Genomic DNA, 142,003 nt, shown 5'->3' with positions numbered 1-142,003 from the left:
TTGTGACTTGAGAAAGGGTGAATGACTCTAAGGTCACGCTATTGTGCTTGGACTTGTACGAGTATATAATAAAGTATATATATAATATATGACATCGTATATATATATTGTCTATGTATATTGCCCTTTTGCTTGGTTTTTTTTTTTCTTTTGTGATCGAACACGATTTGTGAGCCTCGCAAGGCCGCAAACATGCATAATACATACCTATAAACATGACACACTCCCACACATGCATAATGCAGCATTATAATTGTAATTGTAATCCCAAAAAAAACAGGAAGATATCGATGGTGTTGAAAATGTAAACAGTCGAAAAGTTCATCTCAGCATAGCCAATATATTGCACTTGATCGAAGCGCGGCAGACAACAAAATTAAACAAAGCCTAAACAGATAGATTGTCAATGGTATAGAGAACTATGGTATTCCGCATTTTCAGAATTTACATTTTTAATAAAAATAAAAAAAATATTTGCGAAATTTGATTTTCTTGGCGAATTAAAAAGATTTTTATGTTTTCTCTGTTTGGAGGTGCAAAAGAGAATGTACATATATTGTTACCAGTTCGCATTATTTTGCGGTAGTTGTATCATTTAACTCCTGATTAAACAGCGTAAAGAGCTTTTATAAATCGGGATTACTAGAATTTTTATTAATTTATTAATTTTTTCAACGTGCAGATGCAGTTGGTTTCTTTGCCAAATTTAAAAAAATGGAAATACGTTTATATCTCAACCAGTTTGGTCAGTCAGTCACGAAGAACTGGGAACGTAGTCCTGGAGCTTTTAACCTGCCAAACTGGCTCATCTAATTTCAATTCTAAGGTTCATGGTTCCGGTCAAATGTGGACCGAGTTTTAACGTCCTTAGCTTTTGCAACACAGCAAAGGCGGCATATTTAAACAAGAAAGGAAGCAAACTTCGGCAAGCCGAAGTTCATATACCCTTGCAGCTAATGCAAAACCTAAATATTCTTGAAAACATTAAAATTATGATTTACTTGCGTATATGTTTAAAAACATTGAAGCTATGATGATTTGCAGCTTAATTATTCGATAGTTCCTATGGCATCTATATGATATCGTTTTCCGATTTTAATAAAATTAAAAGCATAATTCTAAACTGTCAAATTATTAATAAGTCTAAAAGAATTTAAAAAATAATTACAAAATAGAAAAGTTACATTTAAAAAAAAAAGGTTTTTATATATTTCTAAAGGGTCTATTGGAGCTATATGATATAGTCGTCCGATTCTTATAAAATTTAAACCGTAATTCTAAAATATTTAATATTTAAAAATTAAAAACAGCAAAGTTATAATTTTTTTTATTTTTTTTTTTCCGATTGTTCCTATTAGAGCTATATGATATAGTCGTCCGATTTAGATGAAATTTAAACCGTAGTTCTGAAATATTTAACCATTACTATATGTAGAAATACTAAGAAACAAATTAAAAAACAGCAAAGTTATAATTTTTTTAATTTATTTTTCCGATTGTTCCTATGGGAGCTATATTCTATAGTCGTCCGATTTTGATAAAATTTAAACCGTAAATCGGAAATATTTTACCATTACTATATGTCGAAGAACTAAACAAAAAATTAAAAAACAGCAAAGTTATAATTTTTTTTCATTTATTTTTCCGTTTGTTCCTATGGGAGCTATATGCTATAGTCGTCCGATCCGGCTCGTTCCGACTTATATACTACCTGCAATAGAAAGACAACTTTTGGGAAAGTTTCATGCAGATAGATTTAAAACTGAGAGACAAGTTTGCGTAGAAACGGACGGACAGACGGACATAGCTAGATCGACTCTGCTAGTGGCGCTGATCAAGAATATATATACTTTATAGGGTCGGAAATGTCTCCTTCAATGCGTTGCAAACTTCTTTCTGAAATTATAATACCTTCTGCAAAAGTATAAAAAGGTTTAAAACTCAAAACTTTATCCCACAGTTAAGAAAAATGTATCAACGACAAACAGTTAATCATATCCAGGCAAGACGACCTAGACATTTCCGTCTGTCTATTAATTCGTTTATACACCTAGTATAGAGTATAAATCACAAAAAAATAATTCCTTTGAAAAAACGGATAGTAAATATATCAAGATTTTATTTATTTTCGAAAATAGCCCGAAATTCGAGCCTCTAAACTAAAATACGCCCTTAATTACGAAGTGCCGGCATCCATTCTACATCACACCAAAAAAAATATGAAAGTTAAGTTTAAATAAAAGTGTCTTGGATATAAACTACAGCCAGTGTTAGTGTACAAGTATTAATTTAATACTAAATAATAAAACCCCAATACTTTTTAGTTTAATTTCAAAACCACAGAGTCTAAGGCACTATTTTCAAATTACATAACTTTCACTTTAATACTTTCGTTGTATGAATTGAAAACTCTTCTTATTAAGAAGCTTTTTATACCCAATAGTTTAAGAATCGTATAACAATTGTTTACTATAACAACAATGTTTTTATTCATAATTATAATTACGAAGTTTGTAAGGAAAAACAAACAGTTTAATAAATTTAAATGTCATTTCTAATGACAGATGAATAGATTTTGCTGTCAAGAGGTAAGAGTGCAACTAGAGTATTTGTTGAATAAAAACAAGAAGGGAGGCAAGAGGAAGAATATATTCCCTTGCAGCTTTTCCAAAAATAAGAATGTTTTGATTTTTAGGCCTATAGTTTAACAACAGTGAAGCTATGAATATTTTCCGCTAAAGTATACTATAGCTCCTATGACAGTTATATGTCATTGTTGTTCGATTTAAATGAAAATGAATTATTTATATATTTATATTAAAAAAAATGATTTTGGCTGGTAGCTTTTTGAAAGGGTCTTAACTCTTGTTGACTTTATGAACCTTTAATCAGTTGTAAATGAAAAAGTGTACAGCAATTCTTTCCCCCCTCATAAATATCACTTTAGTCGTTGCTGCTTTTGTTAGCTGGTGCCGTCGGATTTGAATCACGTAACCATAAGGTTATAGTTATGGTCAGGACTCCTCGTTCCCTTTATGTGACACAATTACGAATTCCGCAGCAAGTGTTTGGCATGCATTTGAAATACTTGCCCCCTTGCCCCTCCCCCAAACCCACCACCCCCCACAAATCACCCCTTACATCAGTGGTAAGTGGGAAATTCTTATTGAATTGCATGTGGCATGCCACACGAGACTGGGGCTACTAGTTCGCTCACTTTCGGGCGCTCCTCGTCCTGGATCCTGGATCCTGAATCCTGTCGATGCCCCGGGAATGTGCAAAATGCCGAGAATGCCGAGAATGCCGCTTTAGACTCCTGTTAGTTTTAATGCTGTCACTGACAGTTTGTGTTTTTGTCCGTACTCCACTCCACTCCACTACACTTTGCCTTGGTTTTATTTTCATTGCCTTTGCGACCTGTCCAACAAAATGCCGCCAGTATTTTTCCAATTTCCGCTCTCAAGAAAAGGCAAAAGTGCAAAGACGTTTCGCATTATTTTGCTCTTGCCCAATGGCTGAGCATTGAACTCGTCTGGGGCCACAAGTGTTCCGACATTCTTGAAGTAGTTTTAAATTTTTGCCAATAAATAGTTTAAGTTCTAAAGAATGTTTGGATTTTTATTTAATGAATTTTACTATTATTTATAAATACGTTGAATAATTTGCAGGACTTTAAACCATTTTGTGAATAAATTTATTTACTTTTTATAAAATTACATATTAATAGTTATCTAAAAATAAAGAAGTCTATAACATGTAATCTAGAATATTGTCTGCAAGATCTTACATTTCATTTTCTCTAGAATACCTCAGTATGGCCTCCGAATTTTTGTCACATTTACCATCTAAATCTCTGTATATTTATGCAGATTTTTAAAAAATTTTGTAAACAAATAAGTTCACTTTTTATAAAAAACATCTCATTATTTATATTAATAATTCTTTAAAAATAAATAAGTCTATAGCATGTAATCCAGATTCTTGTCTGCAAGATCTTACATTACATTTTCTGCGCAATACCTCAATATGGTCTCCGAATTCCTGTCACATTTACCATCTGCAACTCTCTCATTGCGTCTGATTTGGCATGGCTCTGAGGAATGGGCTTAACTACCATCCTCTATTGTGGTTGTTGTCACTGGTGATGATGATGATGGCCATGCCGCTGATGTGGCCAAAACACGTCGCCCCATGCTGGTCAAGTCTTTCACCACATTTTTGCTCCTCTTCCTTCCGTCTTGAATGTGGTTTATTTTTTTTTTCGCAAGACGGGTCGAACCAAAAAAAAAAAGCAAAAAAACACAAACAAAATAACGGAGAAAAACCGCCAGAGAAGACCAAAATTTGTAACTGGGCAAATTGAAGTCAAAACTTTGGCGCTCAGCGCCGCATGCAAGTCACATACAACAGCAGGACGGAGGCGAGTATGGGGATTGCCAGGATAATGGGCGTGGCGGGTAAGGGGAGGGTATGGGAGGAGGCGATGGAGCTATGATGTCGACGCAGCACTGGCAGGCATGACTAAGCTGCCAGCCCCTGTCCCTGTCTGCATCTATATTCGCGTCCTTGTTGTTACTGCTCCGTCGGCCATGGTCAGGCTAACGAGCCCAGCTTTAACACAGAAAGAAATATGATACATTGGACCCTAAAATGGAACATATGGCTGTTGCATCACATTAATATATATATATTTTTTTAGTTGCTTTGCTATTTATTTTTTTTATCTTTTCCTTTGACAATACTAACAATAAGTGTATCAAATCTTATGGTAATAACCTAATTCGTATGACTGAATTATAAGGGCCTTGAAAATTATTATGAATGTAAAAATATTTTAAATAACAACACTACATTGCATTCAAATAAGTTTAGAAAACCTAACCTTTCATTTTAATATTTGTCAAGACTAAAATGCAATTCAACGTTCGATATATCTTAACCATACTTACTTTTAAAACTAATTTAAACTCGTTGTTTATTTATATAATGTACATAACATTGTTCGTTTGTTCTATACATACATTTTAAAACTGTATAATACACAAAAACTTAAATTTAAATAAGGGATTTTTAACGTTAAGTACTAAAATTAAAATTTCAATTAAAGCTGCCTGACACAATACCCTTTTTTACCATTATAAAACAATTTTATTAGGGATTACTCATAATATTATATATTATATCATATATGTTATATACATATATTATATATTATTGTAATTGTCAATTGTTTTCCAAAAAAAAAAAAAAAAAAAAAAAAACAAATCAATGATTTTCGAAGGAAATTTAGAAATATATAAATAGCTGCAAACATTTCTTCCAGTGCAGTGGGTTATAAATGGGTGGCAAAAGTGGCACCGCGTTGGGCTCGTAATAATAGCCAACCGCAAAAGGCCACACACAGTTACAAACACACACGCCCCGAAAACAAAGCAACAAAATGATGCCTTTGGGGTCAGTTGACGGTGTTGGAGCAATGATTTGGCGGCTTAAGGACGTTGGCAACGTGCATCGAGCATCGAGCATCGAGCTAAATTGACGCAGTGGACATAGTTAGGCCAAATCTTGCACACAGATAGGTCAAATTGAATATAATTCTTTGGCTTTCCTTACAACTTAATGTGATTAATTACACACGTTATGATTATAATGCAGACGACACGTTGTCTCCTCCGCAGCCATCATCGTCAGCTGTCTCATCATTATCCGCAACGACATCTTGCCTGAGAATCTCGTGGCAACATCAGAAAGTAGAGGGCATGACCACACTGGGCGAAACAGATTTAAATCCATTTCGATTTTCTTGACATGGGTGAATGGTAGCTCAATGTGCAATAAATTAAATTCTACATTTTTAAAATATTTTTCTTATTAAAACTTTAAAACTATTTGGAATGTCGTACATTAATAGCTTGGGGCCTAATATTTATGGCTCCCACTAATCCTCTTAAAAGCTGTGTGCTTCCTTCAACTTAATCTCTGCTTATTTCTCCCAGTGAATTGCTCTATTTGACTGCTTTTCAATTACTTGCATTTCCTATTCTCATTGTCATTGTTATTGTTGCTTTGCATTTTGCTGCCTTTGGCCCAAGAGCTCGTCAACAACTTCATTATCGCTTGCGACACTGTACAACATCATCCCACAGCAGCACAAGCGACCCCCCTTTGGCCCTCGATCTCTTTACTCGAGAAGCAAATTTAAATCAATTAAGTAATCTTATTGCCACTGCTGCTGTTGCTGTTGAAGATGCGCTCTGCCTTTTGCCACTTCGCCGTTGCCTGCTTTTAGGCATTACTTATACGTACACAGGAAATTGTACATTTATTAAATATATATTTTATTTAGTTTAAAAAGATCGGTTGATATGAAAATACAAAAGCATTTTAAAGAGAAAAAGTGAAATTGCAATTTATGTCATACACAAATGTTATTTGTCAAACCAAATTTCTGCTACAACTAAGGGAATATAAGAGTTTGTGTTTAAATCCTGATTTCCATTTGTGCTCCACATAAATCTTTAAAAATCATGTTACTGTTGGGCACAAAAGAAAAACATACATATATTTTTTTCATGTGCATGGACAGACAAAAACATTAACACACGCCCCCACTTTTTGTATGTCAAGCATTATAACTGTGGCCATTTCTTCACATGCGTGAACGTCTGGCTTTATGTGTGTTTATGTGTCTGTCTGTGTTTGTTGCTGGCTGGCAAACTTTTGCTGTGTTGCATATTTTGTGCAGATTAATTAAATTGCTGGCATGAAGCCCGGTAACCAGAGAAGATGGCGAGGGGCGAAAATAAGTGCGGGGGGATGGGAGGACAGGAAGCTCTTTCGGCAACTCTGCTCAGAGATTGAAGTGCATTATTAAATGTTGTTTTTTTTAATAATTCATGCAGGAGAAAACTAACAAACACTGTTTCCTACCCCGCCCCCTCTGACATTTTAAGAAAAGTTCAGTTTCCGCAATTAGTTAAAAAGAGAAGCATGGAAGCAGGAAGTTTGTTTTGTCTTGAATGAACTCAGAAAAGGGTTCTAAGTAATTGTGGCTCATTAGGTAATAAATTATTAAAAAACTGTTTAAGTTAAAGCCTTCTTTGTATGTTTGTACAGATGTACATGCAAAATAACATTTAACAGGTTTGGTGAAAATATAAATTTCGATATAAGCACCAATAAATTTAAAAAATTTATAATTTTTTAGTTTTATGTGCTATACTTCGAGAATAAATATACCTAACAGAGAGATGAGTATAAATATTCTTGATTAATGTCAAAATCTTGAACGATTTCCTAACAAATGTTGTTTAATCGTTAGTTGAGCACGATGTTTTTTAACTAACATTATATTTTATACGTTATTTAATTATAAATGAAGAACAATTAATTTTAACTTTTACCAAGTCAATGTTAAAATTATGCTAAAGTTAGCATTTAACATGCAAACAACAGATTTTAATCTCCATAACAGAATCAAGCTTTTAATGCTATCAAATAGAAAGGGGAGTTTTCGCTAGTAAATTCTGTAATGTAACATAAATGTTTGCTAAGGGGAAATTTCCCAAGCGTTTTCACTTACAGTCTAAGAGAATTAAATGTTAAATCTTAACATATGCTACCAACAGCAAGGATAACAGCTAGCTGTAAGCATAACAGCCAATAAGAGCACATTTAACATAAGCTAACTTTATTGCGTCAACTTTGTGCGCCCACGGTAAAGTTTACTTTAACGGCAAAACTTCGTATGATTTTTATCTGCCAATTAGTGCATGACTTTAAATTATAACAGGATAATAATAGGCTATAAAATCGTCAAGCAAATTGCCTTATCATGTGCAATTCCCTCACATGTAAATCTAGAGCCAGTGGCGCCCGTTCTTTTAGCTCTTTGCCATTTGTTAGCAATTAAATGTATTCACTTGAAGAAGCAATTTGCCATTCATAGTTTCCAAAAGGCGGTGCCTGCAAAGGTTGCCTTTAACAATAAAAAGTCTTGGCCAACTTTTCGTATGACCAGCAATGCCTGCAAGTAAAAAAAAAGGTGCGGCAATGGCAAAGATGGTTAAAAATTCAAAAAGAACAAGATTTTAAAGCCTTGGAGTTGTATAAGTTTTATTAAAAGGAAGGCGAAAATCTGTTGTAACGTGGCATTCCGAAATAATTTGGCTTACAATAAGAATTGTGTTTTAAGTATATGACTGATACTTTTTTTAAATAATACTAGTATTTTATTAAATATTTTTTCAGGCTCGAGCCTTAAGCGTTTACCTCCAAAATAGTTATTTAACTTCAAATCTTACAGCCATAAAAACAAATTATAGAATATTAAAATAAACTTATTTGTAAGAACTGGTACAAAAATAACTATTTATCTATGGAATAGCATTTAATAAACCTTACAAGTCCGAAGAACTGACAAGAAATCAAACATTCAAAACAACTCATAAAAATCTTTACATATTGCTTTAAAGCTGGATAAAAGCATATAAATGATTTTTGTCACACTTGTAAAGTGAATTAAATTTTGATAAAGAATTCTTAGACCGCTTGCATTTCTTCATCTAACAGATTCGTGTACCAACTGACACTTTATGAAGTATTTGTCTTACTTTACCCAATTTTCTTTGTTTGTTCTCATTCGTGTTCCCCGAGCTTGTTTACACTTTTGTCCTTGCTCAACTGTCACACAAACTCACTGAAAACGCACACCTTAGCACCTTGGACTCGACTTGCCATTTAAGTGCCATATAAATCCATTTTCCCCACACACTGAGGCAGCTTTTCACCTAGTTTTTATGCAGTTTCTCGGGCATTTCCGCTGCGAATGCATTTAAGAAGGCTTACACGCATCCTGCCCTCCGTTCGTCCCCATAAGTATGCAATAATTTCCGCTTGGCTTAGGCAGGCGACTCCTGGCAATTGTTGCTCCTTGCCTTGAGTTATGTTGCGGCGACAGACGGACTCTGCGACACTCTGTAAATTATCCTGCTAGCGGAACCAGAGGCAATGGCCGCTTAATTGCTGTCCTGATGCCATTACACCGATAAGACACAAAAATGACCGGAAAAACGTTGTCTGCAAGCAATCGAAGCCAAGTAGGTTGGCCAAGAACATGGCTTAAAGGTTTTTTTTTTCCAAACTTCTGTTTGAGATATCGATACAAAATAATATTACTCCCATTCCATTGAGAAAAAATACGGTCAATTCGAACCTGCTATCATCAATCATTTTTATGTTTTGTTCGTAACCATTTAATGACATAGAAAAAGGATATAAAATTAATGGGTTTTGATCATGGGTCAAAAAAGTCGCTTCACAACTCTCTTCTACTAAGTGGTTATTTGATTTCAGACTGAACTGTCCTAATAATTGTGTTTGTTTTATTATATTTTAAAATAAAATCACAACAATATTATTTTGTTCAATACCTGTCAAATTTTGAAATTAAATTCCTAAATCGAGACTACAAAGGGAACTATTTTTTGCCATGCAGATAGATAGTCTTTGTTTAGTGAGAGCTCTTCAATCGCCCCAGGCTTTCCTCTTTCCTGTTGCCAAACTGCAGCTGTGTTTACCTTGAAATTTTGGTTTTCAATAATATTTGGCTTCGGCTTTCGTGTGTGTGCGCGTGTGTCTGCTAGTCTACATGTCTTTTGCAAAAATAGCAAATGCATAAATGTGGTTACGCAGCGGAAAAGGGAAAAGGCAAGCCAGAGAAGGGAAAAGAAAATCGAGGCCCTGTGGATGGGGGGAAAGGTGAAAGTTCAGCGGCGTTAGCGTTATCTGTGCAGCGACAGCCATATTTACCTGCCAACCTGAAAAAAAATGTATATATGTGGGTATGATAGCTACTTGAGTTCAACGGGAAAATTTCTTGCATTTATTTTGGCTCTGTTTGTCTGTGTTTGTCTGTGTTTAGATTGTTCGTGTGTGCGGGTCTCCAACCAAAAATTCACCTTTATGCCACTTCAAAATTGCGGGGTAATCGAAAAAAGGAAGCGAACGGAAAATGCTCTATTTTGTTAGGGAAATTGGGAAAATCAACTTTCCTAAACTTAAATTATCTAATGGTAGTGCTGAAATTCTAAGATTTCTTGTAAGAAATTTAAATTTTTAAGAGTTCATCTAGTTTTCAGCATTAATTATATATTAAGAACGACCAACAAAAACTTCACCTTCATTTCCAGCTCCAACGAAAGTTTTTCTAGCTTCTCAAGCAGACCATGACAGCACTTATTTCAACTGCCAACAAAAAATATTTGTTATTATTTTCTCTCTTTTTTGGCAGGAAACTTAATGTTTACAGATTGCTAAACTTTAGGTCCCAACAGATTGAAAGTAATGTATTTGGGTTTAATATTTAATGCAATGTTTGAGAGATCTTATCCAACCAAAATCCAAAGGACTTCTCAAAGCAGTCTGCCAAATCTAACAAACGCAACTTTGATCTCTGTCCCGAGGTTAGTCTGTAAGCCAAATTGAATGGTCTTCCAATTATCGGCTTTTGCTTACAGATTGGTGCTGTTTTGCTGCTGTTTTGCCACCCAAATGCGACACCTTTTTCCCTTAGCCCCCAACCCCACCCCCCCGATCTCCCTTTGGTGGTCCATAAGTTGGGCCTGTTGGCTGTTTGGCTGCATTTGCCGCTTCCTGCCGAAATGCCACATTAGCTGATGCCTTCGTTGTTGCGATTCGTATCCTTGTCCCTGTCGGCATACTCAACCTAAACGTACTCCATTTTGGCTACACTGAAAAAAAGGTTTCCCAAAAAAAATGCCTAAACTTAAAGCTTAAGTCCGTGTAAGTTCCGGTTCAAATTTAAATTCTGAGAAATGTGTGATTATTAGGTATAAAAAAATTAAACCCCAACTAAAAACCTGTCATTATTATTAAATTTGTTCTTGAAGAAATTATCTTTTATTATGAATCACTGTGAAAATTCTTTATTTGAGAATATAGCTTGTCTGTTCAAGTTTTTCAGGGCTGGTATGGTTGCTGGAAAAACTTTTTTGTGGTGTACCCTTTTCATCTGGCCCCGTTCCTCACATTTCTGAAGCATTCGGAGTTTCCAGCGTTTGTCTGCGTGTCTCTTTCAGCTATTTTTATACGATTTTCTATTTTTTCCGGACTTTTGTTTGCCATTGTTGCTGCCTCCATCCCCGTCTCCATTCCCGTCTCCATCCCCGCCCCATTACCATCCTGATCTAACCCCGCCCGACCTATCCGTTCCGCCGAGAGCTTCACCTTCTTTTTTGCCTTGCTCTTCGCATAAAACTGACGCCAAATTTCTTTGGCGTCAACCAGTGCCCAGGACCTCACAACCACCCACAACCACCCACAACCACCCACACACACACAGACAGTGGCAAGGACAAGGAGAAAAAAAAGAAATCTCTGGGTTTTAGTTGGTGGCACTGACTTTTCGCGTTGTGACTCTAACTTTTTTTTATAGTTCGATTTTTCAGGTTAGTGTGATGCGGTGCAGGGTAAAAAATATCCAAAAATAATAAATGCGTTGCCCCATATGAAATCGGTCTGGGTGTGTGTGTGAGTGCAGTTTGTCAGTTTTACTACAACTTCTTGGCTTTATATATATGCACATGGTTGCTGCGTCCGTCCCACTGTTTCACCTGCGTGTGGCAACAAAAGTTTTGCCTTGCATATTGGTAATTTATTAGCATAAAATGCCAGCAACGCGTAAATAATGCACAAACATTTTGTTGTTTTCGTAACGTTTAGGTAGCGTTTTGCTAACCCCCCGGCCACTCTATCCCCACATTTGATTGCAGCCCCGAACTTTGTATACCAATACATATTTGCTCATAGATAGATTTTATTGGTTTTTCCACTGGCTCCCAACTGAGCATAAAATTCATTTCCGCCACATTTCCACGTCGCTCACTTGTCACCCGACCTGAAGCTGGAACTGAACCTGAACCTGAATCATAGCCATACGTTTGGACCGGGTCATGGATGCTTTTCTTTGAATCTCCGATTTTCACCACAACTTCATTACAATCAAAATATCACAACATCACAACATCCCCATCCACATATCGTATGGCGAAAATTCAATATTTCCGTTTAAAGTGCGACATTTTATTCGACTTTGGGTTGCAGACTCTTTCCTGGTCGGGCTTTCTACTTTTGGGTTCGGTCGAGTGATTTCCTCTAGCCATTGACACATGACAAGTTTGTTTTTCTGCAGCAGCCACACCATGAATAGAAGTCGGTAAATAAAAGTAGGTAAATATTTTCTATTTTCATAGGATTTGAATGGGAGTCAGAATTTACGCAATTACTCTGCTGAGAACCTTGTTTAAACCAGCAGAGATTTATGTGTGTTTAACATGGTACAACACGAGTTCAAAAATGGTCATATTGTGCCAAAAAGCTGCCTAGTTGTGTAACAATGGACGATGGGAGGTTTTAATAAATATTAAATTTATAACTAAGTGGTTAGTAAACGAATTAGGGAGGAAAGAAACGTCTATGCATTGTTTTGTTAAAAAAAATATGTTATATTATCAAAAATTTATGTGTAGTTACATTTTTTTGATGAGCAGGTTATATATTATAAGATCTACAAAGCTTTTTTTTAAACTGTCAAACAACTTTATTCCAAAACGCACAAAACACTTTTTAAAGACATGCAGCGTGTTATTATGTACGGCTGTTTTAAAGCCAACTGTCTTCAGTTTCATTAAATTAAGCGAAATGTAGTAAATATTTACTTTATAGTCACCAGAAATTGTTAATTATATTTATTAAGAGCGGTTACGCCTGTTAATAAAACATTACTGCGGAGTAACTGAAATTTTAAAATGTATGCCGAGCGTGGGCTGTATTAATTTTTGATGTCCCGAATTTTGGTAGCTTAGATTTATAAATTAATGTTCTATAAACCTTCTTGTGTCCACACATTATATTAAATGTATGAACATGCCTGTGCAGCAAAAGAATCTTAAAAAATGTCGACCGCAAAGTGGGTCACAAGTCATTCATCCACTTGCGGTGGCAGTTTTGCCTAAAGACATTCGCCATGATAAGGTAAAATTGGGAAAAATTCGGTGCTTAGTATGTGCTGCGACGATGCCAGAAATGAATTTCAACAAATTCAGCGACCCGATTCGGCAGGCGAATTTGTTGTTAATCAGACAAATGACTGAGAGACAACGGCGCTGGCAGCGGCGACCTTAATTTGGCGGCTCGTTGTACCTTTTGGCCATAAATAATTAGTCGTTTGGCTGTGGCACACTTAACAGGCCATTTGCATGCAACGAAAAAAGGGGCGTAGTAAACACACACTCACACCACACGCGCACACACAGTGAACATACATTCACTCAGAATATATGGGGGCAAACATGTAGCCTACTTAATGGCGCCAAATGTTCGTTAAATGGTTCGCCGTTGCGGTGTGCGAATTGTTTTAATTGAAATGAAAAACGCGTAAATTTAAGTGAAATGCTTATATGTATGTGCTCATGCTGTGCTGGCAACAATGTTTGTTTTTCTATTTGCATTCAATTTCACTTTGCAACAAACACACACTCCAAATTGCCATGGACACTAAAAATGGACAAAGACTAGGGGATTCTGGGGAGTCGGATTCTGGCTACTCTGTCTATTCTGGCTGGCAACGAGCAAAGTGTTTATTAACTTTGGCTGTTTGATCCACTTTGGCTGGCAGTTGCTGTTTTCTGCTATCCGTTGTCCCTTGTCTGTTGTCTGTTGCCTGCTCCAAGGATGTTGCCCATGTGGTGGCAACAGCAGCAGCAGCAGCAGCAGCCATAGCCATACACAAAACACAAAACACAAAAAGTGCTGCATACAAATGGTCCAACAAACGCACCAAATGAACGAGCCAGCGAGTGAATGAATGAATGCAGCAGAGGCGGGGGGCGGGGGGTGCAAAGGGGTCACACAGAGCGGATAATTCAAATGTAATTTACAAAAGCACTCGTTTGATTTGTTACTTGTGCCACCACCTCACCACCTCACCCCTCATCCAACGCCTTCACCAGCTGCATCTGCATCCGGCTGCGAACCCAAAGGACTTTGTGGAGAGGGAAACAGGAGCTGCTTGCTGGCGGTTCAGTAAATTAGTTGGTCCTGGCTTTTGGCTAGAGGGTGCAGCCAAAGAAATGGGGGAGATCTGGCTAACAAGCACGAAAACCCGAAAGTCCAAATCAAAAAACAAAAACCAATAAAAACCAAAGGAAATTCTGCCCTTTGGCTGGTTGAAACTCAGATACCCTTAGGCGTTAAACTGGTAATTGTAAGCCAGTAGTTTAGAGCTGCTGGATGGTATAAAAACAGTCAAGCAAACAGTTTAAGCCAGAGAATTCAGTCAGGCATATATCATATATAAATGTTTACGTTCCTTGCTACCATTCCTAAATCTTGATCAAGAGCTATTGGCATCAGCTTGGATTGACACATGTCATTCGTTTCGTTTTAGCTTTAAATCAACTTTTTCAGTAAACAGGTGAAGTGATTTAGACAACTTTTGTGCCTCTGTCAACACAGCTTTTTAGTGTATAGAGACCTCATCGCTTCACTTTTGTTAGCCACCCGTCGAATGCAGTGGATAAGCAAATACTTTTGACCAGGGCAGTCCATCTTTGTTTGGCTTTCTATTATTTGAATTAAATTATCTAACTAATTGGATCGGGTCGGCTAACACTGAAATTTAACTAATTAGGCGCACACAAATTATAACAACATTTATGCCAGATATATTCCCGCTGATATATACGTGAATCTGAATCCCCAAAGTCAAAGCGAACACAGACCTGACACGCCCGCCTTTAATTGCTGTCAGATTAAATTAATGCAAAGACAAATGGAGATAGTATATCAATGGACAATATAACTTGTTGTAGATGGGGCCATGGCTGGGTCCCAGACGGAGTCCACAACCTTTAACTACAACCCCTATAATTTGCGACCAAAGTTGGGTAATCCTTTTGGCCAAACGACACGTACAACGAATTAACTAAATTATTGCAATTTGTTATTCCGAATAGAAATAAAATGAAAGATAACTACACCAAGTCTTAAACATGGACGGAGATTGATGCGGTTTGGGATGAAAATCTGGATTTTTTAAGCATGATGTTTAATAAGTAAAAACCCAACTGGTTGATCTGCGACCAAATTAAAAAAAAAGTTGATCAAAAGACATTTGTTATTGCTACATTTAATTTACTTGAGTATTATTGTCCTTATTATAACCACTTTTAAAAAGAGTTTTGGACAAAAACAAAATTTTGGATGTATGGTGCATAAAAAAATGTAATTTAATAATGTATACGTTTTTGTATCTTCTTTGAAATGTCAGGTTGGGGTAGCATTACACTAGTTAACAAAATTAAATGTACAATTGGAAACATTAAATTAAATAAAATCAAGCAAAAACACCTATTTAAGATCGCACCTTCAACGTACAAAATATCCGATATCAAAGTTTGTGACGAAAAATTAATAAGCATTCGACTAAATAAATACACTTTTTAAATGTTCCCATTCGGACCGCTTCATCCAGGTATTTTGCCTACACCGGCATTTTTACACCCTTGCTGAGGGTATTATAATTTCAGTCAGAAGTTTGCAACGCAGTGAAGGAGACGTTTCTGACCCTATAAAGTATATATATTCTTGATCAGCATCACTAGGAGAGTCGATCTAGCCATGTCCGTCTGTCCGTCCGTCTGTCCGTCCGTCTGTCCGTCCGTCTGTCCGTCCGTTTATACGCAAACTAGTCTGTCAGTTTTAAATCTATCTGCATGAAACTTTCCCAAAAGTTGTAATTCTATTGCAGGTAGTATATAAGTCGGAACGAGCCGGATCGGACGACTATAGCATATAGGAACAATCGGAAAAAGTAATTTAAAAAAATTATAACTTTGCTGTTTTTTAATTTTTTTTTAGTTCTTCGACATATAGTAATGGCTTTTAATTTTCAGAATTACGGTTTAAATTTGATCAAAATCGGACGACAATAACATAAAGCTCCCATGAAAACAATAAAAATATTAACATTTTTTTTTTTAAACTTTTTTAAGTTGTAATTTTTTTTAGAAATTCTAACGCTTAAATTACGCTTTTAATTTTATTAAAATCGGAAAACGATATCATATAGCTGCAATAGAAACTCAAATAATTGAGCTGCAAATCATCGTAGCTTTAATGCTTATAAACATACACGCAAGTAAATCATAATTTTTAATGTCTTCAAGAATATTTAATAGCTTCAAGGGTATATGAACTTCGGCTTGCAGAAGTTTGCTTCCTTTCTTGTTTTACAATATTTTTCTTACCAAATTCATCAATATGCATACGTAAAGGAGGGAATTCTTCCCAGGGCAACAAAATTAAGAAAAGTAGCCGTTTTCGTTGCTTAATAACTTTTGAAAATATTCATCCAAAAATTTGTTTTATAGCAAAAGTTGAGGATTCTCAAAGTCTATAAACGTAAAAAGTTAAATAAAATCCTGTCTATCCATTTTTAAAAATTAGCAAAATAGGTAAAAAAAAATTAATATTACATAATTTGTAATTATGTTAAGGCATCGTGATTAGCATTGAACAATACTTTTTTAATGGCATACATCACTTGTCTGTAGCTCTACAAGTTTAGAAGTTAAAGCCGTGCAAAGTTTAGCTAATATTTAGCGCTAAATAAGCAAGCTTTTAAAAAAGTCGTAGAACAAACTTTTATTGTAACGACCTGCCCAACACAAACAAAATTATTCCACATTCTATTCTATTCTAAAACAAGTCCTTAAAATGTTTTTTGAAATATACCGAAAAAAATTTTTTTAATATCTTTTGAACGAAGCATCGGATCTAAGCAAATTGGGAGTCATTCGACGCGTTTTTTTGACAAACAACAAATTTTAAACGTGCTAAAAAGATAAATATTTTACCAACCCGGGTAAAAACTTTACTTAAAAAATTTTTTAGTTTGTCACTTTTACCGTACTTTTTCCTGAACCAACTCATCTTCATAAAGTCTTGGTATGTTCTTTAAGTGATACCTTTCGATTGGCGTATTAGCTGTTTTTAAATTGATTTGACTATACTTCGATACAAGGTAATGGTTTATTGTTTTAGAATTACGGATATAATTTTAATTTATTTATTTAATTTTCGGATAAACTTCGGATAGCTTCCTTTCTTTTTAGCTTAGCTCCAAAGTCGTCGTAATAATATTGGCGTTCTTTGACTATACATCTTTCAGACATAAACTTGTGATATAAAAAAAACACCTTTTAACGAGGAAGATTTCTGATATCAAATTTTCAGACGAAAAAGGAATAAACATTTGACTAAATAAATACAATGGTAATAAAATCAAGAAAAAATCTCTTTAGTCTTAGAAATAAAACATGCTTCTTCTTCTTCAATCTCTCCATTTTGACTTTTAAAGGCGAACATTCTTAAAAACTAAAAAAAAGTAATTGATTCTATGGCTTTTTAAAATCACGGTCAATTTTCTGAAATATATGGCTATTTTTTTTTGAGTGCTGTATAAGAAGGACAACTTTTTTGAAAGTTTCATGGAGATAGCTTTAAAACTGAGAGACTAGTTTGCGTAGAAAAGGAAGGACGGACAGACGGTCAGACGGACTAGATCGACTCTCCTAGTGATGCTGATCAAGAATATATATACTTTATAATGTCGGAAATGTCTCGTTAGCTGGTCACTTAAACGAAATGTAAGTATAGTTTTTGCATTTTTGTTCAGTTATTAAGTAATTTGTATTATTAGATGAATCCATATTATTCTGGAACTACAAACTCCCATAACCTCTCCAGTACGCATCTTCCCAGTACCCTCCCCTCGTTTACCCCCAATATCCCGGCCCTTTTTAATATACACCCTGCTGCCATTTCCAACTTTACCAGATTCCTGTTTCACAGTACCCGCTTCCCCCTTACGTAACCTTCTGGCCTTTTCCGTCCCCAGGAATGTCCGGATTCAAAGGGCCCCAAGGCAGACTTTATTGCCCGAACTGGGTGATCAAGAAGGGAAAGGAAGGCATGGGAAAGAATGTGGCAGTGACAGTGGTTGTAATACCAGCCACAGTGGGTACTCCTGATCCAATAACCGTTGCTGCCATCGAGACGGCGTTGAATGCGTTGAAGAAGAAAGCCAAGCCGAGCAAAAATTAAAAACTAACAAGAAAGGAAGCAAACTTCGGCAAGCTGAAGTTCATAAACCCTTGCAGCTATTGCGGAAAGTAAATCTTGAAAACATTAAAATTATGATTTACTTGCATATATGTTTAAAAATATTGAAGCTGTGATGATTTGCAGCTATATGATATCGTTTTCCGATTTTAATAAAATTTAAAGCGTAATTCTGAACTGTCAAATTATTAGTAAGTCAAAAAGAATTAAAAAAAAAATTACAAAATAAAAAAGTTAAATTTTTTCAAAATTTTTATTTTTTTTTATTTTTATTGTTTCCTGGAAGCTTTATGATAAATTCGTACGATTTTGATGAAATTTAAACCGGAATTCTGAAATATTTAACCATTACTACATGTCGAAGAACTAAAAATAAATTAAAAAATAGCAAAGTTATAATTTTTATTTATTTATTTTTACGATTGTTCCTATGGGAGCTATATGCTATAGTCGCCCGATCCGGCTTCTTCCGACTTATATACTACTTGCAACAGAAAGACAACATTTGGGAAAGTTTCATGAATTACAAAAATACTCTACATACAGTGCACTATGGGGAAGTTGACCGGATTTTTTGGAATAAATTAATAACTCTCAGACTAGGCAAGATATTTTGAAAACATTTTTTTTCTAGTGCTATACATACCCTTACTATTATTTTGGAATAATGGGCGTGTCCTCACCTCCGGCCCAGAGTTGTAATAAAATTTTTTTTTCAATTTTAATCAATATAATACAAAAACTCAAAATCGGGGTTACCTTCCTAATTAGAGCCATCCAAAATGTCGATTGCCCTCTAAAAAACATCAGTAAAGTTAATAAGTCGACCGTGGTATAGTCTGTCGGATTTATAAATCTTATTTCTTAACTCAGCTGCCGCTTTATTAAAATAGCAGACTGAAGAAAGTGTTTGCTCTAAAATTTGTCTCAAATGAACCAGGATTTTCTTTCATCCTTCTCCATTTTTCTACTGCGTTCGTGTCATTTTCGCAACAAATTTTGGCGCTTCTTCCTTTAAACCGTTTCATTAACTTCAAGAGTGCTGGCATCAATTTGCTCACCTTTACAAGCATAGACTGCATTTTGCTTGTCGCGACTGCTTGTTGTTTACGCCACACATCCAGAAGGGCTACGTTGCAAATCGAGAGATTCCTTCCTAAAAAATGTAGTTTCGCAAAAAATCGCGGGCAGCGCGCATTGTGATTTGGTGTTTTACAGCATGGACATACCCACTTACTGAACAAACCTTAACTTTTTTTAAAACTCATTTTAAAGTTGAATTTTTATTACAAAAGCTCTACCTGGAAATTTAAAAATTGAAAAATTGCATACTTGTAAAAAACACATTTATACCAACAAAACAGACCAAATTTCCCATAGTGCAGTGTTATGTTCGCACCTGTAAGTGTGTGTGTGTGTTTGTGTGCCGACTGCAGTTTTATAGTGTTCGTGTTCGTCCGCTGCCGGCCATGATGCAAATGTCAAAATAATTAATTTTAAAGTTTAATATTAATTAACAAAATTCTTAACTACAATTATGAATGTTATGAAATGTTACCGATGCGTTATAATGCCATTTTTTAAATGAGTCCCAGTGTACAGCTGCAAACATTAATATCGATGAGTGCAAATTGTAGCTATTATATACTTTATACACAATGTTATATATATATGTACAATATTAACCTGCATTTGTTGCGGCCATTTAATACCTTCCCATTGTTAAGTCCCGTGACTTTGTAACTAATTTAATATTTACTCACAAAATTGGTTTTGGCTCCCTTGAGGAATTGAAAAGGTTTTTCATTACGGCAAATACTTGAGCTGTTACATCTTTAAACTTGATAAACGCACAGCAAGGAACACAGCAAGGAATAAATTGAAATTTGATCCGTTATCGGAAACTGAAATTCAGCAAAAACTTAACTTTCTGAATCCAATTTGATTTAAGCATGATTTTTCCAATTACACAACTCGCTAGGGAATGGTCTGCAACGACCTTAACCGGCAATTTGGGGCCCATAAATGTGACAAGTTGGTATATTTGTAGACACAAAATCAAGTGCCAAATTGGGGAATTTGATTCATTTGTCATTTATTTAAATTTTCCACATTTGCCAGGCTAATTTCATTGTCACGCTGGCGAGGCGGCGAATGTGGGCCAATACTGTTGCCATTGGCATTGGGTCGGTCGATTGTTATGTCTGACAGCGACAAATGTCAGAATGCCAAATCACTGGGAATATACGTAAAAAAGTGAAGGCAAACAATTTGTTTTATTTGCATTTCACACATTCTCAGCGATTCGGGCGAGCGCCCAAAAATATGCTATACCATAAACGTTTGTTGCTGTCCAAAAAAAAAAAAAAAAAAAGGAAGAGTGCCACGCACGCACACATATGTTCGTTTGCCAAACAAAAGAGAAAAGGAAAATGTTGAAAAATACTTTTTTTGCCTAGCCATTTTAATCCACTTTTCAAAATTTATTATGCAGAAACGTTCAAAAATTTGCCGCCAAAGTTTTCTCCTAAAAAAGAACGACAATCATCTCTTTGGCTTTAGATTTTTTGTTGTTGTCCACATGTTTTGGGGTCATAAATCTGCAATTACCAGTCATGCTGGCAGGATCGTTGCCCATCCTGTCCAGCATTGTCGTGCATTGGCCGACGCATTTTGCTGGCCGCCAACTTGCCTGGAAAGTTGAAAAATTCGCTTGATGAATCGCTTTTTGCCGTCGAATGATTTTCGAGTTAAGTCGGCAACTTAAAGCGGCACCAATGTGACATCTAAATTATGCTTAGAGTCGTCTGTTTGCCTGCAATTTGATTGGAGATCCAGCCAGGGCCCCTCCGGGAAAGTTACCCAGCTAGTTTAGCTTACCGGCCCGAAAAATAAATAAACAAAACAGTTGAAAAGAAACTTGAAGTTGACTAGTTTCCCTGGCCTCTCGTGCGGCTCCTTTGCTCCACTTGCTGTCTTTATTTCGTCTTGGTTTTCTTTCAGTACTTTTTTTTTTTTGTTTTTTTTTGAGCCGGTAATTTTTGCCATTTCTTGGCCGAGTCCTGCTCGACTAACTTGTATGCGTTCATGCTTGGCAGCCAATTCAAGTCGTGTCATTTTGTTGAGTTTGTGTTGAGAGTTCGTTGAGTTACCGACTACCTACTACCTACTACCGTCTACCGACTCTCACCGATCTCTCCTTCCATTCCATTCCGAAAGCCATATCCCCATTTCCACAGCTTTCACCGCTTGTAATTCAAATGTCAGTCAGTCAGTCAGTCGCTTCTTCGTTGGCTCAGTCGGCACGTCAATGTGGGCCAAACTCTGCGCCAAGCTCCTCCAACCACTTGAGCCTTGCCAACAGAGTCTCTGGTTGCCTTTCCCTTTGCCTTTGCTTTTGCCCCCATCGCCATCGCCATCGCCACCGCCACCCCCATCTCCATTCCATATCATCTCCAACTTCTGGACAGGTGTTGTCTCATTTGTAGCATTGCATGTGCGTTTTTTTCCTCGAGTTTTCCCCGCTCTCCAGTTTGCGGCTAGCAGCTTGAAACCGAACGATGCTAGCTGCTCTCTTTCGTTTGCCTTGCGTGAGCCTGGGGAAAATAAATTATTTATTGAACTCGGTTCGTCGGGTACACGAATTTTCCAAACACAATAAACTACATACATGGATAAATTGATTCTTGTTTGGTTTCTGGGTAATCAACTGAAATCTTTGGCAATCATCGATCAAAGAGTAAAAAGCACTTTGCAATGTTTCTCAGCATGTATGGAAATATATATAAATTTTAAACTTTATAAACTCTACACAAAGGGACAGACAGTTTAGGCAGTTACTTTTAGTTTTTGTTTCTAATAGATTTTCATGTTTTAAAACAAACACGCTTCATCTCATGTATGGAAATACAAAATGTAAGCCTTTTAGAAAGGATTAGTTCAGACTGCTATTTATAGTTTGTGTTGCTTTTAAATTTGCGTGTTATAAAGCACTTCCTTAATTTTAATTTTTATTTATAAAATTAATATTCAATTTAAAGCTTGATTATTTGTATAACTTATTCCTGTTTTTGACTTAACTAAACTATGTGAGAGCTCTGGTATTCCGAACTGCGGGTATGAAATCGATAAAACTTATCGTCTAAGTAAACAAAAAACACATTTTTATTTCATTTGTGGTCCCGAACTTGAACTCTGCAGCTCTATTCCACCATGCTTGTATTTAATATTCTTTGGCAATATTAGTCTAAATTATTTCAAAAGCTTGCATGTTTATTAACTTATTTATGGTGTTCCACTCAACCGTAAATATTCAACCATGGACAAAGTGTTCTGCCTTAAAAGACTCTTAAATATTTACCACAGTACTTTTCGACATCGCATCGAGAGTGAATTCATGGCGATGTCAACTGGCTAAAATATTCGTGCCATTGTGGAGTCCTGTCATTGTTCCCGATTCGCTCCTTGCGTATTTGCACGCCGCCGGCTAAAGTTCGCACTACACTCCACTCCACTTCACTCCGGACTCCACTTTCCACACGCTGGGCTCCACAACTCACGGCTTATGAATTTTTGGCCTTAGGAGCATCAGCTTCAGTTCCAGCTTGGCGCGTATAAATTTCACAAGCCGGTTGTCATAAGAGTGCACAAGATACAAGAGGTGAGGGGAATGCCGCTGGCTGGGGGCGGAAGGGTACAAAAAAAAAAAAAAAAAAAAAGAAAGGGGGGACGAGGTCATGGTATCTCGGTGCCATAAAACGCTGGCTAAGTGTAGCTCAAAACGGGTTAAATTGCAATTACGTGCCGGCCACTTGCCCCAGAGCATTACTGGGCCGCAACATGTTGATTGTCTGGGCGCCGGAAGGGTTGAACCGAGGTCCTAGTCTGCACTGGCTGCACCTCCTAACTACGTGTTTTCCACCTTGGACTACTCTCTGACTGGGCATAAATTCAGGTGGAACTAGAGCCATAGCCACAGCCACAGCACCGGAGACGTGTCGGTTATCTACGACCCTGCTGCGTCTGCGGGTCTACAAAGTTTTTAATTAAAAAATGCAGCCAAGTATTTTTTGCCCCGGCAAAAAAATAAGGCAAATTGAAAAGGAAAATAAATAGGCGGATATACATATTCGCAAAAATCGATTCCTATTGCCAAATCAATCTGCATATTAACAAAAGTGCACATCTCCATCTCCGTCTCCATCTCCGTCTCCAATACCGATAAATATGTACATAACTTAGGCTTTAGTCTGCCCAGCCTGTTCCTGTCGTTTCTTTTTGCGAAAGTTTTGGTCACGGCCCTTGCACTTTGTCAGCTTTTTTTGTTGTGCCGCCTCCCCAAAGGAAAATTGAAAAACTAATTTTCAACAACAAAATCAAAGCAAAAAGCATCTGTGAAGGGAAAAACTCGGTTTGCATAAAATTACCATAATACAATTTCGATAATTTCCAGAAACTACAACGTAGTTTGACAGAGGAGCGAATGAAGGCGCACAACTTGAGCTGCAACTTGACTACTTGACTACTGCTGACATTTCCTCCAAGGAGCCATGAAGGTCCTGATGGTAACTGTGCCAGTGTGAGCAACAACGTGTTAACAAGTATTTGCCCTGGCTTGACAATTTTTGGCACCTACTGGAAGTCACAGTGACAGCGACAGCGACAGCGTGAGGACCCATCAATCATGGTCCTTGAGAGCCCGTCCTGACATGCGGGTTACGCTTAGACCACGTAAGACCGCGGAGGGTTCAAGGCTGTTAACGTGAGGGCAAGGTCAAACAGTGATTTATGAGGGGATTTACCGGAGACGAGAATGGATTTAAATGACGGTATTCAGCTGCTGAGATATAATGGTCGTTTAAAAATAATGTATTCCGTCAAAGTAAACTCTACAGATGATGGAACACTCTACTCACGTAGACTACGCCGACTACTCCAACAACACAACATGTTTGCAAAAAAAAACCTTATAGCTTAAATTTATAAGATTCGTTTAAACTTGTATCTAAGTAATTACATTCCATTTCCGCCTTCCACATTATGTTAAATAAACATTGTGGGAATCACTTGTAGCTTGTGGCTAGTTCTACTGGTTTAATGATGGTAACAAAGAATCAATATACATACTTAATATTCTCATCAATTTCTTACTTACGAGCAAATTCATTATAATCTTTTCCTTTACCAGTAATAAGAGTTATCCTTCCATTAAAAAATTTAGTTCCGCTAAAAGATTAAGAACAAAAAAACGGATGAGTGAAGACCCAGCATCGCCGATATATCTTACAGAATTAAAAAAAAAAAACTGGTAACTGGAGCTTGAAGTGATTAATCATTCAAAGTAAACAAATCGAATAATAATAAAAAACTGCATGACTTAGAGATTATTTAAATTACCATAAATATATATGTAGATAAATGTTAATAGAAGATTGCCGTTAAATACTACTCCATTGATACTGAGCATATACAACACTTTTTTTTTATCATTTGAAACTTTTCGAATTAATAATTATACAAATATTACAAATGGTTAGTGTTGCTTCTGTTTCAAAGTCGTATATCTTAGTGGAACAGTATGAAACGGATTCTGATGTAATTGTTTATCAAAATTTGATTGTATTTTATTTAACAAAACAAATTGTTTCTCTACGTTGAGTTTTTGGGCCTTAGTTGAATTTTTTCTGGAAATGCCCATATGGAAATATTAAACTTTTTAAAATAAAATTAAAAGTTTAAAATTGAAGCAAATTTCGGGAAACTAAGCTAAAAATCTTTAAAAATTTACTATGTCAAAATGGTTTACAAATACCTAACTTATCCTATTGTTAAACCGAATGCTTATATGTTTTAGGTTATTCAATTTCCAAGATAAGTAAATTATAACTAGCATATGGAATATAGTCATTTATTTTTGAATTGTTTCCACAGCAGCAACCCGTCTTGAGCAGAAATCACAACCTTATGGATTTATTCTGCTCTTTACGGCTTATCTCGAATATCATCACACCTCGCTGATATGTCACACCATATCACATTATATCTTGGGCGTATCTTGAACCGCAAGTGTTTATCCAAGAAGTCGTCTCTGTGTTTTTGCTTGGGAGCCAAAGAGAAGACTGAAAACCACAGAGCTGACAAACTTTAGCTTATGCACAATTCAGATTGCATTGTCAGCAATTTTTCCATTTTTGACTTTTTCCACATGCCAACTTTTCTACGAGCTATTGTTTTTCTACCATTCGTTCTGTTTGTTTTTTTTTTTTTTTTTTTTGTTTTTCCTCACGCGTTTCTCCCGCATAGCGTAGACATGACAAATGATGTCAGCGCTCGTGCATAGTTTCCCGGAAAGGAAAACAGGGAGTTTGGAGTACGGCGGAAAGGGTCCTGACAGTGTTGAAAAATGTGCGCTGCAAAATCAACACAAACATTCGCCGAGGCAGCAAGTTGGCCTCACTCGGGCGTGACATGTCGCGCTAAAAGTTTTTCCAATGCAAAGAATCACAGTGAAAAGCGTTCGTCTTAAGGGAGAAAGTTTCGAAATCATATGAGAGGGCATTGATTATCATAATTGAAATAAGCTCAGTTCAGAAAGTCAAATACCAACTAATGCTCCCAAGCCAGAGGGAATAGTTATTAAGTGGCAAACATTTATGGAAGCATTTAACCCTGGAAGGCTTAGTTTTTGGTTTTGAGCTGCGAATCAGTATGAATTAATTTTTGGTTTTAAAATGTTCGGGAAAGTGTTGAAACAACATTTGTTTACTCTGTTTAAAGGCTGTGCTAGCATGGCAAAAATTTTATTTTCCTGCCAAAAATGTTTAATTTTTACTTATTTATGAACATTAAAATACTTTTTACTTTTGAACAAATCGTTTAGCTTAATGGAATGATTTTTTCTTGAGAATTGTCCAGTTTGAATTCATGGTGAAGACATTTAAATATTCAATTGATTGACAATGAGGCAACTGTTTTAAACAATGATAAACTTGTTAAAAGCTATATATTAATTAAGAAATACAAAAATATTTTTCCTTTAAGTCAAAGTCTCTGTCGCTAGAATTTTTAATTAATATAAAATAACGTGGAAGAATATTAACTTTAAAAGAAATGTGTTGAGATCGAAGACAACCCTTTGAAAATATTTTAAAAACTTGTTTTTGAGAGTTAAGAAAATAATAAACATATGCTTTTCCAGTATATAAATATTTGTATCTAGAGATTTCTGTGCCAACTATAAATGTAATTTGCATTTTATAAAAGTAATTGTCTAACGTTAAGCAACCTCTTACTTAAGCAACCATTAAAAAATAGATGAAACTAATAAAAACATGCTATTTCGGTTTATAAATATTTGCACTGGCACACACGCCATCCCAAACGAGCTTCCTAAGACAACACAAATTAATTCAAAATATCCCTGGGACATAGCCATCGTCCAGGTGGCAGGGAAATCTGGGCTCAAGCAATCGTAGTTGCTCTTTGCCGGTACGCATCTTAAATGTAATTTGCATTTGAGGCGAAGCGAGGCGATGCGAGGCTATGCGATGCGAAGCAGAGCAAGGAGCCGAACCCTTTGGATTAAGGACTCAAACTCAATGCTCTCCTGGCTAATTATAATTGTCTGTCTGCAGGGACGTCGTCTGAGTGTGAGCGCTGTGGCCTGCTGCGCTTAATTTGAGTGGCCAGAAAATGATTTTGAAAGCGCTTAAACTGTAATTAAATTTCGACATCATTGACCAGAACTCCGATTAACATCCAAGGCAAATACCATTAAAAGAACAGACCGTAAATGATAATCGGGTGTGGCCTGCTGAATGCCGTTCCCCTGTCTTTAAGGGGATGTTAACAAGCTTAAACTTTATCCGGGAAAAGCATTTCCCCGGAGTTTGTCTTTACTTTGTTCGACTCTTTATGCTCCGTGGCAGATGTGTGTCAATAAGCAGAGCTCAATGCTGGCTCAAGCGTTTTAAAACTTGCCTCTGTAGAGGCACTCATCTCCATTTGAGCCATAAAGCTTAGTAACTTAAGCACAATGCAGCATCAGTGAAAGCGGGGAAAGTGGCGAAGTGGTGGCGGGGGAGGGGGGGGTCAGGTCCGGGCAATTGGCCAAGTTATCATAGAAATGAGTTATTTGTTAGATCCATCATCCTGAATGCATAAAGAAGAGAAAAACACTGAAATTCCTTACTGCTCTGCTCTTCCAGCCGCGTGGCAAAGAAACGTTGACTGACCGCGTCCACATAATCAAAAAGCAAATTGCATGGCACAAAAAAATAAACATAAATTTCAACTGCAGACTATAAAGCAGCTAAAAAGCGAGAAGAACAAATACACCAAGGAGGTCCAGCTGAGAAGCGTTTGGGCGGAAACCAGAAACTTGTTAACAAAATTGCTCCGAGTTCATTGACAGTTGATTGCGATGCAAGTGCAAGTTTCCGTTTTCCGGACTGCACTGATAAAATGTTGCTTCATTGGCCAAAACTAAATGGAAAATCGTGTATAATAAATGGTGACTTCCATCATTGATACTCATCTATTATATAAAACTTCTAAGCTCTTTAAAATGTTGTATTATTTAACTTTTCGCTTTGAAAACCTTTTAGCGAAAAGTCACCTCTGGAACTTTTAGAGAGCTCTTTTCAATCAGCATTCAAGGTGCCTTAAAGACATTCATCGTTGCAAAAAAAAAAAAAAATTACAAAGTTTTGTGCTATAATTTTTTTTGTTCTGTGTGGTAATGTTTGTCTCGATCATATGGCTGGAAGCCACATGCCATTTTTGTCCTTGCTTCCAGTTTGTTTAAAAACTGTAGTCTACTTAAAAGGGCCCCGGTCGCGCCAGCCAAACGAAATTCATTATCAAAAATGGCTCGAGGCAGCTGGCCAGGAACGATGGCTAAAGTGGGTGCGGGCGCAAAAAGGTTGCTGATGCCCACCTTAAAGTTTCCAACCTCGGCTAATAAACGTCTAAGGGGGATGCAGGGGGGGCAGAAGTAACGCGGGTCGCCACTGAAATGTCAACTGGCGCATACCTTTTGGGCAAGTAATTATGTTTGATGACCTGACGGTTGCTTGCTCTTGCTCCCTCTGTCTGTATCTATCCCCAACCACTCACCCACTCCTTCGTTTTCTATCTGGATCTGAGTAAAAGGCAATAAGGCGATGGAGCATAAAGAAAGTCAGCAGGAGGAGCGCCAAGATTATAATGCAAATGTTAAATGGCTTGGCCATCTATTTTGGCAGAAGTTATAGGACGAACTTTGCAATCAGTTGATAGTTTGGATTGCTTAATTTGTTGGCTTATCGTTGGCTATCAGAATCAAGTTAATGGTGTTTAATTTGTCATATAATTACATTTGTAATTGCGATTCAGAACGAGAGTTGTTTGATTATCTCTTAAATTATGTTCAATTATAAATTTAGAAAAAAATCTATAATTTTTTTCTCCTTGCAAATATACGAGTATTCTCCAAGGTATAGTAATTGTTTACTATTTCAAAATAAAGGTTTTAATTTTGTCGTTAAATCTGACGACAATATTATTAAGCTGTCATAATGCAGATCGAAAAATGTAATTATACTTTGTTTTCAACATTATTAAAATTCGAAATTTGGTCGTTTTAAACAGTATTTAATTTTTATAATAGCTGCATGCGGTAATAGTTAGTAGCTGCAGGCGTTATTCTGGTTAATGGTTTAAATTTTAATCATATTGCTATTCAAAAAATATACAATCAACACTGAAACTTAACTTAAGTATGTCGAAGTGTTGATGCAGACAATTTTATTTTAATACTCCTTCCAACAATTTTATTAGACTACATTAATTTTTTATTTTCTTTATATATTAATCAAGAAATACAAAAATTTTCCTTTAAGTCAAAGTCTCTGTAGCTAGAATTTTTAATTAATTATTAATAGTGTGGAAGACTATTAACTTTTAATGAAATGTGTTGAAATCGAAGACAATGGTTTAAATTTTAATCATGTTGCTATTAAAAAAGTGTACAATAAACACTGAAACTTAACTTAAGTAAGCCGAAGTGTTAGTGCAGACAATTTTATTTTAATACTCCCTCCAACAATTGTATTAGACTACATTTATTTTTTTATTTTTCTTTCCTTTTTTTTATAAATCACAGCGTTTGAGCTTTTAATATATTTTTTTGACAAGATTTAAATCAAACCTTTTTTTAGTGAAATTGCTTCATTATAAGTTGCAAATGACATTTTAAAAAACCAAATTGTCAAAATCTAAGACTGCCACACACATAAAAGGTCGCGTAAAGTGTTGACTTTTTTTTATTTCAATCAATGTAATTGTTGTTATTTTTTCTGTATAATATAACGGCAATCCTAAAGGCATATATTTGTAATAAAATAATATAAAAAGATAATGGTAATACAATAAAATAAAAAGTAGTAAACCAAATTAAATTATAAAATAATAAAGTTAAATATTCAGTAGGTAAGGTGGAAAAAATTTTAAATTAAATTGAAGCTTTTAAATATTCAATTCTTTATTTTTGGATACTGTAATGAACCGTTTGGTGTACAAATGGTAATAATGACTCTAACAAATTAAGTTATAGCTGGCCGACAGTACCAGCTGCTTTGGCTAAAACCTTTTTCATACAGAGTGCAAATTAAATACAAATAAATGATTTGGTGTACTGCCGTTAATAAATAAAAATAAAGGATAATATAAGACAAAAATGTAAACGTTCGAAATTTTTAACTGGGCTTTTGGCAAGCTAAAAATAATCGTGACAAAATAGATACCTCAAATGTATTAGACCCAAAATGAACAAGATTATTGCAAACATTTTATAGACGCTGCCGATGTGGAATTGAATGTCATCGCAGAGAACGTAGAGAACTCATCGACATGGCATGCAATGTAGAAATCTCATCGATGTAGCACAAAACGTAGATACCTCGTTAACATAGCACAAAACGTAGAAAACCCATCGACATAGCACAAAACGTAGAAAACCCATCGACATAGCATAAAATATAGAAAAATCGTAGTCCACATCGAAAAAATGAAAACATAGAAATTTAATAGACGTAGAAAATAATAAATTTCTCGATAGATGTCGCAAATGTAAAATATTTGTAGACCCCAAACACCAGTAAACTAAAGGATTTTGGCTTCAAAAATTTCTAAAAATCTGTTTTTGAATTTTGGTTTGTAATTTCCAATTTTTTTTTAATGGCTCTGTAAAAAAGTATATTTTAATCAGCACTTCTTCCAGAACTCCGATTATAGTTTCAAGTTTGTGGCTTACATTTAAACAAATCTGCATTTAAATGTTGGTTTTTTTTGAGTGTAACCCCTTTTTATTAAAAAAAATGGGGTTTTCAAGACACTTTAACGAAAAAATTAAATAATATTTAAAAGTTCTAAATTTCGAAATATATGGATAATTGTTTAAAAGATTGAAGCTATGATGACGAAACTCTCCAGAGATCAAACCTTGATTTTTCGGTGCATATGGACTCTCTAATTTTGGTATGGTACCATTTTTTGTATGTGCAATTTTTTTTTTATCTCCAGTTCTGGTTAGCCGATTTCGGTCATCGGTAGCCTATTTCAATAAAAATATATCATTCTTTTTTTCCCATGCGCGTCGGAAGGGTTGGTTTCCTTTTATAGATGCTAGAGCTCGACAAAGTTTGAATATATAGCTAAAACTGAAGTTCCGACAGCATTAATTAATTCTTATAAAGCACATCCCTGAAAACCGAAAATAATTGTATTACTTTATCTTAAAGATGGGACATTCAGGAATCTAAATAATAAACTTCAAAAATCCGCCGGTAAACCGATTTTATACGGATTTTATTGTCTGCGAAAAAAGGCTACTTTTCGACTGTTGTCTTCGTTAACATTTGCAAAGTGCACTTAACATATGCCTTACAGCCGCTAACAGCCCAAAAATCACAGTTTTTGCAAGATTGATAAATATATGCAGCTATTGCAAAAATGAAAAATCCTTTAAATTATATAATTTTGGATGTATATGGGTATATGTTTAAAAACATTTAAGTTTGGATGGCTTTCATCTTAATTATTAGATCGTTCCTATGTCAGCTATATGATATCGTTTTCCGATATGATTAAAAATACAAGCTCTACTCTGAAATATTATGACTCCAATGCTACGAAAAATACTTTTGTTTGGTATTTTAAAAAGCATTGGACTTTCACGCTTTTGCTCCTTTGGGCTTTTTGGCTTTAGGGCTTTTGAGCTTTTGCGCTTTGAAGCCATTGCGATTTTCGGCATCTGCGCTTTTTACTCTTACGAATTTAAGCTTTTAGGCTATTGCGCTTTTGGGCTTTTATGCTTTTGCTTTCATAAACCCCATAACTTCTAAAATTATAATTTGATTTAGTCGTTCGTTTTAAGCCGTTTTAAAACATGATCTGCTTATACATAAAAAATACGGTTGCGAATGTTTTAAATCATTAGCTTTTAAACTAAGCTAGCAAAATGGTTAGAAACAGACAGACATGAGCATGAACATGGCTTCATTGCGTTACAAACTTCTGACCAATTTTAAATACCCTCTGAAGGGTATAATAATAGCTTATCATGAAAAATCGCGAACTATTTACTATATGCGTGCACTTTCGCTTTAAAATTCCTTTTTGGAAACTTTTTAGAAAAAATCGGAAATTTAGAAAGGTGTTACATCATAAAAATTACAAAAATCTACTCTAAATTACAAACCAAATGTAAAACGCAGATTTTTAGAGACTTAAACAACAAGACATTCAAAATGGTCCACTTCGAAATCGGATGCCAGTTAGAACTTTAAGCTGTATGTGTTTTGGTAGATTTCAAGCAAATCCATTTTTCGGAAATTTAGAAAGGAGCTTATGGGCTTCTGTGCTTTTGGGATTTTGCGCCTTTGGGCTTTTTCGCTTTTGCGTTTTTTGGTTTTTGGGCTTTTGGCCTTTTGGGCTTTTTAACAAGTCTCCAAAAACCTAAAAAAAAATCACCTAAAAAATCAGTTTTTCTATCAAAACGATGAAAAGTAATTGTCAAAAGATGGAATGTCGTACATCCCTGAATTCCTCATTAAACTGCCAATCAAATGGCAATCAGTTAAAAATTGCAAAAATTGGGCATAAAATTAATTTGTTCAAAAAATCGACTTTTAAAAATCTGTTTTTGCATCAAAACAAAATGAATTTTTCTAAACCGATTGTAGATGGGCAGTATAGGTCGTCAACTATACAAAACAGTCACTCTTATGGCTATACGTCTAATTTTGTCCAAGTCACAACGAAAGGACTCTTCCGGAATTTGTTTTTAACAAGTCTCCAAAAAATTTACCTAAAACAGCAATTTAAAGGCTATAACTTTTCTTTTAAAATTTTGATTATGAAAGGACCGTATTTTGTCTTTTAAATTTCAACAAATCTGCATTCAAATTTTTGATTTTCTTAAAAAAAAATAGTTTGCAGAAAAGTGACTTTAAACCAGGACTTCAAGGGCTATTACATACCTCCCAGAAATCCGAATATGAAAGGATATACCTATTTTTTTTTTGGCATTCAAATACCTTTTTTAATGCAGAAAAGAAAAGGCCTTTCTACAGCATTTCTCACAGAAATCCGATTTCAAAAGGTCATACATTTAAATGTTTTTGCAAGCCACTTCTAAGAATCTGCGTTTTAGTGTTGGTTGGTAATATTGAATGGATTGACATATTTCAAAAAGTAGCTTTCCAGAAAAGTAGCCTAAAAGCAAAATTTCTAAAGCCAAATTATTTTTTTTTGGCATGAGACTCGGGCTTAAAGCTATTTTTAAATCACGAACAAGTTCCAAATAAAAAATGTAAAAAATCAATTGAAACACCAAGAAAAACGGTGTAAGGCAACACTAATTTGCATTGACCTATTATGTTTATTTTCATACCGTTTATTTAACTCTCAAATAAATGATCAATACTTCACAATATTTGAATATTCAATATCGCCTTTTTGATCGATATTTTTGTCATAGAAAATGAATAAACATAATATCTCAGATAATATGTGGCATCATTAATATGTCATTTACTCTTTAGGCATATGTGTGCATGTCAATTTTACTAAACGTCAAACGAAACGATATGCGTTTTCTTTATAAGTATGATAACATATATGTATATTTACTTAGATTTTTTTTAAATTTTGTATTTTGTGTATATGAGCTAATATTAAATATATATATTTCGTCTTAATGGTTGTATACCGATTTTAATTTTAATTTAGAGACTAAATTTGTCACAAAACAATGTTGCAGAAGATCCTTTCAAATTGATAACTTTTAAAGAATAGTCCTTAGGTTACATTAGTGCCGGTGTAAATATGTAGAAAAGTTCTGGTTCCCTATATTAATAGCAGTAGCATGTCCGAACAAAGCCAGGTGTTGTTTTGCAAGGCAAATCAAACTAATTATCATTCAACGACTTGTGTGTTATATATACAAAAACCTTTTCCTATGTCTGAAGGAGCATGTTTCTTTTCCAAGTCGATTTGAATACGTATGCGTTAAGTAAATGCTGATGAGTGCGATTCACTAACTCCAACATCGTGTCTTAGGAACAATGATTTTGTTTACTTTTGTAGTTGATTCTAGCTAGGTTTCGATTGAATGGTTTTATCAACAATTGGTGCATTGGCTAGGTGGTGTTTATTTTATCCAATATGAACTGTAATTGTAATATGCTTTTCTCAAACTTTCCAAACCAACTGAATGTAGATCACGGTAAGCTTAAATAAAACAAACAAATCAAATAAGCACACAAATCGAATGTATTTATCTTCTCTGCCGAATTAGGCTCTGTCTTTCACAATATATGTAATAGGTTTATATATAACTTTAATTATTTCAATATTTCTATATCGTTTTTCATTAGTTGCATTGTATTTAAATTAACTTGAAGTTTCATTCATTTTTTTTTTGTTGCTTGTTTTTAAATTATATTTATAATTTAAGTATAATACATTTTGTACACAATTTAAAATTAAGTTAAATAATAAAAGATTTGATATAAAACGGTGTACCGAACACTGACACAGACAAAATAATAATTGGCCCTAGGACATAGAGTTTCCTACATATCAACACACATAAATCTGTATTTTATCATTATTCTTAGCGGGATCAATCAACAAGTTGTGGAAGGGCATTACCAAAGTATAATACAGTTTTAGCATTCAAGACAAAAAGAGTGCCATTGGTTTTGTTTTTTGTTTGCTTAATGGTGGACTTTCGTGGGTAACTTGGTAGCTTGGTCAATTGTTTGGTGACTAAGGGATCTTAACCGGTATCAGTCTAGTCACTAAAAACGGTCTTTTTTTTAGTACGAAGCAATGTTATTTAAAGTTTGTTTCATATTTAGGACCACCTAAAAGACTGATCCGGTACAAGATCTCTTACGATTTAATGATGTCATTCACTTGAAGCAGTTTTAGTTTTGGCCTAGTGCTAAGCGCCATTAATGGATTGATTTTTCGTGTAAATAACTGTATTTTAGGTTTTCTATATGTTCTATATGCATAATTCAACATTATTTATGTTTGCGTTAAGTATCTCTATCCATTCCATCCAGCCATCCATCCGTCCATCCATCCATCCATCCATTTCTTTCCATCTTCTGTGTTTGGCCTGATCCTGCCCCTGAACTTTAAACTAAGTTACGTTTTTTTCAAGCGAACCACACTTTGTCCCCCTGGTGACCCCGGATTTGGTGTCTAGAGCTGCACCTGGAATGTCTGCGCCGGCGCCTTGGGCGGTGAGATGAACGGATTGGTGCTGTGCCTGGCCAGCGGTGAACGCGATGTGCTGGAAATCGGCAAGTCCGGCGACAATTGCTTGGCCGCCGCCACATTGGCCACCCACTCGGCATCGAAAGGGTCATCGGGGCCACCACCTCCTCCTCCTCCTCCGCCTGCTCCTGTTCCAGCTGCAGACCCCGATCCACTGGCCAGAGTTTGAGCTCGGCCAACATTGGCCAGGTAAGTGGGCCGCTTCGGTGCCGCCGGAGAGGTACTGCGCACCACATGACCCAACCACTGCTCGGCATTTGGCAGCTCCGTCGAGGTGTCGAGGTGGCTCTGATGCTCCGATCGCGTGGGCGACTGCGAGTGCAGCGTCTGATAGGTGGGCGTGGTGCTGATGCTGGCCACCCGGGGCGTCACCTGCGCCGTGGGCGTGGCGCTGTACGAGATAACATGCTGCACCTGCGCCTTCTCGGCGGCAATAATGTTCTGATTAATGCTGCGATTGTTGTTGAAGTTCAGATCCTCGCCGGCGGCAAGCAGAGCGTCCGTCTGGGTCAACAGGGAGAGACCCTGGCTGAGCTCCTGGCACAGCTGGCTCACAGAATCGGCGGCCGCGCTTGCGGCGTCCGATGACTGATCCGCTCCAGCAGACTTGGCCGGCGAGACCTCGGCAATGGGCGAAACACTTCGCAGCGGTGTCTGCAGAGGATTCCCGGCGGCGGCGGCCAGGAAGGCCCGCTGGCGATCGGCGTTGGACGGAAGATCGTTGACGCGCAGTGACATCTGGCGCTTGAACGGCGACTGGCTGCCGATCGTGCTCAAACGGAAGGAGCTCTGCCGCTCCAGCATGTTGGGCGTGGCATGGGGTCGCTCGATGGCGAAGGGATTGTAAGGCTTGACGGTGGCCGCCGGAGGACCCGGCATTGCTGCTGATCCCGGCCCATCCATGCTCCGCTCGTTTGTGCCCACGGTGGCCATGGCCAGGCGCTCCGTCAGCGTCTGCTGGCGGAAGGAACCGGTCCGCGTGAAGGTCGAGTTCTTCGTGTCGAAGGTCATCGTCACGCCGCACTCCTTGTCGCGTCGCTGCTTGCGCTCCAGACAAACGGCAAAGGCGCAGCCCACCGCATGGGACAATCGCTCGCCGGAATCCTTGCACGCCAGGAAGCCGTGACACATCCAGCGCCGGGTGGTGCCATCCCGGCAGATGTAGCTGAAGCCGCGCTCGTGGTTGCGATCCGGCGCACAGAAGCTGACCTTCTCGATGGTCTGGTCCACAATCAGGCCCTTGGTCTCGTCGTCCACCACACGAAGGCCATCTCCACTGACATGAAGTAATCCGCGGACAGGACGACGTCGGGATTGCTAAATTTGTGAGAGATCGATTAGTAAATGATTTGATTTCAGCAAGATTAAGTTTCAGAAGGACATGGAGACAATGAAAAACACACATTTTAGTTTGCAAGGAATTGAAATTTGCTTTAAATCTAAAGAGTATTATTTGATTGGGACTACTAAAAATCATTTAGTTCATTTATGTTAGCTATGATCATATTTTTGTCTCTCTGTTTTGCCCATTTATTCAATGTCTAGATAAAGTTACACGCAATCTTATATCTTTTTCAGTGATCAGACAAATCAAGTCCTCTATAAATAAATCTGAATTCAAATAGCAGTGGGCTATACAAAATTTACACAACTTTGCACTTGATGAAAATCATTTGAAAAGAAAATAACAAAGCTAATTTGATTAACAATTGACTCAAAGGAAAGCTACAAGAATATAAGATTTTCAAGAGTGTTAATAATTGTACTTGCCAATTGATTTTATTTAAAATTGATCTTTATTTAAAAAGTAATTTTACTAACGTTATATCTATTCATCAAAACGTACAAAAGGAAAAAAACGCGTCGGAGATATTATTGACTTCATACGGAAATCGAACATATGAAAGCACTTAAACCTTCACAAATTGTGTATTTCCATATTTTTTAAGAATAACCATATATAGTAACATTAATATATTCCGAACAAAATAGACACATATAAGCGTTTTAAAAGAAAAGAATTCGTTGCATAAATGTAGTTTCTAAACGATTGTTTCTTTAATTGACAATTTTGAACGCATTTACCAAAATTACTTGATAACTACTGGACCCATCTTTCTAAAGTTTGGCTAAATACATACATCAAAAAGAAGTTTTTAAAAACATTTTGATTCTTCTTAGTAAAAATCTAATACATCATTTTGTCAAAAAATTCATATATTTCCTTCGGTAAAAGACTAGTTTATAGTTTTATATAACTAAAATCGATTGGCATTTCGTGTTTCTGATTCCTAACTTGACTAAAATGTTTGTCACTGAAAAACAAAATCTGAGAAAGGTCATTAACTCTACCAATTTAACATAACTTTAATAATTTTCTATCAGAAATCTTCATCGCCATGTCTTCTATAAACTATGTGCATTTGATTACTTACCCTCAAGACCTTCAGTGCCTCCTCGCAGACCTGCATGCCGCGCGACTCGAAGACCTCGACGCATCCCAGGTACTTTACGGAGAAGGAGCAGGTGGCCGATCGCACGGCCTCCTCATCCGCTTGCCACTGGTGCGGCTTCGAGGACTCGGGAACGCGATCCTTGCGACGCCTAAAGGAGTCGCGAAAGGAGCGACGCAGACGATCCATTTTCTTCGGCGATTTCTTGCTAAACCGGAAGGAGGCGGATTTCTATGGAGCACAGGATAAGGATACATTATCAGCATTACTTAGATTAAAAGTATTTAATTAGAAGCAGAGAACGAGAGATCACAACAAGTGCGAGTTGTGGCAGTTTCAACCCTCTGCGATACTGTGCAACTGGGGATCATATCGAAATGGAGTTATGTACAACAAGAAACCTACCCCATTTTTAACGTCACCGAATTTTCCGCGTGTGAAGCCGCGCTCGAGTGGTTCGTGTGTGTGTGACGAGGAGTTTCCCATGCTTCCGCACTTCTAAACTCGATCGGGGCGTGAGTAAATTGTCGTGAATAACCGTTACAAGCGGCCACCAAACAGCGTTGCCAGATGGCAGTTGGTTTTTGAACGAGCGAAATTTCGATCGTATTTCGGTTTATTGATCCGTTTATTGGCCCGTTGGACTGCGCAAATTTATTTGTTCATTGAACTTGAGTTACGGCTATTGATTAAATTAAATTGATGGGCGATCTGGAAAATGTTTAGAGAATGTTGTGGTTATAGTTTAGGGGGGCCACGCTGTTCGTTATCAGTTTCTGACGTCTCCAATATGCATGAGTCACAATTCATTATCGCTATCGACATATGAAAGCACTTTGGTTTATCGGCTTCGAATTTGATTCAACGCCCCCTCGAGATCAAAAGTGCCCTCTGATGGTAATGGTCCCCCCTACGAGCAACGATCCGTTAAAAGCTTTTTTTGCGACGAGATACAACCAACCTCCACGGCTTGGCCCGAACTAGAACTGAAGTCAAGAGGAGCAATTAATGCCAACGGCCTCCAATCGCTTATCGCCTCGTGGGCGGCGGAGGGGTAATAGGGGGAGGGGGCGTGGCCAGTCGGGTGTCTCACGTAATTGTTTACACACATATTTAATATTTCATTTTTTTTAGCATTTATTTGCCTTGACTTCGCCTCGGAGGCTTTTGTTTTCCCAGCGCTGCGGCGACACGGGCTGACATTTTTGTGACTTTATCACATGCCTCGCGTATTGCGGCAAACTGTTGATAAACTAAACGTACGTAATAATCGCAAAATCATAACAAAACTTTGTACATTTTCCTATAGCTTTCACAGAAAACAATGTGTCCAATTTAAAGTCGTTTGACTTGGCCGGAGATCCGCAAATGTAGATTGTCCAGGCGATATTTTTGGGTGTCTAGCGGCTATATTTTATTTTTCATAAATGTAGTCAAGTGGGCACCAGATAAGCCCACTCAAATAACGTGACCCAACTTTTTGCCTTTAACTCTTTGAAATATTATCTAATATTTAAGCGTACTAAATAGGGGTAATCTGTGGGCTGTCCGTTGCCTGTTTGCATGTCTAGATTTCCCAGAACCTGCAAGCCAAAGTAGCCATATAAAACGAACTGAGTTTTTGTGTTCCCACCACTGCGTTTTCCTACGGCTTTTCCACATTTCAAGCAAATATCTCACGTTCTTCAACCATTAGCCTGGCCATGTTAATTGACCAACTCAAACAGTGTCAAGCGACTTAAGCTAATTGGGCTTATTTGTTCAAGTTATTTGTGATTCGGCTGTCAAGTTATATACGAGTTGAACACAAAACTTAAAGTTCAATTTGGAATTCCGTTGCAACTTGACTTTCTTCTTGGCCACTTAAGCCGCTAACCGTAAATGTTACGAAACCAGTTTGAACATTTGATTTACCCCTTAAGGCCAGAAGTTCGGTTCTCGGTTACTTGGTGACCACAGCAGGCAAGGGCGACCATCCCACAATTTGTAGCTTTGCTTTGGCTTTGGTTTTGGTTTTAGTTTTGGTTTGTGGGACTGGGCTTTTGGTTTCTGGCTTCATTAGAAGGCGTTCAAAGAAGGGCGTTGACTCTGCTGGGATGCTGTTTGACTGCATTTTTTCCATCCAAGCTAATCGAATTGTGAACATGAAAAGCATCTAAGCATTTTTTAAAGTGGGTCAGAGGTTTATTAGAAAAACTGTTGGTGGTGGGGGTAAAAATGATTTACAAAAGCTCTTGGCATTTGGCCTAAAAGTTTACAGACTTCTTGCATTTACTGAAAGGGCAATAATAATAACAATAAAATGGAATAAATTCTAAACCCAAAAGGCGTCACTTTGGCTGCTGAACTGAAGGGCATCTTTTTTTTTCAAATTTTTTTTAATGAAATTTCCGGTTGAGTGGACTTAAATTGGCAATGGTTATGGATTCGTTTTATGGACCTTCAATAAACAAGTTTAGATTTAAGTCGAAGTCTAAAATATCATTAGTTCTAAAAAATTTCCCATTAATGGAAATATTAGCCCATTAATTTCGACACTAGCCTCTTGAAATTAGCTTATTAACCACTTTTAGCCTCATAAAAAAGAACTAAAATTGCTCCATCGGTTTATATAGATGATTCATGGCTTAGGCATGTCATAGAGACAAGATCAGAAATCACCTAAATAAACACCAAATCACGCACTAAAAGTAAACATGATTTCAGAAATGACAACAATCGACTGACTGGCTATGGCAAATCAAAGAAGGGTTTTGGAACCGGGGTGTGGGGCTGGCTCCATCCGGAAGGGTTCATTCAACCAATAAGCAAGGCACAAAACAGGTTCCAGCCGTAAAATCTGTGTACGTGTTGCGCCAGAGAATCAGATCCGACTGCAGTTTGCTTTGATAAAGGGGGAAAAATAATATAAAATATGGGGGCGGGGGGCTAGAGATATTACTTCTTTATCAATGTTTGCCAGATACGAACATATTTATTTTCTCTTTGTGATATGGTAATTAATATGGGGAGCTAAGTCGGGGTTTTTTCCATGACTAAGGCAAACATGGGAGTACTCAAATCGATGAAAGATTACGCTTTTGAAAAGTAACCGACTTTGCACAGGGCTTAGTTGGATGGGCTGGTAAATAATTATCCCCACAGTTAATTAAATTTCGTCTGGCACATCGTTGACCTCTGACCGATCACTCTTCTGGTGGTCTGGTGGTGCGACACCCACCATAATTAATTCATTAAACTCTTTCACAGCTGCCCAGTGGACCACAGAGACCACTGTAAATCATACACCACATGGCCGACCATTCTCACATGGTGATGAAATGCCGTGCTAGAACATGGCGATTTTTTCCAGTTCGGCTTTAATTTAGCATTAAACAATTAACCCTGGCATGACAAAACAAGCGCAGTCAATGACTTTTTTATATATCGCTGTACATCTGTACAGGCGAGCACATAGTAATTTGTATTGCATAACCACAATCAAGCTTCGATGTGGAGAGTGGGAGGGCACAGTAATTAAGTTTTACTCTGCCCTCAAAAGGCCATCGACACTTGTTGCATTCTGGGCAGAAAGCCGATGACTTTTACAACAGTCTAGGCTTGCCTTTCAGTGTGTGTGACACCTCGGAAATCCCATTGCGAAAGTTTCATCCTTTCATCCGATGAAACAACAACCCCCAACCACAGTCGTTGCAGGTTTCTATGCCAAAATGTGGGCTAGACCTGCATTTTCATCACTGTTATGGATTGAGCTTTCAGGATATGACGGGAGGCAGACAGATGTTGGATATGGTTGATGGAGGCAATCGTTATGCAGATGGATTGAAAAGAAATCAGGGCGAGGGCGAGGGAAGGGACAAGCTTGCCTTAGAATTGTAATTGGATTTTTTCCATCGTAGCAGGCGTTTCTCTTTCACAAATTGCAAAAACTGGGATATAAAAACGACCTAAACACATCTGGTTGCAAACCTTTCAATATTTCCTAGTTTTGAGGTAACATAAATATTTATTAACCAGGTTAAGTGCATTCTCTGAGTCTATTTTGTCATTTTGTTTCAAAAGTTTCCTCCACTGCTTTTAATACTTCCATTTATTTAAAGTTCCCAACGTATTCCCATTATGCTCACTTTTAGGTATTCATTCAATGATTACCCCCAACTAATATTACAAAATGCATTTCGTAAAGTTTCACACGATGGATGGTCAGAAAAGGATACATTTTTTATGGCTTCCTCTCATATTTTTTTTTTTGCTAGTACTTGATATAAAATTATAATTATTCCCGCCATACGCTACTGTCTGTCTGCTGTCCTTCCTTTTTTTTTTGGCTGTGCTAGGGGTCTTATCAACCACCACACCACCACCATCGAGTTCCTCTGCCTCCTGATCCTCTCTCCGCATCCTCGTCCTGCGAGGGTTGCCCTCTACTGCTGGAATTTATAATTTTTAATGCTCTTCCTTGTGTCGGTGGTCGTGGGAACTTTTCGTTTTTTTTTTGTGTGTTAAATTTGAAATATATCAGCCAACGTTTTGTGTGAAAATTTAGTGAAGCAATTATAGGTTGTATGCGTGAGTTTGGGTATTTTACATTTTTTATGGCTAGTGGGAGCCCAACGATAATGACTTCAATTAGGCACCACAATAAGGTGCAATGAAGCATAAACCTAAGGATTTTAAATGCGGAAGTGATACATAATTTAATTCAAGGGAGATTTTCAAAGGATTTTGTAAATATTTACGATTTGTAACGATTTATAACCTTGTGATTAAGTTGGTGTTTAAAATTAAATTCACCAATATTTTGTTTATACAAATATTCATTTTTAACACTCTCTGTTTAAGTTATTTTAATTTAAATTATTTGAGTAATGTTTGATTTTTCAAGTTTAAAGATCGGCATGGACCTTTGAACATTAAACAATACAGTTTGTCGCATCAACGCCCATAAATTTCAGCTTAGCCCCCCTGGAGCAACATTAGTTAATTCTGATGAGCTTTTCTAAATAGTATCTAAGGCCCAAAGCTAACCAACTGTAGAGAAAAGTGGTTGGGTATTAAGACGGGCCAGCAACTGGGCAAGCCAAAAAGTTCACTGTGCAATAAATCTTCAGAGAAAACAGCTAACTCCCGCTACGCTTTGCTTTTCCCAGGTTCGGTTGATTACTTTTAAGGAAGTGCGCAAAGAATTCGCAACCGAAAAACCCAAAAAGGTTTAACGTAAATAATGAGACAGCAAAAAAAAATCTCACAGCATCTGGTAGAGACTTGTGGAATTTTAAGGGAAGTATGCGATTTTTTTTCGGTGACGCAATTTAACTGTACAAACTCATCTACTTTTTGTTGTAGTAAATCCAAAACAATGACAACCAGAATCGAAGCCAAGAAAGGGTAGAAAATAATTGTTAAGAAAAGGAGGTTCTCGAACTCGGTGGGATTTGGCGTAAGGGATCCTTCGATCTTGAGAATCCTGAATCGCTTGCTTGGGTTACTTCATGCACGGATGCTTAGGTATTTCACACGCTGACCCAAATGCACCCCTAAACCGCCTAAAATCGAGGGTTGGGGGTAGGGAATTCCTGCGCACCCATGATGTCCTATGCAGGCAGCGTCCTAATTGCACAGGGACGCCGGTCGCAGGGGGTTTTGTCATTCAGCGTATGCATTATGCGAGTGCTTATTGTTGAAAGTGCGCATAATTATTAGCTGTCAATTGCGCGTTGATCTGACCATTATGTGCCCAGTTATACCTGGTTCTATATGGGAATACCCAAAGAACTGAAAGGGGATGTGGGAAAAGCTAGGTGTGAGAAAAAAAATTACTAGGTAAGCTGGGAAGATGCAAAAAAAATTGCATTCGTCTGAAAGATGTATCAAGGAAACGCAGCTTAGAAATGTGGGAAACAGACGCCATAAGTAAAGTCTAAGAAAATTCATTTATCATATTCTAAGATTATTTGTAATGTAATACATTTTTTTGTTTATTTTCTAAAAATTGGATTCCACTTAACATGAAATTTAAGTTATTAAATTAAATATCCGTTACGGTTTGTTTTTCTAAAAATATATTTTTTGTATCTATAAATTATTAGTATAGGAAAATGTGCATTAAAAGTACATTTTCAATATTGTTTATATCATGCGCAAGTACGGTATTCAATTGCATCCCAAAGGCAAACATGCAAGCAATCGATACGTAAAATATCCCCAGTACTCACAGAGTTTCAACTGTCCCACCACATCCTTTAACAAAACAAACTCAAAATACGAGTATTTCCAGCAGAAAACACTTGAGAGAAACCTCAAAAACCCGACGAACGGAAGTAAAAATGCAGGCACAAAAAAAAATAAATACAATAGGCACGCCTGCGACCCATACACATGTGCGTATTGTGAGTGGAGGTATATATAATATACTTAATAAGAAGTATAGCGTCCTGGCGAACACGAGACATGCAAACGGTGAAAACATTTCCAGCGGGTCGCAGTTCGAAAAACTTCGAAATTGTTTGCATCTGTCGTTTGAGACCAGCAGTTGTTGTATTTGGTTTCCTGTCTCTTTCTCTGCCCAGGATCCTGACATATGTTCAGTGCACGTGGCTAAGGATTCTCGAAGGATTCTGCCGAGTCCTGCCTAGTTAAGTGGGGAATCGGTCTCACACATGCGGCCGTCTGTTCTCGAAATACTGACTTCGATTTGCCACGATTTTCAGGTAGAGGGATCCCTTTGGTTCGTGTCTTACAGATCCTTGTTATCCTTTGTATGCTTGCCAGCTGGCAGATGCGAACCTAATTACATTCGATCTCAGTCACTTTCGTATCCGTAAGATACTTTTCTGCGAACAACTCTTACGAGTTATGCAAATATATTTATCGATGACTCAACTCACTTTGACATACTTAACAAAAGTTATCCGAAATTCTTCAGAGGAACCTGTTTGTGAGCCGAGAAGCACGTTAATGCCATTAAAATATGCAATTGAATATAGCCAAGGCACAGATAAAAAGAAACAAAAAGAAATTTTCAACAACCAATCATTTATCCAAAGCACATTTATCATTACGCATTCATAACTTATAAAGCGAGGAAAAACAAGAGAGGAAAATCACTCGGGAATTCCAAGAACCACTTTCAAATGCACAAGAATTTGTAATGCGTTGAAAAAAACTTATTCAATGCTGGTGCTGAATTTAAAACATCTACGCTTTAAACGAATATAGATGTTTAAAAGTGTTAGAAAAATATTATATAACAAACAGATTTGGAGCCTTGTTTAGGAGCACTATTTCTAGAGGTGATTTCTAAAAAACTTCGTGTAATCAAAGTACACAAGATGTAATATTTTTCTTTCCCAGACAGAAGCAAACGAAACACTAGTTGAAGTGCTTATTTATCTGACAGATTTAAAATGGGAAAGGGATTTCACAAAATGTGACTTTGCGACAGGCCAGAAAGAGGAGACATTGTTTACTTACAAGTTCCGTGGAAAGCTACGTGACATCACCAGCAACTATGTTTAGATTATTGCTTAGTTTAGGTGATTATCCAACAGATTTGTGACGGTAAAGGTCGCCGAGGAGGCAATGTGGTCCACACACTCGAAACGCCGAAAGTCAACCAAGCCTGACGATTTTCCAAACGGCTCTTTCTGACTGTTTTCTAGTGGCATTCCCTGCTCTGATTGTCATTGTTGTTAGCTGGTTGGCAGTGGCGGAGGCAAATCAATTTTATGGCGCACAGTAGTGTAACCACGTTAGTTTTCTCTGTTCCATTTGTCAACGCTTTTCTGTTGATTCGGGGCAAATAGACATCCGAACAGCTGTTAGCCAACTGCTTTGGCAATTTCCGGGTGCCAGCGTCCAAAAGTAGGCAGTGCAAGCCCATAATGAAAATAATCGATAGGAAACTAAACAAACAACCCATATACTCGTCAGAAGAAGCCATCCAAATGCTGCGTGGGCGAAGTAACACATTTGGGGCGATTCTTCCCCTATTTTCCTATTAAGGCAGGTGAACAGGTGTGCCAACTGTGTTTGGGGACATCAAAGAATTTGGCATAGGTAAATAAACGTTCTATTTACGTAGTACTATGACGACAGCAAAGTAAATCATAGCTAAAGTAATTAAACTAATGAAGATGTACCTCTATTGAATTAAAATCTGCAAATACCGAATATTATGATTAATAATAATACTTCTAAAAAGTAAATTTGCAGTTAAATTTAATTGGCACCCTCAAAGCAACAATGGCTTAACTACTCGTAAAAGTTTTTTTAAATGAAAGTTCACAACACCTACTGTTCATAATTGACGTAATTAAATTAAATTAAATTGTCACCCATATTAGCTTAATCCCCCATCAAAGTTTAACCAACTAAAAGACCACAAATTGAACATATTCGTTGAAGGTCAAATAAGGATTCGACTTCTCATAATCATATTCAGTCATGCCCTTTGACATTCTGAAGGCTCTGCGGTTTTGGCCAACTTACAGAAGCCCTAGCCAAGGCCAAGTTATTACCAAGTTTGCGTGTCGATTTAGTCTCGGGCATTCGAGAGGCGAGAAAACTTTTTGGCAGTAATGCGAAATTTTTGCTGTGCAGTTCACGGCTAGTTAGCTATTGGCAGCCCAGGAAAATGTCAAGAATAAATACAAAGTTACACAACTCTCTAAAACCTTTTGAAGTTCATAATTGTATTTTGTTGCCGACAGTTGGGCCAATTGCAAATGGATTTCTAGAGGAAGAAATGAAAAGAGAGAGAGAGAGAGACATAAAAAAGTCTCCCGCGTCTTTCTTTAAAAATATGCCCGGTAATCGCAGCCGCATTTAAGTATCAACTTAATGACAAAACGTTTACATGCATAATTATCCAATTTTTTGCATTTTTAATTTCCTGCCTTAGATGCAGAATGCCTGGGCCCCCAGATGGGGGATAGATGGCCGTTTTGTCCCGAGTCCCGAGTGCCGAGCCAAGTTAATGGCCCAGAAGTTGCAACTAGCTGGCAACCATGACTTCGACTTGGTCTTGGACTTGTTCCCGTGTTCTTGACTTCTCCAACGTCTCTCTTTGTGGCTGTTGTTAATCATCTGCTGCGTTGCTGCATAAAAATAGAAAGGAAATTCCATGAAATTAAAGTTTTATGCAGCCGCAGCGACGATCAAGTTGAAGTTGAAGTTGAAGTAGAGGTCTTTCTTCGGCTGTATGTGTGTTGAACTTGTGCGGTGGGTTGATGGAGATGGAGCTGGAGCTGGAGCTGGAGCTAAAGGATGGGGAGCATGGAGCTCGTCTCAGTCGCGGGTCTTAGCCAAACGTTTAGCGAAAGCCGCGTCTCGAAGAATGCAGTCGGCTTGGCATAATCGAAAGGCATGTGAGAAAAGTTGGACTCGGCTGGCAGCAAGACCAAACCGGTTCTTCCGTTCGACTCGGCTCCTCCGTCCTCAAGTTGGCTTAACTTCGAGTCCAACTGCACCCAGGTAGCATTATGTTCTTACTTTTTGCCTTGGCTTGTTACCAGTTTTTTTGTTCGTGTTGCTGGCTTTTCTCGGAATGTTTCTGAATGGTTTTGTGCTGAAGCTTTTGCCTGAAGTTTTTATGAACTGCTGAGATTTATAATCTGCCCAGGCTCTGGCTGAGGCTGAGGTAGCAAAAATGCAGCATAAATCAGGGAGCGGGAGCCCTTTGGTAGTCAAAACCTCAAGATCTTGAAGAACATTGCAAGCACATCGGCATTATTATGCAAAGCAAAAGTATCCTATAGTTTGTGGCAAAGAAAAAGTCTCTTCTTGCTTTCGCCGGGGCCAAGTTGGCACTTAATTACATTGTTATTATAATATATTTTCACCCACTCTCAGTTGGTTTCGTTCTCACCCGCCCCAAACCAATTCATTACTCATTTCAATGGGAAATTTTCCCCATTTTCCATTTTCCATTTTGCATTTCTCCGTTTCCATTTTTCTTTTTATTTTTTTTTTTTTTGTTGTGGTTATAGTACTAATTTATGCAGTTGACAGTCAAATAATTTGGCACACAGCATACATTAAAATAAATTAACTTGACAAAAGGCCTGTGAAAACGTTTGTGGGCGGAACTATAAATTAAACAGAAACTCAGTGTTTTTTAAATCTCTTTTTAAACTGTGAGAGGTTATTGTATATATTGCAAAAAGTTTCAATACCGTCAATACGTTTATACGTTAATACGATCACTACCAAATGTTCAAACAGCTTTAGACATGAAAAATGATTCATCGCCATCGACGTGAGAGACTGGAGACGAGTCAAGTCCAGTCAATCGTAACTTTTTAGATACTATAAGTTCATGTGATGTAGCCAAATCCAGCTAATTGCAAATTGTGTCTATTTATTTCCTTTGTTAGCCCCCTCTGAATTGCCATGAAACTGAAAAGATTTATTGAGTTTTTAGCTGACTAATTTTTTCCAAAATGCTTGTACCTCAAGTGTTAATTGAAATACCCCCTGAGTATTATAATACAAAGCTTAAAAAGGTTTTTTTGTATTAATTTCCTATTAAGAAAAGTACTTTATCTATGTCAATTTATACAGCTGTTAAATGTTTTTATGTATATCTTTAAACTCTGTCTACCATAATGCATATTGAGGACGTCAAAAACTGAAAGTTTTACAAAAATGTATTTAATGTTTTTAATGTTTTTACAAATGTCAATGCAGCAACAACAACATAGCCGTGGAAGAATTATATGCAAATCTGATTTTGCACAACACAAAACTCGTTTGACTTGGCTTGAGCTCCAAAGCTTAAGTCAAGCTCAACTTCGGCTGTTGTTACTGGTTTTTTTGTGTTTAAACATTTACCATTTATATATCGGGATCGGTTGGTATTTGAGTGTTGTTTTCGGTATATCCCAAGCCGAGTTTTGTTGTCAGTCTGTTTTTGTTTTGGTCACATTTGTATGTATAATTAATAAATGAATCCGGTTCGGGCCTTATATAACTTCTTGCTCATTCAGTGGATTTTTGCCAACGTTTCGTTATTTTAACTATTTGCTTGATTCCAAGAACACCTCTTCACAGCACAGCACACGGAATGTGGGGAAAATCGCGCAGAGACCGAAAAAGCGACAGCGCGACACACCGATAAAAATGCACAACGATCCCCAAAAAGACCCCGGTAAATGGATGGACGTTTGGATGGTTGGGCTCAGTTCGGATCGTTTCGGTTTGATTTGGCCGAAAGGACTACTTAGGTGAACGTTACTATGACCCCCCCGGTATTGGAAATAGTTTGTCTGTCGTCACGCGGACATCTGGACAACCGACGACGACGGCGGCAAATATCGAATGGAAGCGGAGGGAAAACGGAACGCGTTTGTCCGGCAAGCGGTAAGCGGTTAGCTCGATTCGGCGGCTCAAATTGGTCTACTGTACTGTGGTACTGGTACTGGGTACTGGGTACTGGGTTGACTCGCGGCTCATTCGCTCAACCTTGTTTGAGTGGAAAGAGTGAGCGTGCCAAGAGCGGAAGAGAGCGACAGCTGTTACAGGGGTGTTGGTGTTGGTTGGTGTGTGTGTGCACAGGGAAAAAATCTTTGGGAGTTTTAAATAATATTTAAGATCTGATAGGTCTAGCAACTTAGAAGTCAGACAGACACCCCGCCTAAACAAATGGCATTATAATTTCAGTCAAATTAAGACGTTTCCAAGACTATATAATCTCGATCGGCATCAAGGAAGGTCGATCTAGCCATGTCCATCTGCCTTCGCAAAGTAGAGACTAGTTCTCAAAAGTTTTTCTTCTATTGCAGGTATGAAATAAATATATTTATATATACTTTAAGATGGTATACTATTTCGGAGTTATTTTTTAATAGTCAAATAACCATATCATATACATAGCTTAAATTCTTTAATAAACCATTTTTTGTTTAGTCTAGCAATCTTTTAAGCTTTTTTTAATTTACCATGTTTTAGTGTTTGAGTCTGCTATTAATTACCTGGTTTATTAATGATAGCTATAATTTACCTAACATTTGTTTATTTCTAGACTATTAATTTACCAATTTCAAAAACCAGTCAAATGTTAGTATAAGCGGTGTACTTAATTTTTAAATAATTTTAAAACACATTCGGTTTTCTCCAGTGTGACAGAACGATTGTGGATTTGCCAAGTTTCATTGTGTTTATTTATTACCAACAACGACGACGAACGTTCCTCCATCTCACCTCCGCTCAGATGTGTTTGTATTTGTTGTGATAATGATAAAAATGCGAAGCGTTCCTGCAGCTTGTAGGTTTTAAAGAGTAAAAGGGAGACAGCGAGAGTTTTATCTTTATCTAGGCTAGGTACAATACCAAATGCGCTGCATTTGAAGATCGCGATTTGCTGACCGTGGCTTAAAAGATTTGCGCTCAGGCTTAGTGCGAGGAAATTCTGGGAAAACACGAGCTCACTTACATTCTATAAATCTGGGAATTTCCCAAAAAGGCAGGGCTTGGAGATAATTACTAAGCCGACAGCTTAGAAAGTGTTTTAAATTATTTTGTAATAACTTTAAAACTCAGATTAGTCCTTAAGAAATCTCCAGATGTGATGCCTTGAAAGCTCTGAATTTAATTTAAGTAAACCAAGTTTAAAAGATTTTTGTCCAAGATTAAAAAAATAAATCAACGTTTGACAGAATTAAAATTTGTACATCTCATTGTTACGAGTATAATATTATATTGTTTACCGTTATCATTTTATCAGAACTAAATTCAAAATTAAATATAATGGATGGAAAACATATTTTTTTGCCAAGGGTTTATATATATTTCAAATACCTCAACGGAACGGTAGAAGGGCACTCAAAACCAGTTGTTGGTGTCGTTGGTTCTGCAGCTGCCAGTTTTTTCACATGGACGGTGGAGAATGGAAAACGAGTGGAAGTGATTATGGCACTCAAGAGAGTCATTAAAGAGAGTTACTTAAACGCAGAGTAACTCAACGCTTATTCTGGCCAAGTGGTTGTGAAATGTCAACGGACAAAGAAATCAAACGAAAAGAATAAAAACTGATTAACTGAACAGTAATCAGGGTTCGGTAATCAATGTATTGAACGTATCGATTTGAATTAGTTGCCCAACCTAAATTCCGTGACAACAATGGCAAAATGATCGATCAAAATGCGAGAGCGGAATCCGGAGAAAAAGAGCGAGAGGCAAGGTCGTTGTTTGCTCACTAAGAGAAAATCAACGCCTAAGAGAAAATAAGATAATGCCGAGCCAAGATAAATAAATTACCAAGTGAGAGAGAAGTAAATAAAGAAAAAAAGAATTTTCAGCACTGAAACGTGCGAAAAATTGCAATGCAGCAGCAACTTTAATCCAGGTAGCCACATACAAATCAGGTGGTAAAAAAAATGGTATCAAGACTATTTGGAGCAAACCTTTACTACCTACACATAGCCCCCAATCACGCCAACATTATCGCAGCTTAAATGCAGAAAAAAACAAATTGGTGCAATGGGTGCAAAGAGAAAATAAAACAGAAATGCACTTAAGAAAACAGATCATTAACAATTCCATTTTGAATTTGTTTATTATTTAAAAAAAGAAAAGTCCACATGATTCTGTGCCATTTTAAGATGGATTTTACAAATTTCTCATTGAAGTTTCTTAAGATTTATAATTTCAAACACATAAAAATTAATTGATTTATATTATACAATCGTTAACTTTCATATATTTGTGAGTACTACAAAAAGTTATAGTTATTCTCCAACAAATTTACAAATTTGTGTTTTGGGAGCCAATTCCACTTCCAATCCTCTAGCACTTTTAGCTGGAAAATGTAAGGAAATGTTGACCACCGTTGATGATGCGCAAATTTCTCTATGTGTTAAGTGTGTTAAAGCCATAACAACAAATGCTCGACACTTTTAGATAAACCATAATGAAAACAGCTAGCACTTCATGTGGGGACCCCGGATCCCGGACACGCCCACCCACCTCCAGCCGCCCACCGCTAACAAACAACTCCATCACCACTGGAATGAACTGACAAAAGATAATGCCAGACAATGGGAAAGGTAAATCGGAAAAGAGGCTTGGGGATGTAGGGAAATGGCCACAAGCTGAGAAATCAATGCCAGTCAATGGGGTTGAGGGGGCAGACAAAAGCCACATGTGCAACCTAATCAAAATTTCAATCAAAATGCGCAAAATGCTGCACTGAAAGGCTCACAAAAGGCAACATATACGCTCAGACACACACTAATGGGTTAGCATGAGTAATGCAAACCAAATCACTCGATTTGAACTCAATCCGGCCTGTAATTACGATTAAGAAGCCAATTACTATTACAAATTGTTGGGTCAATTGTTTGGGATTTCCATTTCGAGACAAGAAGATTAGCAACAAATCAGTTGTTAGCCAATAATTGAAATAATTTGGCGACAATTCGAAGAGGATGATGAATAATAGAATGTAGAGGGTGGTTGCTTATTGATTTTGATTGGTTTTTTGAATTTCAAGCTCAGGTTTAGTATTTTATTTTGAGTTTTTTATTTTAAGATTTAATTTTTTTTGCTGTAGAGATTTGCACAAAAAAAACATTATTTTTTTAAAGGTTATTGCACTTGTTTGTTCTCTCTTTCTCTGTCTAGTTTATGTTAAATAACTTACCTTTTAGTTGTAAGAGTTTATTTCCAAAAGCTGAAATGTAAAACAAAAAATAGGGGATTAGAAAAAAAAAGCTTTAAACGGTTAGCAGCTTTTTAATTTAGATAACATAAGATAAACATCTTATCTACATCTTCTAGAGTCAGTTACCGTTAAAGAATTTAAATTTTTGTTTAAGTTGGCAATGCTTGTACTCAAGCCGCTCTTAAAAAGCACTTAAGAGCTTGCTCATACGCACAAAAGAACACACACACTCGCAAATGTCTGTATGAACACTCAGCTGACAATGTCAGTGACGTTTACAAAAATAAAAAGTTCCCACACTCATTAGGGTCATGATGTCTCTAACTATTTGGTCTCGTGCTCACAATTTGTTTTTAATTTAAAACTGCATGTGCATACATCTATGTTTGGACTTGCATAAATATGACCCTCAGATTTACGAGCTGTAGCAAATGGTCGCGTTAATGTAAGCATGTATGTTTTAGCTTTGGGCCTTTGAGCATTTCTTGAGTGGGTTCTTGAGACGTCGCCGAGCTGAGCCGCAAAACTTGAGTGGCTGGAGGGCTTAAAAGCTTAGCCGGGCAGGTGAAAGAGCTTTTTGAAGTTTAAGCTCGGCTTGCGGTTGAATGAACTCAAGCTTAACGTGATTTAAAGTTATTGCACTGAGGAAATCAAGTGCAAGATAAAAATATAAATTTACGAATAAAAAAAATGTTTGTAAAATTTTCAACCCGTTTTTATAAAGGCAATCTGACAGGCAGATGTTTCTAACATTCATTTTTGTTAAGTACGTAACTTTACGCAACCTCACAATACTCACAAGACAATTCATATTTAGTACTAATATTTTTACAGTCTTACTTCCATATGTTTTCATTATTTCCACAAAATTAACTTATTTATAATTTCTTAAAAACTTATGGATTTCAGAATAACTAATCTTCTTTATATCCCTTAAAAACGGTTTTTCAGGTAATAATCTTCTGTAATCCTTATTTAACCTACATTTTAGGCTGTTTTATCTTATTAAGCGGTTTGCTTTCCATTAGTTACTTTAGCAGATTTTTCACTGTTTATGTAATCCGATAAAAAGTGGTTTACTTTGGCTGATTGCATCTCCATTCTTTATCAATTTCGTCTCCCACAGGGGTTCAAATGTAGGGGTCCGTTTTTTTAGGGGTTGACAATTTCCCGAGTTCTTTAAATTAAACTCACACATTTCACGCCCAACCAATTAGCCTGGGATTGCTTACGCCTACCTAACCCTCTTGCCACCCTCTTTCCAGCTATATTTTCTACCTCCCAACCCGCCCACTTCCCTTACGATGCAAACAGAATTTTCAAGTGTCCCTGGGATAAGGTTGCAGATGCAATTAAAAAGCATTTAACGGATTAGGGGCAATAAAAAAATAAAATAAATACCAGCATTAGAGGACACAGAAACCTTGAAGGGGTGAGCATCGTGTGAACCAAACACGATTTTATTGGAATTTAATCTAATAGTGCTTGTGCAACTAGGGCAAAACCAGTTGAAAATGCCAATGAAAATATTTCAGCCTTTGCTGTGCAGATATAAATTCCAAGCAATTTTCTTGAAAATTTCCATAGCTAGCAATTACATTTCTCAATAAATTGTTTACCAACTCCGCTAAAGGGCTCAGGTAACGATATCACCTCATTAGGACGTTAAAGATTTAGGTAAGAAATTCAATAAACATTTTGCAGCTTAGTTTAATGCCTTTGAAAAATATTAAGCAAGCCAACTTTCGCCCATTAGGTTGTATAGTGAAATTCCAGCTTAGGGTTCCCTGTTGGCCATAACTATAAATATCTCAATTGTGGCTCAGCTCTCGCTTAACCATTACGCATCCAATTTGTTGGCGCATCATCAACTTCATGGCTTCTCCTACCATTTTCCCACTCCCGCCGAGATACAAATGGCACCTAAAGTGTGTGTAATGCAATTCCATTTTACAGCATTTCTTCATCAGATACTCCTCCGATTCTTTTTTGCTTTTATTTTCTGTAATAGCCGGAGTCATGCGCCGGCAATTTGGAACGGTTCCAGTAGACTCTGGGCTCCCATGTCCGACGTTAGTTTGTCCAGGGCTCAGGGCTCAGAGCTCACTAGATGCAGATTCAGATTCAGATGCAGATGCAGACACAGTGTGCTGACAACGACCGCGGACACCAATTGGAACGTGCTCGTTTAGTTTTTCCTCAGCACAGTTTCAGATGCTTAAAATGCATTAATGCAATTCGTTTTTTCTGGCTGACACTCCCTTCATTTTGTCCATTTCCTTTGGGGGGGAAGAAAAGTGCCAAGCGAATGTCGAATTGTGTGTATTTTAAGACAGGAGAGTTGAATTCTGAGAAACACTTATGCTTAACATTTCTTAACGAATATACTTGTAGTTATAAAATGAAACATTACCAAACTTTAAATATATAAAGAAAGGAATTCAACTAAATTTGAAAACCACACAAATTTTAAATATGTGTTTTTCCCAAAAGATATGACCAAAATTAAATTCCAATTCCAAAGAAATTCTTAACATTTGTATATGTTAAAAACAAGATTGACAATTATCATTTTTTAAGATTTTTACTTCAAAGGTCTATTGGGATCTGGGTAGTTTTTGAAAAATAACTTTTAAAAAATCATTTTTTCGATCCCCAATATTAAACGCTTTAATGTTTGAAAAAAAAAAAAATTAAAAATAATGATATGATGATCTACAAATTGATCGATAAAAGAAGTCTTTTTAAAGACCGCATTCAGAACAAAGTACTAATTAATATTATTTGAGCAAAAAGATCCATAAATATAGAGATATATATTTTTTTATGGAACCCGAGTCCTAATTAAATAAATTGTTCTCAAAGTGTTTTATTACATATCCTGAACTGCATTGGCACTGTTGTTTAATTGAAAATAAAATTAATTAGCTTATCACTTGATCCGGCTCAAGAAGGAAACATGTATTCGCTTGATTAACACTCGACAGTTGTAAAATGTTGATGGTGGTAAATTTCGAGCCCCCTCACGTGAATCAATAAAGGAAATGATACCTTAAGGCGTGGCTCTGTTGATTGGTGTTCTATGTTTTCGTGGTCGCCGTTCTGCTGGGGCATGCCACAAGATTAATGATGGCCGCAAAGGCGCCTAAACTTGTTTAAGACCACGCCAAAATCGACACCCCCACAAAAGTGCCAGCGAGACACACCAACATACTTGTGTATAGTTGTGCAACTGCTAATCCTCCATCTAGTCGGAGGGAGACCATAAACCAAAGGCCGTCAGGCACTTAATGTGGCAGAGTGCCCGCCACACTCTCCCCGAATACCCATCCAATGTATTCTTAAAGCCATATCTACTGTCTTCTTCTGGAGTTTACCTCTCGTTTTTCCATCTGACTTCGACCACGCCAAAGACGTTTCCTTTTGCCAACGCAAATATCAACATCGTGTACGTTCGTAGTTGCTGTTGTTGTGGTTATTGCTTTTATTATTGTCGTTGTTATTGTTGTTGCTTTTGTTGTTGTTGTGGTTTTGGCTTTTTCAATTGCACTTGAGGCGCTTCTTCCTCTTCGTCATCAGCACACACCTTCGAGGTGGAAAACAATAATAAGAAGACTAAGCATAATAAAAGCCGGATGTCCATTAAAGTTCTTCTCTGCTGAAATTCTATATTTTTTCTTATTGCCTGTGGGTCGATTGGACTGGAGCATATAATGCTTTCATGCATCCATATAGTATGTGGGTGTTGGCTTTTAAATTTGCTTCCTCTCATCTTTGGAATTGGTTATCGAGAAATGAAAAACTTGCGGTTGGGCCGAGGAGTCTAATTTGGCGCAAGGACTGGAGGAAACGAGTAAGGTGAAATTGATTGAAATTGATTGCACGGATAAAATTGCGAAAAGTTTATTATTTATTTGTGGGGCGAAATTAATCTTAAACGGGGAAATCAGGAACGAGATTTTCTCGTTATTCTAAATGTTTATTTGGCTTATGGTACAATCATTAGGTAATTGGGCCTAAAAGGTCGAAAAATTAAAAAAAAAAAAAATTGCAACAAGTTAAAATGGTGTGTTAAAGTAAGCAACAATATACTAAATATCTAGAAGTCTGATGTAATTTTTTAGTAATAAGATAATTTTTTAGTGCATATTTCCGGACACTTTTTGAGGTGGTGAAATAGTAAGGTTTCAAAGCAAGTCCCTATTGTAATAAGTTGCAATTCACAATCGGAAAATACCTTCAGATTAAAGCAAATCAACCCTGTTAGAAACGGTTGACATTTCCACCAGCTAAAGGAGTCATGCCACAAATTTGTTCGCACGCCCACGATATGAGATTCTTGGTTATTCCCACGGGAACTGTGGGCAGAACACGCGCCACGGCCATTGCTCAACCCAGTTTCAAGTCCATTCCACTTTCTCCAGAGAAACAACTGCGCCAGAGAAAAAGCTGTTCTCAGCATTTACACTTGTAGCTGAAACATAAAGACAAGCGCCTGCCGCGGCGACGCTTAAGGATAATGTGCCGCACGCTTAATGCGGCCCACAAATACCAGGGAGTGTCCTTGTTAACCCCGCAGTCCGGCAGGGAAAATCCGCGAGGGTGCGCCGGAAATCATGCAAAAACGTGCCGAGCACGAGCCGTCGAGGAAAATGAAGGAAAACTTTCCAAGTTGCTGGCAATTCGTGCCTGGCAGTGACAGTTCCCCATCTAATTTCTCTGGTTTGCTTTCGTTTTCAGCTCGGTCCGAGGCAACAACCCCATCAATCTGGCCAAAGCCGCTAACTGACATATTAATTGCTCATAAGGTATAAGCAGTCACCACCAAAAATTTAATCCCCCTGATTGGGCGCCGGGGGTTGCTCACAATTGTGCAAAACATGCAAATTTTATAGGCTGGGAACATTTTCTCCGTATGAACTGGCTGCCTTTTGACCTAAGCACATCCCAGCTCAAGTGTCTGTGGCATTATCCTTCGCCCGCCAGACAGTTGCCTTAACGCATCGCTGCCCTTTTTGGAGCGAAGGAATGGTGTTTCGAGGATGTGAACGCTCCTGCTAAATTGCTTATTAGCTGGATCATGAACTAGAGAAGTGGGAAAACAGGATAGCTATTTGAGTTCGAGTTTCTTTTAGAGAGGGAGGAGGTCATGAGAACCAAGAAAATTGTTTTGACTTAGGTCAGGTCTAAAGTAACCCGGCAAAATGGTACAAAGTTCCTAAAGCTAACTTTAGGAGCGATTCTAAGAACTGTCCTTACCACAGCATTTTGAAAATATAAAAAGTATTTTAATAAATTAGATTATGATATAACATTTTCTATGATAAAACTTTACAAACAGTATTTTATATTTAAGAAACATACTGGTACACTTTCTTAATGCTGTAAAACGAATAAGGCCCTCTACAAAGTAAACTTCTTAATGCTTTTTACTCAAGTTATATTGCAGATCCCCACCTACGGCCCATCATCATCAGCCACCCTTTGCAGCATTAATTGGTAAATTGTTCAGCTGATATCACAATTTAATTATCACACATTAATTGCCAGAAGAACGAAACTGCACCCAGTACTCCGTCACCGGTGGATGTAATGGACGAAGAGCCATCTGGGAACTGCCTACAATCGAGTTAAAGTTAATTTTTTTATGCTCTACTAAAAGTTATGCACACTTTGCGTTTGTCAACCAACGCTGGCTGGGCGGTGTTCGTGGGTGATATTTAAGGGAGGAGAGAAGCGCTGTGGACGCGATTTACGGGTGGAGCACATCCAGTCTCTAAGTGGGATGTCAGTCGATGCCGCGCTGCTGTCGTGCTTGGTTGCTCATTTATGACCATGGAGCATTGCCAGAACGTATCTGCCAGATACTCGTACTCGTACTCGGCACGCACACAGAATGCAATTGCGGTACGGAGTGAAGTGGTATCGGAAGTTGTTGATTCAAGGCTCCGGGTAGCAGCTTTAAGTCACCTTCTGGTCGTTTGATGCTTCAGTGAGCTGCGACTGCAATCCCTTCCCTTCCCATTTCCTGCGCTCTCGGGGATTGCAGTTCATTGTGCTCCATGCTCCATGCAACTGGGTTACCTTTTCACTGGGACAGGGCACTGATTTTGTTCTGTTCTGTACTCTGAACATGGTTAAGGAAGGGTCAGTCCGGTCATGCTCGGGGAGCAGTTAATTAATGTAAAGCTAACTTTAAGTTTCCGCTTTAAAAAGTTGAGGCAATCGTACATTTGAAAAGTTTTGGGGCAAAACGGTGGGCATTATTCCACTATTTTATGCGTTTTGAGAAGTTTTAAGTTAAATTAAATCTCACCTGGTTTTGCTATTTCAGTTTACATGTTAAACAATCAGGGCAACCAATTTTTTAAGGGTTAATAGTTGTTTTTAAATATTATGAAAGGTAAGCCGTTATGATTGAGCCTCTGAATATTTTGCTTAAAATTTTTTGAATATATGAAATACATTATAATGCTTTAGAATCATTGACTTATTACAAAATACAACTAATAAATTACCCTTATTTTACAAACTCAAGTCTCTTATCGTATCTCAACAATGTATTACTTGGTTAGTTTGTTACTTTGGCGGGCTAATTAGCCAAGATTTGCATATCGATCTGGCAAAAGTACAATGCAACATTATCCTTGGCTGACATTTGCCATCATGCCATGGCGTCTTTCTGCATTTCCAATGACAGATGACATTTCTTAGTGGTGCGAAGACGCATCTGCAATGTTTATGCACATAATGCGCGCACTGCAAATGTATCTTTGTGCATCGCAGATGCCATTAGATTTACGAGCATGCCGCATGACAAAGAAGCTTGTTCCTGTCTGTCTGTCTAGCTGTTTGCTGTATGCTGTGTGTTTGCTTGTGCTTCGACGAAATCTTGATAAATTTGTAGACAAACAGTCGCGGCTTAGGAGGCACAAGCGTGCGATTCGGTCACCCACTATATGATTTATTCTTTGGCGATAATAAATCAAATACCGAACCAAGAAAAACTACATCCCCCAGCTTTTCCTTAATTCTACTAAGTGTTTCAACTTGGCTTTCATAGAAGTGTTATTAAATGTATATGGTGTATTAAATGTCTGTGTAAAAGTAAATTAAAGTTTATAAAAAGAAATTGTAATAAAAAATTTAAGTCAACTTCAGATTGTATGACACAAAATAAAAAAAACTCCATTATAAGGTTTGTTAACCAAATTTTAGAATCTAATGTTTAATACTCTTATTAATTTGGGTCCCATTACTCTATAATCCACTACTAACTGTTATTATTATAAGTCGATTAAAACATGTGGGCAACCGTTGAAAGTGATAATCTCCTCAACCAACAATTATTTCAAAATTTAAAAATAATATTAAATAAAGAATGTACGTTAATTGATTTCACTGTTCCCGAGTCCGTCGAAAAACTAAGATGTACGCAAAGCCAGTATAATTTTTTTAAAGCTATTAAAATAAAGATTACTTCTCGGGTGGAGTTTACTAATTTGAAGTGTAAGACCATGAATAAGGACATTTTGAATTATGAATATTGCACTTTAAAGTCGATTAACCGTACCTACAAATACGTCTCTGGAAAAGTTAATCTGTATAAATTTCCAACTACAAAAGCCAAGGTACAAGTATACAAAATTAGTTTGAGACTTAGCTTAACAAATATCAACATTTCAGGTTAATTTTGGGCTGTACAAACGGTTAAATGGATATAAGCCCTTTCTATACAATAAAACGGTAGATGCATGTTATTTTTTCAAACATCAAAAGTCCAAACCTGTCGCCAAGTATTTCTACGATTTTGTTAAGGGAGTCTCGAAGTTAAACCATTCCTGTTCATATGATGTATGCAAAACAAATTGTTGCAACTGTGAATTTTTGCATTCATTGAATTAAGTTTTTTTTTAGCATGATATTATAATTGACAAACTTTCCACGGAGACCATGAATTACCTCCTCACGAAAACACTTTCCTACCCGGAAGGCGACTACCTGTTGGAGACTCATTGGATTCTTAATGAGATTCCTTCTGCAGTAGTCCAAATATACCTGTCTCTTTTCTGAATGGCAATCATCTATATTTTGTGGATTTTTAAGCAAAACAATATGTTAATGAGTATAAATTGCTATACTCGGTGTCGGTGTCCCAAGCCAGAAACGACCCCCATTAATAAATAATTAAATTCAAATTTAGAGTTCATTTAAAAATAATATGCGACCTACAAATATGTATCGTGTAAGAAATATAGCGCCTAGTTAGCCGGATATTTCTAAGTATCAGCATACTAGTAAATTATTGTCCCCCAAAGGTAATTTTTATGTTTGATAAGCGTATCACTTACAATATTGATTAACTGGGGTACAACGACGTAATGATCGTTGCCTCATTTTATTAGACTTATTTGAAATGAAATGTGTGTTAGTGTTAGGTTTGCTTTGCTTTCATAATAGCTATCAATGATCATTTCACTTTTATGTACCCTCTAAAAATTCTCTTATCTTCCCACTGCCTCAATTGAAATCATAAGATAAACCTTTATGCAAATTGTGTCTTTCTCATTGTGGATGTTTTCCGCTTCGCACCCTTCCCAACCGCAATCGCATCTCAGTTGCCAGGCAGTCAAAGGGGAACAAATTCGTTTCGCGACTAATTGCCATCATAAATTATATTTGACATTTAATAATAAATGTTGATTGCGCTCTGAACTGATCGCACCCCCACTTGTTATTTCTTATTTGGCTGCTCCATAAACTTGATTGCTTGATCTTCTCCTCACACTTTTTTTGGGGGCCATTTGTCATTCTCTGTTTATTATATCTTTTTGTTTAAAATTCCAGTTTTCGAAGCTTTAATTAACAGATTTCTTTTTATCGTCTTTTTTCGTGTGTATGTATGTATGTGCAAAGTTCTAATTTACACGCTCTTTCATGGTTCAATTAACATTTTCGAGTGCAAGTCATTGGCCATGCTTTATATGTATTTATGAATATGTATATTTATATGAAGTAAGGTCGTTGTATTTTCCGAAAGGCTTTTCGAAAGTAACCAATGCCAAAATGAACATAAGCCAAGTTACTGAGTGAGTCAAAGGAGCTTTACTGTTACCAACCGCCAGTGCCGACAGCATGGTTTAAGGGGTCTTAATACAAATTATTATGATTAATCATCACACACGAATACAGGCAAGCGACTAAGTTACGTAGATACGTTTGGGTTTCCACGCCCTCAGGTCAAAACCGTGGGCTGAGGTAAAAAAAACATGTTAAATGTTCAAGCATTTTGTTTGCTTTGTTCTTTTCAAGCCGAAATAAAGAGCTGCGGGGCAATTAATAGACGTATGTATTCTTTGAATTCAAATTCTAAGCGTGGGCACATCCAAGTAAGGCAAGTAAACTCGAGTTTTTGAAGTCATAACTTTAATAATTTATTAACGAGCGAGTCTTAGCGATAAGATAAATATTTGTCGACACATCCAATACACTTATTTGTTTGTTTGGCGATCAAAACAAAGCAAAACTGCGATTGGGGTCAAAGGATGTAATAAAGAACGAAGAAACCGAAATGCGTGCCAGTAATGAAAACACCCAATAAAACAACAACAATAAACAGGCTGCCAGCGAAGAAATCTCAATAATGCAAGCGTCGCAAGTCCAGCGTATACAAAAATAAAACAAAAAAAAGGAAATACAAATCCAAAACACCAAAATTTAATGGCAGCAATTGAATACCCTAACGATTCGCGTTATTCAAAATGCAAATGAATTGAATCATAAATCTTTTATGAAAGAAAATAGCCTGCTAACATTAGGGATTTTTTTTTTGTTCCAGAAAAAAAGTATACAAGTGTAGGAATAGCTCTTAACCTCGTCTCTATTTCAAAAGTTTTTAGCTGAAAGGCACAAGACTAAGGTAAAAAAAATGTTTTTGAAATAAAAAAAGTTTAAGTTATTTTAGAATATTTGGTTATGGCCCTTGCAGAGCGTTTTATAATTTTGCCATAGTGTCTTTGTGCTCAAGTAAAGCTGACAAAGAAACGATATATATATAGGTATAGGAAAATTCGCAAAAGATATTACAACTGGATTACTTATAAGCAACTTAAGAGCAATCAGAATGTATTGCCATAATAACCGGTGAAAACCTGAGGTATGCGGACTTTTATACTGCTAATTGCCGTCGTTAAATATTTAATCTTCAGAGATTTTCTCGTACATAAGTAACAGTATCTTAGCAGTAAAAAAGCTTTGTTAAGTAAGTCGCAAAGACCACGAGAATGCGGTTATGCCCCAAGTAAATCGGGATAGGGTATCAGATCGCGACCATATGGCGTTTGGGTCGCGTTGCCTTGGCAATGTGACAAAATGCAAATGCGGCTAACGGTAAGCTGCAGGAAAACTGTTTCTGTTCTTGATTAAATACACAGACACACACACCTTTACAACAGAAACACGCACACTTGCACACACTCACGTGGAGGAATAAAATCGCAGGAAAATACAATAAAAAAGAGCGCCAGAAACGAAGGAGCCCAAAAGAAAATCGATAATTTGGTGTTTTGGGGTTTGCTAGTTGTTTTTGTTGTGACCCACGAAAAAAAATGTTGTGGAGCACGAAAAATTGGAGCAGAGTAATTTCGCTCGGCTCTCGTGTGTTAAGTGTGTATATTTGCCTGAGAAATGTATTATTACAACTCACCTGTGTTGATTTATTTGTCAGGTTTTGAAGTTTCTGGGGGGAGCTTTTTCCACAAATCTACGCAAGCTTAAAGCAATTTAAAAATACTCTTGGTGGTGCCGAAAATAAAGCCGAGAAAAACAAACAAAGCGAGAAACTCCGTTTCGGACTGATTACACAACGCCGAGAAACTTTACGTTCGCGAAGATGGAGACTTTATTGGGGCATGGGCCTCGTATCGAGCTGGTTTTAATTACAATGTTTCAGGGCCGCGACACTTCTCATGTTTCTGTTGGGTCAGCTATTCATAATTTCCGTACAATTCGCGCACCGGAGTTTTTGCCAAATAATTCGCACCAAACAAATGGCCCACACCACACACAACCGCGCGTGCACGCACACACACGAACGCGAGAAAGAGAGAGCTCCGCCACGCGAGAGCCGTTCAAAGCGACCTGAGCTGGAAATCCAACTGAAAGCCCAACTGAAACGCCAAGCGAATCCCAACCGAATCCAAACCGAAACGTCGGCAGCGCAGTCGACGTCGTGTGGAGCTCGAGCTCCCCCAAAGAGTGAGCGAGAACGATATAGGCCTGTGGGGTGCGTTTTGCGCTCAGCTGAGAGTTGTGTCTTGCTCTTTATAACGGTAGATTCAAAGGCATCTTGTGACTGGCAAAAAAGTTTCTTTACAGCCCTGGAATGGCGTTGCCAGAATTGTGCAATTATTATAAACAAAAATATTCAATTATAAGGTTAATAGCTTCAACAGTTTTATTAATTAAAGTTATAGTTATTATATTGATTCACAACATTTAATTTATTACGCTCGCCAGCATAAACTATTTGGCGAATTATATTGCACTTGTATTGCACATTACTTAATTCAAGGCACAGCAAATAAGTCATTAATCATTCATAGCTTTTTATAGTTTGTTATCTCCAAAGTTGCTGTTGCTCCTGCTCGAGGACTGCCATGTTAGTTCGGTATCCTCAAAATCGACTATATCTCCCAGACGCAGGGGTTCTTGACAGTGCGCATAAATTGCATCCTGGGCTGATCCACCAGCTGCACCCGTACTTCGGTTAGAATGCCATGGGCTCCAATGCGATTCAGGATCTTGATAACACGAGCCTTGGATGCGACCGGTTGGGACATTTTTGGAAATTTACAACAAAGCCGTTTGAAAAGGTCTTGAATTTTACCAATGACAGTTTACACAATGCTTTTAAGACACAGTAGTTATATTGCTTCAACAATGACTTCTTTTAGTTTTATTTTTGATATTATTTAATACTTTGAGGTACACAATGTTTATTAATCCAATTATTTTCTTAGCTTTTAACACTCTCAAACTTTCCGCGGAGAAGGACGTCCCTCATTATACCAGCGAGTTCCTCGTTCTTTTGCGAACGCATCTCGTCGATGAGGGACTCCTTGAACCCGGGATCCTTGGACGGATCTGGGGTTTCCTGTAGCCTCTGTTTCTCCAGCTGCAGCTGTGGCACTTCCACCCCGAAGGTGGCTCCAATGTGCTCCACACTCTGTGCTCCTGTTTCTCCAATTTTCGACCAACTGTCGGTTCCAAACCAAATGCAAAGTGGTTCATTGAAATCCGTCACATGAGAGCGGAATGGATGGGCCGGACTGCCGAAACCCAGGTGGCTGATGGTGTCTCTAAGTACCTTGGCCAGTTTGGGCATCCGCTGGGAGTAGAACAGCAAGGCGCCACCAATGAGATGGGCCATGGATCGCAGGCAGCGACAGGTGTGTTTCCTGATAGCTGGGTCAAGACCAGCAAATATGTCGTACTTCCCACCAACAATTACCACTGGAAAGGGCAGCGGTTCGAGGCTTCCCATATCCTCCTGGTTATGTTGACCCACTCGCTCCATGGATCGTTGTTCAAGGATTTCTCTGAGATCCGCTGTAGAGTTCTGCATCAATTGTTGCGCCGTATCTCTCAATCCCTTATAGGCACACTCCAAGTCCGTCCAAAATCGCTGTGGCTGCGACAGATCCAGCATTATGAAGACGGCTAGTTGCTGCAGACCATGTGTCCTCATGGGAACCTCCAGCAATTGCTCGGCATTGTCCAGGGATCCCAGTTCCCAGACATTCATCACTTGAGGGGACTTTCCACTCCCAATTCTCCGACCAAAGCTATATTCCAGTGCAAGAGTTGGACGCGTTGCGTGTTCCTCGCGATCGAAAAACTTATTGATAGCCGTCGTCTTACCCTGTAAGGAAGAAACATTGGGTACAAATATTATTCACGTTTTTTTTTTAATTAAGAAAAGATTAAACGACTTTCTTTTTCTTAAGGAAATAAATTTTGGTCTTTATGGGTAGATTCATTATAGAAATCTATTCTGCTTACATATCGTGTTAGTAATTGAAGCTAATAAAGTGAAACATCTATGTAAAAATATTCAAAAACAATAAAGTTATACAATTTTGACCTGATATTTACGATTAACAGGCATTTATACATACAATTAAGCAATTATAAAAAACACAATTTCGACTTCAAATAGTTTAAAAAATATATATGTAACTGTAGAGATCCTACACAACTACTTTAATTTTTAATTTAATTAACTTCATGATTGCTTACCACACATTTGCTGCCCAGGACAAGAAGGGTTCGTTCCTTGGGCATCGTGGTGGCCTCCAGTTGGCGAAGTCGCTGTTGCTCCTCCGCCAGCCGACCGGCAATGTCCTGAATGCTGGGCGTGGCACTCTCGCCACCCTCGTTACTTTTCTCAAACATTTTTTGAAGACGCTTGTGCAGGCTGTGAAAAATCTGCGGCAAGCGCATTGCACAGATGGTGAAAAAAATTTAACTAATGTCTGTCTAATGTTTATCATTTTTAACGGTTGCCATTGACGACTGAGACAGTCTGGCAACGCCAATACATATGGGATGGCAAAGAAACTGTTACATTCAGTGAGTCTATTATAAAATTTAGTTTTATTAAAAATTAGCAACTTTTTGAGAGAAGAGAAAACTTGCAGTTATTATTATTTAAGTTCATTTCAACACTTGCAAATAAGCATTTAAATTAAAATACGAGTAAAAGTAAAATTTTTATTTTATCCTTAAATACCTCTAATCGAATATTTCAAAAATTTAAGCCCTGGAAATTCAAATGATTCTTTTGTATCACAACCACTATTTAACTTTTTCTACCGCCATTGATTGAAACGAGTTTAAAATGTTTTGTTTATTTACTATTCTTTAATCATAAGCCCTTTCATTGACTTTAAGCTTAAGTGTTATAAAAAGTGCGCAACAAAGATACACATTTTCGATTTTCGTTTCTATGGGGCGGAACATAAAAGTACAAGCAATGTACAGTGGAGCCAACAAAATACAGACCGAATGGACGCGAAAATTTAAAATCTATAAATAAAACAAGGATAACAAACAATCAAGACGAGGAACTCGGCTGGGCGGCGGAGGTGCACCGCTTCGGCCCGATGGAATACTTCGGAATGCTCAGTAGAGCCAGATCTCCTCCAGAATCCCGTTGTCCAGCTGCTCGGCGGGCAGGGCTTTCAGTGTGCGCAGCGTCTCCATGTAGAAGGTCAGCTCCGATGTCACCACACCGTGCTGCGGACCCCCATTGTTGTTCACATTCAACTTGAGCAGCTGTTCCCGCAGCTTGTCCTTGAAGTTCCGATGCACCACGCCGTAGATCTCGTGGATCTGCGCCTCCGGCAGCACTCCGGCGATTGCCTCGTGCAGTTTCACCAGATGCCTGGAGATGTGGCGGAAGGTCTGGGAAGGAATGGGCGGTCGTGCCTCCCAGGCTTCCAGTTGGGCTGCCAGCCTCTCCGAGACTATGCCATGTATTTTGTTTTCGATCTCCTTGATGTGACCCTGGTAGTCTCGCTCGATGGCCTCGTATCCACTCATCGCCTGGAAGTGCTCCTTCAGTTTGGGCAGCAGCCAAAGAACCAGTTGGAGTGCTCGGGAAACTAGTGCCAGATTGGTGCTGGTAATGGTCTTTAGCCCAGCTACCCGCATTGCTCCTGCACCGATGATCAGTTGGCAGCTTCGTGAGTTGAAACACCGCAGCAGGTCCACCACATTCCTCGCATGATAGCTGGACAGCAATGGCAGCCTATGGGCACTTCCCCCGTATTCGTACAACATACGGATAAGCATAAGCGAAGCACTGACCAAAGTGTATGGTTGTTTGCCTTCCACCAGGAGCACGGGATTGCCTGCGCCATTGCTTATAAGATTACCCATCTCTGGCTTTGCGTAGTCCCCTGCGGCCATGCGCTCGATGATCCTCTGAAACTCGTGCGGAATGTCCACCTGGCGCCAGCGCTCCTGGTCCAAAAGCAGGGACAACTTCTGCTTCCGTTCAGAATGGAACCTTTGAGCGTATCGCGAGGCTTGGACTTTCAAAGCCAGCTGAAGCGGCACACTGGCCACTCCGCAAATGCTGCGCGTTGTCTCGCCAAACTGATCCACAATCTCCGAGAGCTGGCAGAGCTCCTGCTCACTCGCCGAACTCTTTTCCAAGCTCTGAGGGGACACAATATTGGCACAACGCTCATGGCAGTAGTGGCAGACGGCTTGCAGGAGCTGCTGCAACTGGCAACGCAATTGCTCATGGTGTCCGGGACTCAGAAAGGCTTCCGAATCTATCAGATTCACTGCATCCTGGGCTCCCACAGCTGCGTCTGCTGTTTGTTGCATAATACCCACAACGGTTTTAATGCGTTCGAGAATGGAGACCAGAGCCTGGCTGGATCGCAGGAGCAGGGCGATCCATTCCGGCAGGGTGAGCTCCAAGGCCTGCTCCCCGTGACCCGTTAAACTGATCTCCTGATCGCTGTCACTGCGCGCCAACACCTCGATCAGCAGCTGTTTGATGATAGCCCGAATGGTGGCAATGGCCTCTTGCTGGTAGGACTGAACGAAGGAGAAGTTCTGCTTGCGCAGCAGACCCATCACAATGGCCACCAGTTTGTCCTCCTCGGCGCAAACGCTATCCGTTTCCCGGAGGCCATCGGACAGTGGCCGATTGAGATCCGCGGCAGCATAGCGTTCGAATTCCGTGGTGAGCATCTTGTCGATTAGCTTCTCCATTTCGCTGAGCTGCATGGGCAGGTGCTTGAAACAGTGAATGCCGAGTAATTCGGCGGAAAGGATTTCCTGGGTGGTTCCTATCAGGTCCAGGGCAGCCACATAGTCCTGGGTGCCCAGGAGGAGTTGCAGCATCGGTTGCGTCTTGTGCACGGTGGCCATCAGTCGGAGTTTGTCCAGCGTGAGGTTGTAGTGCTGTCTTCGTTGGGCGAAACGCAGCACTTTAAAGCTGTCCACAACCGAGTGGCTGTGGAGTTGGGCCAGTGCTGACCGCAACTGACGCACTTGGTCCGCCGCCTGCTCCATTTCGGCCAAAATGGCATGCTGCGTGGTCATGGCGTGAAAGAAGGCAGCCGATTTCTGTGAGACCTGCTGCGCAATCTTGACCTCCACCATGTCCAGGTAGAGACTCAGCTGTTCCTGCAGCTGGCGGCCTGTCTGCTGGTGTGTTTCCGGACTGGAAGCCGTTGTTTGCATGTAATTGGGAAACACTTGCTTGAAGGTGGCCGGGTGATGCAGCTGTAGCTGCGATTTCAGAAAGATCTCGGGCACCGAACTCAAGTGGGTGGGTGTCTGCGGTCCAGGTGCCCCTTGTGCTCCATTATCCAGCGGTTTGTCTCGCTCCACTTGCTGCTGGCGGCGCTCATGCCAGCGATATCGCTTCCCAATGCTCCCCAGATACACGGAAAAGTCAGCATGCGTTATATCCGGCAAGCGGGGAGATGGCGGCACATGACTCCGCTCCACAAAATGCTCGCCCCACTTCTTGGTGAAGAGATTGCTCTGCTTGCCCCGCGAAGGATCGTTGAGCACGGCTGGCAGGTTCTGGGCGGCCGAGTAGACTCCCCATTCGGGAGGCATCTCGCGCGTGTGCTGGTTGACATGGTACTTGGCCACATGGGCGTCGTAGTCGCGATCCGAGACTCCGTCCAGTGGAAGAGAGGCGCATACTCCGTTGAAGCCATAGCGACACACGAAGGAGCCGCCCTCTCGGGTGCAGTGGCGATTTCGTAGGTGACTAAAATCGGTAACGAAAAAATTGGTTTTAACCGTTGTCAATAAAAAAGTACTTTCCATATTGCTACCTTCAATTAGTAATTTATTGGTCAATTTGTATTTGTCACTTATTTATTGATCATTTAAATACTTTCACTATTGAATAAAAGTAGAACTTGTTCATTCAGCTAAAGTATGGTACAAAATGGTTAAACGTAAGCAAATTTATTTAAGTTTATTAAATTAGTATTCTCGATTTCTTGATTATTAAAGTTTATTATTCAAATTAATGTTATAGAATTTATGGATATTGTACCTTTACGGGGCTTTCTAGGAAAGTTAGGATTCTTCAATAACTTTCGGATCGTCGATCTTAAACTTGTTATTATAATTTGCCATTAATTTTACTTAACCTCGTTTTATCTGCTGAACAAATTTAGAAAATTCATCTGAGACAGTACAGATAGAGACTTCAAGTAATGGATGCTCGACTGTAGTCATACAAAGTTAACTGCTTGTACCTGCTGCCTGTTTAATTTTACCTGGTATTTATCACTTGAACTCGTACATATGTACTTGGGAAAGATAAAAAAGATCACTTGTCGGTTTGTCTTGATAATTGATTAGGTCACATTCTGTTAGAATTGGGTTAGAAGATATTTTTCAGACAGTCCAGATAGAGACTTTGATTTATGGATGTTCGACTGCAGTTATAAAAAGCTAATTGGTTGTAACTGCTGCCTTGTTTAATTTTACCTGAAAATTTATTATTTGAACACATACACTTGTATGTGGGTAAGATAAAAACCTGGCAAAACCTGCCTACAAATGGAATGGCGACGACACTCACCTGACAAAGTCGCTGATGGTCTTAAAATGCTCCCTGGTGCAGTAGTAGCAGCTCTGCCAGCTGGGCGCCGTCCCTCCTCCGCCACTGGCCGTGGACAGCTTCCGGAGCCCGGGGTTTCCGGACCCCAATCCCGAACTAACGGACGTGGCGGCATCTCCGGCGGACCTTGTCGTGGCCATAACACATGCTCTGCGGCTAAAGTTCCGCGCCGTATGGTTTCCCCTGGTGGTTTGCCTGCTCCCAATCGTTGACGTGTTATGTCAATGTTTGTTTTCTACCTTCGCTCGACGGCCGTTTTCGGCAGATGTTTCATTTTGGTCGCCCTGCGTTGACTCCACACTCGTTGGCTGTTTATTGTTGCTGGAATTGGCGCATTTCGTCCGATTTCTGGGTGTTTCTGTTGCTTCGGTCGCTTAATTGAGCAATTGTAAGTGGAACAATATTATGACGAACTGCAGTGTTGCTAAGCGCCAACGGGATGAATGACAGCTGACGGCGGCTGTACACGGTCAAGCGTGCATGATGCTAAAAGCGCATGATAAAAATGTTAATACTTGTCTTGTTTAAATCCAAAAATTTACGTTTATAATTTAATTGGAACTATATCTAACAAGAAGGAAAGCAAACTACGGCAAGCCGAAGTTCATATACCCTTGCAGCTTTTGCATTAATTAAATACTTTTGAAAACATTTAAATTATGATTTACTTGAATATGTGCTGAAAAACATTGAAACTGATGATGATGATTTGCAGCTCAATTATTAGATAGTTATTTCATATATTTTTATTACTTCTATGGGAGCTATATGCTATAGGCGTCCGATTTTGATAAAATTTATACCATAATTCTGAAATAATTAAACATTGCTATATGTCGAAGAACTAAACAAAAAATTAAAAAACAGCAAAGTTATATTTTTTTTTCATTTATTTTTCCGATTGTTCCTATGGGAGCTATATGCTATAGTCGTCTGATTTTGATGAAATTTAAACCGTAAATCGGAAATATTTTACCATTACTATATGTCGAAGAACTAAACAAAAAATTTAAAAACAGCAAAGTTATAATTTTTTTTCATTTATTTTTCAGATTGTTCCTATGGGAGCTATATGCTATAGTCGTCCGACTTATATACTACCTGCAATAGAAAGACAACTTTTGGGAAAGTTTCATGCAGATAGCTTTAAAACTGAGAGACTAGTTTGCATATAAACGGACGGACAGACGGACAGACGGACGGACAGACGGACATGGCTAAATCGACTCTGCTAGTGATGCTGATCAAGAATATATATACTTTATAGGGTCGGAAACGTCTCCTTCACTGCGTTGCAAACTTCTGACTGAAAATATATTACCCTCTGCAAGGGTATAAAAATAAGAAAATATATTAAGATTTATTAGTTCAGTATTTTCTGAACAAGTTTTTTAATTTAAAATATTATTATTATAAGGTATATAAATAATAATATAAAATTCATACATTTTAGTTTTGAGAAAATTTTATATATGTAAAATTTTACTAAATTTTTTTTTGTTTTTCCGTGCAGCGGACTGTTTTTTGCTTTTAATAAATGCGTTTTTCGATTTGCAAACATTCAATATTTTTTATACATGCAATACCATTTTGTGGCGTTATTCTAAGATCTGTAAAATATAATTTTTTGATTTAAAAACCAATTTTTTTGGATCAAAAATAAGTTATTTTTTACCAACTAAATAACTGCAATCGTGCAATAGGTGTTTCTACCTAATCGACTCGTGTAGAGTGTCACTTAAACGAACTTACGTTTTCCAACACTAGCTATTGGCAAAAATCAGCTGGCGACTGGTAGTCGATATTTAGCTTGAGCGAAATTGCGACGCACCGGCTTTTTGAATCCGAACGGGAGGAACCGGAAGCACACACAATATCCGGAAAGCAAGGACTCCCAGGACAGCAATGCGGCTGGGATGGCGCTACTGCATAGCACTAGCTGTGCTGGTGGCTATTTGGCTGGCAGTTGTGGTTAAATTTTCGGACAAAATCATAAACCACGGCAATGCCAAGTCCAGCGAGCTAGTCGAGGTGCTCTGGTGGTCCAGGGACATGGAAACCTGGAAATACGACGAGGTGCGCCACTGTGGCATCAACACATGCCGCATCACCAACCAGCGCCACCGCCTTCCGATGTCCCGGGTTCGTGAATAACAAGAAAATAAGTCTCAATTTCTATGTCCCACATCCGGTCGGGCTCTTGATAAGAATAATAATATGTACAAATGTTGCTTAGATTATCTGGGAGGCTGTTTACGTAGTAGTCAAACTCTAGATCAGGATGGTGCTTTGTAAACCCCTCTTCCATAAAATCTATCAAATCTAAAAATTGAATTACTATCATACTTTCATAGACTTCATAAACTACAATCTTTCCAGAAAAAAGTCAAGTAATGAATGTTAAGGGTTATAGAATTATATTTACATTTGTTATTAATTGTAGTTTAATCTTCTATAATAGTTTATGCTTTTCTACAGAAAAGATTTAGTTAAAGTCTGTTATAGGCGAAAAGTAAAAACATTTAGAATTGGACTCTCATAAAAAAATATGTATACAAAAATGAAACTTACTTTTAAAAACAAATTTATGAACTTAATTCAAAGCTTAATACATTAAAATTTTAGCCTGGGGATAAATGGGGATTTCTTTAATAATCTGCTAAAGCTGTATAATTACAAATAATTCGAACTATTTAACATAAAAATGAAAGACATTTTTTTTTAAGAAAAAAAAGAAAATAATGGAAAAAAATTTAAAATTTATATTACTAATATGCCTTAAATACCGATTTTAATGCGTTTTCTTTTATAAGATAGAAATTAATATTAATGAATACAATGTTTTCCAACGTTGAGAAGTTTCAAAATACTCTTAGTTAGAATAAACCTTCTTTGTCCCTTATCACAATTGATAAAATTACATCTTATGTTATTTTAAAGTATTCAAAAAATTAAAAAATAATTTACAATTGTTAAACATTTGGCAGGCCGTTCTGTTCTACGGCTCCAACATAAAGACTGGCGACTTTCCGCTGCCGCGAGGCGAGCATCATGTGTGGGCCCTGCTGCACGAGGAATCACCCAGGAACACTCCGTTCGTCGCCCATGAAGAGTTCCTGCGGCACTTTCACTTCACCTCCACGTTCAGCCGCTTTAGCAACTTGCCCCTGACCACACAGTACTTGCCGAGTGGCCAGGCACTCACCTCGAAGGATTACCACGTTTCTTTTGCCGCGAAGTCCAAGTGGGCATTCCGTCCGTCCGTTTCGGTGGCATTCCTGCAAAGCGACTGTGACACGATGTCCGGAAGGGAGGATTACGTCAAGGAGCTGATGAAGTATGTCCATGTCGATTCGTATGGCAGCTGTCTGCGTAACAAAGATCTTCCAGAAAGGCAAGTAGGCTACGCATTCAAATGAACACATTTTACTCTCTCACACGTTCTACATCGCACACAATAACTTTATTTAGAAAGCCAGAGGCAATCATGACATCACCTAGATCCACAGAGCTTCCAAAGATCTGCTGTGTAGAGTGCTGGGTGCAATTGTACGGATCGTTGCCATGTCCTCATTGCAATCCTCAAATGGAAAAAACTTTTAATAGTCAAAGAAATGTATTTAAGAACTGCTGTTGTCGAAAGGAAACTAACAAAAATCAAGAGCCCTTTTTTACCGACCATGATGAAGAACAAGACTTTGATACGACTTCAATTCACGAAAAAAAGCTATAGAAATACTATAACTACTTTACAAAAAAAAAAAAACAAACTCCATTCATATAACAACATTCTCGTTCTATGTTGCAGCCTGCAGAACGATTACTTGAATAATCTCTATTCACCGGAGTTGCTGCGATTTCTATCCGACTACAAGTTCATGATTGCCATTGAGAATGCGGCCTGTCCCGATTACATTACAGAGAAGTTCTGGCGTCCGTTGGTGATGGGAGTGATTCCAATTTACTTTGGTTCACCCACCATAAAAGTAAGTTTATTTTGTACACTTTATTGTTTCACTGTCAATTGTCTTCCATAAACATTTTAGACTTGGCAGCCGAACAAGAAATCTGCGATTTTTGTCAACGACTTTCCCCACCCGCGGGCGTTGGCACAGTATTTAGTCGAGTTGGCCGATAACCAAACGGAATACGACTCCTATCGCCAGCACAAACTCAACTGGCGCAACCCCATTTCCAACAAGATACTGCTCCACAATCTGGTCACGCGACAGTACCACATAGGCGATTCGTCTCCGGGAGGATCACTGTTTGACAAGTTTGAGTGCGCGGTTTGCAACTATGTGATCAACACCGCCAGGAACGTAAGGGCCAACTCGCGCCATTACAACTGCCCCGTGGAGCCGGTGTATGCCCATCTGGAGAATCGGGAGATGCCGCAGAATGTCGCCGACTGGCGATCCATGATGGAAGTAGGCCAGTGCCAAGCTAAGATACTGGACGAGTTTTTTCAGCGAAACTACAGCTTCCATGAAGCTGACTTCGAGGCAGAACTTACCCGGAGGATGGAGAGAAATCAATGCAAATAGACTGAAAGTTCAAGATCATCCTTAATATTCCAATATTTAGTGATTGAAGAGTCCTTTATCTACTCTCAGGTTACCATGTGATATTAATTATTTGCTACAGAACCTGAACCTGAGATAATAATAATAAAAACTTTATAAATGAAGTTTACCAAATTGAGTGCCTAAGTATTGTATTAGTCAACACAATAAATATGCAGTTTTTATATATATTTTGTATTTTTATTTTCTCAATGACTTCAATGACTTTTTGCTTTAGAGTCTCCAAAATCAATTCTAAAATGGTAATCGGTTTCATATAATCTGCATTATACTGATAATAAATTTGTTTCTACAGCCTTATCGTTTGATAATAAATCGACTTCGTCCAAAATTTGTTGAGGTGTCTCAGTTATCTCCATTTCATGATCAAAGTTTTCCAATTGATGCGCACGGTTTTGATCATAAATTTCCACTTCGGACTCGGAAGAAGTTGTTCTTGGCGCCTCATTCATCTCTATGTCAGATTCAAATTCCTTCGATGTCCCTATTTTATGCAAATCGCAAAGTTGCACTTCGGTCTCGAAGGAAGAAGAAGTGGTCCTTGGAGTCACGTTCATCTCCATTATGCCAGATTCGAATTCTCTTCCAGGCTGCTCGTGTCTAAAATTAGTTAAGATTGTCTTAAGAAAATAGTCCAATAAAATATTTTAATTAACTTGAGCTAGTACTTACACCGGACAAAAAGGATTCTCAGGCAGTTTGCCAGCTTCATAAGAGCGTTCTGGAACACAATAGTTTACGCTCATTGCGGCCTTCCTAAACTTTGCACTTGGTCGTCTTCCCAATCTCATCATCTCTCTTAAAATAACCGACTTAAATAGAGGCTCTGAAGATCCCTGTGGTTGTTTCTCAGCACTCTTTAGTTTCTGTGCCAAGCCCTTGATTATTGGATTTGGACGTTTTTTGATTCCCTTCGAAGACCTTTTTCGGGGAACGGTCTTGCTCTTGGCCAATTGACGTGCCCGTTGACTGGGACTGGTTCTTTTCTCCTCTAAATCACTATGAATTGGACTGACACTTGCCTTGCATGCGGGAATTCTGACCTGGCGACCCAGAAAGGAACATACCGACACTGCAACGCCACAGTGAATGCAGCTTCTTTTGAATGGACTCGTATAATTCGACATTGCTAGATAACTGAGTATTTAGCCAAAGTTGTGTAAATAATAATTTTTGGAGTTGTTAATCTTCACGACAATTTTGTGAGATTTTAGTTTAACTTTCTTGACTGTATGTGCTTAGTAAATTATTTGAGTAGAAAAACGTATTTGAAAGTCTATGTTTTAAATAAAGTCAAAAACTGATTAATAAAGTAAAGTAATGTAATATTGCTAAATTGTGCTGGAATTTTGCAACTTACTGTACGAACATTGCAGTAAGTAGTTTCTAGTGCAGATTCTGATTTGAATAGCTAACTCTGTAAAAACAATACATTTTATAAGGTATGATTTAAGTTTGGAGTTATGTAAAATAGAGTTTTATAAGAAGGGTATTGTTTTTTGATTTATCGGCTTATACTCTAGTTGCAACTATTAAATAACCAGTTAACCACCCAAGGATTTACTAAAAAATGATATATAGATATTATAATCTCTCAATCCTGGCACTCTTTATTAGCTATCCAGCATTTTACATCTGCCAGTGCATCGTGGGCATGACTTCCTTGAGCTGGCCCATATTGACGATCCACATGCTGCCGTTCTTCATCATCTCCATCGCGTGGATCATTTGCATGGCGGCCTCCTCGGGCATCTGGCGCTTGGCACTCTCGATGGCCTCCACCATGGACTCGGAATGGTGCCAGGTGACGTTGTCGCGCAGGTTCGCCATCATCTCGCTGTTGGTCAGTCCTGGGCACATGGCCATGAACATGACGCCGGTCTTCTGGTAGATCCTCTTGTCACCCATTGAGCGGGTGAAGCCGAGGATGCCATGCATGGCGGCTGCATAGACGGCAAAGGCGGGTGCTGGCTCCAGGCCATAAACGGAGGACATGTTGACCACCATGCCGCCCATGCCCATCTGGGTCTTGTCCATGTACGGCATCGCCATCATGGTGGAGTGGATCATGCCAGTCTGAGGGAGAAAGTTCCGAGAAAGGGTTTGAAAAATAAGTAATGCAATGAAAGGTGTAAGCTTCCTTACCAGGTTCATGCCCATCGTCGCGTCCACATCCTTGTCGAGCAGGACACCCTCGCCGTGGATCATGACATCGATGTGGCCCATCATCTGGCCCATTTTCCTCATCGCCTGATCGATGGACATCCTGTCCATAAGATTCATTTGCATGAAAACCACCTTAACGGCGGGATTGATGGCCTGCAGCTTCTTCATCATCTCGACGTTCTCCATGCGATGCATGATGCCCATCATCTTGATGTCCTTTTCCATGAGCTGCATCACCATCTGCCAGCCAATTCCGCTGAAGCTGCCAACGTAGACAACATTCTTACCGGTCCAGTCGAACATTTTGGCTTGAGATTGGGTGCTGGGATTGGACTGACTAAGGCTGGATTGCGATGGGCTGACTGACTGACTCCGTCTGATTCGGTTCCAGCAGGTGACTGCACTTATATAATATCCCAGATGCACCGAGACCAGATGTCCAGCGCATCTGCTCTGATAACTTTGTTTCACAATGCAATAACAACGCCATAATTTCGGCTATCTTCGGGGGGTCAGCGGGTTGAAGATCACTTGTTGATACTTTGAGTTGGAAAAGACGACAACAAGTCTCTCGCCAGCATTTGCCAGTGGGGACCAGATAAGACTGCTAACGAGGGCGTTGGCTGGTTTAGCCGATCTTTCACCACCTGACGACACATCAATATTACTCATTCTAATATAGAGTTTGATAAAGACAATGTTGCAATAACTAGGAAATGTTGCATCACATTTGATTTAGGAAATAAGGTGTTCCCTTTTATATATACAGTACATCATTTCAGATTAGCATCATTAACATTTTCTGATTCATCGTCGAACTGCCGATTCATTTGCAATATTTAACCAATCTAAGTGATCTAAGACATCTAATAATATGTACCTTTTATATATAACAAGTATTGCATTTTGGTTTAAACATCAATATATATACCTATATATAAGGTATTACATGTGTTCACTCATTGAACACTACATTGTAAAATTTAAATGACAGTAGGCATATGATAAGCACTATTATTTCTTATGAAAACATTTTTAAATATTTATTTAAATTTCAAAACACTTATTTAAACATTTTCTTAGACAATCACAGATGTTTGGGCTACAACGATGCGTGGTATGGAATATATACAAATGCTAGAGAACAATTATTTTTTATAAATCAATCAAAATCATTTCATCTCAAGGTTCTTCCTTCGTCATCAATAAATAATCTCTGAATTTCGCCTGGCAAGTTTGGGGCTGCTGCTCTTCTCCAAAGCCCTCTTCCTATTGATAGAGTAGTGCCAGCACAAAACTACTGAGCAGAGCAATCAAAGTGGGTGTTAATCGTGATCCCCCGCCTCCAGTATTTGGTGGTTTTGCTGTTGTTGGCTTGCTAGATTCCGTGTCTTCTGTACTGCCACCATCAGACTTTAAGTCGGGATTATAATCGCCGCAGGTGGGGAAGTTCTCCGGAACCGGGACCATTTGATCATCGTCACCCACTTTGAAGACCAATGCCATGCCAATCTCCGCATGGAACTCGATGTGACAGTGGAAGAGCCAATAGCCGGGATTGGAGGCCTCGAATCTGATGATGGTATAGCCTCCGTCAGGAATGGTGACAGTGTCCTTAACAGGTGGATTGTCAAGATTCCGTTTGAGTAAATTGAATTGATCGAGTTGTTTGATCTATAAGAAAAAAGGGAAAAAGTATGTTACTTTACTGATAAGCAAATAGAATTGTAAGAATAAAATATCTATTTGTTAAATCCAAAATGTTATATTTCATATTAAACACACTGGTAAAAAAACGTAGTAAATTCAAATATTTTCTGTTCAATTTAAATATTTTCCATAGATTTTCATCCTATGCGGTTTTTAATTAAAAACATTAAAAAATTTCATGTTTCATTTGACTGTTTTCGCACTTGATTTAAATATCTAAAAATGCATTTAAATCAAAAAGGAACTATTTCAAGTCTTATATTTTCCACATTAATTAACATTTGTAATATTAAATCATGTAATTTAATATACATTGTATTTAATATTATGATTTCATATTTAATTTTAATATTAAACATACAATTTTAAATGTAAAAGTCAGGTTATTATTTTTACGATTCCAATTTTTTTATCAGTTTATAAAACGTAATGATGGGCTTCTTTAGGCTTGATCAGTAGGACGAAACTGAATGTTATACGGATTGTATAATATTGCAAAACTAAATATTAATATATTTGCTTTAAATTTATTATTTTAAAGTTTAATAAGGTTCAAATTTAAAATAAATTTTTAGCTTTTAAAATCTGTTCCGAAAATATTTAAATTAATTTATTAAATAATTAAAAAAAAACATTTAAATGGATGAAAATACTAGCGAAAAAGATCTACTGCGTTTCTTTTACCAGTGTTTAGTTACCTTAAGTCCTTGAAAAACTTTTAGTTACTCACCATTTCAACTGTGACATTATCGCCCAATCGCTCCAATCCCATCACTCTAAAGGCATTCCCGTGCAAGTGGAAGGGATGGTTGGCGTAGTACTGGAATCCCTCATCCACGATGATCAGCTCGACCACTGCGCCCAAGGGCACCTGGAGAACGTGGTGGCACTTGCAGAATTCCTTGCGGCAATCGATGCCCTTGTCCGCCAGACTCGTTTCGTTACAGAAGTCAGAATCCTTCAGCTGACTCCTTGAGGGAAGCAGTGCCAGCGAGGGAAACTTCAGGGTGATGTGATTCAGCTGAGGGGTATAAAGTCGGTTCTGCTGTGTCATTTCCATGTCCATGGCATAGAGATCCTTGTCGTGGAAGTCGGGATTGTTTTTGGTGTAAAAGTCGTAGTAGATGAAGAACTTGTAGTCCGCTTCCGGCTTAAGGGTATCGTGATCGATGCCAGACACATGATCGTAAATGGGTAGGGCCCTCATTTCCGCAACGGTTTTGGTGTCCGGATATCCGGGACCCCGGTTCATCACATTCAGTTCAATGCCCTCTGCCTTGTGGCCGTAACTTAATTCCGCGGTGGGCTCCTCGTCCGGAGCTCCTTCATAGCGCAGGATTGCCACTTGGAATGCGGAGGTGAAGACTTCGCTGCAGTCCATCAGTCCCTTTAGTCGGATCCAATAGTTTCCCACCTCAAGATTGGCATTTAGCACAAAATCGAATCGCTCGCCGGAATAGGTAACTATGGAACCCACATCCATGGCCTCGATGTCAAAGCCATCTGAGTTAATCGCTGTTAGATTATGACCATCTATGGAAACCACGATCGGACAGTTAAGGTACTCAGCGTTTATAATCCTGAAGCGGTAGCGAAAACCTCTTCTCACCGTATAGACCTGGTGGGGTACTAGTTCCAAGGGTATCTCGTTGAGATTACCCCTCTTTTGGCGGGAATTTACAGGAAAGAGTTTTGTGGTATTGGTCTTGGCCAAACGAGCCTGTCGCGGTAGAGTTTGCACGAAATCCACCTGGGACTTGGGCAGTGGATCCAGGGGTTGCGTGGTCCTCTCCTCCGACCTGCGGTGGGTTTGCTTGGCCTCCGCCCAAATGCGGTTGTAGTAACGTCCTCTTCCATTGATAAGCAGGTTGTGCGGTTTGTTATCACCCCTGGAGTGATGATGATAGGAAAATATGCTGGCCCCCGTATCGTGTATCCAATCCTGGACAACCATCACGTGTTCGCTTAGGTCAAAGTCGTAGAGTCCTCCATGCGGTTCGGCTGTCTTGGGTTTCCGGATGATCAGTGCACCGAAAACACCATCTCCCCTCTGCATTCCAGTGTGCGAGTGCCAGAAATGTGTGCCCGAGAGATCAGCAGGGAAGGTGTATCTGAAGGTCGCATGCGGGGTGATTGGGCACTGGGTGATGTGGGGCACACCATCCATATAGGGCGTCTTCTTCTGGTGCAGACCATGCCAGTGTATAGTGGTACTCTCGCCCAGCAGATGATTCTTTACGTCCACCACTATCTCATCGCCCTCGCAAACTTCAATCGCTGGTCCCGGCATCATGCGATTTACCACAGTGATGCTTCGTTCGAGACCATCTCCCATGACACAGTGAGGTCGGGAGCAATCCGTTAAGTTCCGAGGGCAATCGTAGCAGGCTTTCGAAAAGGTCTGGTACCACTCGACCACAAAAGTATAGCGACAGGTCATGGGTTCAGCACCGACTTGACAATCCCGGTTACAGGGATGCTTGCGATACCACTCGGCTGTCCAAATGTCATCAGTGGTTTCTTCATCGGGATCCTGAAGCTCCTCAATCCTTGCTGTTTGGAGTGGTCTGCAGTAGGGACAGCAATTCCGCACCTCTAACCTTGAGGCTGGACAATCTTCGGTCAATTCCGGACAGCTTCTTCTATACGTGTTCATGACGATTTGTCCATTATCCAGGCGTCCGCATTCGAGAAGAGTGCAATCTGCGTCGTTGTGCCAGGACTCTCCCACTCCATACAGGGTATGATTGTGCTGACAGTGGGTCCTTACGCACTCGCCACAACAACTGCCCTCGACACTGCGCAGTTCCGAACCCTGTTATATGCGAAAACATTGATGAGAAAACAATCCTCTACAAATATGGTTTTATATTCCACTTACCACTTCACAGTAGAACTCATTGCAATCCACTTGGGTCACCACAATATGGGCCTGTGGATCCTTGGCCACACCAGCAGCGCAGGAGTACACCAGACAAGGATCTTTGGAGGCAAACCACACGGCTCCGATCTCCTTGCGATAAGTGGTGTTGTGTTCTTGGTACAGACATATAGTATTTTCAGCTAAAAAATAAAATTATTTGTTAAGCATGTAAGTAATGTTAATCTTCGTAAATATGTCTATATAATCTATATAGACAGACAGACATCTCAAGGAAAATTTTAATCTTGCAATTATTCGGCTTTGTTCTTGTTTGGCCTGGCAAACAATCGTTTAGTGACACTAAACCTCGGGTAAATATAAGTCACTGGATCATAAAACAAAAACAGCCGAAAAGAAAAGACAAATATAAACAATTTGAGACCAAAACATTTTTTGTTGTCTTTTTGTCGGAGTATCACGCGCCTGAGATTCGCAATTTATAGCTCATTTAATTGAATGCATGGCTTAGTTTCACACTTGGGCATTTCCTACATATGTCTTGGATGCCAGAGTGCTATTATTAGTTCATAAATGTTCATTACACGTGCTAATTGTTTGGCCTTAGGTGCCTTGAACTCTGAGTCACAGACGAGTAGACAGGTGCGAATTTATATGAAAGTGAGAATTACTACTATGTGTATAATGACTTAGTTCTCACAATATAAATGAAAACCAGTTTTGTACTTTTACAATTCAATATCCTAAGTTCTTTTATAAATAAACGGTAATATTTTAAAAATAATTAAGAGTGACGCAAAGCTGCCCATAAATCTCTTTTCAACAGTGAAACAGTAATTGGATTCACATTTATTAGACATTTTATCTGGATAGCCACTTTTATTGCTTGTATAGATTGCGTCAAGTGTCGACACTCGTATGTTAATTAGTGCACACACATTCAAGAAGAAGTTTAAATATAAATTAAAATGCCATCAAGATCCGGATCAAGTTAGGTAAGCAGACCCGCTGGTTACAAATTTATCATTTTTACGGGTAATTCTAGTTTAGTAATTGCCCTTTGTCAATGTGGCATGAGTAAGCATTAGCTTGTAATCGGATATTGGTGGCGGATCTATGGGAAGTTTCAATTGCTCGGCTTATCTTTATAAGCCCCGCCATAGGCCCATAAATATTTCTGATCAGGAAAACGGCTTAGCCAAGCCGAACAGCAATAAAATATTTCGCTGTTCTAATCGACACCCAATGGATACAATAACCATTGGTAATCGGAAAATCACTGCTAAAAATACTCACACATTAAAAAACAATTAACTTTACGACAGCACGAAATTGTGATTAAGAATCAGATAAGCTGATAAGAAGTTCTTGTTACGCTTCCAAGAAACAAGTGTCTGTAATATTTGTGGCACATTTTGGACTATTGTTAAAATACAACTGCTTTTATGGTTTTTGTTTAGTTTTACAGCCTACCCTCACAATTTATTTTTTAATTTATTAATTTCTGAAAATAGCAAGGTGTTAATCATATGTACAAAGTTGCACATTCTGTTTTGTTTAATGGTTTTTAGTCTGAAATGATAGGCCTATTTTTGGCGAGGCTAAACTTAGAAAAGAAGTTTATTCGATTTTTGAAGGTAACCCATTTCATCCCAAGAAAGGCTTTTAAAACTTCTTTAATAATAAAACACATTATTCATGAATGAATCAACAGTTTTGTTTTGAAGTGAAATATGGGCTTGAGACATATGGAACTCAGGCTCATCCTGGTTGGGTTTTCTTTTATTTTTTCCTTTTTTAAGGGAGACTGGGCGACGTCAGCAGCTGTTTGGCATATAAATTATACCATATGCGAGTAATGCACGTACCTCGTACATATAGCCAGCTCCGTTAGGCGGATGTCTGTCAGTTAAGCATTAAGACCGCATTTATTGACTGTTTTTCGGTGAGTGTGAGTGTGAGGGGATTTCAGCGCTGGGCTGCATCGTTTATTAGCTCGTTATGGCCATTATTATGATTGCTTGCCTACCCGACGTTTGTTTTAACCATCAAGCACTCGCTTGATTATTTGCCGGACTTACGCAAATTCACATGCCAGGTGGGCAGATACTTATTTTTCGCATGTCAGTGGCAATCGCTGTTTACATTGTCTAAAGAAAATATAAATGAGTATATTTTACAAGGCGCTAATGTTTATGACGGCACTAAAATTGGTCAAGGCTGTTTGATGTGAATTGCCACGTGTGATTAACGTGTGATTCTTCGGCACAGGAAAACAAAAAGTTTTTTCCGCAAAAATTAAAAGTTATAAAAATTTAAGAACTAAAATGATCAGCCTCATCTTGAGTAGAAGGAAATGTTTAACCCAAGTTAATTTAAGCATTTTGTCTTAAAAAAATGTACAAAAAAAATTTGTATTATAATTAAAACAAATGTTTTTGTTTCTAACAAACAATTTAAATAACATTAATAAAATACGTTTAAAAATAGTTATTTAAATTTTAAAACATTATAAAGTGTAATACTATTGCTTATAATTGGATTCCTGTGCACTAACCTGCTGATTCGTTTACAGTTTGCAAGCCACTGGCGTGACTCACAAACTGCAGCAGCGCTGTTAAGACGACTGTTAGTCTGCTGCTGACAACCTTCATTTCGTTGTTGGTTCTGCTCGGCCTCTTTGTTGCTTTTGTTTTTGTTGCTGTAGGCTGGATCATTTGGTCATAATTATAGCTTACGCTCATTCAATTTGAGGTTATTGTTTTGGTTTTTATCCCAATTGTTTCTGGGTGGCTTTTTTTTGGCTATGATTGTCTCTTATTGAATATTTTGGAAGCTATGGTGTATGGTTATGCGGAAGTTGTTGTTGACTTTAACCAAAAATTGCCTGCAAATGAGACACATAAAATGAACATCGACCATTATTAGTACAAGTTGTGGGCTTCAATTAGACTTAATATTGTTATTATGTATTTATTCAGCTGCTGATTGTGGCATTTAATTTCAAATTTTATTGGAATATTTCTCTTGTTGTACCAATTATATTTGACTTGCTTGGCAGATGGTCGTGCTGACTGTTAATAAAACGAGTTGCTCTGGCATTAAATATGTTATATTACTTTTTATTGAAGTCAATTCTGATATATTTACTTGTGTCGGAGCCGAGAAGAAACTCTTTACCCTCGTTCAAGGCCATTTTACACCTTAGTACGCGATTTTGAACATTTAGATTTTATTAAATGCTTAAAATAAAATAATTTCAAATTATAATTGGACTTAATATTAACTCTTGATAAGCAATAGTTTAAAAAAATACTTCTTTTGATATGAAAGTATAATGTGTATCTTCAAAGCTCAATAATTGTTTCAGTAAATTGTTCATTCTTGCCTATTTTTCTAAGTTAGTAAGCTCATGTTCTAATTAATTTCTTTGTTCTATGCTGCTTGTTGTTCTTCCTATCTCCACACAAAACTCTTTAGCCTAATCAGTTTTCTTCTAATAAACAATAACAATTACCCAAATTGTTTTTCTCTTGTTATTGCCAAACTCAATCAATGGAAATATCCTATAACCCTATAACCATATTAGCCTGGCATCCTGTATTGACCTCGTCGCCCGAAAGAAAGGAGCACGCACATGGCCGAAAAGGGCAAACATATGAGGCTATATATTGTATATTAAGTTAAGTATGATTTACGGCCTGACTGTAAATATCACTCATACGCTCCGTAGTGCCGTTGTGTGCATGCGGGCTTTTGCTGTTGGTCCTATCAGCACATGGCCAGCAAGTTGAATCGCCGGTTCAACTCAAGACAGTGGCACATTCACATACACACACACATACTCACACACAAGGCACGTACGAATTTAATTAATTAGCACGCTGTTCCTTAAACACACACGCACACAGCGGTACAAGCTCACGTCCGCCAATGGGTCCACTGTCCATAAGCCAAAGTCCATTGGAGCCCCACACATGAAGAAAACTGCGCATAAATTATTAAAAGAAGGAAGGAAAATTCGAAACAAATGGCTCAAGACATTTTTCATACACATCAAGCTGTGTTTATTCTTAAATTTTCTTGGCATTAGGCTCAATATAAGATAAATCCTTTGAAAAAAGGTTGATAACAAAAATCAAGAAGTTTGAAATAGTCTGCAAAAATAGTATGGGTTTTAAGTGGCTTTAAAATGGGGCATTATAATATTTAATAAAGGAAAAACAAAACTTTAAATATTTTGCAACATTTTGGTACAAACAGCTTCCTTTGTCTATCTCCACGACTTTCGCTTTTACTTAACAACACTTAAAGAATCTTAAAGATTTATGTACTGAGAGTACCTTAAGGGCCAATGGACCTAACGCACTTCCGTTAACTGGGAACTAAGTACCCGGCTGCCTGGCACTCAATTTAAGTCTTGAAAAAACAACATAAAAACACAACAATTTAAAACCTATTAAAAGATATTTGTAATCACTTAATAGGCTATATAAACATTTGGAATAAGCTTTGCTGCCAGCCGGAACTAAAATATTAATTAACGGTCAAATGAGTAATCAATCAAAGTTCAAATATTTGTTTGATGCTCGATGTTTCCCTTAGGTGACTTTTAGCTCAATTAATTCTGATCATCTTTCACATATCTTAAGTGGTTTGGACCGGTATTTTTTTGCCGACGTGAGTAAACTGTTTGGTAGTAATACTTTTTGACAGACAATCACTTTAATTAACATGCCTCTTTGATTCTGAACTGCAAAAGTCACGTGGACACTGACCGCTTATTCATTGTGTATGTGGAGGCTAAGATCTGGGTTTTGATGTGAGCTGTCATTAAAATCCCACGAGGGTATTCCCTGAAAATAAGCACCTAGAGCGAAGTGTACTTTTACGATATTCTTTTGCGGTGACCTAATGAATATTTATTTTTTATTTCTTCAAAATTGATCTCAGCTTGGGAAGAGGTTTCTGTTCCTCTTGAATGAGTACAGTGACTGGAGATACCCATACAATTTACATTTTAAATCTTGAGAAACTAGAACAATGAAGGCATTAGATGATAGAGCCAAAATTCCAATGAACTTAATAATGGTTATTTTTAATTAAATGGAGGGTATTCTATATATTTTATTATAAAGTCAATTAATTACTTGAAAGCAAGGAATTAAATGAATTTATTTATTAAACACCGAATTTAATACCAAATCTTTAAGAGGAATTTAATTTATGGACTTGACAATTTTTCATAGCTTGTACCAACACAATGTTATTTAACCAAGCATTTCAATTTTAAGCGCATTCTGGTGGGCCTTTTAACCCGTCATTGATTGAATTTAAACAGATTACTTTAATTGTTTGTTTGTTTAACGGCCAATTTCTTTCTACCAACACTTAATGTCTCTGGCAATCAATCAGAAAAGGTTGTTATGCAAAGTTTGCTTTTATAATTTTTTGCCACGGAATTTTGTGTATTTTTCCGTATGGTAGGTACTACCAAATCACACGTTCGTAAAAAGGTTACATAATGCCCAAAGTGCTTTCCATTCCACGTTTTTACATATAAATATCAGGCTTGTTTATTATAATTTGATTTATTTAAGACCTTTTTTAACGAGTATCTTCCCTGGCTGTCCACTTATTTTGACAACAATTAGCTGATGCTGTGGCTGCTGCTTGACCGCATTTTCGATTTCTTTGTTGGCCATATGTTGGGGTAGGCAGCGAAAGAGAAAAATGCGATAAAAGCATGGCAAAAGCGGAGACGGAGTGGAAGGTTTTTAAGCGGCTTATCGCAGGTCCGGCGTTACGATGGCCAATTGGGGTTCCCGTTTTCTCCCTGGGAAATCCCTGTCACATCACCCACCAGGTATTTTAAGCCAGGTTCTGGCCAATACACCTATTGCTAGCCATGGTCAGCCGGTTTTCTCAACGAACCAGTCTTCTCCGAGTTATTTTTACTTACAAGCCGCGACCAAAACAAAAAACCAAAATCAAAACAAACTTTGGGTCATGCTCGAACCGAGTTACGTGCCGACGTGAAAAAAGAAACAAAGTGAAAAACAAAAGCCCAAAACCTTTTGTATTTGCTTATGTTCATTTAAAATATTCGGCAGTAATTTATGAATTGTGAATCATGTATTTGAAAGATTAATCTTGAGGGCCTTTTCTTGTTGTTGAATATAATCTCTACGGGTAAATGAATGAAGCAATTATTTTTTGTGATGCTATTCTTGGCCAGTCAAAAAACAATTTATGGGATTTTTCTCAATGTCACGGCCGTTTGTAAATGATTAGGAGGTGGGAGAATAAATTGCCCAAGCGTCGAATGGAAAATTCCCATCAAAGATATTATATTACTTATTGTTTAATTTTTAAAATATTTAATTTTTTATATTTGGGTTTCCATTATTTAACTGGAAATATTTTTTATGGAATAACTAACTTTTTAGAATATCACAATAATTAAAAGAGTCCAATTTATTTGTTAAATTTGGTTTCAATCAGATTGTTTTCACTTGTCAACTAAATTTCTTTTAAAAGGCTATATTTTGAAATCACAACAGTTCAAAAATTATTTTATTTCATATTCGCCAAGCAAAATTTCGCCACAAGTATCATTACTGTGACTTTAGTGTTATATCAAAGTTTCTGTTTATGAAACGTTTATGGAACACAATTAAAACATTTATGGCCTACGTGAATTGTGTTAGTCAGTGTGCGCTAAAGTTCCCGCTCTCTTGGCTTTATCCCAGCGAGTTAATTCACTTATCACACGACTCTGGGCATTATGATATAGCAAAATACTATTTGTTTAGCACAGACGCGACCGAATTTTATTACGTTCAGATAAAGGTCTGGTTTTAAATTCGTTCGGAACTCAATCACACGAGGATTGGCAGTGCAAAGTCCTTACAAATTAGGGATAATTTCGTGCCGTTTATCAACTACCATAGATGCGCACCGCTCGCCGCTTTAACCGAAACTAACTCGCGCCGAATGCAACTTGGGCGCTTTTGAAGATAGCCAACGACGCGCCGAAGAAAACGCGCTAAAACTGAGTGTGATTTCAGCCCAGTTCATGACGGAGTCTCGACCCTTTTGGCCCGTTCGCTTCGCCTGCTTCGACTGCTTCGGCAGCTGATAACGGGGCCGAAACGATCGGCTAAGAGAGCTAGCGATCGTAAGAGAGCGGCCTGTTGCCACCGTAATTAACCCGCACTTGTTGGCCATGTTAACACACGGTACTCGGTTAACAGAGATCTCGGGTGGTTATCTCCGTTGATTGGTCGAATGTTAAGAGCTCCCCTCAGAAGCTGCCGACGCGTCTGGCTTCCGTGTCTTGATAAGAATTCTTCACCTTTCCACAGCTGTGTCACTCGGTGCTACTCCCCATCCACTGAACTTCTGTCGATCTTTGCATTTATTAAACACTGTCCCAGCATATTTGCATTGATATTTTAATTTTAACCAATGTCTACGCTGCTCTGCGCTTGTTCGTTTTGATTGCTTTTTTTATTTTTCAACATTCAACTATTATTGAAATGTAGTTGCCATGATGAAGAAACTGGATTTTTGCCCAGATTGCTACTTGAATTCGACTTGATTGCTACTTGATATTGCCACCGTCATTAAATAGAATATTAATTAATTGGTGGGTGTCAACCCAATTGGTATCATGATTTTGCACAGTATATTGATCTTGGTGTATACATTTCTAAGAAACCGGGTATGCGTTAAAAATATTTGTTATTTTATTTTCAAAACTTGTTTAGTATTTATAGATTAAACTATTAGTTTTGGTAAGTAAGGTTTTAATTAGATAAAATCAGATTCATATCAAAAAGAAATATAAGCTTATCAGTGCAACCGTTTAAGGCAACAGTTTATTATCAAAATGTTAATAAAAATCACATTTTTAAATTCTTTTCCCAAAAAAAAAAAAAAAAAAACTACTTTAAGTATAGAAGGTATGTGGAATTAATAAACGCTTTATAAAGAATTTTCAAGTATTTTAGATTTTTTTTTTAAATTCGATTTAAATTCGGTTATAAATTACCTATGATATCCACACAAATTTCCACCGAATTTCAACTAAAGAGGTTTGTTGTAATCCTGGAAAAGTAAGACCTATTCATTAAGAAATGTATTTCTTTATTTATACACTATTATATGTTTAACGTGATTTAGGGATGTCAGGATTATAGTGACCTTAAAGTGTAAAGCACAACTTGGGTAACAAAGCATTCTTAAAATATGGAAAATAAATATTTGAAAAGACAATATCGTATTATTTTTGGTATGTTTTACATTCTGTGTTGTTTTGTAATTAGGGAACAATGATAAATAAATACAGCTGAAAAACATAATATTATAAACCAAGTTTTATAAAGTATTTATGCTCAGTGTACAGCCAAGCCGTATTCACCACACATTTCAAAAAGATTGAGAGCGAAAAGCTCCGCTCTCTGTCTTTCGGCAACTTCATCCGGCAGCATCCTGTTAATGGTCCTCACGAAGGCTCCCCGAACGCATGCGACTCGAGGCCCGAAGGCAAGGAGCCCACGCTGCATACTACGGATAGTACTACGGCATGTCCTTTTCGCAGGCTGCGCGCTGCGTTCAATTTTCCGCACTGGTTTCGGTTTCAGTTCGCTTGAGGACGTGCGTGCGGCAAGAACCTGCTGGAAGAGAATCGTACCAGATCGAACCTGGTTAATGGTCACTGGTTAGTGTGGCTCTAATCGAACGGATATCGCTTGGATGGGCGAACGGATAGATGTATGGATCTGTGGAATGCTGAAAATGTGTCAATATGTCAGTGTTAGTGTGAGTGAGTGTCCTTGGGCGGACTAACAGGTTCGCCGTCCTCCCAAGTGTTAAAGTGCGCCCAAAAGTATCTTCAACAAAAATACGACAAAAAGTACAAAAAATCTGGTGCCGCCTCTGATTTAAGTCGAAAGTTTGCCTTAAGGATTAAAACACCCACTTGGACTTTTAATAGGTAAGTTGTCTAGTTTGTTTTGGTTTTTTTTTAGAGGTCTTTGACGCCCTTTTGTTTTTTTTTAACTGTCGCCTTTGTTTTCCGGTCCCGACCTTTAATGTCATCCCTTGGAATTCTTTTAGTTGCTGCTGTTTCTGTTGTTGCCCACTACCCTGGGAGCCATAAAATAAATCAGCCAAAAATGTAGGTGGCCTTTTGTGCCGTCTTCAATTTATTTTGGTCTCCGATGAGCCCAAATTTTCGTGCGGAGATAATCTATAGTAATGGCATGTGTGGTGTGCCAGTTATGTGTAGTACGAAATTAGCAGTATATTTATGAAAATACATACGCAACCCATTTATTACTTGGAACTAAACGATTAAATAAATTTATTAAGGCATTAATAAAAAGATTAAAAAAGGTTTACAAAGAATTTACATTGTTATAAGTCGACTAAAATAGTTAAAGCAAAATATATAAAGCTATGGCATGCGGATATTAACACAATATTAAAGAAACGCTTATATATTTGGTTGGATTAAAAATGCTTTTTTTAACGCCTCAGTTGGCATTTTCTTCCTTTTTCTGTTTCGCTTTTTTTTTCCTTTTTATTTTATTGTAGTTTTTGGTGTTGGCCAGCGGCAAAAAGGTTTTATTTATGGCCTTTTCAGATTGGCCCAATGCCCACGATACATTTGCGAGACACTTTTTCAGTGTCGAAAACTTTTTTGTTTACTGTCAACTTTGGTGACATTTTATGTGGACCACGCAAGCAGGCACCAACTGCAATAAACATAAACACAAAATAGTCGCTAGTGCCGAACAAAGAAGCTGTAAAAAGCCGCCAAGAAATGCCAGTTAACTTTTCTCACATTCATCAAAGTCTTCGTCTTTATGCGCGTTGAATGCGAGCAATGAAAATCCTTTATGCTTTGTAATTGAGTTATGAGGCGCTACCAAGAACAAGAATGAAATAGCCTGGAATACTTAACAACCAACCTACTCACACTTGTGAATAATCAAACACGCTCTCTAAAGGTTGTACTTATACACAAAGAAATGTAAGACTCTTAAGGAATATTGCGAATATTTATAATAAAGGTGATTTAGCCAATAGCAAATTGAAATGAAAAAACTTTTATACGTTATGCTAATTAAATATTTTATTTTTAACTCGTGATATGGACCTATTTCAAAATATTCAAAATTGTAACCTACTTAATATATTTTATTTTTAACAAATTTTGTAAGATCCTTTTATATATTTTATAAAATAAACCCATTTGGTATTTATAAAGAAGTCCAATTAAAAGTATAGACCCGAGAAATAATTGTCTGAAAAAAGGCAAATGCTTTGAATATAAAGGACCTTTTTCACAGAACTTAAACTTACCAAAAAATAATTTGAAAATGAAAATTTTTGCTGTGTAAAACAAACGTCACAGACATTCAAACCGGGAGAGTATATTACTGAAAAAGAATATAAAACAAAGCAGGAGCAGCCATGAAAGAGTGAAGCAGACACGAGAAATGTAATTAAGGCGACGGAAGGAGCACCAAGAAAAGCAGGACGGATTGGCCATAAAACATGTACGCAAACAGAAATTGAGGCATAAACTACAATTGTTCAGATTATTGCACGTCGTGAGCTTAATGCAGCGGACAATGGGGATTTGAGGACTCGTTTCGCCAACGGCAAGGACTGGGAATGGGATGTCCTTTAATGGCTTTTCGCCTGCTTTATAATTTCGCAATTGTCATTGTCGTCACTGGCATGTAATTTTGCTTTATCGAACTGCCGTTTGCCTTTGTTTCTCTCTCTCTTTTTCTTCTTTTGTGTGCCAGCTGAAGTGGTGGTCTACGGCAAACGGGGCGTATACACAATATGAATAATTTATGTTTAAATTGGAAAATGGCCCACAAACAAATAAAATTCTAATTGCATTGAAGGCACTAGCTGAAAGGGGTTGCAAAGGTTTTGAGTTCAAGTAAAGTCGTTAGCTGAGGTTTTTGACCTAAAAATAGCGGAGAAAAAAATTATAAATTAAAAATTTCCTTTTTAACTATTTAAACGAATTGATGTTCTATACGTTTATGTTTACTGTTTGATCTCTTTATAAATCGATTTCAAAATGTACATATTTTAATGTTAATTATATTTAATGGTTATTGTCAAACTCTATTTACTTTTCCGCTCACGTCGTCGTCGATGTCACTCACTGTATCCATTAAGTTTTGTGCATAAAACAAAGATAATAAATCATCCTTTTTGAGCCGAAAAATTGCAAAATAAATTGGTACCTTAATGAAAACTGACGAAAATTAGATGACATCGACTTCATTTTTGCATTCATAAATCAATATTTTTGTTTCAAAATTTTGACAAGAACTTGGCAATAAACTATAAATTAAAATGCTAATACTAATATACTTACCTTAAGAAAGTTACACATTTATTTACATATCAGCAGTTTGAAAAGTTACTTTGCCTCAAAAGCTTAAGTTTTGTCCAATTAATTTATGCTAAAAGCAAAGTAGTAAGTCAAAGCCGCAAAAACTTTCAAGACCTTTATTGATAAAAACCGGATAAAGTTACCTAAATGAAAAAGTTCCATGGGGCTTGATTTTTTGCCGACAGCATAAACTCGAGATATTGGACAACAGGTTTTGAAAAATGCCACTAAAGGTAAAGTTTCCCGGGTGGAAAGTGGTTAGCGCAAAATGCGCCCAAAAGCATTTGCAATGAAATTCCAAGAAAACGCCAGGGAAGAATGGCTAGAAAAATATTTCCTTTGGCTGCCCGCGGGGACAGGCGGCCATCAACGGGGACTCCCCTTCGGGGGCTTTGAATATGGGTGGCAAATGGGGGCGGTCGTGGGTGGTAACTGGGAATGGCACCTCGGACCCCTCGGGCATCGAAAAAGGACCGGGGGCCTGTCATCGACAACAGCTGCTGCTTTCATGTCTGTGACCTACTGACTTGTGTAGCCTACTTTCCGGCGCTCCACCCACTCCACTTGAACGCTCCTGCGGAAGCTGAGCTTAATGACAGCGCCGGCCTTGCTGCATTTCTCCGCCCCACACCCCCCCCTCGAATTCTCTGGCACTGACGTTGACACAATTAAGAGCATGAAAAATACTTTGAAAATTTAATTAAACAGCCCGCCATTGACGTCACCACATAACCGAGTTCATCTTAAGTATGTGGATGCCTTGTCGCCTGGAGGAATGCGTTTCCACGCATCCCACTGAACGCCATTTGTCAAATGCTCTCGTGATCTCATCGATGTCTTTTGTGGCCTGATTGCCATTCCGCGTGACTTAATGTCGACCCGATAAGAATTTCCCAGTTTCGACTGCTATTTGTACGAGTGGTTAGAGAAAATATGTTAGCAAATGAAACGGTTGATAGCAAGTGACAAGCAGCAATCATTTCTTAGATCATTTCTGGGGGACTTTCGTAAAAATCGTGTTATGCAATTGTGAATATAATGTGAGTAAGAACTGGTGAATTTTTGTGAACTCCCTTGGTCTCACACTAAAAACTTTAATAGCTAATCTTATATTTTTGTTATAATGAGCCATTGAACCTTGAAAGCCTACGATCAACCGTTGTGGCTTGTTTTTGATTTATATGTTTTACATAAAAGCAAACACTTGCGTAAACAATTTGATTAAATCCAATACAGGAGTTTCGGCTGAAAACAAATTATTTAACCTGAAATCTCGACACGTGATGCAAACACACGTGGAATCAGGGTGGGGAATGGGAATGAAAAATGCCTGCCAAAGTGTAATTTAAGTCTGTAACACATTTACTTTATGGCAAATAAAATGTACTGTCAAGGGTGAGTGGGTGTGTTTGCCTTGGGTTTGCAGGCAAATATGTTTGCTTTTAATTAAAGGCCGGCAGGGACATTTGCCGAACCAGAAACAGAGCCAGAAACTAAGCAAGCTTTTGCCAGCCGAGCAAATTGCGATATCGGATGGGAATGAAATGAAATATTTTTCAATATTCCAGTGCGAAGGGCTGACGATGAGGGCGCGCATCTGTGCAACTATTTCAACTTACATTATTTATGTAAAATCCATGTTCTGTTATATGTCATAAGTGCTGTGCCGGCTATGGAGATTGAAAAGAAAATAGTTCCTCAGACAGCCTGCCAATGCCGCTCGCCCTTCTACTTTGTCTGGCTTAGTTCAAATATTTTTACATGTCAAACATCAAAAAAGGGAAAACTTTCTAGTTTCACATTTGCGTTCAACCAGGAACCACTGAGGAAAAGTAATGGGGTGGGATTTCAGAGAAAAGCAAGCACTAGAATAAGTTATGTACGTATAAATGTATGAATGTGGGCCATCCGGTTGAAGAGCTCTGAGGCAGTTGAAGAGATTTTCAAAAGTTACGCAAAAATGAAAACACTGCCAAGTGGAGCCGGGCCATAACTGCCAATGAGAGTTGACGGATGCGATGGTTTTCCACAAAAACTAGCGAATAACGTTGGAGAATGGGAGGAAAATCAAAAGGAAAACATAAATTTCACTCTGTGCTGACAGCTGCTGCGGATGTCGATAATAAATCTTAATGCTATGATTTCGAATTTCTAGTTTTTTTTTTTAAAGTGTTAATCGCTGTTTGATCTAGAAGAAAACGTTTTACAACTGAATTTTCATGAGAGAAATTGCTGCAAAAAGATTTCTTCAATTGATACATTTGTCATTGCCAGCATTTGAAAGAGTGATTCAGGTATTTATAAGTAAAAAGGTATATTTTATTTGTTGTAACAGGTTGAAGTAAGCGGTTCTGACCCTATTATGTATATATATTCTTGATAAGAAAAAGGTTACAAGTTTAGTCAGTTAAACAAGTCTCTCAGTTTAAAAGCTATCTGCATTTAAAATTTTTAAGAGTTGTCCTCCTATTGCAGGTAGTATATAAGTCGGATCGAGGTAGATCGGACGACTATATAATATAGCTCCTACGGGTACAATCGAAAAAAAAATTATTTGTAGTACAGTACAATTCCCATATTAACTTAAAATCTAGCTCCTATTAGAACAACCGGAAATTTAAAAAAATAAATAAAACAGAATTTGAACTTCTTTTTTTTCAAAACTCTTTAGAAAGTTCAGACAAAAATTATTTTTTCTATTAATTTAATGCATTTGTATATATAAATTGCGGGTCCTAACTTTGCAGAGGGCTTTTCTCTCTGCTTTTCTTTCTTAATAATTTATGCATCTGTCAAACATATACTTCATATGCATAAGAATCGGCTTGGCTGGGAGGAATAATGAATGGCATAAATTACAATTCAATTTCTTATGGTCTATTATTTAATGCCTGACAGGGGGAGGACTTTCAGGAAGCTGCCACGCCTTCGCTACTTTTACCGTTTTGGGCCGTCGTCCTGAGAGCCATAAAGTTCGAGCTGCTGCCAAATAGTAATCATATTTTCGGGCTCAAAGCAGGCAGTACCACAAACACGCTGGGGCTAATCCCATTCGGTCCAGGCCAATGATTTCAAATGCGCCGCATGACGGTGGGTAGCCACCCTCTTTTCTCCGCCTGATCTCGGCGTATTCATAATTCGATTTTTCACAATTTTCTTCGTTGCCCCTTGTTCATCTACTTAGGCGCCCCATTTGCTGAGTTGCTTTTTGCCTTGGCCAATGTTTTTGCGATTACGTGTGTCCTTCCCTTTGTTCTCCAGGATGTTGTGGAGTTGGTCAGACAAACGAATTATGGATTTGTTTCTATTATCATGGGCCAAAGCTCTTTTTGCTCCGATGTCGGATTATTGCGGCTGCCTTTTGTTATTCTGAACAGGTCGAATAAAACAGATACAAAAACGACATTCTGAAGATTAGCTACTAGTATGCCAACCACCAGAAACTTTTTCTCTACAGTTGCAGATGGCATTATTTGTCATATTTTCATACAGTAATGTTCTAGAACCAAATATATCAGAAAATTAAATAAATGTTCTGCAAATTTAAAGATGTTCTGCAATTTTAAATAATTTAGAATAAAATAGAAACCTCCTATTCTTATTGACCTAAATATCTTGTTTGATTTTCATACATTTCTATTTTAGTTCACAAACTTTCAAAAGATTTTTACTTCAAGAACTTTTCTTTGATGCTGATAAATAATGCAGTCACAAACAATAAAGTGAAGCTAGATTGCTTGTCATTTGGATAAATTTTGCCTGCAAGCACACAGTCAGATAGAGTTTTCTTCTCATTTTTTACAAGTTTTACAATAAGTTTTTGTATACCCACTACCCTGTCAATTTTTAAAATTGGTGTTTCTTAACCAACAAAAGTAAATAAACTAAGTAAATTGAGTTTGAATATTTTTGACTTGTATTCAAATATAAAAATGTTAGAAATAATTTATTTGAAACCTCAATAGCAACCGCTTATTCTATGCAAAGAAATTTGTGCAGTTTTATAAAAAAATGTTTTCAATGTTACAATCTTGTCAATGTTTCTGAAATGTGAAGCTTAAAACATGGACCTTAAAAAAATACATTTTGCCCGATTTAATTCAACAGTAGCTTATTAATTTCTAATTTTATGTGTACATTATGATATTTATATTTACTTTTTAATGTTCTACTGTTAATTCAACAGTAGCTTATTAATTTCTAATTTTATGTGTACATTATGATATTTATATTTACTTTTTAATGTTCAAAGTTTTAGAATGCTGATTTGTAATTGTAAGATACATTTTCCAATAAGGGTAAGGGTAATCCAGACATGACCCTTTAAGTCTTTAAGTTTTTTTTTCGATATCAGGCAGGAAAAGGAGGTGCTCTGTCTTTCGCAGAACTTTGTGCCCGCCATCTCGCCTCCAGCTCTTGGTTGGCTCTTGGCGCTGGTTGTTTCCGCTCTGGACAATTGGACAATGGCCGGGCTGACCTTGTTCGCAGTGCTTTTCCCGCGACGCCGGAGGAGCCCGCTTCCTGGGCATTGATTTTCGCCATCATCACCAGCATCGTTGGCTACATGCATCTCTAATTTACAAGGAAAACTCAACTCGATTTATGGCTCTGTGTGTTGCCATTTGCTGCACTCTTCATTTGCACATTATTTCGCTGCAGCGAAAGGGAAACGTTTTGTTTGACCCGAAACTTTTTCTATTTAGTTTCGCCGTAGTTTTGTTTTCAGAAAAGTTTTCCTTTTCCCTTTCCCATTTCGAAGTGACTTTGCTGCATTTTTCGATTGGGCTGTGGGTAGCATTGTTTCGGATTTTCCTTTTTTTTTCGCTGGCACAAGCCCACACCAGGAATCTGATTCGAATTCCGACTCCAAGTCAGCGTTATCTGCGTCCATTTTCATTGCTATGTTTTAGCCGGATTTTTATTGTCTTTTTTCAAGGCGGTTCCTTTCCCAGTTTGGTTAATGTGGCGTATGAGAGACGTGGCGTTTATGCAATTAAAATGGGTATTTCGTGTATTGCAAACATTCAATTAATTCCGGCCATTTATTTATACTGGCCTCATAAATAATGTCTGCATGAGCGAAGTTAAATTACACACAGATAATTGAAAATGCAAAAGATTTTAAAGGAAACCATGCATTTATTCAATGTGTTTTTATGTGCAATATGTAAATTATGTAATAATATATATAACTTAGACATTATTACTAGACAATAGATTGAATTAATAAATAATAAAATAAATAATTAATAATAAACATATTATCAGACATTTAAGTACAATATATACATATACCAAAATTTAAAAAATTAAAGAAGCTTAACTTAAAACGTTGTCTTTAAAATAAAGCAAAGATTTTCTAACCGGGGAAATTTCTCAGTTGCCGCTTGCTTGTCAAAACCGCAGCTGAACAAGAGTTGACAACCCCGAAGGCATTTAAACAAATCGCTTCCATCACAGCACAAAATTGGCAAAAACTTATTATTCACTTTTGCACACATTGGCGCATGAGACTCTAAGGGAATCGACCGAGAGACTTGATAGGGCCCATCCTCGAACATGCTGGGCCTCACTGAGCAAGTGATTGATTTCGGGGGAGTTGGCTGAAGACTGAGAAGTGCCACTAGCAGGCGGTGCAGCCGTGAAGTGGAAGTGGAAGGACGGAGGAGCCCAAAGACAAAGCGCGAACTGAAAGCACTCAGCGACAAGGACCTGCTCCTGTCAATCCTCGGCGGAGGCAGCCACTTAATGAATGGAAAGTCTCTCTAAACGCCGCAGAGATTGATGACGCACTTGATGCTGGCCCAGCTGCTCACTCGGAATCTCATTCTGACTGCAAGCCGTATTTCCTTTTCTGCCGAGTGTCCTTTTTATATAGTCAGTCACTCAGTCAGTTGATCGGTGGAGTGGTCTTGTCGCTACCTCTGCCCTGTTGCCTCGTCTCCTGCTTCCGTTTAACCAACATTTTGTCATTTTGACAGCGAACACATGGCCCCGGCTTACTCCTCCCGAGTCCTGGCCCAAATGCTGCTAAGGTGCGGCCAAGTAAAAAATTTGCATACTCAGCCAAAGCGACTTGGAGACAAAAAGGGAAGCGTTGAAGCGTATGTATATATAGGAATTCCCAATGCAGGTCTGTCTCCATATCTGGCCACATCATTGGGCCATAAAACTGCCGCAGTGACGAGGCACAACGCTTTCCTTGAACGAAAACTTTCGCTTTTCTCTTTGCATTGTATTTTCGCTTCATTCGTACTATTGAAAATATTCTCAAATTCATTCCGTTTTTTGCCTTCTGGGGCTTACGTAGCGTATGCGTTATTTCCGCCAGTCTTTTCAGCGGCCTCTACTCCCTGTTTGATTTTACAAAGTGAAACGATGAGTCGTATTTTTTATTATACGAAGGATTTTCGCTTATATCATTTTAAAAATATTAAGGGACTTATGTTTTGTTATAGTATTTTTTATTTTTTCGTGCTATTTACAATATTTATATTTTTATTTTAAATTTACCTCAGTTAACTGAGTGCAATTAATTTTCGTTTTGATAAAGTTTAATTTTGGGGGATCCTTGACGACTGGTAGTTGCAATTATTTAGTCAGGTTCTGTCGACATCTTCTTATTAATATAGCAACATTTTCTTTGCAACAAAAATTCCAATTATAGTTTAACTATGATGGCTCTTGCCTTGAAGAAATACTTCAGAAATGCATTCCACTTAAAATATCTAATTAAATTTGAGTTTGTCAAAGGAAAATAGTTTCGACGCTGGCGCACTTTTGCTCAACTGGGATTTCCTCAAGTATTTGTATACACATGTACAGTATTTTCTGTTCGTATACATGAACATGTATCTTAAGGGCATACAACGCATTACTGCACAGATATTAACCCAATCTCGGTTTGCATATTACTCTACTAAAGTCCTTGGAATATATTTTGTTTCCATTTTATTTTCAGCCAAAGGACAAACGAGGCGCCGAGAGCCAGAAGTGGGAAAAGGACGATGGAAGGAGAAGGTAGGGAAAGCTAAAACCATAAACCCAAAGCCACCAAATGCAAGTGCAGAACAAACTCAGCTGGGAGTGCTGAAGAACCAAGGAAGAAGGAGGAGGAAGTGCAACCTGCGCCCAAGTCTAATTAAAAAGTCTCGCCTGAGGCTGCAGATTGCTCATACGCCGTGGGGAGCGCGAGTGCCCAGGTGTTCGTATATGTGTGTGCCAGCTTTCGGTACGAATCTAAAGTTTACAACTCGTGAAAGCCAATCGAGTGGTGTCGAAGTTTTTGTTCGATTTTCTGGCGAGCCGTCAAAGAATTAGTTTGGCATGCGGCTGCTGTTGCCACAACTGTTGCCTGCAACATGGATGGCGAAAATCGGATTATACTCAATGTGGGCGGAATAAGGTAAGATTTTAAAAGTAATGTTAGTTTGCTTATACAAAAAATGATTTAAAAAGTAAAACTAAATTTAAGACATCAATTAAAAACGAAAAGTTGGAATTAGTTTTTTTTATAAAGCTTTTGTGCGTTTAAAAAACGGAATATTGTTTTTGACTTTGTTTTTAGGGGCAAATCATTTCATTTAAATTTGAAAACGGGAATATTTTTTTAAATTAATAACCCACTGAAAAGAAATTTAAATATAAAGCAAAATATTATCTTTCTTGTGCTTAAAATTTATTTATATTTCATTTATAGCTATTTGGCTGAAGTTTTCATGCTTCTGCGGCATAAGTGGGGGCTTTTGTTTATGCTTTTGCGAAATCACGTAGCACATCCTGTTGATTTAATATATTCGCCATATTTGTGTGGCCATAGAAACACACACTCACTTTCAATCCCATTTCGCACACTTCGGCTATCGACACTGTGTTTTTGTTAAACAGGATATTTGGGCAGGATAGTTCCATGTATTTCCGTCATTATTTGGGCACTGTTGTGATTACGCTTGGCAAAACAATGGAAGCGATACGGAGTCTGTTATCCTAGCCAACAATATGAAAGGGAAAAAATAAGAAAAACAGAATAGAACAAGTAAAATGGTTCACGATTTGTGTTACAACCGGAAATGTTGACTCTCGTCTGTGTGTGTGGTTCAGTTTTCGGCCTGTGTTTCCGTATGTACTTTAATGTAAATAACTGTGCTCTGGCTTTGAGTTGTAAGCTCCATTATCAGCATCGTCATCGGGCCCATCATCATCATCATCATCATCATCATCATCATCATCATCATCATCATCATCATCATCATCATCATCATCATCATCATCATCATCATCTTCATCATCATCATCATCATCATCATCATCTTCATCGTCGTGTGTGGCTGTGCTTTTTTGGGGATTCATGAAAGCCTCCCTCGACTTGGGCCCTTGTTTGCATGAGCGCACTTTTCTGGCTGAGAGCATTTATCCAGCTGCAGATTTTCGTGCCTAGTTAATAATTTATGATTCCGTTAATGGGCAATGTGAGAGCGCCGATTAAGCAAAAATTCCCACTACATTTTTCGGTTACTCTTCTCGGTATTTCTGTTTTGGGCATAGTGTACAAAAGTGAACAACACAAGTCTCCCAGAATGGAAAGTTTTTTTCGTGTAATTATACCCTTGCAGAGGGTGTTATAATTTCAGTCAGAAGTTTGCAACGCAGTGAAGGAGACGTTTCCGACCCAATAAAATATATATATTCTTGATCAGCATCACTAGGAGAGTAGATCTAGCCATGTCCGTCCGTCTGTCCGTCCGTCCGTCTGTCTGTCTGTCCGTCCGTCTGTCCGTCTGTCCGCCCGTCTGTCGGTCCGTCTGTCCGTCCGTCCGTCTGTCCGTCCGTCTGTCCGTCCGAGCCGGATCGGACGACTATAGCATATAGATCCCATAGGAACAACCAGAATAATAAATGAAAAAATTATAACTTTGCTGTTTTTTAATTTTTTTTTTAGTTTTTCGACATATAGTAATGGTTAACTATTTCAGAATTACTGTTTAAATTTCATCAAAATCGGACGACTATGACATAAAGCTCCCATGAGAACAATAAAAATAATAAAAAATTTTCTTTTAAAGATTTAATTTTTTTTGTTTTGTAATTCTCTTTGAATTATTAATAATTTGAAAGTTAAGAACTGCAAAACCGTAAAATTAAAACCAATTTTATTAAAATCGGAAAACGTATTATATAGCTGCCATAGGAACTATCGAATAACTGAGCTGCAAATCATCATAGCTTCAATGATTTTAAACATAAACGCAAGTATATAATAATTTTAATGTTTTCAAGAATATTTAATTTTTGCAATAGCTGCAAGGGTATATGAACTTCGGCTTGCCGAAGCTTGCTTCCTTTCTTGTTTTCAATTACAATTGAACAAATTTTAAGCCATTTTTTTGTCAGTCGCTGAACCATGTTTTTGAAACCACTTTGACCCGAACAAAACGGGTTAATTTTATTGCTGCCAACATATTTTGTCCGCTCGGTTAACCGCACTTTGCTAAATTAACAATGCAATTGCACTTCCATCATTATGGTATAAATTCTATATTGCTGTGTGTTTTTTTCCACAAACCGCAGCAGTGACCACAAAAAAGAGAATGAAATATAAACAGAAAGTAGAAAATTGTGGCTAAATGCATTCAACCAGTTTCAAAACCACCACGCATATAAGGCAAGAACAATAAGCTGACACATTTCTTAAAAAAAATGGAATACAAAGAATCGCTTGAATGTGGTATCATCAGGCCGTTTGTGGGTAGACCAGTTAAAAGAAATATTGTACTTGTGTAAACATTTAATGCCTAGCAAAAAAATTCGAATTAAAAATATGCAAAAGGGAGCAAGACTATGGTACATGTATGCATGTTTAACTAAACCAATATTATTTTTATGCTAAGATACAAATTAAAACAAGAATGGAAAATACAGGTTAAATTTATAGTACACAATATGTTGGTACACACAATGTGTTGCCTTATATACCTAGTAAAGTGTATTTTAAAAACTAAATTTTGATTTAATTTTTTTTTCAGATGGCAGCTTCCAAAATCGCCTGCTATCCCTGTACAAAAATATATATAAATCTTTTACCGACATTTCGCATTTAATGGATGAAAGCTTCGGTTCAGTTTCGCTTAAAGGCCCCCAAAATGGGTCGGGAGGGGGTGTTGTAATATGTCACACTACTCGAATGGTTGTTTAAGTCCTGTCTGCTCTCCGTTGGTGTGTGTTTGTGTGTGTGCGTTAGTATCCTTCTAGACTACAGATACTATTGTAGCATACTTATGCGGGCCACTGCTGGCTGACTGGCATCACGCTGTCAGTTCGCCGACGTTTTTAGCACAAATAATACATGCACAGACATACAAGCATTGTTCGTGTTAGCGTTAAATAGAATACATTGCAGTGCGAGTGTATTTTGCTGTAAGTTGTTTGCTTTTTTCCCAAGCTTCTCCAAAAGTTGTCGCCCTTAACGTAACGCCAAGAAAATGCGCTTAAAAAACTTGAGGGCCACGAAAGCAGGTTAAGTTCTATTAGGTTGTACAAAACAAGAAAATCCGAGTAAAAATCATTCAGAATTTTGCAACAAGAATAGTGTATGACCCCTATTGTGTACTGTCCATATTGAATGCTATGTCCGCAGAATTTACATATATAAACACATTGGATACGGAATCGAATTAATGATGATATTCGACTGATTTTCTTTCAGGTTGTAAATCAATAGCTTTACCAATTTTACACATCAATTGAATAGTTGATTATGGCTTACAAATAGCTAGCATGCTCATTTCAATTCTGAAAAATATAAATGCATATATGTTTTAATAAACGCAGTTGTGCTCAAACGAAAATAATTAATTGTTAATTGATTGAGCATTTGTTGCTTTTGTTCTGTTAATGACAGCGAAAGATTAACTAATACCAGAATGGCTAGATTATAAATCGAATTTAATATATTATTAAAAAAAAAGAACATACATTTAAATTTAGTTCTGTTGAGCCTATACTTTTTTCCTTAAACTATAAAAACTACTTTGTATTGAATTTATATATCACATTGTTTTTGTCGGAAATTTGAATTCTGGATTTCAGTTTTTTGAACACTTGTTGTTAGGTGTTGTTAGGTTTATGTGCTTATTTTACCTTTTCTTTGTTGTAAAATTCAGAATTCATAGGTGTTCAGATAATCTTGGTATATATGTATATATATATATAAATTGCGTGGGACATTTTTGTTTTTCCTTAATGTTACTGTGACTTTTTATTAATTTTTTGATCAAGTGATTTGGTAAGTCATTCTTTTTTATTAAAATTGGACAACGATGTTATATAGCTGCCATAGGAACGATCCACCCGTATATGCATTAAACCGTAATATTTCTGATTTAAAGAATGTTTAATGTTTGAAATAGTTGCAAGGGTATATAAACTTTGACTTGCCGAATCTTGCGCCCTATCTTGTTTTTAACATTGTTTGTTTGTTATTTACCGCATACACAAGCAATTCTAAAATTGTATTAACGTATGGATGTGTTATGACTAAAAAAAGAGAGTCAGATGATTTAAAAATCAATACGGATAAATTGCATTACCTTAAATGCAAAAGTAATTATTTTGCAATTTTACTTCGACAATAAATATATAAACTGTTGTGTATTACATTTATTACAAATTCCGATTGTTATTGAATTTGGTTCCTCGCTTTCATCTAAGTCTTTCAACTAAATTCCCAATCATGGCGAGCATGAAAAGCTTTTTATTTTGCACAATAATAATATAAATTCTATGTATTTCGTCAAGTTTCCCTTGGTATTTGGATGTGTGATGATTATCATTGTGATTACGCGGCATTTTTTGACATAAAAAGAGAGCAGGGAGCTGAGCAGAGCAAATATTGTATGGGCAATGGCTTGGGAATTGGTCGGTTTAAGTATGGGCGACTCCCGGATCCTGCTGCTCATCAACGCAGACAATTGCACACTGATTGTATCTTTGATTCACGCACACATTGGCAAGCACACACACACACACACACACACACACAGGCAATAAAGCTGCCACTGTGGTTGCCTTTCAACACAAATACACTATACTTAGTGCCGCTGGTTGTTTGTTTGTGATGCTGCGTATTTCCGCTGCCATTTTCTCCTCGCCATTGTTGGAATTTGCCCAGCATTCTCTACCCTTGGTGCCCTCTTCAATCTCATGCCATTGTGTGCGAATTAAACGAAATGGCTAATGAAAAGTTTAACAGTCAATAAATAAAGCGGGCTGCAACGTCAACCATCACAGGGTTTTGCTCTTGTACTCACAATAGAAGATGAATGCTGATTTCTTCTCATTTATATTATCTTCAAAGCTTTAATTTGTTTATTGGCTTAAGCTAAGTGTTTTTGGTTGTAAGCATTTTATTACCGTAATGGTATTTTGGCAAAAAAAATATTAACACTTACACACTACCGGGATTTTCTACAATAGTTCCACAAAAATGTTCGTATAATCACATTCTTTTACTTTTAATTTGCAAATTATCTTTGATATTGACTCGGATGAACTGCTTTTCAATTGTTATTCAACTTTACCTCAGGACACCTATAAAATTGACTTATTGTCGTGCTGCTGCAAAGCGGAACAAATAAGTGGAAGGACGCTTTGGAGGATGACAAATTGCTGACAAGCATTCTGCGGCATTTGCTGCAGCACAAGTAAAGAAAGCCAACACCCGAACAAAAATAAAAAAAAAGTATAAGTGAAAGCAGAAGTGAAATGCAAATGCTCGTGCCGGTTTCACTGCTCAAGTAGCCGCTTAGAGCCAAGTGACAAAGACAATGGCCCAAAGCGAGTCCTTCCGCGTCGCATACACACACTTGCACACACACAGGGGAACAAAGGACTCTCAAACGACGGTGCGAAAAAAGCGGAAAAAGCGGGAAACGCTGGAAAAGCTGACAAAACCACAGGCAACAAGGAGCCAACCACAATTTAAAATCAACAGCTGCGCGTGTCTTAACAGAAGAACGAAAAAAGTTGAAGTAGCGACTTGAAATGCTTCTCGGATTGTTTTTTGTTTTTGTTTAAATAGCCAAGTTAAGGAACGTGGCCGGGGCGGAAACAGCTAAGTAATAAATAAATTTCCTGCTCTTTTGCTGTTTTATGTGTTTGGACCGCTTTATTGCGGCTTCGTCTGCAGCGCCTAACGCTTCATTAACTTTTTGGCTTTTAATATACTCGGTCAGACCCGAATTTCCGTCTTCCATCCAATCATCTGCCGCCCTTAACTCCTATATATACTTTCCACCGCTGTTGTTGTCACTCAGTCAGGCGTTCATCGAGATCTCCTCTGTCTGATGGTGCCACAAAATTGGAAAACATTTTTGTTTTTTTTTGTTTGTTTCGGTGTTCTTTCTTTTTTGAAACTTCAGCAGAAAAAAGGGCCATAAAATAAATAAACAATGAAAACGCTACGAAAACGAATACCGCCTATGGCCTAAAAAAAAACCGCTAAAATATTGCCCTCTTTAACCCTTCTGGGTGTCGAGGTGTGAGATTTAGTGACACTTTTCCTGGCGGGTATATTTTGAGGGCTAGGCGCATTAAAAGAATTTCAAGGCAAAATGCTTAAATTGGCTAATATTCTTAAACGAATATTTAAAGTCTTCTGGTTTTTTTCTTTAGTGTACATTTTTGAAATCAATCTGTTTTCTCTTTCTATTTTATTTTTATTAAGAAAAATTTTTATTAATCGTTTATAAAATTAGCAGCTAATAACTTATTCATGACAGAAACTGTTGTTGATATAACCCCTTTTTTCGTTACCACAAATTGTTATTAATTTGCATAAAAAATGCTATTTGAAACATTTCAAAAACGTTTAAATGTCAATAGTCTTTAAGGGCACAGATTTTTATTTCAAAAATCATTTTTCAACTCTTTCTATGCATCAACACTAGCACACCCCTTTTTGTTTGAATATAAAGTTAAAATATTAAATACATATACTAACAAGAAACATTAAAGCTATGATGATTTGCAGCTTAATTATTCGATAGTTCCTATGGCAATAATAAAATAAAATTAAAAGCGTAATTCTGAACTGTCAAATTATTAATAAGTCAAAAAGAATTAAAAAAAAATTACAAAAGAAAAGTTAAAAATTGTTTTTAAATATTTTTATTGTTTCTATGGGAGCTATAAGATATAGTCGTCTGATTTTGATGAAATTTAAACCATAATTCTGAAATATTTAACGATTACTATATGTCGAAGAACTAAAAGAAAAAATTAAGAAACAGCAAAGTTTTTTTTATGTATTTCTCCGATTGTTCCTATGGGAGTTATATGATATAGTAGTCCGATTTCGATAAAATTTAAACCGTAATTCTGAAATATTTAAACATTATTATATGTCAAAGAACTAAAGAAAATTTTAAAAAAAGGGAAGTTATAATTTTTTTTATATTTTTTTTCCGATTGTTCCTATGGGAGCTATAGTCGTCCGATCCGGCTCGTTACAAATTTTATACTACCTGCAATAGAAAGACAACTTTTGGGAAAGTTTAATGCAGATAGCTTTAAAACTGAGAGACTATTTTGCGTAGAAACGGACGGACAGACGGACGGACAGACGGACATGGCTAGATCGATGCTGATCAAGAATATATACACTTTATAGGGTCGGAAATGTCTCCTTCACTGCGTTGCAAACTCCTGACTAAAATTATAATACCCTCTGCAAGGGTATATTAACGATGTTACCAAGTTGTTGAAATTTGGGCCGATCGAAACCATTAATTCTTAGTAAATTGACTCTGTTAAATCCAACCAATATATTTGGAATATTCCTGCCATTCGACAGTTTTACATTAGACGAAATATATAAAGCTCAGTCTAACTGCTCTCAATTAATTTGTCTAACTTTCTTTAACAGATTCAGATATCTTAGACTTCTAAAAGTTGCGGCATATGCTTGTTCCACAGTTGAATAAACTCTATAAACTAGCTGCATGAAACTGAATTCAGTGCCTCAATTCAAAAATTCACAAAGAAAAAAGAAACCATCTCAACTTATGGGTTAACTTTACCGCTCATGAGTGTCTGTGTGTGTGCTCGAGTGCGTTGAATGGTTCGTTTATATGCGGGGAACAATTTTTTTAACTCAAAGCAGAACAACAGCAACAAGCAAGACCAAGCTCACAAAAAATGAACAGAACCACAAAATCATATTGTAAGCCTTGTCAGCTGGCACACGCTTACAAACACAGTCCTGCACAGAAAAAAATATAATAACCAAATCATAAATTTTTAGATTTTTCCATTAAAACGATTTTATTTTGGCATTCCAAAATGGCATAATTTATCAAAGTATATTTTTAAATTGCTAAATACAATTTATTAAACTTTTAAGTAGATTAAAAAATGTTGTGCCAATAAAATTAAAAAAAAAAAATGGTTTTAAGAACCAAACAAAGCGGATAATGCTAAATTTTTTCTCTGTGCACACACACGAGTATATCTTGCTATTTCTATGCGTCCTTGTGCAAGGACTTCCGCTTCCTTCCCGCGCCGCGTGTGCGTGTGTTATTTTAACAGCAATTTTAATGAAGCGCGAAACCGTTGAAATACAATTTGTAAAGCTGAGGGGCTGTGGATAAGGATGTGGACGCGGGGTCTTGCCGAAGCGGGGGAGGAAAAACAAACCCAGAAATGTACGGCATAGTGGATGAGAGGGCTGCGCAGGAAATATCTGTTCGAGCCAGGACTTTTCCAGCCTCTGGTAAAGCCAAATAAAAATGGATGGCAAACGCGTTTTGGCTCGGGACGCTGGTGTTACTTTGTGACTCGCAAACGCGTTTTGTTCGCGAGTTTGTGCGAGTTAATTAAAAAGGGTTTTACAATCAGCGCACAAAGGTCTCCCCGGGGGCTGGGGTCCTGTTGCTAAAGGAGAAAGTCTTCATATATTTCAATGTTGTTTCGTCTAGGTGATGGGGGGCATTAGAAGTTATGACTAAATTTGTTTCGTCGGCAGTCCCTAATAAAGAAAACTCGGGCGCTGCTTTATTTGCAATTGTGCGTAAGAGCCTCTTTAAGCTTTTTAAAAATATTTTAATGTACTGGAGTGAAATAAGACATTTTAATGCTATTTTGTTACTGTGCTTAAACGGGGCTAGAAAAAAAACCGAATAAATAATATGTATAGCATTCCTATGTGTACGGAGTTATATATTCTTACTCAAAAACGATTTCATGATAAAGTAATTAATGTATGAGTATAACAAGCAATCTTTACAAATTAAACAAGAACTGTGCTTATATAAAATCCTATAGCAAAAGTTTCCCAAGTGGCTGCCATAAGTATTTTATCATGCCCAAATTTTGTAGCCAAATTATAAAACTACATAAAATATAATGCAAATGGTACTGGGTAATTTTTGTTAAACTTTAATGCAAGCCATAAACACTTTTGCAGATTCTAAGTGGTTTCGGCTTGTACTCAGCAACAAAAACGATGTGTTCCTTTGAAGCTGTGATGTGGCTATGTTGTTGGCCCACTGTTGCCACAAAAGGACATTTTCCTTCCACGTTATCGCTCATTTTTGCCTCCTCTAAAAGCCCGACCGTTGTTTGCTTTGTGTTGGCCATGTTTGCTGTTTTTAGCGTCTAGTGCAACGGGGCTGCCTGAGCAAATATTTGAGCAAGTTAATAGCCAAGAGCGATGGCGATAGCGATGCAATGCCAGGCAACTCATCAACCTCGCCAGCGTCTGCGTCTGGCTTTTGTGACGCCTCCGGCATGCCCGAAAGATTGTGTGGGGGTCAGAAGGGGTAGGGGTATAGGTATACCATCCCATCAATGGCTCTTCTCACGCCAATGCGCCATACACTTCCACTTTATGCACATTTCCGGACTAGCGCGGCAAACAAAAAATGATTGACGGGGGCCACAGGCAGGGCGAACAAGACAGAAGGCATTAATCCCTTTTCCGACAGCCAGATACCTCGTACCTTGCTTATCCTTATAAACCCACTGACATAGCTCATACTAAAGCCGATCTGTAGCTTGATGGTTAAAATGGGTCAAGGTGAGGAAAAAAACTTTTCTTTTGACAGATTTTGTTCTAAGTAAAATAATATTTATTTTGCCGTTATAAGGAACTTTTGACTGTTGTTTTTAGAGCTTAGTTTATTTTTAATATATGCTGCTACTTTTGGCGTATTGGATATATTTTTTCGAATGAATTAATTTAATTAAAATTAGTTAGATCTTTAAAGTTATCTGATTTCTTTAAGCTTTATAAGTCAACTTTAATGTCTGCAACGATTGTGTGTGTGAAAATTTTACTTTTAAGATATTGTCAATAAGCGTATCGAATCAAAGAGCATCTTCAATTTGTGGGTACAGGGTACTCTGATGTTGCCGCGTTCGTGTGCGACATGTGTAACTGGAGGCGTGGCCGGGGGCGGACACGGAAATGGCATTGCATTCGGCAAACAACAAAAGGCCCGCAACAGTCGGCGGGTTCTTAGAGCCAGACGAACCCGTTGCCGAACGGGAGGATGATGCATGGGGGCATTTCCATTTGAAGTGGCATCAAAGCCATCATCGTTTTCACTTTTGTTGCAGCAGTTTTTGCTGCTGTCCCCGTTGCATCAAAATGCGGCTGGTGTTGCAGGACTGCAGAGTTCCACCTTATTGACTGCAACAGCATTTTTGCGCATTTTCATGCTATTGACGTTGATGGCGTGAAAATCGATGGCATTTGCGGCGACCAAAGCCAACAAATGCGGGGTATGTTGAATTTTTAATTACTGGGTTGATTTTGGTAGAGGTTAGGTCAATTAAAGAGTTTAAAACAGAACAATCAATCGATGTTGTTGCACACGTGGATCAGTTATTTTTAAAAACCCTCCTGATTTTTGGTCTTAATTTTTAATCGTTTAAATATTTCTTAAATTAGGCAATCAATTTGACCTTTAATTCAATAAGAATTAAAAGGCAGATCAAAGAAATAAATTATGTACAATTTTTTTTTAATGTGTAATTTTAAGCATAAAATAAATATCACAATAAAGGCAAAACGATTAAATTTAAATATTAATATGTCGATTATCATTTATTTTAGTGAAAATTTATATATACCATACTTGGTCTTAAATTTCGATTAATTTCATATTAATGGGGTCTCTTCACCAATTTCTCCACTTCTTATCCCTTTTATACCACTGTGAGTAAATCGCATTACGACCATAAAATGGAAATGTGTCTGTGAGAGCATTTAGCCTGCTTAACGGAGGTAATAGGCCAACGACGAAGGGAAATTGAAGGACTGGCTGAGGGAGATTGGGAGGGCCAATATGCTGACACATCTGGTATGAAACTGGATCGTAGGCACTTTATTTGGGTTAAGTGCGTTGCAGTTGCGTGAGTGAGTGTGTTGAACCCAATTTGATTTTTCACTTATGAGTACTGGCGGTTTTCTCGCGTTTCCCGAGCGATTTTAACGCATTTATGGACGGTGAAAACATCGTTGCATAATTTTGGGCTGAAATCATTTTGATCTGGGTTACACTGTTAATACTTGTTAAGCTTTTTGTTTACCCGCCTTCTGATTCTGTACCCTCTTTTTGTTCCTCTTGCCTTATTTTTTATTTGCCCTATTGGCTTATCTGCACCGTGTCCATGGCCATTTTCCGGCTAATGATCAAAGTGCTGGCATCTCTGCGATGTCCCAGTGGGAACAGTTACTTTTCTTCTGAATTTGCTCCCCTTGATTCCCTTCTTGGCAGTCCCTTCAGTCGCTGAATATAACAATGTAATCGAGTGTAGACACAGAGATAAACTTAAATTGCCGGACTGAAAAAAAGTGACTGCAAATTGGCCAACGTAGCGTATAGTTGATTTTTGGGTGGCTCCCTTTTGGCGGCTTTCGCAACGGTGGGCAAATGCTGAATTATAGTTTTGGTCTGGCAGGATAATTAAAGTACGGTTGGCAGTTTATAAAATTGCTGGCTGAACATTAAGTCCGTTGAAAAATGATTTTCAATTATGCCCTCGCATTCGAGCCTGAACTAAGAACTACAACGCTCGAGCGCACCTGTGCACGCGCCTCAATGCGCACGGCTGCGCTTTTGGCAATCATCATTCCTTTTCCCATAATACCCCATCCTAACTGAAGTCCTTTGCTGGCCCTGTTAGTCGCCTTTTTTCGTGTTGGCCACCTGCCATTTGGGGTATTAAAATTGCCCATGGATCATTTGCAATTTTAACAGTTTTTCCAGACTTTCTCCATAGTGCTTTTTGCTCGCTTTTTTTATTTTGGTTTTCGTTCTTGAATACGTATAAAGCTAAAACCAATTTAAAATAACTGGTCTCAAAAATTGGTTCTAAATTCCTGAATACAGGAGGTAAAAATAAAAATGGATTAGTATGGAAAAGGATGCAAATCGAATGTGTTAAATGTGTTGCGTGTGTGCAAACGGCTTACAAAATAAAATTTAATTTCAGATAAATACAAGAAGATATGAAATAATAAATTAAACACGATAAATAGTGTTATATAGTTTCTAAATCTAGATACCTACAAGCTGACAGCTAAAATGAAGAAATACCAATAAAATATTGAAATAAGAAAAAGATTAAATTTACCTTTGAATTTTATGTTATGTCGACCGTGTGCTTTACTTTAAAACGAATTATGTGTGAAAGGCATGCACATGGCATACAACATTTATTTTTTATTGGAGTAAAGTAAATTTTAAAAATATAAGCTCATAAGTTCAACACTCATGGAACTGTTCTCAAAATATCGATCTATTCGCTGCAAAAAGCTATTTAAAAATTGAATGCCAACCTCAGTCCCAGTAAACAAAACAAAAATCCATTTGCACTTTGACCTATGGTCAACGTAAAAATTGAAATACAAATTTTAAATAAATTGCATACAAATGCGGTTATTCAATTTCGAAAACGGCAAAGTGGAAAATAAGGGAAAAAGTTTTGCACTAACCGCAAAGCACTTGACACGCTCAGCTGCTGTCCAATCTAATGGACAACTTTTCCTTTTTGCGATGATGTCGGATGAAAGACGACCTGCTGTGTCTGTGTAAGTGCTGGTGTGTCCTGATGTGTGTCCTAGTCCCCCAGCTATGCACACATAGATACAGAACAACACAAACACAGGCATTCTGGGCTTAAACAAAACGATGGAAAATGCCAATAAATGCAAATAAATGTAAGCTTATTTCTCCTAGATGGACGAGCTAGTTATCCGAGCTCCGTGTGCTTGCTGCTCACTTTTTCCCATTGCTTTTGGCTTCATGCTAAAAATAACAATGTTTTGTGCAGTGTAAGCTGTGTGAGGAAGTATCTGGATGTGTGTGTTTGCTTTATCTTGGTGTTGTCGGATAAGCAAAATAATGACATTCAGTTCAGAGTGTGCCATAAACAAAGCCAGGAATCTATCGGCAAACATTGGGATCACACATAAGAACACTCTTGTACAAAAGGCAACATAAAACAAATGGAAGGAAAACGAGCTATCAATTTGACAATGAGGTTTCCTGAAATTCCTTACAGCTGTATTTTAATGAAAGCTATTTTAAGTTGCTTCAATGATTGAGTTATGGTAATTTTGTTGGCTATAGTTTACCTGGTCCAAGTCATATTTTAAACTACTTACGTTAAAACTTATATATATATTATATTATTTTATAAACTGATCGAATTAAATTAATTGAAATTCAATTTTACTTTGACTTAAACTATGACTTTAAAGATCGTTTCTTATTAATTTGTAATACACAACATTAAATCCCAAAATATAAAACGTTTTATTTAAAAACTAAAATTTTCTCAAAAACTTTATTTCAAAATAGAGTTGTACACTTAAACAGAACTAACCGAGTGGAAAGAATACAGAAACTGACCGGAGACAAGCATATCCAACAGATGTACCTATACATGTGTTTAAATAGAGATGTATATCGTAAAGCAAGCGATTCCACCGGAGTTTAGAGCATCTAAACGGGGCGAATCATTTTAGGTTTCCCTCTTGGAGGAAAGCGTGAATCCTTCTTAGGAGTTCTTCTGGGGCACCTTGACGATGACGCTCTTGACCTCCGTGTAGTTGGACAGGGCGTACTCTCCGTTCTCGCGTCCATGTCCGGACATCTTGTATCCACCGAACGGAGCCTGGGCAGCGAGGGCGTTGTAGGTGTTCACCCAAACGGTTCCGGCGCGCAGACCACCCACAATGTAGTTGGCCTTGTCCAGATCCTTGGTGAAAACAGCGGCGGCCAGGCCGTAGTCCGAGTTGTTGGCCCGCTCGATCACCTCGTCCAGCTTCTTAAAGCGGATCAGCTGCTGAACGGGTCCGAAGATCTCCTCCTTGGCAATGGTCATGTTGTCCTGGACATCGGCAAACACCGTGGGCTGGACAAAGTAGCCGGGCAGACCCTCGGGACGGCTGCCACCGGCGACCAGCTTGGCGCCCTGCTGTTTGCCGGTCTGGATCAGGCCCAGGATCTTCTCCATCTGCTCCTCGTTCACCTGGGGACCTTGCTCGGTGTTCAGGTCAAAGGGATTGCCCACGGTGCGCTTCTTGGCCCGCTCCGCACTGCGCTCCACGAACTCATCGTAGATCTTGTCCTCCACAAAAGTACGAGATCCCGCACAGCAGCACTGGCCCATGTTGAAGAAGAGGCCAAAGTGAGCGGTCTCCACGGCGTAATCCAGGTCGGAATCGGCCAGGATAATGTTGGGCGACTTGCCACCCAGCTCCAGAGTCACGCGCTTCAAGTTCGTGTTACCCGAAGCCAGCTGGATGAGCTTGCCCACATCGGTGGATCCGGTGAAGGCAACCTTGTCCACATCACTGTGGTTGGCCAGAGCAGCGCCAGCTCCTCCGAATCCAGGAACCACATTGACCACGCCCTCCGGGAAGCCAGCCTCCTTCACCAACTGGGCAATGTACAGGGCAGTCAAGCTGGTCTGCTCCGCCGGCTTCAGCACAATAGTGTTGCCAGTGGCCAGGGCAGGACCCAGTTTCCAGGCCATCATCAGGATGGGGAAGTTCCAGGGAATGATCTGACCGCAGACGCCCACGGGCTCGTGACGGGTGTATGTGAAGAAATCTCCATCCATGGGAATGGTCTTGCCATGGTTCTTATCCGCCCATCCAGCGAAGTAGCGCAGGTTCTTGATTGAAAACGGCAGATCCACGTTATAGGACATGCTGTAGGGCTTGCCATTGTCCAGGGTCTCCAAACTCTGCAAATAATATAGAATTAATAAGAGCTTCTATAACTAAAATGAAAGAAAAAGGAAATCCATTTATCTACAGCTGGAATCTATTACAAATTTTGACAGAAATTTAAATAAATATAGATAGCATTCAAAGAGTTAAAGTATTCAAGCAGCGTTATTCCTATTATAGGGTACCGTTTGGTTTCAAATTCAAATGAGCCAGAATAACAATTTATATTGCAGGGTCCATAAAAAGTTAGTTGTAACCACTACAAATATTATTTTTTCAATTAATTTTAAAACGAGTTTTCATTACTATCTGTTCATGCTGGAAGCAACAAGTTTAAACTTAAGTACAACTTTTATATTAACAACAAAACTTAAAGGCTGTGCTTTGCACTTAGATTTAAATAATTGCAATCGCTTAAAGAATAATTTCATAAATGTAAGCAAAGAGTAATAAGCAACGTTATATGCCAACTGGGCATATCAGCACGCAAAAGATTTAAATTAATTTAGCCTTTTTCTCCCATTGGTTAATGGCGTGCCGCCTCATATCTGACTATATATAAAACTGTAGTTCTTCATACTTACGGCCAGGTAGACCTGATCGCGCTCCATTAGATCAGCCAGGCGGTAGAGTAAACGTCCGCGTTCCGAAGCATCCATACGACGCCATGGAGAGCCCAACCTACAAATTACAAAATGGTCATAAATAAAAAAGTCAATTAAATCTCAGCTTGGTACTCACTTGAATGCACTGCGGGCAGCTTTCACGGCAATATCGATATCCTCCTTATCACCGGCCTGAATTTCGGCGATGGTTTGCTCTGTGGTTGGGTTAATGGTGGCAAACGTTTGGCCCGACTTGCTCTTGTGCCATTCGTTGTTGATAAACAGCTGCAATAAGGAGTTTATTGCCATATCATTTCCATAATCTTGCATATTGCATTTTGGTTAATATTACATCGTTTTATGGAAGTGTCAAATAAAACCGCTCCTCAATATGATAAGCCCTTGAATGCTGTTTTGTTGTTATTATTAGCCGCAAGTGCGTGTTTTTTCTCTATCGCAAACGGCTGATTGTTCAGTTTAGCATGTGTACCTGACAATCCCCCAACCCGATTAATCAGAAACGTTTACCGAATTAAAATAAAGTGAGCTCTCAACCCCTCACGTCATCCCAAGTCGATTCTGTTTACACTAATGCTTTATTTCTTTTATTTTATTTTGCATACATCCACTTAAGTATTTCACAATGTGCTTGCGAATACAAAACTTTCCGTCAGACATGGCCAAACATAAATACAGCGACTAAGGCACGTGTACATTTTTAAATATATATTTTCGGGGGTCTGGCTAGACGATTAAACTGGTTCCATGAGAAAGTTTGTCTTATTAAAGTGTGCCATGTTATCTTCATAGCATAGACCCACAAAAATAATCAGGCTACTGGCGATAAGGAGTGGAAACAGCCAATATAGCAACAAATACAATTAGATGAATCAGAAGATAAGAAAGTTTGTGAAGAGTATAAGATCGAACGTAAGATGTTTTTTGCATAAAAAAAGTTAAACGCTAACTTTAAAATCTATCAAAGCCTGCAAAGTAAGTAATACCCAACTAAATTAAGTTTGGTATAAATTAACTTTAATTTATATATCGAGTATGAATTCTATTTCAATTGCTAATACGTTATAATTTTCCTTAAATTCAAATCAATAAATAAATATTTTTACTCGTTTTTAAATATGAAAAAGATACATATATGTAACAAGTTACAAGGCTTAAAAAATAAATTTAGCATTTATAATTTTAAAAAAAAAAGGTTTAATGAACAGCTCACAGTAAAATATTTGTTTTGTTGAGGGTCGGTATTTGTTGTTGTCTATCTGAGCATCATATAGCAAAATTAGCTGTCTTAATTTGGACACAAAAAACTCATTTGGCTCGCTGGCTAACCGCAAACCTCTCTCAATTAAATGTAACGAACGCTATCACTAATTGTGACACTAAAAATAACAAAAAAAGATAGCAAATTCGAAGAGTTTATGCAAATTTCCCTAGAGGCAGAAAAAAAAACCAAAAAGAAGAGGCAGAGAAGATTTAAAGAAGCCGAATTCGCGACAAACAAATTTGTTTTGTGCGGGCTGCACTGACGTAACAACGAAATGGGAGAATGGCAAACAACAAAAATCAGAAGCAGAATTAACAACAAAGGCGTGCGGCAATAACAAATATAGCCGGCGAACTTGTTGTTTTTGCTCTCTCCATATACATATAGTTTTTTGGTCGCCGGTCTTTCGATTCGCTTAGGCAGCGTAATCCCCTGCAATCTGCTACGGCTGCCGATAAAAATTTGGTGTACGTGATCTGAATGTCGTTAGGTTCGCATATCTTTGATTTGCCAATTTTTTTTTTTGTTAAGCACAGATGGGGAAACCTAAACTGGAAAACCTTAAAACTTGATTTCGCATATGTACAGCATGAATGTAGAGCACTTGAGAAGGGGCGCTGAGCGATAACAGCTGCAGTTGCCCGCCCAAGGTCAACTCAAAAACAAGTTTCATGCTTTCTTTTTTGTTGATTTTGTTCTTCCAATTGCGTTAGCGATAACAATTATTTTTAATTGTTTTCACTTTTGTTTTTTGATTTTAATTTTGGCCTGGACTTACCCCGGTGTAGAGGACTTCGGGCGAGGTCTGGGGTTGTGGGAGAGCGGAATAGTTAGCCACAGCTGCCGCAAAGTTCTTGCTCTGGGCTCGCAGCAAAGCGCCGGTCTTCAAAACGCGCAGCATTTTGATCAGTTCTTACTTTTCCGGATAAAAAAGGTGAGCAAATTGTAGAGAACGCAAAACAAGACCTGCGTGATAATTGCTCAGCGGTCGTCGGGCAACTGAGTAGAAGTCGTCGCGTTGCCGCTCGCGAAAGCTACGGAGTAACTTTTCAAGAGTCTCAACAGTGATGACGGATGTGGGGCATAAACAGCAGCAAAGCCAAATTTATCTGTTCAAGTGAATTTCCCTGAAGGGACAACAATTCCAAGGAAAACATTTTTTTTCATATAACAAAAAAATGTATATGAAAAAAGTCGGACAAAACCTAATAGGGTAAATGATTTAAGGGGTAAGTATAAATAACAGTATAAATTAATAGTTATCACCACTTTTAAGCAACGAAATATTATAAACAATTATTTTGATATAGAGCTAAAATATTTTATATATATTTGAAATAAGTCGCATCAATATCCACAAATAATATTCAAGAATCGCATAATAGTACCCATATCGAACTTTTAAAAGGCTAAGTTTCCAACCCTGATAGCCGCTGATAATGTCAGAGCGAGATGGATATATAGATAGCTAACAAACAATCGCTTTAGTAAGCAGAACCAGAAAGAGAAAGAAAACACTAAAAAATAGTGTTAAATACTGTAACTTACAATACTTTATATACATAAATTGCATTTGAATGTGGCGCTTGTTTTGTATGCGAGAGAGGGATTATTATAATATTGTTTATCAAATCGCCTTGGTATGAAGCGAGCTATGGATAGATTAACTTGACAACGCTATAAATTATCATCCAATTTCGCTTCACAGGTACAACTTTCAGGAATTTTATGAGGTTCGTAGACGATTACTTTCTTAAAATTGCTTTGAATTTCATGTTTAAGGGAATTCTTAAAAAAAAAAACAACTACAAGTGTTATCAGCAATCGAATAAAATCATAAAACATTAGTGAAATGTCAGGTTTCAGCTTATGCGTTTTTTATTGATCGTTAACTGGATGTTTATTTGGCCGCTTTTACACTCCATCATTTTGGCTGACTCTTCAACATCTTTCATCCCTTCTCTTACAACTCACATAAAACAAATTGTTTTAGCATACTTTTTGGCTGTCAGTCATATTACAAGCGAAAAATTGATGGGCAAAAAGAGGAAGAAATTTATTCGACATAATTCATCAAATACAATTTAGGCTAATTTGTCAAAATTTATTTCAGTCGTTAACCGAAAGCTCGGCACAGCTGTCAAGTGAGTCACGCACTCGCATCGTTGCTTAAAATCAGGACATAAACAAAAAGCTCACCAAACCAATCACAGACGGAAAACTAATTCAATACAATGCCCCCACCAAAATCCGTATGCAATTGAAGAGGAGGCTGAGTAAACATTTGTTTCGGCTCCATTGCCTTACCAGTGGGTCCTCTGGCGGGGCCAATTACCATCCCCGGACCGCCCGAATAAACTTTAATGGCTATTGTTATGCGGCGGTCCCTGTTATTGATGATTCTGCTGTCGATGCGGTTGCTGTCCTCAGCTGCGTGAAATATTTAATAACCGAAAGCAAACAGTTTGGCGTAAAAAATAAATTGCATATGGACAGCCCAGCTCAGGTCCGTTCGCCAGGACACGCACTTAAATGTCGTTGATTGCTGGATCAGGCAGGGACTGGGTGTGTTATAAATGCGAAAATGAAATTTACAACAATTTGTTGGAAATTACTTTCAATTGAATTTAATTACGCCTGGTGGGAGTCGTTGTCGTTCCTCGCGCTAGTATAATTTTATGGCTGATTACATAAATGAAGTTTTGTTTGTGTGTGCTGGCGTGATACTCGTGTGTGTAGAGTATTCCAGGTGAAGTAAAGGCTGGAATATGTTAATTACATGTGTATTATTTGTGTTTCCTGGGAATGAAATTGAACTTCCCAATGGAACAAGAATCAAGACTGTTATAATTTGCAAATATGTGCTTAATCTGGATTTGATTTGGATTTGAGAATATACATATGTTTCAATAAGACTAAAACTGGTTAGTAGTTATTTATTTAATTGACTATAACTGCTTAGTAAATTTCGACTCTAACACCGTTGCATCGCATTTATTCGCTATGACTCACACTGAACTACATATTTGCATATTCATATCATGAGAGAATGTCAGAAATGTCCCAAATTGACTTTTGTTTGGTCAGCAAATATATTAAGAAACGCCAGACATGGTGAATGGAAATTCCATCAATTTTGTGCGGTAATGATCTCTGACAAAGGCCAATTCAAACAATGGAAATTCTAGACCAAAATCTTGTGACCCACTTTGGACCTTGGCCACAACCACAACTAAAAACCCTAATGCTTTATGCTTTTGGAACATAAAAAAGGGAGAGTGAAAAAAAGCCGTGTGGAGCCATGGGAAAAAATACAGCAAAATATATGCAAATGGCTTACGGTTTGGTTTTTGCTTACACTTGCTTTAACATCCCCCTATTTTTTTCTTCCTTTGCAAGGCTCCACCTTTTTTTATCGCTCACTTTTTCAGAGACTCGAGTTTCATGGCTCGATTTAATGGCGCTTGCCGGAGAAGGGTCAAGCGGTTGGCGGGATATTATGGCTCCAGTAATTTGTTATGTTATTAACCGGCACACATGGCGTATGCGCAATGCGTACTAGTAGTTGACATGCAAATTCCCCTAATTTATGGCCATACTTCGCTTGTTTTCATTGCAGATATGAAACCTACAAGGCTACGCTTAAGAAAATCCCCGCAACACGTCTCTCCCGACTGACTGAAGCCCTGGCCAACTACGATCCGGTACTCAATGAATACTTCTTTGATCGCCACCCCGGGGTCTTCACCCAAATCCTCAACTATTACAGGTAAGTGTCCAAGTGCTGAGCCGAGCTAATTAAGCTGCTGAAAGCTGTTTATACGTGCAATGACTGTAAATGTTGGCTTGGAGGGGTCTTAAGCATGGTAATTACATCATTTAGTTCAGACAGCAACGGCGGGAGGGAAAAGACTTGGTAAATTCCGGCTGAGCTCTCTTCCTTGTGCTTATTTTATTTTAGATGCCTTTTGGCATTTCAATTTGTGCTCTCCACGGTAAAATGATTGCCCTGATTAATGGCAGTCGGGGCAAACATATCAAGAGTCAGTTTTCGTTATAGATCGCGTAATGAATAAAAAACTAATATTTTAATTGCTGCCCCAGGAGCAGAACGAACTCGCTTCGGCCATTAATCTAAAGTTTTTGAGCTGCAAAAGTTTATCCAACGTTTTTCGGGGTCATTAGCGGGCTCATTTATCTTTGCCGTAAGCTGAGTGGAGGTGTTGTCCGCCCTGTTGCGAAGACTTAAGTTGTTTAAAATTAATGAAAGTTTGTTTTGCCCATCACCTTTTCCCGTCTCCACCCGCACCTGAAGCTGCAGCTGCAGATGGAGTTGTTTTCGGATGAAACAACGCTGTCAGCACAGTCCTTCATCTTCATTGATTGGACAGGAGCGTACGTAACCCTATTTTCCTGAACACCCATGGCTCCAGGGCTTTGGCCAAACAGTTTTCCAACTCAATTAACCAGGCACCAACGGCCAGGCAAATGGTGTCAAAGAAGGGCAGTGGCAGAAAAAACATTGCAGCATCCCGCGTTGATTGGAAATGAAACCGAGTTCCCCAGGGGGTGAAGCTGATGCTAAGGGCTCTTCGGAAACCCATCCCCTCTTTTGGGGATGTATAATCAAATTATGCACGCACCAAATGCTTCATACAATTTGTTTGAAAGGATTCCATGTACAAAAGTGCAGTAAAATAACAAAGCAAAATATGCTGTGCTACTGTTCGTTATCGATTATGAAGAGATTTTGATTTTAGTTAATAATTTGATATTTTCGTTGATTCGTTTATATTTTATATATACTTTGTTAAAGCAAATTGTAAACCAATTATTAAAATTAAAATAAATTATGAAAGTAAATGCAGTAGCTGGTATGTCCATCTGTCTTCCCCGCAAATTTTAATTGCTTATGACTGTCTTGTTAACTTAAAAGCGTTTTAAATCATTTTAATTTACTTTTATAAAATCGAACATGTATCATTAATAACTGACGAAGTATTGCCTTTGGGTATTACAATTTATTGTTAGAAAAATGCCGTTTGAACTCAGCAAAATTATTAGCAATTGTTATTTTAAAGGATTTTTTTTAATAATTTATATCCATTAACGAAAACCGTTTAGTATCCATAAGACAGTCGCTATTTTATTTTTAATGCACATTCCTCTGACCGAGTGTGTCAGAGCCAATCAATACCATTATTTATGCACATTTAAACGTGAAAAGTCTTATTACGTCTGATCGACTCGAGTCCTTGTCGAGGTCAGCTATAAGTATTGATTGCATCGGTTGCACGCTGCGTATGCTTAATATTTGGTATGCACTCTTTATGAAGGAAAAGGTGAAAAAATGCAGAGGTGGAGGATTAAGAGGAATGGAAGTGATTTCACCGAAATGTAATTTGCGCACACGGGAAATATTTAAATGGTGAAAAAATCGGCATAAAAAGTTGGCCGAATTGCAGGTTTTATGGAGAAAACCAATTAACGATTAACGTGAATGTGCGACGAGAGTTATATCGAAAAGCCATGACAATGACTGCAGTGTGCTACCGAAGATTAAAAGTAGGGGGAGAGCAATAAAGTAAATGTTACCGAAAGCATAATACCGTATATGTCGTTAAAAAAATTAAATATTACAGCACTTCGAATATTTTCATGTTAAAATTATTCAAACATTTCAAAGTTAATTAAACAAAATAAGTTATAAAAACAAAATTAGCAGTTGAATAATTTTTTTTTATAAAAGTGGTTTGAAGTTTTGTTTTAACTAATTTCCAAACATTCTTTAGGCCCCGAATATCGTTTAATGCAATAGTCTGGTGTACATGAAAAATGTTAAAGTCTGTTGCGGCAGCTAAAGTCAGTAATGGAGCTGGATCAGGAACGCGAAATAAAAGCGGCAATTTGCAAGTCCACAAACAAGGGGAATGCGGCCCGTCATTTTCTTTCCTTTTATTTTATTTTTATAGTCTTATTTTTTAAAAGAATTCATGGTACGAATGGATTTTTAACAAGCACAAAAGTCCAGGTAGCACAAGAGAGCCAAAAATTTGCACCAAATATGTTGGGAACCGGCACAAAATCGGACATGCAGCATGCGCACACGTGGTGCACACACAAAAACACACTTGCGTGTGTGTGTCGGGGGGTGAAAAGGGTATAAAGGGTATAAAAGGTGGAGAGTGAAGATACCATCCAAAAATAAAAGCGTGCAAGGACTCACCCCCGCACTCGGCGACTGTCCGGCAGCTGATATGGCATTACAAGTTGGCCAACAACTGTGGACAAGGACGATCCCGCCCCTCTACCCATCCCGTTTTCGTTACTCCCCCGCAGCCATTTACTGCAATTTGAGCTCACACACTGACACACAGAGAAGCGAAAGCATCACAAATTGTTGTTGGCCAAGAGAGTGGAACAATGGCCAAGGCAGCATTATGAATATGCCAAGAGCTGGAGAAGGGGGTCAAGAGGTGGGTGTGGAATGACCATGTCTGTTCTTTTTTTTACCAGGTGCAGGCATATCCACACATTTGTCCGCCATGCATATGCAAGTGATATCTTTCCATTCTCCCACACTTTCAGTTGCGCAATTTGCAGCCACATTTTCAGACGTGCCGTTTTGACCATAATATTATTCGGTCTGCTGATGTCTAAGTCGTCTGCACACTTGGTCAAGTCCATGAATTTGCTTAGACCGGAAAGGGGAATGCTTGACAGAGAGAGCATTTAGTCAAAGGTTACTTATGCCATAATTGCTGTCTTAATGATATTCTACGCAAGCAAGGCACCTCGAGTTTGAATAATTTAAAAAAGTGATTGTGTGACTAATTCCACTTTGGTGAAATACAGCACAATAATGAATGGTTAAACGGTAAATAATTTATTTGCTGTAAGGAAGGGAAGCAAAATGTTTCCTGGTTAATCTGATCAAAAATAATCTGATGAAAAATAACTTTTTCGTTTAATTGAGTTTTATTCAATATCCATCTCTCGTAGAACTGGAAAACTGCACTATCCAACTGACGTGTGTGGCCCGCTTTTCGAGGAGGAGCTGGAATTCTGGGGACTCGACTCTAACCAGGTAGAACCTTGCTGTTGGTCAACCTATAGCATACATCGCGATACGCAAGTAAGTTATGCAACTTTTCAATCCTTTTATTTATAACATTGAAAATAAATCGCTTTATCTTCCATACCATAGAACACCTTAGCCATATTAGATAAGCTAGATATTGAAAATGAGAAGCCCACTGAGGAGCAGATAGCTCGTCTATTTGGTTTTGAGGAGGCACTAAGCAACGGCGAGCTTAACTGCTGGCAGCGTCTGAAACCCAAGATATGGGCCATGTTCGATGAGCCCTCCAGCTCCACGGGTGCCAAGGTGGGTTGTTATTTTTATTTTCTATTTTTTCTTTAATCAGCATGTTATACTTACAGCCTAGTCATTAAAATTGTTTGTAACAATGTGTAACAAAACAGTTATCATTATTACTCAATCAAGTTGATATCTATTGATATAGATATTCATTTGGCAGATATTGAAATAAATATTTATTCTACAGTTAATTAAGCTTTATTTAATATCACGTTGTATATTATTTTTTGAAAGATTATGCTTTAAATTTTTCTTGTCATCTTTGGATCGAATACCATAAAGAACAATAAAATGGTCGATATTTACTACTTAATGGGATGACCCCTTTATTCAAAAGGTTGTGCTTACTTTATTGAATTTTCTTGAATAATTTTCTTTCCACAGATCGTTGCTGGCATGTCGGTTTTCTTTATATTTGTTTCTGTGATATCATTCTGCCTAAAGACCCACCCCGGCTTTCGCGTGGACCTGCCCTCCGGCCCCGATGACCACGCCCACGGTCCAGGGGCGGGCGTACCTCCCCACGGGCACGACCCCATGAGCGAACCGCCGCAGACCCATCATCAGTATCACCAGCACAGCATCACGCCGCCCAGCGGCAGCATCGGACCCACCTTTCGTGTCACGAACTACACGAGCTACGGCAGCGGCAACTTCACCGCCCCCGGCCAGGCCACGCCCATCGCCACCATCAAGGGCGGACAGCGGCAGCGACTGAAACGGAATACCAACGGAAGCAGCCTGAACGCGTTCATCGAGGAGAAGCTACTGGGCCACAGTGGGAAAAGGAAGCACGGCTGGATCGAGACCTACGGCCAGCCACACGAGGCCTTCTTCTACGTGGAGCTGGTGTGCAACGTGTGGTTCTTCATCGAGGTCATCATCAGGCTGATTGTGAGTAGCGACAAATCTGATTGAGTTTTAAGTCAAACACGAAATATTTATTTACTTGTTCAACCAAATCTAATGGATTGCGGAAGCCTAAACCTACTTTATTGTTATTAAAATTAATGGGTTAATTCAATGCCAATTATATTTCAACAACATTAAATTTAATTTCTTTCTATTATATCTGGTCTCTACAACATTAAATTTAATTGATTTCTGTTATATCTGTTATTGGTTTGAAAATTGTGGATATGGGAAAGTCATTACCAACGGCATTAGAATTATTAATAACAATAAATTTATTATGTATAGTTTTTTATTGAATTAGATTTATTAATAACAAAAGAATTTTCTAAATTTTGTCTGTTCGTCATTAATATTTATTATGTACAGTTTCATATTGAAAACTTTTAAAAATAAAATGCAGGCATTAAAAACCTTCTATTAAATTAAATAATCAGGACTATGTATGATACATAATCCATACAATTTAACTCACTTGAGCTTATATGTTTAAAGCAATGAAACTATGTGGATTTTTCACTATATATATATATATATTCGTTGGTTCCTATTGCAAGAATAATAATTTAGTCGTTTGGTTTTTACAAAATAGAAAAAGACTTTTAAATCGCATAAATAGCTTTGTCTTGAGTTTTATGCTTTTATGGTAAAATACAGCGAAAGTAGTTTATTCTTTTAATAATTTTCATTTATTTATATCCTTAAAAATTACGAAGTCTTGGAATATATGCGTCGAAAGTACAATATCCAAGGGTGTAAAAATTGTTTTTTTGGTAGAATACACTAAAAATCCCTTTTTTATTAGGTCTCCCCCAATCTGTGGCAGTTCATCAAGTCGCCCGTAAATATCATTGACTTTACGGCCACCCTGAGCTTCTACACGGACGTAATGCAACGGATGGGGGAATATACGGGTCTCCTGGAGGCCTTCTCCATCGTGAGGATAATGCGGCTGTTCAAGCTGACACGTCACTCCCCGGGATTGAGGATCCTCATCCACACGTTCAAGGCCTCGGCCAAGGAACTGACTCTGCTGGTATTCTTCCTCGTCCTGGGCATCGTCTTCTTCGCCAGTCTGGCGTACTATGCGGAAAAGTTGCAGGTAAGGTTTATTTAAGGCATCTTTATTGTTAATAACTCTTCTTATAAGCGTAAGAAAATAGTATCTTGCTTATTGTAAAAAAAATAAAACATTATTAGCAAGATACCGTTTTCAGCATAAGGATAAATTGCTGTTTCATATTTGTCGCGTCTTAAAATCATGTATTTATTTTTGATTTCAAGAAGTTACTGGCTATGTTTAGCTAAGTTTATTGGAAGAGATGATTAAGAGCTATTCTAATCACAAATTTAAAAATAAATAAACCACATGCTAACCTCTAAAATTAAATAATAATTAAGTTTAAGGCTTAACACAAATTATAATAAAACACCTAAAAATGAGTGGGAATAAACTAAAAATCAACTTATATTAATAATATTAGCTTACTAAGACCAATTTTGAGATAAAGTTTGATTTTACTAAAAATGTTAGATTGTCGAATTACATATTTATGAACTATATATTTTCGCTGCAGGACAATCCGGACAACCAGTTCAAGAGTATCCCCTTGGGACTCTGGTGGGCCATTGTGACCATGACCACCGTGGGATACGGCGATGTGGCGCCCAAAACCTATCCGGGCATGTTCGTGGGCGCCCTGTGTGCGCTGGCCGGTGTGTTGACCATCGCCCTGCCCGTTCCAGTCATCGTTAGCAACTTCTCCATGTTCTACTCACACACTCAGGTTGGTGGGCGATTCGGAAGTCCCTTTTTGTCCCCGTTGTTTACCCGCTTTGCGATTTTATATTCCCAGGCTCGCTCCAAGCTGCCCAAGAAGCGACGACGTGTCCTGCCCGTGGAGCAGCCGCGGCGCAAGAGAGAGCCGACTGCTCCGCACCGCGGAAGGACGAATGCCATTAAGCAGACGCCACCCACTGGGCCGGGATTGGTGGCCGGGGTCGTCGGTGGTCCGGCGGGAGCAGGAGGGGGAGGACTCGGTGGCCATGCTGCGGGCCACCCCGCTGCAGGGGCGCCCATGTTCAAGGATGCATTCGGCGGTGCCAAGATTGGTGAGTCCTGTGGCTGGCTTTTGGTATACCCGGTACTCGAAGTAACCCTAATCTGTCAGAAAACTAAAAAAGCGTACATGCGTCGATCATCTTGTACAAATTGTAGTTGAATGGCATTGCAGCATTTCGTTTTTAAAATTAATTTTAAAATTTAATTTAAGCAAATGACCATTATTTTAAAATCAGTTGCTTTTTAAATAATATAACATTCATAAAAGTTCATCGCAAAAATTGATTTCAAAATAAAAATTGAATTTCTTTAGTTAGAGAAAAAATTGTACAGATATTAAACTTCTTCTATTAATTTGTTTTATGTTATATCGAGTTCTTTTGGTAATAATATTAAAATTCAATAGTTGTTTACCACAGCAAGAAGAAACAAAGTATTATTTTCTTAGCCATTGCCTATACGCAATGTGTTGTGCACATGAAAGGTATTTTTAAAAATTCGAGTACAGGGTATTAAGAAGGACACTATATTACGACCTTACTTCACTGTCTGTCACTATTAAATTGTGTTGAATTTAATTTTCTGTTTTGTTGCTTTTTCGGCCTGCAGATTTTTAGAGCAGTCTCAGTGATACAGACTAATACACTGACTCATGCAGCATACATTACACAGATACTCACACACACACAGATGCTCGCTCTTGCTTTTGCTTTTTGGTTCGCTCTTGGGGCTGAATTAATTTCATTCAATTTCTTGTTTAATTATTTTATTATTTATGCACCCTTCACTGGGCGAGTCAGCTGTTATTTAGCATTTGGTATTCCCCGAGGTGCTGCCGCCCCCCACAGAGATTTGCCCCGCCCACCGGGGAGTTGCTTGTGGTAAATTTCCATTTTACTGATTATTCAGAAGCATTGAAGGCAGCACTTTCACCACATGTGAGTGGCTCAGATGCTGATGAGGCTGCATGCCCCGGGGGCAGCAGGGCTTAAGTGGATATATGCACTCAACCGTAGACAAGATTTCCCACTATCCCCAGCTCGCAGCAGCTGCAATTGCGAAGCAATTTCGGAGTCACCAAGGGTTATAAATTCAATGTCGTACGAGGATTTATAATCGTTTCGGTTTCGGTTTTGCCTAATGCTCTCAATCCTGGCTTGCGGAATTAACTTGGCCATTAATGTCGACTGGATATAGTCCTGAATGTTTATGGTCTTTAAAGGAGCAAGCCTTGGGAAGTAGCAACTAATATTTTTACATTTGACATGTAATAATAATGTAATGTACTAGACCGATATAATCAACCAGGTTTTCTAATTGTTTGAGGGACTTATTAGCATAGATTTCTCTAAAAGTTTTTAATATTATTTAAACTTTCAATGCTGATACTTTACCGCTGACTTAAGGAATTTATTACTGTTTATTGAATGAAACCCATTTGATTTTATTTATGATTATTTACTTTTGAAAGCCTTTATTATGTATTTACCCATTCGACCTGTTTGTTAATACTCAACGCAATCCCTTTTGGAGGCTTTACAGAATCTAAAAATTAAAACAATCTCTTCCGCCCATTATCCCTGTATTTCACAAAATTTGACGTTGCTTCATATTGTTCTTAAATTTAATTACGTATTTTTTGTTCCTTAATGTTGGTATACTGCATTTGTAATTGTTACTTTGTGTGTGTTGTTGGTGTGACAACATGTAAACGAATGCGTGTGTTGTAAATGTGTATCCGAATGTAAATGCATCCGTATCCGTCCGCCGGTCGGTAATCCAGGCACCGTGAACGTGAACGGCGTCAATGTCATTGGCCTGCATCCTGCGCAAAGGACGACGACGTCGACGACGACGACGAATGTGGCAGATCCGACGCCGATGTCGGCAATGACCTACCAAGTGCCTATGCTCCACGCCCTACCCGCCCACAGTCATGGCCAGTCCCATGGCCACGCCCACGCCCACGGCCTTGGCCCCGCGTCGGCGGCGATGACGTCACCGGCATCGCTTACAGGCTCAGCTGCTTCGGCAGCCGTTGCCACAGCCGCCGGTCCCTCCTTCATCAGTTGTAAGTGTTGTCTTGTCTTGTGTCTATCCGTCTATGCCCCCTTCTACTTTCTACCCTCTTCTTTCACCACCCCTTTCTCTTCGCCGTCTGTCTCTGTCTTGGCATGCTGCACGTGTACAAATGTTTGCTAACCATTTACAGAGAATTTCTTTTATGCCTGTGAAAGTACTGAGAAAATAAACACTTGTATTTTGTGTCCTCCTTCATGTAGATATAAACTTATGATTAAATGAACTTGTTTAATTTTATAAATTTAAAATTCGCTGTATATATTCCATAAAGTTTATTTAAGCTTTTAAAAATTGAATTCATTAAAGAAATATTATTTAGATGTAGATTCATTTGCGTTTTTGTGACTTTTGTTTGAATTGCTATTTCAAGTTTAGCAAGCAAATAAACTTCTTATAGATTATTTAAAAACTCTCATTAACGAGTTGAATTCAGTTATATTCACCCAAGTCGGTATTCTTATACTTTGACTGGAGTTAAAAAAAAAAAATAAAACATTTAAATGACTCAACAAATTTTAAGAACTAATCTTTTCTTTGCGCCTAAAACTCTCAACAAAGGGGAAACAAATTTGCTTATAGTTAATCAAACTCTTAAGTTACTATTTTACTGTTTTATTGTTATGAGACTTTGAAAATGACAATTTAATTGAAAAATATAATACTGTATGATTAAAAGTAAACTTGTAAGCTTAGCTCTCTGTGTAGATGTATCTTCAATGCCCGGGTAAGATCTTCTTATGGCCTTGCAACAATTAGTCTTATGGGTAAGGCAATACTTTCCCAAGCCTTGTTGTCATTCTCCTGAGCTTGTTAAAATTTATCGCATGCTATAAATTCTCCCCGAATGCTATAACTTTGCCACTCCGAGAGTCAGTCAATAAAAGAGCTTGCAAAAAACACAAAGCGAAAAATGGGAAACTTTTTACGTTTATTTGCATATTAAAAGCTTTTCTGCAACTTCTTTTTATATTCGTCATTTAACTTTAATTACAATTTTATTATGCTATCCGAAAATCCTTTTTATGTCATATTTCACAAAGGCCACACGAGCGCAAACATTCTATGCGCTTTCGCTCTTCGACACTGAAGCACTCAAACATATATAGAAATAAAGTTCATTTATCGTCAAACAAATTGAAAAACTTTTTCCATTTGCTCGCCCGTCCACCAAAGCGCTGGAAAATAGCCCAGCTCAAAAAAAAAAAATGAATAAAAAGTATAAAAATATGAGAAAGAAAAACCTGTCGAAAAAAGTATAATGAGAAGAACACGGTCAGAATAATTTCTGCATGATGTGCATTTTAATTAAAGCCACAAAAGCTCAAGTGTGCGAGCTCAAATCTCGACTTTTCTTTTCTCTTTTGTCCAGGCAAAATAAAGAAAAGGGGAAAACGGAAGGCATTTTGCGACTCTCAAGGCGATTAATTTCTTGAGCCACTTGTAAGCTTGTGAAAAGTACAAAAAATTCCGGTCGAAAGTTGAAAGTTGCTTAGCTGAACTTACCCTGCTGTTTTATACTGTGGGTCTTCAAGAGAAAGTGTTACAAGAAAAGTAACCATAAATGCTAATTCGAAAAGCTGATGAAAGTTTTGAGCATTAGTTTTACATGGAATCTCTCAGGGGTTTTAGGTTTTAATATTGCCGATTTAGTTGTTGAGAAACTATTGTGCTTATTATGAAATAATTTTGAATTATTAATTTTTCTATAACGAAAAAAATTACAGTTACTTTAGGCAAGCATTCATAATATATAATATAATACATCTCAGGTCTGTTTTCTCATATATTCAGGTATGATTGCCAAATAGCTTTAATGTCACTTTAGTTGTGTGTTTAATTATAAAAATATCAAAAATAAAAAATTGTAAGAGTTAAGACTACCATCAATAATTAACTTTTGTCAGCTGTCTAAATTTGACATTTTGCTCCATTTATTAAGATTTCTAGTGACAGTCAAGAATTTTGAAATTTTCCTAAGCGGCTCAGAGAAATGTAATTAAAAAAGCATTTAACTTTTTTTGTCGTCGCGTTGTTTTTATTTTAAGAGCGGGTCACACGTAGTGAAACTTTTTATAAGGCGCTTAGAAGTCACAACTGGCCCCGTTTCCTAGCTAAAAAAGAGGCAACAAGAAAAAGTGTTGCATACTTTGGCACGTACTGAGCTACTGAGCTGGGGCAAATGACATTTTTCTGTTCGCCGGAAATGCAGGAGCGGTGACATTTGGCACAAGTCCTTTTTACCACCCCTTTTCGCATTTTAAGCAGCTTTGTATTATGTGAAGGTGTGGGGGGTCGAGCGAAAATGCTTTTGCTACTTACTTTCGAATGCAAATTGTGAGCATAAAAATAGCAACTAAATCATTAGCAGGCCAAGTGGCTGCAGGAGCTACAGGGTTACTTGTTCTTATAGTGGTCATTAACCAAACGGCCCCGAACAATTTATGGCCACAGTCGGTCAAGACTGCCTGCCAACGGCCAGGAATTTCAATTATGGACGGCAGTGGGTGCCGTTGCTCGGCCACCTAAAGGCATCTGCATCTGGGAAAAAACCGCAACGCATTCCTCAACGAGTGCTGCAATTAAATTTTGTTCTATGCACCGCCAAGAGCTCAAGGAGTTCGCAAAAATTAATTTTAATATTTAAAGTTGTTGCTATAGCTCAAATACAAACTGCTAAAGTCAACCAATTTTCACGGTAACAACTTCTCAACGACTGTCAATTTATGTTAAAAAGTTTACCTTGAAAGAAGGTCCTTTGATGGATTGCCTTGTTAAGTGAAGGAGTTCCCATTGAAAACTTTTTTTAGTTTACTTAATAACTACATAGAATTAAAGTTACTCAGAGTTGCGGCTTGATAGCATAGAGATAATAGGCACACAAATTTAAATACATTTTTTATTTAGATCTAAAACTTGATTTATTTATACCGTTTTTAAATATTTATCTATACTTATTTTTGTATACCTCTATTTTAATATTTTTAAAAAAGTTATTTTCTGATACTCTATCCATTTATTTAATTTCCATTTTATTTTAAGTCTGGCTTTTGTAAATGGCTAAACTTTGATTTCTTTAGCTGCCTTTTCTTTAAGCCTCGTTTCAACTTGCAAGTATTGCCAGTTAACAGTTCTTTACATCCGCTTGTGACGTGGCCATTTATTGAAATGATAAAGAAATATATTTTATGTGAGTGTATTTATGTATAGAAATATTAAAATTGATTTCGCAACTTTTCACTTTTTTTGTGTGTCTTGCCGCCAACTTTTTTTTTATCATAACGCTGTGTAGAAGAAATGTAAGCTGCGTGCCTTTTTAAAGTTTTGTAAACGAATCTCACGCCCCCCTTGGGTTTTCCTCCTCCTCCTTGGTTTTCTCCCTCTTTCGTTTTTGTTTTCTTTTCGGTTGTTTTGGGGGAAACTTTTGCCTTGGCCCGGCCACTGCTACATTGTTTGCTCCGACGGCACTAACGCATTTCCCCGGCTTTTCCGGGCCGCCTCCTCTGACTTTGCAGCGGACTACTTGAGCGTGCCGGCGGTGCAGAGCCTTCAGCCGCGGGCGGCGACGACTGGCCACGACTTCATGCTGCCGCTCCAGCCGAAAGTTCTTGGCCCCCTGGGTGAGTTGATGTGACGGGTTTCCTTCGCTTCCCCCCTCCGCCAGACGGGTTATTCCCCCTCAGACCCTGACGCGTCTGTTGAAAGTTTTACGGACAGATAATTGCGTCCAGGGGGCGGGGGAAAAGGTGAGGCCAACGCAGTTGAACCCACTTGTAGCCACACAAATAGTTTGAGAGCCATTCTACGGCCAGGACAATGATTCCTGATTTCCCGTCAGGACGAGGACAGGATGCTACCGGAAAGTTTTCTCACCCCTGCAGAGCACTGCACTTAAAAATACGCGAAGATTACTCCCCTTATGTGTTGGTTCATTTTTTAGGGTGCTTTTCTATTATTTAATTTATTTCAATTAACTATCAAGCCTTTATAAGTATCACTTTGTAGTACAACTTGCGTAAGGGAATTCACCAAAATTAGATAGCAAAATCGAAGCTCAGAACATTTTAATATAATTCTGAAAATCTAGAAATATGTGGTCAATAATTATTAATAAATCTACTGTGTATGGAAGTTTGGAGACATATATATTCTAAAATTAAAACACTTTTTAAAAACCCTAATGTCAAATTTAAAACCAACTCTAAGCCTCAATATTTTGGATTAAAATAAATTTTTTTATATAGTTTATTATTTGTATTGCCTAAAGAAATAATAAAATAGGTCAAAGGACTAAATCCAACGGCAAACTTATAATGATAAATTGCACCAAACTTACCATTCGGTTTAACTTACACAGAAGATCTGTAGGCGAAACAAAAACCATTGGATATTTGATTTACATAGCATTCCTTTCAATTTATTTAATTTAAATTCACCTTCTGAACGTATAGCGCTCCTAGAAGCACAGTTTCCATTGAGGACAGGGTACTAAGTGCTTTCACTTCCCCATCTTTCCCATTCACAGTACACAGGACCGAGTGGGAGGCGGAAGTGCTGGGATACGCGAAGTGATGGCTCATTCACTTGAAGTCCTTACAGATGCCTGCACAATGTGGAGGCGATAAACCAATCGCCGACATGTCCTCCAATGCACTTCCGCTTCCGTGTCCGTGTCCGCATCCTTCAGAAACTTTGCAAACTGAAGTGTTTATAGCAGCCATCTCTTCTGCTTTTCCATTTCCCATTTTCTCTTCTCTACTCGATAGAACGCAAGGATCAGCATCCGCTGCAGCTGACCGCCCACAATTTGGCCTCGGACACGCACCAGCTGATGTATACGGGGCACGCCCACCCCCACGCCCACAAGGCGGGTGGCGCTGGGGCAGCGGTGCTGAGTGTGCCGCCCACCCTGAGTGTGTCGCACACACAAATGCCGCCCGGCATGGCCAGCATGGGTCAGCGAACCCCCAATCTCAGTTTCCGAGCCGCCCACGGAGCACCCTCTCACTCTCAGGTGGCCACTATTCAGCAGCCCATTCCGCATGGCCACTCCTGCCACGGATCCGCCAATTGCAACATCAAGATCTCGGTGGCCTCCGCCGGTGTCACCGTGGGATGCCAGGAGGAGTTTAGGGCCCCCAAGGTCACACTGCTGGACGATCTCAGCGACGAGGTGAACTCCTCGACGGACGAGTGCGGGGACTGCTGTCTGGTGGAGGACAGTGATACCTACGAGGGTGCCACCATCAACAATGGTCAGAGTGGCCAGGAGAACGGAGCGGAGGCCATCGGACTGGATGACGCCCTTCTCGACGAGGACGGGGACGAGGACGACGGCGAGGGAAGCGGTGTGGGCGGGGACAGTGGCGATAGTCTTGGCGGAATCTACATCGGTCCCAGGCATTAATTGCCAGACATCAAGTGGGATTTGCCCCTCTAAAGCGGATTTACACACCTCTGACTGTACTGCCTATCACTGCTCCAAACGGCAACTCGGTAAAAGTAAATAGAAGGATAAAGGTGTTAAGAATTTAAGATCATGTGTTAAGTGAATGAAGTGCTACTCTAACCTAAATGCTGAATGAAACTTTTTCTAGAGCAAGGTGTGCCACACGAAGTCTTAAATGAGAATTGTATCCTAAGGAGTTTTAAAACCAAGGTCAATCATACTCAAACTTTTGCTCAGTTCTACAACCATTTTGTCGTTCAAATAACTCAATTTACAGGCAATACTTTAAGTCAATCCAAATTGTTGAAAAATTGTATTAAATTTTAATTTTTGCAGTTATTACTCATACAATAATATGAATGTGTAAATAAAATTTAAGGACTAGCAGTGCTGTTGAAATGTTTTAGTCCAAGTTAATACTTAAAACTAACTGCAGAGAAACTTAATAAGCTAAGTGATCCTAAAGTTTCAGTAAAGCAAACCGATTAACACTGTCAGGTGCTCGAATGCTTAGCATAAACAATGAATTTAATGCATTCCCCATATTAACGGGGAAGCTTCCAGGGCAAGATGGACTATTATTAAGATTACAAATATTTATAGTCCCTAGATCACTGCCTTTTCATCCGAAAACTTTCCGAATTCGAGCTCGAAAGCACTGCGGTTTTTTTCCATTAATTTTAAGACGGGGCTTTCCACATGTCGGAATCATTTATCAACAGTTTTAATCAATCTTTGCTCTCTACGACAAAAGACACTTCTTGTCCGGCCAAGTCAAACATCCGTAACATTTGTATCAGTGTCCCTATAACTGTCATGTTGACAACTGTCATTGGCAGCGTGCATGTGGGATTGCTAGCCAGTGTGTGAAGTGTGTGGAGTGGCGGGGTTCCCATGCAGGCGAGCACGTCCTGACAAAGTCCTGCAAACAAAGAAAGTCGCAGAGGGACGGGTTTCAAAAAGGGAGCTGCCCGCGTACAAGGCAAACATATCGTCCATATAAATGTGGCCACTTGTGTGCAGCCAGCCAGCGTTTTAGCACCATAGAACTCCCACTTCCCGACACGCCAAGGTGCTTATTGTGCAAATCTTGGGACAAAAATTGCTGGGACAACTATAAATTCCCACACTTGACTCTCACGCTCCGTTTCTCGGATCAGACCCCGAATCATGGCCAAAAGTGTCTCTGGGCTTGTTTATCTGACACATTGACTGCCACCATTTCAATGAGCTGCGAGCAAAAACTGTGTCGACAAGACGCACACAAAGGGCCACCACGACAGCCAAAAACTAAAACGGCGACGACATTTGTGGCCTTGGTGTCCTTCTTCGCCATCTAGTCCCCCACTTCCACCCACTTTTCTTCATTCCTGCGACTTGTGTGGTTGACCTTGTAAATAGTCTTATGGGGTCGCTGTGTTAAGTTTTCATTCTTCGAAATTTATTCCCATAAATGTTAATTGATTTATTCACAGCAGCTGAAAAAGAGAAAACTAAAAAGCATGGAACTGTAAATATTTGAATATGACGGTCAAGGACTAACCAAAATAAATAAAACTGAACACAAAGAAAGACGGTAAAAGACATATTTGACTTTAAATAAGGTTCAATGGTAATTTTTGGTCCAATATTTATAGTTTTTGATGTGCTGAAAATGATTAACAAAAAGCCGAACAATTTTGATTCAGATATGTAAGAAAACTCTAAGAAATGAATTGCTTTTCTAAGCAAAAGCTCGTTGTAAGTGATCGTGAGAAATAGTTGAGCGCATAGATTTAAATATATATCATGAGGGAAATGTTTCCAATTAGTCAGTATAATCAAATCCGTTGGTCTGAATGTGCGTCGTTCTAAATTTACTCTTTATTACTTTGCCAATCTCTGATTAAAATGTTAAATAATTGCCTAATTGTTGTGTAAGGGTACCCTAAAATCGGCTTGCCGGTTGCGACCATTTTTCTCGTTTAAATTAGAATCTTTACTTTTAAATGTGTAAGGAAAAAGTTGCTTTAAATACTGTTCAATTTAGAAAAAACCCATGTTTTCCCATACTAAAAAACCAAAATTCGAAAGTATAAATAATACAAAAAAGTATATGAATATGTGTTGTTAATTCGTAAAAAAAAAACTTTAACTAAAGGTAAAATATAAATAATTTTACATGATCTTAAACTAAGACGGAAATGAATCTTTTGATATAAGACATGCTGCAGCAAGCCAGTGCTCATGGAAAAAATATTGTTTCAATAGGATTATAGTTAGTTTAAAAAACACAAGTGAGATACTAAACTAATATTAAACTTTTGCCTAGCAAATAACTAAGTTTAGGCCGGTAAATGCAGAAACATTCATTGCATACTGAAATCGATACAAGAAATAAATCCTTTGAAGAAATCACCCACCACAGACAGGAAACAAGAACCCGGCTGAACGTAAATAACAAGATTTTCGGAACTATAATCTCTGTGTACATAGATAAATTCAAAAGAACCTAAATTGCATTAGTTAAATGTGGAGAGCAGTAAATAAAACAATTCTACAATATTTATTGTAAGTAAAGTGTCAAGATCAGAAGAAAAACGAAAACTGTTTACAAACAAAGCGAATTTTTAAATGTTGAAAAAAAGTCCCGAAAAGGAAAAAATAAACAAACAACAAATGTGGTGTGCAAAAAATTTAAATTTTAACAGAAATAAAATTCTTTGAAAAAGCATTCAATATTTTAATGATTTCTACACAGACACATCATCATCACAACCACACGTTTTTCGGCCAAACCAAGACACGTACCGCATTTTATGCTAATCAAACCGGGACGGGAAGAAAATTCAATTTCAGGGCCGCCCAACCAGAAGCCACAGGACAGGATTTTTAATTTAAAAGGGCCTGCACGAGGCACTCCCACCCACAAAAACACACGACCAAGCCAACTGCGATTCCGACTCCCACTCACATTTCATTTGGCCAGGCCATAAACAGAGGATCAGCTTCGAGGTTGTTCTCATAAGGCCATTTAGAGGGAAATTTATGCCTGCCACCTCTGCAGTAAAATGGACCAAAAAACACGGCCAAAAAATACCATCGGGCCCTTAGAAATGGGAAACTGCAAGTGATGGCGTCTAATACAGACACTTAACCACTTACAACCAGGCCGACGAACACACACCGCAGTACGATTTTGATACACGTACACGCAGTTGGCACATCAAAGCGCAAATCCATTAGGCATAAAGCGGGAGTCAGGTGCGGAACTATGCGGGCAGAGCCACAGAAATCCTATTTATATTGGATGCCCGGATACCCTGAGTTAATATTTGGTAACCAGTAAGGTTACAGTAAGTTTTCTTAAATAAAAAATACAAATAAACTATTTGTCTAAAATGTATTAATCTATCTTATATTAATATTTATTTGCATTTTATCTGTGATAATATTTAAATATTTCAAACTTTGAATGTTTTTGTAATGGAAATATAAATGTTTACTTAATATCAACACCGTGTTTTTTAATTTCTTGACTTCTTTAAATTTTATTTTATTTTAAATTTTATTTTAAATGCCAATCAAGTAATGGTTGTTTTGGCGCATACTTTTAAATGTCTAAGAAATCGTAATAGTCTTTTAAACGTTATGTTTTACTTGCACCAATAATAAAAATTAAATTTAAAAAATCCTTTCTAAATTATTTTACAATTTTATTGAAACAATTTTATTGTTGAGCAATTTTATATGTATTATTTTTACAAAGCTAGGACTGATTTTACAATGTCTTGTTATTAATTTTTTTTAACAGTTAAGAGTTTTAGTCACAGAAGTTTTAACATAATAGGTCAGAAAGTAAATTTCAACGAAACAGCAACTTAACCTATTGTTAATAACAACATGACATGGAGAAATTGGCCCTTATAAGAAGAAAAGTTGGACTACCTACAAAAGTGTTGATTGAAGAAATGTATAAGATCAAAGAAAATGACATTTTTGAAAATGTTGTAACACAGAACTACCTCAATGTTAGTGTTCTATTGTTGCCACTAAAACTACTATACTTTGACCGAGAAAAAGGGTATCATGTTAAGCCCCACGCCTGCCTTTGAAGCGGGCAAAGGAAATCACAAAACCAGCTACGTGAGCCCACTGCAAAGGCGATGAGCTTATCTGCAGTCCAGAATCCCAGGAGTGTGCTACAGCGGTGCGGCATGGCAAGAAAAACAGTCGGAGACAGCAGAGCCGCTCATAAGCGAGGAAAGATTAATGAGCACCACCTGCCTGCAGACAAATTAGATGGCATAATTCAGCGTGACCCGCACACGGAACACATTCCGCGCGCTTGTTCCTTGGCCCTTCTCATAGGTGTGGCCGTAGATCCCCATCGTTAAGTGCTGGCAAATTTATGCAAAATAAATTATTTGCCAGTTTGAAACATGCAGGAGCAACAAAAGTAAGTGAAACCCGAGTGGGCTCACCCACTCACAACTCCCAGCAATGGAATCCAGCATAAGCTGCTGATTTATGCCTGACTTGATAAAATGTCGCATATCCGGTTCCGTCTTTGCTCTCAGGCTCTTGGAAATGAAATACAATTTCTTTGCTTTCCCTGTCTGCTTTTCTTCTTTTTCGGGGAAATGGCAGGAACGTTTGTGGCTGGGGATGGAGAGCTGCGATAAAAGCCAGAAGAAGTAATCAAAGCAAGCATATGGCGGCGATTGCTGCCTAGAAATGCATGGCAATCCTCAAATGTGTTCTCTGATTGTCTGCAACTCGTCTGACACGCCCATTTTTATTCATTTTCAGCTGCCTTTTTGTGTGTATTTGGGTGTGTTTTCGCATTGTGAGACTGTTTGTTATGGCTAGTGGGTGTGGCCAACGGGGCGTATGAGAAATGTTTCTTTCGATGAGTAATCGGGACATCTTATTCTGTGTTTTTTTTGTTGTTGTGGGGGTAGTCTTGAACTTTTCATCAACACAATGTTCGCATTACAAGTGTTATAACTTGAAATTTAATGGATTTCATTTATTGTTACGATGATTTGGAAAGACGGCATACTTTGTGAATTAGTGTTTTGGGCCTTTCTTCTGCCACAAACAGAAATTTAATTTTGCGATTTTAATATAAAAGGAAAATAAATGATAGTGTTTTGGATAAAATGCATTTACTCGAGTACATTACTGTTTCCATTTGGGTTTTTGTTGTTTTTAAATTTTTTACAAATTAATCTTATAAAAAACAGTAGACTAATTTGGTCAAGTTGGGCTATAACTGCAATGGATACTCTCCACCAGATGTCTACTATTCTTAAGCTCTCAGAAATCGACACTTTGGTGACCCACTTTGGCATTTAAAATGACCAAAAAACTAGAGAAATACCATTTCTTTTGCTTTCGTGTCCTTGCCCACAAAATGAGTTATTGTGACAGACAAGACTGACAAGGAAAAGAGCTGGACTAGCAATGTTTGCTAGGTCAGGCAGTCTTCTTCATTTTCTTCCGCTCGACATCTGCGAGTTGTCTGCTTTCGACAAGCCGTTTTCCTAGCCAATTGGCATACCTTTAATGCTCGACGTCGGTCTCTTAGATTCATGCTGAAATAGCAGCGCAACATTCGCCAGGAGCCCCGCATCGTGTTACTCAGATTTCGGATAAACGTCTTCAAGTAGTATCTGCCGTCGGTGGCCTCAAGGACGTACCACAACACCGAACCGCTGGCCAAACTGGTGACTAGTCCCGAAAGCCAATATCGATGGGGCGAGGGACCGCAGCTGGTGTAAATGGAGGTCAGGAGCAAATCCGTAAGGTTGAATAGGAATCTTTCAAGGCTGCACCAAATGATGACAGTGCCCACTTCCGCCAGGAAAATGGCGGCCACACTCTCCACCAGGAGCTGCCAAAAGTGGGCCATGTGCGTGAACCGGAGAGGATAGATGGAGACATCCCACAGGAAACACAACGTGGCCCCCAGGAAGAGGTAGCTGGCCAGGTCAGGAGCCGGCGAGCATCGATCCTCCGGCTGGGCCAAGAACAAAAAGCAGCCCATTAGTTGAAGAAAGCCCGCCAGGCCCACTGCCATTTTTTCCATTTTCCAGCTTAAAGTTTTTCCAGTGATTTATAGAAAAAAGTGTACTTGTCAAATGTTATTTTTGCTTGAACCCAAATTTCATTTTAAAACGTGTTTTTTATACTAATTTATAGATACACCAATGATTTGGAAAACAAAAAAGTACACGAACATTTGTTATAAGTTTTTTTTTGGTTTCCTAATGTACACAGAAGAACTTCACATATAAATTTAACTTATTGGTATATCGAACTTTTCAAATTAGCATTCACTTTACCACACAAAACCTTCATTAATCTTTTAATATTTTCTTAACTACACGACTACATGTATACACAAAAGTGACATGCTTTAAAAACATTATATTTAGATATTAAATATAAGAAACCTAATGGTCTTGTCTAAAAACTAACTTTGGACATGTCTATCAGTTTGGTTAGCAAATTAGCAATTTTGACATCTTTGAAGTAATATACTTTTATTTCGCAAAGTACCCTGTAGTACCAACATAACAATATAAAACTCCTTTTAATGATTACTACTCTATCTAGTTTATATTAAAAACTTTCAATCAACTTAAGGGCAAAACACTAAGCTTACGAAATATTTAATTACTTTTAAGTGCAGATTTACCCATTTGCTTCAACATGATTGACAGTCTTTGGGTAATTAGCATGCTTCAATCAACAGAGGAAACCTCTTCACAGCGCAGCTCATTGCAATTAATTACTGTTTGTCAGCCCATACAAATCGGCGCACATGCACGCAGGCCCACTCAAACACAATGTGTGACAGGCTTAGGGAGAATATTAGTTTACCAACCCGCCCACTAATAGTCTCACGTTACCCGCTTATCTGAAATCGGTCGACAGACAGCCCGGGCAGTCAACCAAAAAAGTGCCAGCAAATTAACATAACATTTACCGCAATTAATCAAAATTAAATAGGCCCCATCGCCCAGCTCCTCTCGTGGCTCCGATGTCAATGAACCGCATGAACAGCCCAGCTACACTGCTCCCCATCACCATCGTCCCAGAAGTCAGCTAGCAACCCCTGTCTCCGACTTTGGGGGAGTGGTTTCGGGGCGAGTGGCAGATGAATGGCTACCTGGCGGCCCACTGTGAACTTGAATCTATCAAAGCCATTGGCATCGGCTAAGTGAAAGTGCCTGGATCTGACAGGGACAAAGACCTTTTGGCCGCAGGCTGGGGCACAGTGGTTGAACCGCAGTAAGATGGCTAGAATTCTTGGTGCCTATAATTAAGCTTTAAGTTTGACACTTGTCACATTTTTGGCTATTTATTTTTCATGCAGATATCCTTTGCCATAAAAATGTTG

The 142,003-nt window shown here is 38.1% G+C and overlaps 12 protein-coding genes across 22 annotated transcripts; 3 read left to right on the top strand and 9 right to left on the bottom strand.

Moving 5' to 3' along the window:
* Positions 1–34,147: 34,147 nt before the first annotated feature.
* LOC128263052 (protein numb) lies at positions 34,148–62,966 on the bottom strand. Of its 2 annotated transcripts, none has more exons than XM_052997711.1 (4): positions 62,855–62,966; positions 52,129–52,158; positions 37,470–37,718; positions 34,148–36,351 (listed from the first exon to the last, which is right to left on the bottom strand). In XM_052997711.1, the coding sequence occupies exons 3-4, from the start codon at positions 37,674–37,676 to the stop codon at positions 34,960–34,962; spliced, it is 1,599 nt and encodes a 532-aa protein (XP_052853671.1). In that variant the 5' UTR covers positions 37,677–37,718; positions 52,129–52,158; positions 62,855–62,966; the 3' UTR covers positions 34,148–34,959. The 2 variants fall into 2 exon arrangements, with proteins under 2 accessions (XP_052853671.1, XP_052853670.1); XM_052997710.1 differs by lacking the exons at positions 52,129–52,158; positions 62,855–62,966 and adding exons at positions 37,893–38,198; positions 48,321–48,901.
* Positions 46,724–60,222, top strand: LOC128263399 (uncharacterized). The gene is made up of 4 exons (XM_052998430.1): positions 46,724–46,778; positions 59,611–59,780; positions 59,836–60,003; positions 60,067–60,222. The coding sequence occupies exons 1-4, from the start codon at positions 46,724–46,726 to the stop codon at positions 60,220–60,222; spliced, it is 549 nt and encodes a 182-aa protein (XP_052854390.1).
* Positions 62,967–63,562: 596 nt separating the features above from the next.
* LOC128263057 (40S ribosomal protein S28) lies at positions 63,563–64,113 on the bottom strand. Its single transcript, XM_052997717.1, is given in 2 exon segments — positions 63,563–63,857; positions 63,860–64,113. Coding segments are annotated over 2 exon segments (231 nt in total). The 5' UTR covers positions 63,990–64,113; the 3' UTR covers positions 63,563–63,756.
* Positions 64,016–65,948, bottom strand: LOC128263054 (cytoplasmic dynein 2 light intermediate chain 1). The gene is made up of 2 exons (XM_052997714.1): positions 65,449–65,948; positions 64,016–65,071 (listed from the first exon to the last, which is right to left on the bottom strand). Exons 1-2 carry the CDS (start codon positions 65,650–65,652, stop codon positions 64,166–64,168), a joined length of 1,110 nt encoding a protein of 369 aa, XP_052853674.1. The 5' UTR covers positions 65,653–65,948; the 3' UTR covers positions 64,016–64,165.
* Positions 65,949–66,043: 95 nt separating this feature from the next.
* LOC128263051 (vacuolar protein sorting-associated protein 54) lies at positions 66,044–71,717 on the bottom strand. Its single transcript, XM_052997709.1, has 3 exons — positions 71,576–71,717; positions 69,785–70,309; positions 66,044–68,956 (listed from the first exon to the last, which is right to left on the bottom strand). Exons 2-3 carry the CDS (start codon positions 69,961–69,963, stop codon positions 66,334–66,336), a joined length of 2,802 nt encoding a protein of 933 aa, XP_052853669.1. The 5' UTR covers positions 69,964–70,309; positions 71,576–71,717; the 3' UTR covers positions 66,044–66,333.
* On the top strand, positions 71,711–74,573 carry LOC128263053 (alpha-(1,3)-fucosyltransferase B). Its single transcript, XM_052997713.1, has 4 exons — positions 71,711–71,965; positions 72,811–73,217; positions 73,632–73,809; positions 73,870–74,573. The coding sequence occupies exons 1-4, from the start codon at positions 71,729–71,731 to the stop codon at positions 74,368–74,370; spliced, it is 1,323 nt and encodes a 440-aa protein (XP_052853673.1). The 5' UTR covers positions 71,711–71,728; the 3' UTR covers positions 74,371–74,573.
* LOC128263055 (uncharacterized) lies at positions 74,563–75,851 on the bottom strand. The gene is made up of 2 exons (XM_052997715.1): positions 75,082–75,851; positions 74,563–75,009 (listed from the first exon to the last, which is right to left on the bottom strand). Exons 1-2 carry the CDS (start codon positions 75,534–75,536, stop codon positions 74,676–74,678), a joined length of 789 nt encoding a protein of 262 aa, XP_052853675.1. The 5' UTR covers positions 75,537–75,851; the 3' UTR covers positions 74,563–74,675.
* A 136-nt stretch (positions 75,852–75,987) lies between these two features.
* Positions 75,988–76,968, bottom strand: LOC128263056 (fat body protein 2). Its single transcript, XM_052997716.1, has 2 exons — positions 76,555–76,968; positions 75,988–76,485 (listed from the first exon to the last, which is right to left on the bottom strand). Exons 1-2 carry the CDS (start codon positions 76,876–76,878, stop codon positions 76,039–76,041), a joined length of 771 nt encoding a protein of 256 aa, XP_052853676.1. The 5' UTR covers positions 76,879–76,968; the 3' UTR covers positions 75,988–76,038.
* An 865-nt stretch (positions 76,969–77,833) lies between these two features.
* LOC128261740 (uncharacterized) lies at positions 77,834–88,275 on the bottom strand. 5 transcript variants are annotated; one of them, XM_052995574.1, is made up of 5 exons: positions 87,863–88,275; positions 83,724–84,053; positions 81,167–81,348; positions 79,016–81,100; positions 77,834–78,249 (listed from the first exon to the last, which is right to left on the bottom strand). In XM_052995574.1, exons 2-5 carry the CDS (start codon positions 83,908–83,910, stop codon positions 77,845–77,847), a joined length of 2,859 nt encoding a protein of 952 aa, XP_052851534.1. In that variant the 5' UTR covers positions 83,911–84,053; positions 87,863–88,275; the 3' UTR covers positions 77,834–77,844. The 5 variants fall into 5 exon arrangements, with proteins under 5 accessions (XP_052851534.1, XP_052851537.1, XP_052851535.1 ...); XM_052995577.1 differs by having other exon boundaries at positions 88,080–88,275; XM_052995575.1 differs by having other exon boundaries at positions 88,115–88,275.
* Positions 88,276–89,789: 1,514 nt separating this feature from the next.
* On the top strand, positions 89,790–137,903 carry LOC128261339 (potassium voltage-gated channel protein Shaw). Of its 6 annotated transcripts, XM_052994992.1 has the most exons (12): positions 89,790–90,167; positions 99,562–100,005; positions 120,350–120,499; positions 123,733–123,865; positions 123,938–124,117; positions 124,496–125,005; positions 125,829–126,125; positions 126,601–126,810; positions 126,880–127,135; positions 128,869–129,156; positions 132,680–132,784; positions 133,931–137,903. In XM_052994992.1, the coding sequence occupies exons 2-12, from the start codon at positions 99,962–99,964 to the stop codon at positions 134,569–134,571; spliced, it is 2,814 nt and encodes a 937-aa protein (XP_052850952.1). In that variant the 5' UTR covers positions 89,790–90,167; positions 99,562–99,961; the 3' UTR covers positions 134,572–137,903. The 6 variants fall into 6 exon arrangements, with proteins under 6 accessions (XP_052850952.1, XP_052850955.1, XP_052850954.1 ...); XM_052994995.1 differs by lacking the exon at positions 132,680–132,784 and having other exon boundaries at positions 89,791–90,167; positions 133,931–134,017; XM_052994993.1 differs by lacking the exon at positions 128,869–129,156 and having other exon boundaries at positions 89,796–90,167.
* On the bottom strand, positions 113,418–117,760 carry LOC128261340 (aldehyde dehydrogenase, mitochondrial). Its single transcript, XM_052994998.1, has 4 exons — positions 117,509–117,760; positions 115,585–115,733; positions 115,428–115,524; positions 113,418–114,857 (listed from the first exon to the last, which is right to left on the bottom strand). The coding sequence occupies exons 1-4, from the start codon at positions 117,629–117,631 to the stop codon at positions 113,664–113,666; spliced, it is 1,563 nt and encodes a 520-aa protein (XP_052850958.1). The 5' UTR covers positions 117,632–117,760; the 3' UTR covers positions 113,418–113,663.
* A 1,839-nt stretch (positions 137,904–139,742) lies between the features above and the next one.
* LOC128261341 (uncharacterized) lies at positions 139,743–140,709 on the bottom strand. The gene has a single exon (XM_052995000.1). It carries the CDS (start codon positions 140,684–140,686, stop codon positions 140,069–140,071), a length of 618 nt encoding a protein of 205 aa, XP_052850960.1. The 5' UTR covers positions 140,687–140,709; the 3' UTR covers positions 139,743–140,068.
* Between the last annotated feature and the right edge of the window lie 1,294 nt (positions 140,710–142,003).

Source organism: Drosophila gunungcola, unplaced genomic scaffold (genome assembly GCF_025200985.1).
Source record: "Drosophila gunungcola strain Sukarami unplaced genomic scaffold, Dgunungcola_SK_2 000001F, whole genome shotgun sequence".
Taxonomy (NCBI): domain Eukaryota; kingdom Metazoa; phylum Arthropoda; class Insecta; order Diptera; family Drosophilidae; genus Drosophila; species Drosophila gunungcola.
The sequence above is the reverse complement of the archived record's forward strand: the minus strand, read 5'-3'. Positions and strand labels throughout refer to the sequence as shown.

Excerpts from the sequence above, each read along its gene's own strand:
- LOC128263052 (XM_052997710.1), bottom strand. The coding sequence starts at position 37,973 with ATGGGAAACTCCTCGTCACACACACACGAACCACTCGAGCGCGGCTTC. Across the intron at positions 37,719-37,892 it reads TCGGTGACGTTAAAAATGGG|AAATCCGCCTCCTTCCGGTT; the intron begins GTAGGTTTCTTG and ends TGTGCTCCATAG. Across the intron at positions 36,352-37,469 it reads AGGCACTGAAGGTCTTGAGG|CAATCCCGACGTCGTCCTGT; the intron begins GTAAGTAATCAA and ends TCACAAATTTAG.
- LOC128263399 (XM_052998430.1), top strand. The coding sequence starts at position 46,724 with ATGGAGCTGGAGCTGGAGCTGGAGCTAAAGGATGGGGAGCATGGAGCT. Across the intron at positions 46,779-59,610 it reads GGAGCATGGAGCTCGTCTCA|CTATTAAAATAAAGATTACT; the intron begins GTCGCGGGTCTT and ends ATTTTTTTAAAG. Across the intron at positions 60,004-60,066 it reads ACCATTCCTGTTCATATGAT|CATGATATTATAATTGACAA; the intron begins GTATGCAAAACA and ends GTTTTTTTTTAG.
- LOC128263054 (XM_052997714.1), bottom strand. The coding sequence starts at position 65,652 with ATGCGCTTGCCGCAGATTTTTCACAGCCTGCACAAGCGTCTTCAAAAA. Across the intron at positions 65,072-65,448 it reads TCCTGGGCAGCAAATGTGTG|GGTAAGACGACGGCTATCAA; the intron begins GTAAGCAATCAT and ends TCTTCCTTACAG.
- LOC128263051 (XM_052997709.1), bottom strand. The coding sequence starts at position 69,963 with ATGGCCACGACAAGGTCCGCCGGAGATGCCGCCACGTCCGTTAGTTCG. Across the intron at positions 68,957-69,784 it reads ACCATCAGCGACTTTGTCAG|TCACCTACGAAATCGCCACT; the intron begins GTGAGTGTCGTC and ends TACCGATTTTAG.
- LOC128263053 (XM_052997713.1), top strand. The coding sequence starts at position 71,729 with ATGCGGCTGGGATGGCGCTACTGCATAGCACTAGCTGTGCTGGTGGCT. Across the intron at positions 73,218-73,631 it reads AACAAAGATCTTCCAGAAAG|CCTGCAGAACGATTACTTGA; the intron begins GCAAGTAGGCTA and ends TCTATGTTGCAG. Across the intron at positions 73,810-73,869 it reads TTGGTTCACCCACCATAAAA|ACTTGGCAGCCGAACAAGAA; the intron begins GTAAGTTTATTT and ends TAAACATTTTAG.
- LOC128263055 (XM_052997715.1), bottom strand. The coding sequence starts at position 75,536 with ATGTCGAATTATACGAGTCCATTCAAAAGAAGCTGCATTCACTGTGGC. Across the intron at positions 75,010-75,081 it reads GAGAATCCTTTTTGTCCGGT|ACACGAGCAGCCTGGAAGAG; the intron begins GTAAGTACTAGC and ends AACTAATTTTAG.
- LOC128263056 (XM_052997716.1), bottom strand. The coding sequence starts at position 76,878 with ATGTTCGACTGGACCGGTAAGAATGTTGTCTACGTTGGCAGCTTCAGC. Across the intron at positions 76,486-76,554 it reads CGACGATGGGCATGAACCTG|ACTGGCATGATCCACTCCAC; the intron begins GTAAGGAAGCTT and ends TTTCTCCCTCAG.
- LOC128261740 (XM_052995574.1), bottom strand. The coding sequence starts at position 83,910 with ATGAGCGTAAGCTATAATTATGACCAAATGATCCAGCCTACAGCAACA. Across the intron at positions 81,349-83,723 it reads AACTGTAAACGAATCAGCAG|CTGAAAATACTATATGTCTG; the intron begins GTTAGTGCACAG and ends TTTATTTTTTAG. Across the intron at positions 78,250-79,015 it reads ATAATGTCACAGTTGAAATG|ATCAAACAACTCGATCAATT; the intron begins GTGAGTAACTAA and ends TTTTTCTTATAG.
- LOC128261339 (XM_052994992.1), top strand. The coding sequence starts at position 99,962 with ATGGATGGCGAAAATCGGATTATACTCAATGTGGGCGGAATAAG. Across the intron at positions 120,500-123,732 it reads CAAATCCTCAACTATTACAG|AACTGGAAAACTGCACTATC; the intron begins GTAAGTGTCCAA and ends CATCTCTCGTAG. Across the intron at positions 124,118-124,495 it reads CCAGCTCCACGGGTGCCAAG|ATCGTTGCTGGCATGTCGGT; the intron begins GTGGGTTGTTAT and ends TTCTTTCCACAG.
- LOC128261340 (XM_052994998.1), bottom strand. The coding sequence starts at position 117,631 with ATGCTGCGCGTTTTGAAGACCGGCGCTTTGCTGCGAGCCCAGAGCAAG. Across the intron at positions 115,734-117,508 it reads CCGAAGTCCTCTACACCGGG|CTGTTTATCAACAACGAATG; the intron begins GTAAGTCCAGGC and ends TCCTTATTGCAG. Across the intron at positions 115,525-115,584 it reads GCTGCCCGCAGTGCATTCAA|GTTGGGCTCTCCATGGCGTC; the intron begins GTGAGTACCAAG and ends TGTAATTTGTAG.
- LOC128261341 (XM_052995000.1), bottom strand. The coding sequence starts at position 140,686 with ATGGAAAAAATGGCAGTGGGCCTGGCGGGCTTTCTTCAACTAATGGGC.